Source organism: Callorhinus ursinus, unplaced genomic scaffold (genome assembly GCF_003265705.2).
Source record: "Callorhinus ursinus isolate GAN/ISIS: 27379988/994484 unplaced genomic scaffold, GSC_fseal_2.0 scaffold81, whole genome shotgun sequence".
Taxonomy (NCBI): Eukaryota; Metazoa; Chordata; class Mammalia; order Carnivora; family Otariidae; genus Callorhinus; species Callorhinus ursinus.
In genome coordinates, this window is record NW_027397143.1 from 3972205 (window position 1) to 4101821 (window position 129617).

General features: G+C 46.1%; 6 protein-coding genes, 1 long non-coding RNA gene and 9 other non-coding genes across 19 annotated transcripts; 11 read left to right on the forward strand and 5 right to left on the reverse strand.

Moving 5' to 3' along the window:
* Positions 1–32146: 32146 nt before the first annotated feature.
* LOC141371609 (uncharacterized) lies at positions 32147–32940 on the reverse strand. The gene is made up of 2 exons (XM_073887569.1): positions 32868–32940; positions 32147–32711 (listed from the first exon to the last, which is right to left on the reverse strand). The coding sequence occupies exons 1-2, from the start codon at positions 32933–32935 to the stop codon at positions 32147–32149; spliced, it is 633 nt and encodes a 210-aa protein (XP_073743670.1). The 5' UTR covers positions 32936–32940.
* A 31-nt stretch (positions 32941–32971) lies between these two features.
* LOC112816212 (H-2 class I histocompatibility antigen, Q10 alpha chain-like) lies at positions 32972–46429 on the forward strand. Its single transcript, XM_025862617.2, is given in 6 exon segments — positions 32972–35496; positions 41002–41262; positions 41538–41665; positions 41667–41811; positions 43948–44223; positions 44337–46429. Coding segments are annotated over 6 exon segments (1137 nt in total). The 5' UTR covers positions 32972–35447; the 3' UTR covers positions 44615–46429.
* Positions 46430–59001: 12572 nt separating this feature from the next.
* Positions 59002–69574, forward strand: TRIM52 (tripartite motif containing 52). Its single transcript, XM_073887568.1, is given in 4 exon segments — positions 59002–59446; positions 59448–59805; positions 67208–67296; positions 69440–69574. Coding segments are annotated over 4 exon segments (942 nt in total). The 5' UTR covers positions 59002–59015; the 3' UTR covers positions 69504–69574.
* On the reverse strand, positions 66331–72153 carry LOC141371610 (uncharacterized). Its single transcript, XR_012376699.1, has 2 exons — positions 71532–72153; positions 66331–70858 (listed from the first exon to the last, which is right to left on the reverse strand). It is a non-coding gene; the product is annotated as an uncharacterized lncRNA (long non-coding RNA).
* Positions 72154–72416: 263 nt separating this feature from the next.
* RACK1 (receptor for activated C kinase 1) lies at positions 72417–76924 on the forward strand. The gene is made up of 8 exons (XM_025862615.2): positions 72417–72641; positions 73680–73851; positions 74391–74538; positions 74763–74858; positions 75279–75389; positions 75784–75924; positions 76301–76411; positions 76808–76924. Exons 1-8 carry the CDS (start codon positions 72533–72535, stop codon positions 76871–76873), a joined length of 954 nt encoding a protein of 317 aa, XP_025718400.1. The 5' UTR covers positions 72417–72532; the 3' UTR covers positions 76874–76924.
* LOC112816290 (small nucleolar RNA SNORD95) lies at positions 72937–73004 on the forward strand. The gene has a single exon (XR_003206161.1). It is a non-coding gene; the product is annotated as a small nucleolar RNA SNORD95 (small nucleolar RNA).
* On the forward strand, positions 74158–74236 carry LOC112816289 (small nucleolar RNA SNORD96 family). The gene has a single exon (XR_003206160.1). It is a non-coding gene; the product is annotated as a small nucleolar RNA SNORD96 family (small nucleolar RNA).
* Positions 76925–77845: 921 nt separating the features above from the next.
* Positions 77846–87920, reverse strand: TRIM41 (tripartite motif containing 41). Of its 4 annotated transcripts, XM_025862612.2 has the most exons (7): positions 86404–87920; positions 82737–82832; positions 80799–81062; positions 80213–80235; positions 79886–80013; positions 79015–79440; positions 77846–78688 (listed from the first exon to the last, which is right to left on the reverse strand). In XM_025862612.2, exons 1-7 carry the CDS (start codon positions 87211–87213, stop codon positions 78681–78683), a joined length of 1755 nt encoding a protein of 584 aa, XP_025718397.1. In that variant the 5' UTR covers positions 87214–87920; the 3' UTR covers positions 77846–78680. The 4 variants fall into 4 exon arrangements, 3 of the variants coding, with proteins under 3 accessions (XP_025718397.1, XP_025718396.1, XP_025718395.1); XM_025862611.2 differs by having other exon boundaries at positions 77846–79440; positions 80799–81029; XM_025862610.2 differs by having other exon boundaries at positions 77846–79440.
* Positions 87921–89062: 1142 nt separating this feature from the next.
* TRNAV-CAC (transfer RNA valine (anticodon CAC)) lies at positions 89063–89135 on the forward strand. Its single transcript has one exon. It is a non-coding gene; the product is annotated as a tRNA-Val (tRNA).
* Positions 89136–89551: 416 nt separating this feature from the next.
* TRNAK-CUU (transfer RNA lysine (anticodon CUU)) lies at positions 89552–89624 on the forward strand. Its single transcript has one exon. It is a non-coding gene; the product is annotated as a tRNA-Lys (tRNA).
* A 9368-nt stretch (positions 89625–98992) lies between these two features.
* TRNAK-CUU (transfer RNA lysine (anticodon CUU)) lies at positions 98993–99065 on the reverse strand. The gene has a single exon. It is a non-coding gene; the product is annotated as a tRNA-Lys (tRNA).
* A 444-nt stretch (positions 99066–99509) lies between these two features.
* On the reverse strand, positions 99510–99581 carry TRNAA-UGC (transfer RNA alanine (anticodon UGC)). The gene has a single exon. It is a non-coding gene; the product is annotated as a tRNA-Ala (tRNA).
* A 2517-nt stretch (positions 99582–102098) lies between these two features.
* TRIM7 (tripartite motif containing 7) lies at positions 102099–110425 on the forward strand. The gene is made up of 8 exons (XM_025862614.2): positions 102099–102614; positions 103550–103645; positions 104718–104948; positions 105698–105720; positions 106016–106131; positions 106657–106692; positions 108038–108575; positions 109059–110425. Exons 1-7 carry the CDS (start codon positions 102108–102110, stop codon positions 108547–108549), a joined length of 1521 nt encoding a protein of 506 aa, XP_025718399.1. The 5' UTR covers positions 102099–102107; the 3' UTR covers positions 108550–108575; positions 109059–110425.
* Positions 110426–112568: 2143 nt separating this feature from the next.
* Positions 112569–112641, forward strand: TRNAT-UGU (transfer RNA threonine (anticodon UGU)). Its single transcript has one exon. It is a non-coding gene; the product is annotated as a tRNA-Thr (tRNA).
* Positions 112642–115086: 2445 nt separating this feature from the next.
* TRNAP-UGG (transfer RNA proline (anticodon UGG)) lies at positions 115087–115158 on the forward strand. The gene has a single exon. It is a non-coding gene; the product is annotated as a tRNA-Pro (tRNA).
* A 303-nt stretch (positions 115159–115461) lies between these two features.
* On the forward strand, positions 115462–115534 carry TRNAV-AAC (transfer RNA valine (anticodon AAC)). The gene has a single exon. It is a non-coding gene; the product is annotated as a tRNA-Val (tRNA).
* Positions 115535–129617: the final 14083 nt, after the last annotated feature.

A 129617-nucleotide genomic window follows, 5' to 3' on the forward strand; every position in this document is an offset into this window, starting at 1 on the left:
CTGGCAAGTGCTAGAGCCGCGGAGCACAAAATCGGAACTTTTAGAAGTCGGCTCCGCTGAGGGACGTCGCTGCAGTGGCTAAGCGGGGGGTGGAATCCTCCCGGGACAGTGTGGTCTCAGGACCCTTGGGGTCACAGAAAGACCGGGGGTGCCTGAGTGCGCCAGAGCTCCCAGGTATCAGAGCGGGGAAGCCGGCTGCAGAGACGGAGCAGAGTCGCGGGCTCTCAGCTCAGGATTGCCATAAACTGTGATCTGCGGCCCAGTCGGGGCACGGCTCCCCCAGCAGGGACCCAACAAGCAGCAGATCCAGGGAGACTCCCCTTCCTTCCCGGGGAGGAGTGGTGCGGGAACGCACTGCAGGGATCTGCTGGGTTTGGAGACTCCGTGCGGGGTCGGGTGCCAGAGATAGCAACGCTCGATCACAGGCCGGGTGAGCACGGAGTGCAGCCGGAGACCGGGGACACGGGAGTGACTGCTTTTCTCTGGGGACACACTGAGGAGCGGGGCCCCGAGTTCTCAGCTCCTCCGGGTGGAGATTGGGAGGCCACAATTTCTGCCCTGGTCCTCCAAAGCTGTACCGAGAGCTTGCAGGGAACAAAAGCTCCTGAGAACAAACCGGAGCAGCTTCCTTAGCCCGGACCGACAAGGGCGGGGCAATTCCGCCTCCGGCAAAGACATTTGGAAACCACAGCAACAGGCTCCTCCCCCAGAAGATCAGCACAAACAGCCAGCAAGCCAAGACCAAGTTGATCGATAAAGGACAATGGGAGAACTCCAGCACTAGGGGACTACTGCACATAGATTCATGGCTTTTTTTTTTTTTTTAACATGATCCATTATTTCATCAGAGTTAATTTTTGTTGACTGTTTTTTTTATTTTTCTTTTTCCCTTTTTCAACCAACATCTTATCAATCCCTTTTTAAAAAAAAAAAAAAACATTTTTTATTTTTCATTTTTTAAAGTCATATTTTATGCCTTCATAGTAGTTACCCTTATTTTTGGCATATATATATAAGTTGTTCTCTCTTTAAAATTTTGGGGTACAGTTTCTTCTAACAGATCAAAATATACACTAAATCACTAGTGTATGGCTTTGTTCTAGTCTCCTGCCTGATCACACTCTCTCCCTTTTTCCTTTTTTTTTTCTCTTAAATCTTCTTTCTTTTTTCAAACAACTTATCTTACCAAGTCCTTTTATAAAATCTTTTATAATTTTCATCTTTACAGTCATCTTCCATCCCTCCATTGTATCAACCCTTATTTTGTACATATACGTCTTTCTTCCTTTAAAATTTTAGGAGGCACTTTTTTCTAACAGACCAAAATACGCCCCAAATCTAGTGTGTGGCACTGATCTATGCACTAGCCTGATCATATTTGATCACATTCTGCTTTTTTTGTATTGTTCTGTTTTTGTTTTTATCCTTTTTTTTTCCTTTTTTTTCCTCTTTCTTTTTTCTTTCTTTCCCTTTCTTTTCCCCTGGTTTCAGGTCTTTTCTGATTTGTATACAGTATATTTGCTGGGGACGTTGTAAACCTGTTAGCATTTTGTTCTCTCATTCATCTATTCTCCTCTGGACAAAATGACAAGACGAAAGAAATCACCTCAGCAAAAAGAACAAGAGGTAGTACCGTCAGCCAGGGACCTACTCAATACGGACATTAGTACGATGTCGGACCTAGAGTTCAGAATCATGACTTTAAAGATACTAGCTGGGCTTGAAAAAAGCGTGGAAGTTATTAGAGAAACCCTTTCTGGAGAAATAAAAGAACTAAAATCTAACCAAATCGAAATCAAAAAGGCTATTGATGAGGTGCAATCCAAAATGGGGGCACTAACTACTAGGATAAATGAGGCAGAAGAGAGAATCAGCGATATAGAAGACCAAATGATGGAAAATAAAGAGGCTGAGAAAAAGAGAGAGAAACAATTACAGGATCACGAGGGCAGAATTCGAGAGATAAGTGATACGATAAGACGAAACAACATTAGAATAATTGGGATCCCAGAAGAAGAAGAGAGAGAGAGAGGGGCAGAAGGTATATTGGAGCAAATTATAGCAGAGAACTTCCCTAATGTGAGGAAGGAAACAGGCATTAAAATCCAGGAGGCACAGAGAACCCCTCTCAAAATCAATAATAATAGGTCAACACCCCGACATCTAATAGTAAAACTGACGAGTCTCAGAGAAAGAGAAAATCCTGAAAGCAGCTCGGGAGAAGAGATATGTAACCTACAATGGTAGAAACATTAGATTGGCAACAGACCTATCCACAGAGACCTGGCAGGCCAGAAAGGACTGGCAAGATATCTTCAGAGCACTAAACGAGAAAAATATGCAGCCAAGAATACTATATCCAGCTAGGCTATCACTGAAAATAGAAGGAGAGATAAAAAGCTTCCAGAACAAACAAAAACTAAAGGAATTTGCAAACACGAAACCAGCCCTCCAAGAAATATTGAGAGGGGTCCTCTAAGCAAAGAGAGAACCTAAAAGCAGCAAAGAGCAGAAACGAACACAGACAACAGAGAGTTAACAGTCACCTTACAGGTAATACAATGGCACTAAATTCATACCTTTCAATAGTTACCCTGAATGTAAATGGGCTCAATGCCCCAATCAAAAGACACAGGCTATCAGATTGGATTGAAAAACAAGACCCATCCATATGCTCTCTGCAAGAGACTCATTTTAGACCCAAAGACACCCCCAGATTGAAAGTGAGGGGGTGGAAAACCATTTACCATGCTAATGGACACCAAAAGAAAGCTGGGGTGGCAATCCTTATATCAGACAAACTAGATTTTAAAACAAAGACTGTAATAAGAGATGAGGAAGGACACTATATCCTACTTAAAGGGTCTATCCAACAAGAAGATCTAACAATTGTAAATATCTATGCCCCGAACATGGGAGCAGCCAATTATATAAGGCAATTAATAACAAAAGCAAAGAAACACATCGACAACAATACAATAATAGTGGGGGACTTTAACACCCCCCTGACTGAAATGGACAGATCATCTAAGCAAAAGATCAACAAGGAAATAAAGACTTTAAATGACACACTGGACCAAATGGACTTCACAGACATATTCAGAACATTCCATCCCAAAGCAACGGAATACACATTCTTCTCTAGTGCCCATGGAACATTCTCCAGAATTGATCACATCCTAGGTCACAAATCAGGTCTCAACCGGTACCAAAAGATTGGGATCATTCCCTGCATATTTTCAGACCACAATGCTTTGAAACTAGAACTCAACCACAAGAGGAAAGTCGGAAAGAACTCAAATACATGGAGGCTAAAGAGCATCCTACTAAAGAATGAATGGGTCAACCAAGAAATTAAAGAAGAATTAAAAAAATTCATGGAAACCAATGAAAATGAAAACACAACTGTTCAAAATCTTTGGGATACAGCAAAGGCAATCCTGAGAGGAAAGTATATAGCAATACAAGCCTTTCTCAAGAAACAAGAAAGGTCTCAAATACACAACCTAACCCTACACCTAAAGGAGCTGGAGAAAGAACAGCAAATAAAGCCTAAACCCAGCAGGAGAAGAGAAATCATAAAGATCAGAGCAGAAATCCATGAACTAGAAACCAAAAGAACAGTAGAACAGATCAACGAAACTAGGAGCTGGTTCTTTGAAAGAATTAACAAGATTGAGAAACCCCTGGCCAGACTGATCAAAAAGAAAAGAGAAATGACCCAAATCAACAAAATCATGAATGAAAGAGGAGAGATCACAACCAACACCAAAGAAATACAAACAATTATAAGAACATATTATGAGCAACTCTATGCCAGCAAATTAGATAACCTGGAAGAAATGGGTGCATTCCTAGAGATGTATCCACTACCAAAATTGAACCAGGAAGAAATAGAAAACCTGAACAGACCTATAACCACTAAGGAAATTGAAGCAGTCATCAAAAATCTCCCAAGAAACAAAAGCCCAGGGCCAGACGGCTTCCCAGGGGAATTCTATCAGACATTTCAAGAAGAATTAATACCTATTCTCCTGAAACTGTTCCAAAAAATAGAAATGGAAGGGAAACTTCCAAACTCATTTTATGAGGCCAGCATTACCTTGATCCCAAAACCAGACAAAGACCCCATCAAAAAAGAGAATTACAGACCAATATCCTTGATGAACATGGATGCAAAAATTCTCACCAAAATACTAGCCAATAGGATCCAACAGTACATTAAAAGATTATTCACCATGACCAAGTGGGATTTATTCCTGGGCTGCAAGGCTGGTTCAACATCCGCAAATCAATCAACGTGATACAATACATTAACAAAAGAAAGAGCAAGAATCATATGATCCTCTCAATAGATGCAGAAAAAGCATTTGACAAAGTACAACATCCTTTCTTGATCAAAACTCTTCAGAGTATAGGGATAGAGGGTACATACCTCAATATCATAAAAGCCATCTATGAAAAACCTACAGCGAATATCATTCTCAATGGGGAAAGACTGAGAGCTTTTCCCCTAAGGTCAGGAACGCAGCAGGGATGTCCACTCTCACCACTGCTATTCAACATAGTATTAGAAGTCCTAGCCACAGCAATCAGACAACAAAAAGAAATCAAAGGCATCCAAATTGGCAAAGAGGAAGTCAAACTCTCACTCTTTGCAGATGATATGATACTGTATGTGGAAAACCCAAAAGACTCCACCCCAAAACTGCTAGAACTCCTACAGGAATTCAGTCAAGTAGCAGGATATAAAATCAATGCACAGAAATCAGTGGCATTCCTATACACCAACAACAAGACAGAAGAGAGACAAATCAAGGAGTCTATCCCATTTACAATTGCACCCAAAACCATTAGATACCTAGGAATAAATCTAACCAAAGAGGCAAAGGATCTGTACTCAGAAAACTATAAAATACTCATGAAAGAAATTGAAGAAGACACAAAGAAATGGAAAAACGTTCCATGCTCATGGATTGGGAGAATCAACATTGTGAAGATGTCAATGCTACCTAGAGCAATCTACACATTCAATGCAATCCCCATCAAAATACCATCCACTTTTTTCAAAGAAATGGAACAAATAATCCTAAAATTTGTATGGAACCAGAAGAGACCCCGAATAGCCAGAGGAATACTGAAAAAGAAAAGCAAAGCTGGCGGCATCACAATTCCGGACTTCCAGCTCTATTACAAAGCTGTCATCATCAAGACAGTATGGTACTGGCACAAAAACAGACGCATAGATCAATGGAACAGAATCGAGAGCCCAGAAATGGACCCTCAACTCTATGGTCAACTTATTTTTGACAAAGCAGGAAAGAATGTCCAATGGCAAAAAGACAGTCTCTTCAACAAATGGTGTTGGGAAAATTGGACAGCCACATGCAGAAGAATGAAACTGGACCATTTCCTTACACCACACACAAGAATAGACTCCAAATGGTTGAAAGACCTAAACGTGAGACAGGAGTCCATCCAAATCCTAAAGGAGAACACAGGTAGCAACCTTTTCGACCTTAGCCGCAGCAACTTCTTCCTAGAAACATCGCCAAAGGCACGGGAAGCCAGGGCAAAAATGAACTATTGGGATTTCATCAAGATAAAAAGCTTTTGCACAGCAAAAGAAACAGTCCACAAAACCAAAAGACAACCGACAGAATGGGAGAAAATATTTGCAAATGACATATCAGATAAAGGGCTAGTATCCAAAATCTATAAAGAACTTATCAAACTCAACACCCAAAGAACAAATAATCCAATCAAGAAATGGGCAGAAGACATGAACAGACATTTCTCCAAAGAAGACATCCAAATGGCCAACAGGCACATGAAAAAGTGCTCAACATCGCTCGGCATCAGGGAAATCCAAATCAAAACCTCAATGAGATACCACCTCACACCCGTCAGAATGGCTAAAATTAACAAGTCAGGGAACAACAGATGTTGGCGGGGATGTGGAGAAAGGGGAACCCTTCTACACTGTTGGTGGGAATGCAAGCTGGTGCAACCACTCTGGAAAACAGTATGGAGGTTCCTCAAACAGTTGAAATTAGAGCTACCGTTCAATCCAGCAATTGCACTACTGGGTATTTACCCCAAAGATACAAATGTAGGGACCCGAAGGGGTACGTGTACCCCAATGTTTATAGCAGCAATGTCCACAATAGCCAAACTGTGGAAAGAGCCAAGATGTCCATCGACAGATGAATGGATAAAGAAGAAGTGGTATATATACACAATGGAATATTATGCAGCCATCAAAAGGAATGAGATCTTGCCATTTGCAACGACGTGGATGGAACTGGAGGGTGTTATGCTGAGTGAAATAAGTCAATCAGAGAAAGAGATGTATCACATGACCTCACTGATATGAAGAATTCTTAATCTCAGGAAACAAACTGAGTGTTACTGGAGTGGTTGGGGGTGGGAGGGATGGGGTGGCTGGGTGATAGACATTGGGGAGGGTATGTGCTACGGTGAGCGCTGTGAATTGTGCAAGACTGTTGAATCACAGATCTGTACTTCTGAAACAAATAACGCAACATATTTTAAGAAAAAAGAAAAAGAAGAAGATAACAGGAGAGGAAGAAAAGGGGAGTATGTCAGAGGGGGAGACGAACCATGAGAGATGATGGACTCTGAAGAACAAACTGAGGGTTCTAGAGGGGAGGGGGGGAGGGGGATGGGTTATCCTGGTGATGGGTATTGAGGAGGGCACGTTCTGCATGGAGCACTGGGTGTTATGAACAAACAATGAATCATGGAACACTGCACCAAAAACTAATGATGTAATATATGGTGATTAACATAACAATAAAAAAATTTTAAAAAAATAAAAATAAAATAAAAATAAAAACTTAAAATTGGGGAAAAAAAGATTAATTCCTCTCTATATACCTATAGAGACAGGTTCATTCCTGTCAATGTTGTGTATCTGAACTTATTTATCTGTTCTCCGTTAATGCCTATCCTCTCCTTTTTCACAGTTATGAAGACTGCTGCTAAGAGCACACATCTGCATGTCTTCTGTATGTTTTTACAGAGTGACTCTTAGGTATAGTGTTAGGAGTGGAAATGCTGAGTCCTGAGGCGCATGAATGGGCAATTTTATAAGACTCAGCCATACTGTTTCTTCAAAGTGATTGTATTGATTTACATTCCCAGCAGCCATGGTTCAGAGATTCTATCAATGCACATTCTCACCAATACCTGACTTTTTCCGACTTTTAAAATTTTGCAATTTAACTAATGTGTGATGTCATCTCATAGTGCACAGATTGCCTTTACCTCATTATTAGTTAAATCTGTGGTACTTTATTGGTTTTTGGTCCACATGTGTTTCTTTTTCTGAGAAAGTTCTGTTCATGTCTTTTGTCCACTTCCATGCTGGATTGTTTTACTTTTTCTTAGTGAATTCTGGAATTTTTTAATGCCTTCTTTCCATCAATCCTTAGTTACTACATTTGTGCAAATAGATTCTCCAGATTTGTGGAGATTTTTAACTTTTGGCATTTGTTTTCATGAAGAGAAGCTCTTTAATGTAGTCAAAGGTATCACACTGGTCAGTCTGTTTTATACAGCTGTCATCTTGGTATCTTTATATGGGTATCATCTCATATAAGGAATCTTTCTCTAAGAGTAGCTATATTTCTTTCTATAGTTTCCACTTGAAATTTAGGTCTTAAATCTATCTGGAGTTGATTATCATAAGTAATGTAAGTAGAGATTCAGTGACCTCTGTCCATATGGAGAACCGGTTTGTCGGCTCCATTTACTAGATGGTGCCTTCTATACCCACTGACATCCCATGCACTTCTCCCATGCCACAGAACTCCACACTTCTGAATCCTACACAGGGCCTTGTGTCCCTTTCTGTGGGCCAGTTGGTCTATCCCTGTGCCCACATCAACTGTCTTAAATACTATAGCATTAAAATAACTGTTATCTGATACAGCAGACTTATTTTCTTCTTCTAAAGAAATTTTAGTATTTTGGTCCATATAAATTTTAGAATCTAGACTCTTCCTCTTTACCTGTGTCTCCCCACTTTACTGTTTTGTCAAATTTCCCCAAAGCCCCTCCTGGTAGTTTAAGTTGTTCATGAGATGTGACCCCATGACCTGCCAGGGTCATCCATGCCCAAGTGTGACAACATGGCAGCCAGCAACAGGGCTCCTAAAAGTGAAAGAAACAGAAAGACACAAAAAAGTTATAGTCCCTCTGCTTTCTGATGGAAAATGCTTCTCTCATTCACTGGCAGCCTTGGAAACTTGCTCGCAGCCTTCCTCCCTGTCCACAAGGCTCACATGGGAGTTTGGCTAGATGACCGCACAGGCATTATCAGAGCCCTCCCCTCACCTTCTGAGCCTCCTGAAGTCAAAACACTTTTTTGTTTCTTTTCCTGGAGCTCCTTGTTCTGCGGAGAAATGACAGTTTCACTTTCATGTCATGTAAATCTGGGTCTGCAACTATCAGCCAAGTCTTCCTGAGCAGGGGGCTCAAGTCAGAGGCTGTTGTCCTTCCTACTGTCTTTCACACGTTACCCAGGCAAGATAGAGGCTCTGCAGCCCCTTGCTCCATGCAGTGACCTCAGGAGCATCTAGTGCCTGCATTTCCCAGGGAGGACAGGTCTGTGGAGTGTTCCTGGGTCAGGGGCTCCAGGGAACACTACATTAGACTCAGCATTTTCTGTTGTTTTAGTGGAAACATCTGTGATTTCTGACATCAGAAACCTCTTTTCTCTCTGGAGTTCGTGAGTGAGCAAACTGCACCTGCAGTGATGGGAGGCTGGCTTGTGCTTGGAGGGCTGAGAGGCAGTGCTGGCTGGTGGAAAAGCCGTGGTTTTTGTGCATTGAACCATACCACCTCCTGGGTGGCTCAGAGAGTGTGAGAGGGCAGAGAACCTGCTCAAGGCCAAGGGAACAGGCCCTTAGTGATGCCTAGGAGGTCCCCTAGAAAGACTTCCAAGTACATATTTCTCGATGCCCCAGATTCAGATCCTTCATCTGAAGACAGAAATGGTTGTATAATGCCTTTGAACAGCTATTAAGAAGAGGAAATGAGAAATGTATGTCCACATACACATATGAAGTTTTATTAATATAAATTTCCCACATTTCCTCCTACTTCTTCCTCTGTTCGCATCAGTGAACACACTTTCCCAGGCTGGATGACAAGTCCTGAGGATCCTACCAAGAGCCCTGCCCTTGGTAGGTAGCCCTGTTACCTAGCCTGATTCTTACTGAAGAGAATAATGTTTAACAGAAGCACACACACAACCTCAAGTTCAGTATAGGTCTGAATAGTAAGGCAGGAATTCATGTGGTAGAAACTCATTCAGGGCATGGGGTTTAGATGTCCACATCTCTCATCATCCAGGCTCTGCCCTTCTGAGGTTTTTCCTTTGCTCACTTGTTTCTTGGACTTCCGTGATGCTCCCCTCCTCCTGGTTAGTGACTCACTAGCTCAACATGCAATTGGTCATCCTTCAGGGAATTTTGCAGAGAGAGCAGCCCTTTGAAGCACCTGAACAGCTTGGGGAACATGACAAAAGGGATCCCAGGGGATGTGGAGAGAGAACATCAAAAGTGTCTGCAAAGAGTCAGTCTCTGGAGGATAAGGGAGTTCCCTTTAAGTACATAGGTAGAAGTAAGTGAATTTCTCTGCTGTGACAACTATAAAAGAAGCCCCCCCCAAAAAAAGGAGAAGGCTCATCTAATGCTCATCAGAACCTTGGTTCATCCTTTCTGTATATGGGGAGTCTTAAAAGGTGGAAATTTGTATGCATTCCCTGTTCACTTCCATTCAAACACCTCCTCTTTGTGTATCCATTTCACAAGTTTTTATTGAGCATATCATTATACACTTTTCTAGTCACAAGAGAAAAAGTAGGAAACAAAACAAAAATGACTGCCCTCATGGGTTGGGGAGACAGTGGGACCAGAAGGATACAGACAAATGAGTAGATTAGGATGGAAAATATACAATCTTTCAGGTATATTTCAGGAAAATATACAATTAAGTGTGCTGGTGGTGTGGAGGACCAGCAGGAGAGGGTTGCAGATTAATTAGAGTGGTCAGAGAAGCACCCCTGAGAAGGTAAAACCTGAAAGAGGGCAGACAGTGAGCTTTGGGGCTATCTGGAGCCATAAATGCAAGGAAACAGGTGGGAACAGGTCTGGTCTATTGGAGAACAACAGGGAGATGATGGAGACAAAACAAAGTGAGAGCAGGAGGCAGAGCCTAAAGAGAGTGCAGACAGGACACAGGGAGGGCCTTCAAGGAGTATGTTTTTCCTCCAGTGAGGCCAAAGCTAGTGGCAAGCTGTGGACAGAAAGGAGTCCTGTAAAAAAGTCACTGGTTGCTACTTCTGGTGAGACTGTCTGAGGAAAGGCCTGAGCAGAGGTGGGTTAGGGGAGGAAAACTTTCCCTCTACCCTCCTAGGTTCCATAGCTGGGTCAATGAAGTAAACCCAAGTTAACAGGATAAAAGGTATACAAATCTATTGATTTTTACTATATTATACCATAGGGGCATCACAGGAAAAAAAAAAAATTGAGTATCCAAACAGCTGAGAGATTTGAGAGCTTATCTATTATCTTAATAGGGAAAGGGAGGGGAAATGTAGTCCTTTTAGTAGGGAACAAATGGTTTTTAGGAAAGATGAATGGGGCCTTTGAAGAATACATGGGAGATATGATAGCTTATGACAAAGTTTGTCTGCATGTGGTATAGACTTCTATTCTCCTCTCCTGTAATAAGTCATTCTTCCATGGCTGATGAAATCCCAGGCAGGGTATTTATGACAACTGAGTTCCTTCTGAAAGATCTGTCTTTACACACATAAAGGGAGTTCAGAGAAAGCTTCTTCCCACCTTTGCTGCTTTTCAAGTACCTTCAACTCAAAATAATCAATATACCAAAGCAGTCTATTTAGGGGCAGTGTGTCCTGATCTCTTTCATTGATAACCCCTGGGAGGCTACCTACAATTATTCCAAGTAGAGATGATGGTGTTTGGACCAGGGTGATAGTGGTGAGAATAAAAGAAATCAATGGATTCTAAGTAGACTTGGAAGGTCAAGCTGCAGGATTGCAGATGTGGAGCCTGAAAGAACAAAGATTGTGTGGATGGCCTCAAGTGCAACGGGAGGCGGGGGGCAGTGATACTGAGATTAACTGGAAAGGAGAAAGGGGTAGGGATTCAGGTTAGGTTTGGGTATGTTCAGTTATTCCAGATATCCTAGACATATAAGGGGAAGATGTTGCATAAACACTGGAATATTTCGGTCAGGACTCAGGGGAGAAGGCTGGGAGAAAAATTTGAGAGTTGGCAGTTTGTAATTGGTACTGGACAACATAAAACAAGATAAGATAATGAAGGAAGTAGATATGTTTTAAAAATAATTCAGCCAAGTAAATTTGAAGATCTAATTGGCTTTATTAAATGATTCATGAATTGAGTAACATCCCATCTAGCACATACAAAGGATCTCTGCTGAGTTGCAGAAAAGAAAATATTTTTAAAGGCAGAGAGAGGGCTTAAAAAAGAAAGGAACCTATTAGCAAGGAATGCATTTTTAGTCAAGATTGCCCTCCTAAGGGAGAAAGGTCTCTAAGGGGACTACTGGCCAGGAAATTCCAGTTAGGCTAAAGTTTACATTCCTGAGGGGGTTGAAACTGCAGTTAGGTTAGGTATTAAATTTTGGTTTCCTGACATGGAACCTTACCTTAAGTGACTCCATTATGGGCCTGTGGCTTTTCTTTTTAACAGATGTTTGTGAAGCAAGACTGAGCCTATGAACACCTCAAATTTTAGATCTCACTGTGGGGAGAAAGTATACACAAAGCAAGGCATGTTCAGCCTTATCTACTTCCTGCTTTAGTTTAACAAACTGGTTATTTTTTTTATTTTTCTTCCCTTTGAAATTAAATGGCTTCTCATTGTTCAAGTATCTTTCCTTTTATGGTTTAAAGCTAAGTGCAATACTATGGGTGGGAATACAAACTGGTGCAGCCACTCTGGAAAAGAGTGTGGATGTTCCTCAAAAAGTTAAAAAAAAAAAAAAAAAAAACACCCTACAACCTAGCAATTGCGCTACTAGGTATTTACCCAAAGGATACAAAAATACAGATTTGAAGGGCTACATGCACCCCAATGTTTATAGCAGCATTATCAACAATGGCCAGAATATGGAAAAAACCTAAATATCCATGGGCTGATGAATGATAAAGAAGATGTGTATATGTGTATATGTATGTGTGTATATATATATATACACACAATGACATATTAGTCATCAAAAAGAATGAAATCTTGCCATTTGCAATAACATGGATGGAGCTAGAATGTACTGTTAAGCAAAATAAGTCAGTCACAGAAAGAAAAATACCATATGATTTCACTCCTATGCAGAATTTAATAAATAAAACAGATGAACATATGGGAAGGGGGGAAATAGAGGGGTGGGAGAGGGAAGCAAATCATAAGAGACTCAACAATAGAGAAAAAACTGAGGTTGATGAAGGGAGGTGGGTGGGGAATGGCCTAGATGGGCAATGGGTGTTATATGTAAGTGATGATCCATTAAATTCTGCTCCTGAAACGAATATTACACTATATGTTAGCCAACTAGAATTTAAATAAAGATATGAAAAGAAAAAAATAAAGCTAAGTGTAATAGACATCAGAATGTTACTCATCCTTTCTCACTTTTGGCTGAGGCATGGCAACAATTGCTGCTCAATTTCAAGGCAAACTGCCACATAGAGATTTCAAATGAGATGGTCATGAACTGGTTAGATTACTGTCACAGCTCTCACTTATATAGAAGGTACAAGATGGTAGGTGTGAGGGGATTCCTAGAAGGAACTCTTAAACCCCTTGGAATTTCCTGAGCAATAGGACTGGTTTTTGTATGCTAATGAGATGACTGGGGTAAAGAGCCTTCAGGATTGGGGGCTCGTGGCCAGAAATACCAAGCCAAGTTTAGAGGGTTAGAACTTTCAGCCTCCTCCTTCCTTCCTTCCCCCAACCTCCAGGGAGGTGAGGGGAACTAGAGACTGAGCTCAATCACCAATGGCCAATGATTTCATCAATCGTTGTCTATGTAATAAAACTGCCATAAAAACCCCTAACAGGGTCAGTTCCTGACTTACTAACTCAGTGTTGTTTGGGGGCATCTCTCTATGTTGATGTGCCTAGATCTACTTTATTCCTTCTGACACAGTGGTCAGTCAAACATATATCCTACTATTTATTAACTATAAAATTATAATTTTACTAAAATTATAATACAAATATATTAATTATAAAAGACATGGTATCACCCAGGGTACAAGCAAAACTACTGTAAAAGAAGGACCCAAACACAAAGAATGAGCACCAGGGCAACCTCTCTTTCCCTCTTAGGACAGTGCAGAGGTGCGCACACCATATAGCTGGGTGCTGAGCACCTCTCCAGTCAGACAGAACTCAGGCCCCACCTATCTTCACACTCCAACATCTCCATGTCCTTCCCCCATCTGAGTATTTCTCTCAGTGGAGCAACCAAGAGGCTGGCCCTGCTCCGCTTATCAAATCAAGTTTGGCTAATATTTCACTCAGTTATCTCACACCTCCTCTATATCTCCAATGGAAAGCCAGCCCTATGAAATCAGGGATTTCCATTTCTGGAGCTCCAGTGTTACAACATTATCTAGCACACAGTAGAAACTCAGTAAGAATTTGCTTAGAGAATAAAGGAAGAATTTGTTTAGAGAATAAAGAAATAAAAGAAGGAATTGTCAACCTGAAAATAAAGAGCCACAACGAGAGGCAAATGAGCATTTATTTGGTATTAAAGAATTGCAATTGAGGGAGCACAGATCCAGGTAAATACCCAAACAGTGTTCCCACTCATAAAGTGAAAGCAAAAGTTTTTTTTTAATTTTTTATTTAAATACAATTTAGTTAACATATACTGTATTATTAGTCTCAGGAGTAGAATTCAGTGATTGATCTTTTGCATATAACATCCAGTGCTCATTACATCAAATGTCCTCCTTAATGCCCATCACACAAACCCCCACCCTTCTAACAACCTTCCAAAAACCCTGTTTGTTTCCTAGAGTTAAAAGTCTCTTATGATTTCCTCCTACTCTGTGTTCATCTTATTTTATTTGTCCTTCCCTTCCCCTGCATTCATCTGTTTTGTTTCTTAACTTCCACATATGAATGAAGTCATATAGTATTTGTCTTTCTCTGACTGACTTATTTCGCTTAGCATAACATACTTTAGGTCCTTCCATGTCATTAAATGGCAAGATTTGATTCTTTTTTATGGCTGAATAATATTCCATTATAAATACATGTGCCACCTCTTCTTTATCAATTCATCTGTCAATGGACCTCTGGATTCTTTCCCAGATGTCTTATTTGGGTTATTGGGGACATTGCTGCTATAAACATTGGGGTGCATGTGCTCCATTGAATAACTACATTTGTATTCTTTGGATAAATACCTAGTAGTGCAATTGCTGGATCATAGGGTAGCTCTACTTTTAACATTTTGGGGGACCCCCATACTGTCTTCCAGAGTGGCATCACCAGTTTGCATTCCCATCAACAGTGTATGAGGCTTCCAAAAGAAAAGAGAAAGGACTCAAATTAATAAAATTATGAATGAAAGGGGAGAGATCACGGGTAATACCAAGGAAATAGAAACAATCATTAGAAATTATTACCAGCAACTATATGCCAGCAAATTAAGCAATCTGGAAGAAATGGATGCCTTCCTGGAAACTTATAAACTACCAACACTGAAACAGGCAGAAATACACAATCTAAATAGACCAATAACCAGTAACAAAATTGAAGCAGTGATTAAAAACCTCCCAAAAAACAAGAGTTCAGGGCCAGATGGCTTCCCAGGGGAATTCTACCAAACATTTGAAGAAGAAATCATACCTATTCTACTGAAGCCGTTTCAAAAAATAGAAATGGAAGGAAAACTTCCAAACTCATTCTATGAGGCCAGCATTACCCTGATCCCAAAACTAGCCAAAGATCCAATCAAAAAGGAGCATTACAGACCAATATCCCTGATAAACATGGATGCTAAAATACTCACCAATATCCTAGCCAATAGGATCCAAAAGTACATTAAAAGAATTAGTTACCATGACCAGGTGGGGTTTATTCCTGGGATGCAAAGGTGGTTCAACATTTGCAAATCAATCAATGTGACAGATCACATTAACAAAAGAAGAGACAAGAACTATATGATCCTCTCAATTAATGCAGAAAAAGCATTTGACAAAATACAGCATCCTCTTCTGATTAAAACTCTTCAAAAGAGAGGGCTAGAGGGAACATTCCTCAATTTCATAAACCATCTATGAAAAGCCCACAGTGAATATCATTCTCAATGGGGAAAAACTAAGAGCATTTCCCTTAAGGTCAGGAACATGACAGGGATCCCCACTCTCACCACTTTTGTTCAACATAGTACTGGAAGTGCTAGCCTCAGCAATCAGACAACAAAAAGAAATAAAAGGCATTCAAATGGGCAAACAAGAAGTCAAACTTTCTTCATAGATGACATGATACTTTATGTGGAAAACCAAAAAGATTCTACCCCCAAATTGCTAGGACTTATACAGCAATTGAGCAACGTGGCAGGATACAAAATCAATGCACAGAAATCAAGTGCATCTCTATACACTAATAGTATGTGTATTATTAATTAATAATACATTAATATTATTATTGTATTATTCCCATTTATAATAGCACCAAAAACCATAAGATACCTAGGAATAAACCTAACCAAAGAGGTAAAGTTTCTATACTCTAGAAACTACAGAACACTTATGAAAGAAATTGAGGAAAACACAAAGAGATGGAAAAACATTCCATGCTCATGGATTGGAAGAATAAACATTGTGAAAATGTCTATGCTGCCTAGAGCAAACTACATTTTCAATGCCATCCCTACCAAAATACCACTGACATTTTTCACAGAGCTGGAACAAACAATCCTAAAATTTGTATGGAACCAGAAAAGACCCTGAATCACCAGGGGTATGTTGAAAAAGGAAACCCAAAGCTGGGGTCATCACGATGCCTGACTTCAAGCTATATTACAAAGCTGTGATCATCAAGACAGCATGGTATTGGCACAAAAACAGACATATAGATCAATGAAACAGAATAGAGAGCCCAGGAATGAACCCTCAACTCTATGGCCAGCTAATCTTCAACAAATCAGGAAAACCTATGCAATGGAAAAAAGACAGTCTCTTCAATAAATGGTGCTGGGATAATTGGACAGCTACATGCAGAAGAAAGAAGCTGGACCATTCTCTTACATCATACACAAAGAAAACTCAAAATGGATGAAATATCTCAATGTGAGACAGGAATCCATCATAATCCTAGAGGAGAACATAGGCAGTAACCTCTTCAACATTGGCCATAGTGAATTCTTTCAAGACATGTCTCTAAAAGCAAGGGAAACAAAAGCAAAAATGAACTTTTGGGACTTCATCAAGATAAAAAGCTTCTGCACAGCAAAGGAAACAGTCAGCAAAACTAAGATGCAACCCATGGAATGGGAGAAGATATTTACAAATGACATTACAGATAAAGGACTAGTATGCAAGATCTATAAAGAACTTCTCAAACTCAACACCCAAATAATAATAATAATAATCCAGTCAATAAACGGGCAGAAGACATGAACAGACACTTCTCCAAAGAAGACATAAAAATGGCTAACAGACATATGAAAAAATGTTCAACATCACTAGCCCTCAGGGAAATACAAATCAAAACCACAGTGAGATACCACTTTATACCAGTTAAAGAGGCTAAAATTAACAAGACATGAAACACGTGTTGGTGAGGACATGGAGAAAGGGGAACCTCTTACACTGTTGGTGGGAATGCAAGCTGGTACAGCCACTCTGGAAAACAGGTTGGAGGTTCCTCAAGACATTAAAAATAGAGCTACGCTATGACCCAGCAATTACACTACTAGGTATTTACCCCAACAATATAGGGTAGTGAATAGAAGGGGCACACACACCCCAATGTTCACAGTAGCAATGTCCACAATAGCCAAACTGTGGAAGGAACCAAGATACGCTTCAACAGATGAATGGATAAAGAAGATGTGGTTCATATATACAATGGAATACTACTCAGCCATCAGAAAGGATGAATACCTACCGTTTGCATCAACATAGATGGAACTGGAGGAGATTATGGTAAGTGAAATAAGTCAAGCAGAGAAAGACAATTATCATAAGGTTTCACTCATATGTGGAATATAAGAAATAGTGCAGAGGACCACAAGGGAAGGGAGGGAAAATCAGAGAGGGAGACAAACCATGAGAGACTCTGGACTCCAGGAAACAAACTGAGGGTTACAGAAGGGAGGGGGTGGGAGGAAGGGGTAACAGGGTGATGGGTATTAAGGAGGGTACATGTGGTGATGGACATTGGGTATTATAAGCAACTAATGAATTGTTGAACACTACATCAAAAATTAAATATGTATTATATGTGGGCTAATTGAACTAACTAAATGAATAAATAAATAAGACCCTTCAAAGCAGCAAGAGAAAAGGAAACGGTTACATACAAAGGAAACTCTATAAAGCTATGAGTTGATTTCTCAGCAAAACTATCTGGCTAGAAAGAAGTAGTATGATATATTCAAAGTGCTGAAAGGTAAAAATTGGAAGATTATCATGTAAAATTGAAAGAGAGATAAAGAATATTCCAGACAAACAAAAGTTAATGTCCATCACTGCTAAAACAGCCTTATAAGAAATGTTAAAGGAAATTCTTTAAGTGGAAAAAAAAGGCCTTAACTAGAAGTAAAAAAAAAAAAAGAAAAAAGAAAGAAAGAAAAAATTGCACAGGTAAAAGCAAACATTAGTAAAGGTAGTAAATTAATCACTTATAAAGCCAGTATGGAGGTTAAAACACAAAAGTAGTAAAATCATTTATATCTACAAAAATTACTCAAGGGATACACAAAATAAAAAGATGTAAAATATGACATCATATACACAAGATGTGGAGTGGTGAATAAAAATTTAGTGGTTTTAGAATGTGTTTGAACTTAAGAAATCATCAACTTAATATAGACTGGCATACATACAGGATGTTATATATGAACCCAATGGTAACTACAACTCAAAAACCTGTGATAGATATGCAATAAAAAACAAACAAAGAGAAAGGGATACAAGCATAACACTACAGAAAGCCATCAAACCACAAGGGAAGAGAGCAAAAGAAGAAAGGAACAGAAAAGAACTACAAAACAACCAGAAAACAATGAACAAAATGACAATAAGTACATACCTATTAATAATTACTTTTTTTTTTTTATTAAGTAGGCTCCATGCCCAGCATGGAGCCCAATGCAGGGCTTGAACCCACAACCCTGAGATTAAGACTGAAGCTGAAATCAACTGTCAGATGCTCAAACAACTGAGCCACCCAGGTGCCCCTATTAATAATTACTTTATTTTTTGATTATTTTTTATTTAAATTCAATTAATACAAAAATGTATTAGAACTGATAAATGGTTTCAGTAAAGTTTCAGGATACAAAATTAATATACAGAAATCTGTTATGTTTCTGTACACTATTAACAAAGCAGCAGATAAAATCAGAAAGGGAGACAAACCATAAGAGAGACTCTTAACTCTAAGAAACAAACTGAGGGTTGCTGGAGGGGAGGTAGGCGGGAGGATGGGATAACTGGTTGATGGGCATTAAGGAGGGCACATGAGGTAATGAGTACTGGTTGTTATACGCAACTGCTGAATCACAAAACTTTACTTCTGTGGGACACCTGGGTGGCTCAGTCAGTTAAGTGTCTGTCTTCAGCTCAGGTCATGATGCCAGGGTCCTGGGCTCAAGTCCCGCACCAGGCTCCTTGCTCAGCAGGGAGCCTGCTTGTCCCTCTGCCTGCTGCTCCCCCTGCTTGTGCTCTCTCTCTCTCTGACAAATAAATAAATAAAATCTAAAAAAAACCCTACCTCTGAAATTAATAATTATGTTAATTAATTGAATTTAAATTAAAAAAAAACAGAAAGAAAATTAAGAAAATAATCCCATGTATAATTGCACCAAAAAAAATAAAATACCTAAGAATAGATTTAACCAAGGAGGTGAAAGACCTATATTCTGAAAAGTATAAAACAGAAAAGAAATTGAAGATGATACAAACAAATGTAAAGTTATATCATGCTCAAGGATTAAAAGAATTAAGATCATTAAAATGTCCATACTACCCAAAGCAATCTACAGATTAAATACAATCCCTATCAAAATACAAATAATATTTTTCACAGAACTAGAATAAATAATAATAAATTTTGTATGGAACCACAAAAGATTTTGAATAGCCAAGGAATCTTGAGAAAGAATAACAAAGCTGGAAGTGCCCTGACAATTTCAAGATATAACACAAAGTTACAGTAATCAAAAGAGTATGATACTGGCACAAAAATGGACACACAGATCAATAGAACAGGATAGAGAGCTCAAAAATAAACCCACACTTACATGGTCAATTAATCTACAACAAAGGAAGCAAGAATATACAAATGGAAAAGGCAGTCTTTTCAATAAATAGTGTTGAGAAAACTAGACAGCTACATGCAAAAGAATAAACTTGGATCACTTTCTAGCATCATACACAAAAATAAACTCAAAATGTATTACAGACATAAATGTGAGATCTAAAACCATAAAATTCCTAAAAGAAAATATAGTCATCTCTTGGATACCAGCCTTAGCAATGTATTTACAGATACGTCTCCAGGTGAGAGAAACAAAAGAAAAAATAAACTGTTGAGACTACAACAAAATAAAGATCTTTTTTTATTTTTTAAGATTTTATTTATTTATGTATTTATTCATTTATTCATTTATAGAGAAAATGAAAGTGGGGGGAAGGGCAGAGGGAGAAGGACAGAGAGAATCTCAAGCAGACTCCATGCTAAGTGCAGAGCCCAACACAGGGCTCGATCCCACGATACAGAGATCATGACATGAGCTGAAATCAAGAGTCAGACACTTAACTGTCTGAGCCACCCAGGTGCCCCCAAAATAAAAATCTTTTGCACAGCAAAGGAAACCATCAACAAAATGACTAGACAACCTACTGAACAGAAGAAGATACTTACCAATGATATACCCAATAAGGGGTTAATATCCAAAATATATAATTTATGCAACTCAACACCAAAAAAACAAACAAATGATTCAATTTAAAAATGTGCAGAGGACCTGAATAAACATTTTTCCAAAGAAGACAATTAAATGGTCAACAGACACATGAAAAGATGCTCAACACCACTAATTATCATGGAAATTCACATCAAAACCACAATGAGATATCACCTCACACCTCTCAAAAGGACTAGTATCAAAAAGACAAGAAATAACAAGTATTAGCCAGGATGTGGAGAAAAGGGAACCCTCATGCACTGTTGGTGGGAATGTAAACTGGTGCAACCACTCTGGAAAACAGTAGGTCAAAAAATCAAAAAGAGAAATACCATATAATCCAGTATTCCACTACTGGGTAGTCACCTAAAGAAAATGAAAACACTAATTTGAAAAGATATGCACCACTATGTTTATTGAAGCATTATTTCCAATAGCTTTACAATAGCCGAGATACAAAAGCGACCCAAGTGTCCATCAATAGATGGATAAAGAAGATGTGGTCTATATACAGTGGAATATTATTCAGCCATAAAAAAGAATTAGATTTTTGCCATTTGCAGCAATGTGGATGGACCTAGAGGGTATTATTCTAAGTAGAATAAGTCAGAGAAAGACAAATACCATATGACTTCACTCAGAGAGGAATCTAAAAACAAAACAAACATAAAGATTCTCAAATACAGAGAACAAACTGGTGATTGCCAGAGGGGAAGTGGTGATAGGTGAAATAGGTGAAATGGATTAAGAGGCACAAACTTCTACTTATAAAATAAATAAGTTATGGAGATGAAAATTACTGCATAGGGACTACTAGGTATTTACCCAAAGTTTACTAAAATACAGATTTGAAGGGATACGTGTAGCTGATGTTTATAGCAGCATTATCAATAAGAGTCAAACAATGGAAAGAGCCCAAATGTCCACCAACTGATAAATGGATAAAGAGGTGGTATAAACACACACACACACACACACACACACACACACAACGGAGTATTACTCAGCCATCAGAAAGAATGGAATCTTGCTATTTGCAATGATGTGGATGGAGCTGGAAAGTATTATGCTAAGCAAAATAAGTCAGTCAGAGAAAGACAAATACCATATGATTTCACTCATATGCAGAACTTAAGAAACAAAAGAACATAGAATAAAAGAGACAAATGAGAAAACAGACTCTTAAAGATAAGAGAAAACATTGGTGGTTGCCAGAGTGGAACTGGATGGGGGAATGGGCGAAATAGATAAAGGGATTAAAAGTACTTATCTTAATGATCATCAAGAAATGTATAGAATTGCTGAATCATTATATTGTACACTTGAAACTAATATAACACAGCATGCTAATTATACTTGAATTAAATATTTTTTTAAGATTTTATGTATTTATTTGAGAGAGAGAGAATGAGAGATGGAGAGCACAAGAGGGAAGAGGGTCAGAGGGAGAAGCAGACTCCCCGCTGAGCAGAGAGCCCGATGTGGGACTCGATCCCACGATTCCAGGATCATGACCTGAGCCGAAGGCAGTCGCTTAACCAACTGAGCCACCCAGGTGCCCTTGAATTAAATATTTTTTAAAACTATATGTGAATCTACAATTATCTACAAAAGTGAAGTTTTATGAAAAAATAAAACAGATGTTTTTTTAATCCCTAAAGCAAAAACCTAAGAAGAAAATGGTTGGCTTTGATAACATCAAAGCTGAAGGTTTCTCTTCAATGACAGTCATCACATACACAACGGAAGAGGCCAGGTAAGAAAAAGATTTTTTTTCTTAAGTGTCTAAGATTTACTTTCATTTGGGCCCCTTTACCGCCCCCCCCACTTTAGACTAAATTGTCTTAAATATTTTCTCTACATACACTGAGAATCATATCAGACAAAAATTTTGCTTTAAGCATCTAACACAATTTAGAAAGCTCAAGAGGAGGATAGTTTTTATATCTCCTCATAGTTCACTTTTTCTGCTGTCTTTCTTCATTCTTCATGTTCCAAATTTTCTTCTTTTATCACTTCCAAGAAAAAGATATTTAAAACTGTCAATGCACAGAATATATTCTACAAATTGAGAAGAAATGAACAGGAAGCACTATGGAAAAATAAAGACTATGAAGAGACAGTCCACACAAGGAGAAACCTAAAAGGCCAATAGATATATGAAAGGTTGCTCAAAATCAAGTGTCATGAGGAAAAATGGAAATTAAAACAAACGTGGGGCACTCCTCCATGAGTATAAAAGATGAGGAAGGTGAGGTCATGTGTGAGGAGAGATGATGCAGAAAGAGCCACCGTGAAATACCATGTAGGTATTGCTAACAAATTTCAGACTAAGGCTGTAAAAACCAGCAAAGCATTTATTTGGGGTCTTAGGAGTTGCAATTCAGGAGATACAAATTCACAAGGAATTGAACGAGTGTTCCAACTTGAGGGAGAAATTAGGGGTTACAAAGGCCAAAACAGCAAGATTATATAAACTGTTGTTGAAAGAATTGTGATTGATGCTGAGAAAGTTTGAGCTGACTATCTCATATATAGAAATGTTGCTGGATGTGGTTATGTGGTTAAGGCTCAGGTGTGAGAATTCAATTTCCATCTGGGTGTGGAAGTGCATAAGCTCTGTTTTTCTAATGACCTCCTGGCTGCATTTTGGGACCCCTTGGCAATTGTAACTCTATTTTGTAACTCTCTGTTCCTACTGCACTCACGGCAAAATGGACATAGATCATAATGCTGTGGAAAAGGTAAAAAAAGAACCTGTTCCAGAGAATTGTACTAGTTGTGTAAATTTAACATAACACATAACACAAACTACAACACAGACTTACCAAAGATGCAAATGAATTTAATGGTACATGTCAAAGCAGACAAATGGCATTGTTTGACAGAGGAGTAGAATGAAGAGATGGAACAGGAATAGGACTTGACTTACTAAAGAGCTGTTAACGTTAAAAATAAAACCATCAGTTATTTTATCAGCAAAAAAAAAAATGGGTTATTGGGGAATAACAAAGAATTACAATTCAGGACAAGCAAGCTATGGCAAAACCATAGGTAAGTCTGGAAAACAAAGGAGAGGAATACTGTTTTATAGAGAAAAGGGGGAAGGTGGGAGGACCTGTTATAAAAGAAAAGTCCATGGGGCACCTGAGTGGCTCAGATGGTTGGGCATCTGCCTTCGGCGCAGGTCATGATCTCCAGGTACTGGGATCAAGCTCCACATTGGGCTCCCTGCTCAGCGGGGAGCCTGTTTCTCCCTCTGCCTCTGCCTCTCCCCCTGCTTGTGCTCTGTCTCTCTCTGTCTCTCTGTTTCTGTCAAATGAATAAATAAAATCTTAAAAAAAAAACAAAAAAAGAAAAGAAAAGTCCATTGGAGCAAATTAGGAGTTCAAAGTACAGTGGCTTTTCATTCTAGAATGAGTGGTAACTTTATAATTAGTATTTATGATGCAAAATCTCATACCCAGAATAGGTAAATCCGGAGACAGAATGCATATTGGTGGCAGAATGGGTTGAACAGTGTCCCCAAAAAACATGCTGAAGCCTTAACAAACCCTCAGTGCCAGTGAATGTAACCTTATTTGGAGATTGGGTCTTTGCTGATGTACTGAATTTCATAACTGGTGTCCTTATAGAAAGAGAAGAGACAGAGGAAGGCAGCCTACTTGAAGACGGAAGTAGGCAGGGATTGGGGTGAGGCTGCCACAAACCAAGGAGCAACTGCTTAATGGCTACAGGGTTTCCTTTTCAGGTGATGAAAATAATCCTGGAATATTTTCCAAATGTTCATTTCCAGTGAAAATGTTTGGAACTAGATAGAGGTTGCATAACGTTGTGAATGTACTAAATGCCACCAAATTGGTCATTTTAAAAAGGTAAATTTTATGCTATGTGAATTTCACCTCAATTTTAAAATAATAAATACCATATGATTTCACTCATGTGTGGAATTTAAGAAAAAAAACTGATGAACATGAGGAGAAAAAAAGAGAGAGAGGCAAACCATAAAATGGATTCTTAGAGAACAAACCAAGGGTTGCTGGAGGGGAGGTGGGCAGGGGGATGGGCTAAATGGGGGAATGGGCATTAAGGGGGGCACTTATTATGATGAGCACCAAGTATTGTATGTAAGTGATGAATCACTAAATTCTACTGATACTGAAACTGATATTACACTATATGTTAACTGATATTACACTGTATGTTAACTAACTGGAATTTAAATAAAAACTTGAAATTAAAAACAAATAAATATAAATAAGTAAATAATAATTAATAAGTAATAAATGAATCCTGCTGGGGTTTCCATTGGTATTGAATTGAATCCATAGAATAACTGAGGAGAATTAACTATTTGAGACAACATGGATGGACCTAGACGGTATTATGCTAAGTGAAGTAAGTCAGACTGAGAAAGACACATATCATAGGATTTCACTCATAATTGGAATCTTAAAAAAATGAATAAACAAATGAAAAGAATTGAAGCTATAAATACACAGAACGAACTGATGGTTACTAGAGGGGAAGGGAGTAGGAGGCTGAACAAAATGCGTGAAGGGGAGTGAAAGATACTGGTTTCTAGTTATGAAATGAGTAAGTCACAGGAATAAAAGACACAGCATAAGAAATATACTCAGTGATATCATAATAGCAATGTGTGGGAACAGATGGTAGCTTGTGAGAAACCTAGCATAATTTATAAACTTGTCAAATCACTAAGTTGTACACCTGAAATCAAAAAGCGTTATCTGTCAACTATACTCAAATTAAAAAGAGTGGAAAAAATAAAATTTAAGGATTTTTTTTTAAAGAATAATTGGAGAGAACTGACAACCTCCAACAGTGAAGCTTCTGATCTGTGAATATGGTGTAAGTCTTCTATATATGATGGCTTTAATTTGTTGTCCACGTGTTTTCTATAGTGTCCTTATGCAAATACAAGAAAATAAATATGCATTCTTACTTTTCCCCAGAAGTAGAATAGACACCCATTCTCACAATAGATGGAGATTTTTCCATGTTCATACATACAGAGAATTCTCATTTTTTCATGACAAATAATATTTTACCTATAATCATAATGTATCATCACAGATGCAGCCAGCCCCCGCAGATGTACTTTGCGTTTGTTTCCATCCACACCGAAACTATAATGAATGATGTTTGGTTATTCGAGCGGCCAGCTCTGACTCCCCACTCCTCCTTTAATCTGGAGTGTGGGCCACAGCTTTAATAGGGGCCAAGGACTAGAAAACAGTCTGGCTCTGGAAGAGGTTTCTCCTCATCAAGCCCCCTATTTTCCAGCTTATGAGAGTTGGAGGTGGATAAAGCTCCATGGTACAGCCCTTCCAGTCTGTGCTCACCTTAACCCCATCAGCACAGATGACCACACACACGTGCACACACTCACCAAGACGCAGAAGAAACCATTTTAAAGCCTGAGCTCTTGGCTCCTTCCCTCAAAATGTCATGCTTGGATGACTACTAGACAGGAAAGAGCTGACCCAAGATCCACAGTACATGGAGACATGGCCTAGGAGGAGCCTCCAGACACCAGATGCGCCTACTAGAAGTGAGCGACAGTGGAGGCTGTACCCAAGGAGGAGCTGAGATAGATCTGCCTAGTGACACACCCAGGCCTTGTAGGAACCTCTCCGTAGCCCAGGGTGGAGAGTGGGAAGTGCAAGAAAAGAAAGAAGAAGGAGGAGGGATCTGGGATTGCAGCACAAGGTAGGCAAGAACCTGGGGGAGCTGCTAGGCTCCCCGTCCCTCCCCTCTCCTGAACCGCCAGTGCACCCTCGCGTCCAGGTGGTTCCTGGTGCTGAACCGCTGTCCTTCAGCTGGAAGCCCAGCTTCCACACGTGCATGGAGACACATCCCCCTGATGCTGGGGTGCTGTACCCCCAGTTCCACCCAGACCTTTAAACACCCTTGGAACCACATGATCCTCATCGACCTGAGCCTGATTTTCCCCATCACAATACATTTAGCCCCCACGTGGGACCACTCCTCCACCTGAAGGCAGTTGATCCATCTTCAGATATCCTACATGTGCGCGCACACACACACACACACACACACACACACACACACACACCCTCTGCCACTCTGAAAGCCCCCCCTTGGGACAATCTAGCCCTTTCTTGGCCTCCTCCCAGAAACCAATGGTCCCCATTAATGCTTCGATGGTGCCCCTAAAACCCCATTTCTGCATTCCTATCCCCTTTCCAGCATCCACAGATATCGTTTTCTCACAGAAGGGATGAAAACAAATACTCCAGCACCAAGCTAATGTTGGGGGAGAGAGGTGGAGTTCTAGGACGCTGGAGTTGTCAGATGGCTGTATATGAGAAAAAGCAAAAGTTCATTTATTGTTCACATACTTGGTAGACTAACTGCGGCTAACCAAATAAATAGTCCCACAAATGAGTAAATTAACAAACTTAACAGACTCTCTTTTTTTCTAAATTGTTAGGACCCATCCAACCCGAGAACTGAGGATGTGTTCACATTTCAGGAATGTAGTTATTAGGACTAATCTGCCTGGTAACTGATGATGCATGATCAGTTTGGCTTTTGCCTTTCATTGGACAACCAATCCTTGGTCCCAGGGCTGATTTTTACTCACTGCTGTCCCCACGGGGAGGTGGGGTTTGGACCTAAGACACCAGTTGGTCCCAGAAGCCTGAGATTAACAGCAGGGTTTTACCTCTGCCTGTCCTGAGGGATGCTGAGTCACAGTGCCTACCTTCCCCCTAACTCTCTCTCTCCTCCCAGTCTTTGTCTGTTTCTACCCGCCGCCTCTCACTTCCATCCTCTCTTTTCTCACCTTTATCCATGGGATCCCAGAATTGTTTCATTTGAGAGGATTTGGGGCAGCATCTTTCTGAGCCAGTCGTCACCTTTTCTTGGTCAAATACATTTTGAGAATATTGTTAAATTTGTAACCAATGACATCCCCCCGCCCCCTTCCAAAAAAGCATAGGCGCAACATTTGACAATTTCAGAGGATTCCTAAATCCCCTGGAGACACAGATTCCAGGAGACCTGGTTAGAATCAATTTTCTTTCTCTTGGGAAACATCCCAGTTTCTGGCCTCAGCTCTTCCAGGGACAAGAATGTTATAAATAGCATCTGAGTAAATAACAACAACAAAAGCAGTCTCCTTCAATGACAATAATTATTAGAAAACAGAAAGCAAAAGTGAACTCCAGAGCTAATTTTCACATGTAGGAAATACCAGAGGTGGAAAAAGCAAGTTTAATGATTCCTCAGAAAAGCAAACAGCCAGATCTTGAAAATAGCATATCTGCAGGACCACTGGTCTTGTCTGCTCTCGCACATGTAGGGGCTCCTTGGGGGGTCCCAGGGGTGGTCAGAAGGCACCCTTCCTGCACTGGTTGGACAGATCTCCATAAGGCCGGGTCTCCTTCCCTTCAGAAGGACTCTACGTTGTCCCAGAGCCTGACCACATGGTCAGCCATCCACCTGATAATACCTTCTGTGGTAAGGACTAGGTTCTGAGGGAGAAATCACTACCCTGTCCTCCTGCCCGTATAGGAGTCTCTGTGGGACTGTTACGGAACCTGGGCTGGACCGCCCGGCGGAAGAACCAAGCGGCACTCGGAGATCTGGGAGGGTAAGGGGTGTATTTAGCGCCGGCGGGCTCAGAGGAGAGTGGTGTCCAAAGGTCTGAGCCCCGAGCACAAACAAAGGGGGCAATTTATACACTTCTACTTCCACATACTTGGCACTTTTGGCGAGTGCGCGAAGTGGGGCAGGGAGAAGAACCCAGAAGAGCCCCGGGGCAAGGACTGGGACTCTCTCACTGGCTCCATCGGCCATCTTAGGACACAGATTTTCCTTGTGAGGACCCCTTCCTTTTAGCTGCTGGCCAGCAGTGGGTCACTCATTCTTCCTTCGTCCTCACCCTCCTCGTCTGCCTGTCCTCCTGTCCTCCTGCACCATGGAGCAGCCAGGAAGAGTCACTGCTGGGGGTCACAGGAGCACAGGATGCTTTCCTGGGCTGCAGACCCTCAGGCAAGGCTGCCCACAGTTTTGGAGTCCTCCTGCCCCTCCCTTCCCCTAGCCCCCATCCTCTCCGGAGGGTCAGAGAGACGTGCCATCCTCCAAACATAGGTGTTGAGGGACAGCCCCGTAGTAGAGGTGGCCAGGCCATCGTGGGGGCAGGAGTGCTAACTCAGGCTTGCCCTCCGATGTGGAGTTGGCCCTTCCAAGAGGTCTGTGAGCTTTACAAGGCTGTATGTCCCATCAGGGTTGGAGGATCCCAACCATGTTCCCTTGCTATCCTGGGATGGCTTGTTAGCCATCAAGCATGAGGTCACTTTAGCTTTACATCCTCACCAGCCAGCAGCCCTCATCCACTTCCACTCCTTTCTCTCCGTCCACCCCACCCATCCTCCAGCATCCCTCCTGACTTGTGGACCTGGACAACCTTTAGTATTTCTTCTCTTGCCTCATCCTTCTCTAAAGGTGGGCTAAGTAGACCCTGAGGTGAGAGAGGCATGAGAGTGGGCAAGGGCTCTAGCCCCAAGCATTTTGTGGTTTCCTCCTGCTCTTGGGCAAATGTAGACAGCACCACACTCCCTGGAGCCAGCAGACACTACCTAAGAGAAATGTGTCCTGCTTGCCGTCTTCCATGCTTCTTCCAGCTGTCAAGCCAGAGGAGCGAAGACATTAGCCAAGGAGTCTATTATTGGTAGATGACACCTTAGCCAAAAAGGTTGTGAAGGATGAGAATTTGTAACTCCCACATGGAACCCCCAGAACCTGTTTTCAAGCTGTGTGATCATCCATCAGCGACAATTTGCCCCAGTGACCACACTTCTGAAAGTCGGCCATTCAGCAACAGACACACATCAGCCACCACTGAATATAAACACTCTCGACTCTGAAAATCCCCCAATCCCTGACACCATGCTTCCCAAAAACCTATATCAGGTCACTTCTGCTTTGCTCAAAGGGACTGTGTCTTACAAGCTCTCAAGTGCTTAAGCACCAAATAGACTCAGCTTTCCATCTCAGCTTCTGAATGGTGCTTTCTTCCTTCAACAAGGGGTTTGGACAGTCAAAAGAGGACTCAGAATCCGTGTCTCTCAGAGACTGGCAGGTGCTGCAGAAGCCTATGAAAGGCCTCACCCACAGAAATCCCGACCCAGTACACTCTGTAAAACTAATTATTGTTGTCCCTGCCTTTATTGCTAACTTTAGAATTGTTGGTTATCTTATTAATGGACTTGTTTTTAGCTTACTGTTTGAGCTATAAGGTAATTGATTTTAACAACTTGACTTTGATGATGAGCCTCCCCACCCTGCTAGGAGTAAGCCTAGGATTCTGCTCCAGTGCCTGGGCCCTCAGTCCTGAAAGGTGAGCTACACCACAGGGAGGGATCTGGGATCTAAAAGTCTCAGGTGCACCTACAGGAAGATTCAGCCCTCAGTTCCTTGAAGGAAAAACTTGAAGGAGAATCACCCTGAATGCCTGAGCAAGAGGTCAGTGGAGAGAGTGGAGCCAGGGATAGGGGAGAGTTTGGACAATGTCCCTGGAAAAGAGACCCCAAGGGAGTGGGTCACTGTGTCTCTGGGCTAAGACTATAATAACGGGCAAGCAGGAGGGGCCCAGGAGCAGCTCCAGAGACACTGCCTACCCTAGAGGAAGCAGTGAGTGCACAGCAGGATGCCTGGCTGGGTTCCCAGACCTCTCAGAAAGACCTATCCATGAAGATGCTTCGTGAGGCTGGCCTCCTGGGGTAGGGCTTTGACAACCTGCTCAGATGCATGGCTTTCTCTTTCCCCAGCAGCTTAGTTCACCACACACCTCTCTGCTGGCCTTGAGGTATAGCTGTATTTACCTCCCCCAAACTGCTTGTCTTTTCTAAGATTTATTTATTCCAGAGAGAGAGTACATGAGTGGGTGGGTGGGGGGTAGGAGGGAGGGGCAGAGGGAGAGGGAAAGAAAAATCCTCAAGCAGACTCAGCGCTGAGTGCAGAGCCCAATGCAGGGCTCAGTCCCAGGACCCTAATATCATGAACTGAGCTGAAATCAAGAGTCGGCCGCTTAACTAACTGAGCCACCCAGGCGCCCCCCCAAAACTCCTTTTCATCCTACCTTCATCTTCCTTACCCTTTCTGTCAGGACCGGGGTCAACTGTCACCACCTCTGAGAGACTTTCCACTACCTGGTCCTTCTTCCTGCTCAGGGTCCAAGTTTCACCTGTGGTGGGTGTGGGTGTGTGTCTGAGCCCCACCAGAAAAGCTCTCCTTATCACAAAGGTTTTGTAACATCTTTTCCTGTCCTTAAGGGAACTCCAAAGATAATTTAACCTACACACCCACAGAATTAAAAATTAAAATGAATATAATGCCCTAATTGTAACAAAAAGTATTCACAATTAAATCATAATACAGTCATAACATATGTCTCAATATGTAGATGTTTGGCTTGACTATATAGAAAACATAATGATTAGTCAGGCCCTTGAATGGATATGCAAAACGTCTATAAATACAACAGCTACCAATGCCACTGATCAAGTGTGCTGTGTGGGCAATCCAGAACTCAGCTGTGGTAAGGACACAGTGCTGCAAGAAGTAAGCCACTCTCAGCAAAGTAGCTGACAATACAAACTACCACCTCCCTTCCATCTGTAGCATAGCCGCCTTCCTGGAAGATTCAGCGTCTACTGTGGAAGCAAAAATGCTATTTGCCTGAGTCGTTATGATGAGGCCCATCGTTCCCCACAGCCAACTGTCCTGGTTTGTCCAGGACTGAGGGGGCCCCAGGATGCAGAACTTTCAGTGCTAAAGCCAGGACAAGTTGGTCATCCTGCTTTATACCTTGAAACACACCAAGACTAACCAAGTTGCTCTATTTGGTTTGGCCCCCAAAATAAACCTGGATTGCCTAGAAAAATAACTTTCTCCTTGATTTTTGCAATGCTAATCTGCAGATATGTCACAACCATTGTGACTATAACAATCATATCACAATGCAAACATTAATTTTACAGGTTTTTTTCTTTAAACATTTTTATTTGGTTACCGGACTTTTTGATGCCCACCTTCCTTGCAACTCTGCTCTATCCTCTGCGAGTGTTCCTTTGACAATATTAAAACGGGACAAATGAGCTCTCGACGCAGATCATTACAATCGGACTTCTTCTTTGGTGAAGGCCTGGCAAGACACCATGGGCATCTTGGCTTCAAGAGCCGGTAGGGCTAGACTTCTGGCATTCTCGGCCCCGCCCCTGACAGGTGAGGAGCTCCCCCAACGCACCCCAATAAGGGCTGCCAAAGTCCTCCCCATGAATTTTCAAATATCAGAAACCACCCAAGTGAAAACTATTATCCAAAACATGAGGGTCCCTGGTGAGAATTCAGGGGATCTGTGAACCTGGACGGGAAAAATAACCTTTATTAAATTTAGCCATTCTTCCCCTAATGAATGGAGGTAGCAAAGCTCAGCAGTACTAGCAAGACTTGTGCTTTCGTCCTTAGTGGAAACCACAGGTGTTTTCGAATCACATGATACTTGTTGCAGACACCTGCCTAAGTTTCCAAACGACACTTATGTTAGCTCCACCTCTGGGTCTCATTTCATGAGGGAGTGAAGTATCCTGTAAGCTATATTTGACAATTACCAACAAGATTGCTTCTCATACACATATATGTAATTTGCGGGGGGGCGGTTCTACTTCAGAGGCCCAGCAAAGGGGACATCTGGGAGCTGTGGGGTGGGGGCTGACGATGGTGTTTGGGAGCCGGAGCGGGAGCCCGAGCCCAGCCGCATGGGGAGGGGCGGGGCAGGGCGGAGCCAGAGCCGAGCGGAGCCGCCTGAGGTCGCAGGTGTTCCGCCTTCCCGAACCTGAGCGCTAGCTCTCCGGGATTAGCTCCAAGCCACCCGCCCCACAGCTGAGGACCGACTCCTGCGAAATAATCGACGCCCGGGGGCTGCGCGCCAGGCTGGCTGGCCCGGGCTCGCGGGTCCTCGGGAGCGCGCGCGCCTGGACGCCGCTGCGGACAATGCTGCTGTACCTGCAGCTTTTTCGTCTAGTGCCGGAACGCGCGGCAGGTGACTGGGCGGAGAGGCGGGGGCCCTGGGGCAGAACCCCAGGGGCCGCCAGCCAGCGCGCGGTTGGGGCGAAGGGAGGCAGGGAGTGATCGGAGGCCACTTCCGGGTTTGGGGACCGGGGATGGTGAGCTGGGGAGCAGACCCAGGATCGCAGGTGGCGTTGAGCCCTGGGTTAGAGCCCCCGTTTGCGGCCTCCACTGTGGCACCCGGATCTGGCTTAGAGTCCTGCCGGAAGCCGGCGGGAAGCGGAGGGCTGGCCGTGACCCCGGCCTGGACGCAGCCGATGCCGTAGCTCCTCGGGGGTCCCCGTGGCACCCCCTCCGTAGGACGCCGCTCGGTTCCTGGGGCTGGGTCCTCCAGGAAGGTCCTTAGGAAAGCTCTGTGGGGGGCAGAAATCTGAGAGGGCTGGCGCGTCCCCAGCCAGCTAGCTCGGGCAGTGCCCGCCCTTCATGGTGGGCGTCCCTGGAGGCGTGGCGAGGCACTTCCGAGTTACCGTGGGTGTTGGGGGAGTAGGTGCCATGAGGATTTCTCTGACCTGACCCGGAATTTCCATTCTTTCCTAGTTTTAATTCTTCTGGCATTGGTACCTGAGGCTGACCTCATCCTGGATTCCCCCTTCCTCCCCTCCCCGCCGGCTGCCATGGGGCACCGCTCCTCCTGGCCACACAGATACCGGAACACTTAGCACACATGCGGAAGTGTACACCGTCACAGCAGTAACAGTAGCTGGTCACCCTCGCTCCAAGCTGTTCTAAGTGCTTCACATACAAGAAGCCATTTCAACTCACAGAACAATCCTCGATTTACTACTATTTACAGATTTAAACTAGGGCGCAGAGAGGACGCTTCCTGGCAGGATCTGAAGTCGGAGTTCTTGACCTTTTTTATGCTTTGGACCCGGTCTCAGAATGTTTTTAATGCATCAAATGAAATACATTTGACCGGGGGGGCGTCTGGGTTGTTCAGTGGGTTAAGCTTCGGACTCTTGATTTCGGTTCAGGTCAGGAGATGGAGCCCCCTGTAAGGCTCCCCGCTGAGTGTGAGGTGGAGCCTGTTTAAGATTCTCACTCTCGCTCTCTGCCCCTCCCGCGCTAGCGTGCTCTCTAAATAAACAAACATAAATAAATAGAAATACATAGGACTACGAAGGAATCTAGTTACGTTTCTATAAAGCTACTAAAACTTTTTAACTAGAAATATAAATGTGTGAGATGTAGTATGTGTGCTTCTAAGTTAACACGTTAAATAATGCACCAAATAGCAACCATTCCCAGAATTAGGAATGAGAGTAAAGCATATGTCCAGGTGTGTGCACCAACTGTCATGTGATTCAAAAGCACCTGTGGCTTCTGTCCAAATCCAAAGCAGGGGTTCTGCTAATCCTGCTGAGCTTTGCTGCCTTCACCATAGGAGAAAGGCTAAATTTCAGCCTTAGTGAAAGTAAAGAGGTTCTTTTTTCCCTCCAAATTGAGGCTCCTGAAGTCAACAGGATGGACCTAGGGGAGGATTCAGCCCTCAGCGCCCATGGAAAACATTTGAAGGAGAATCACCTTGGATGTCTGGAAAGATTGGGGGAGAGTTTGGTCCTTGGGACAGGACCCCATAGGGCATGGGCCACTGTGTCTCTGGGCCAAGACTCTATTGGTTTTCAGGATCATACAGTCCCCCCCAACCCTCCCTGGGCATAATATAGGGGCATACAGGTGATTCCAATTCTGTGTGGCAGGGATGGTCATGGGTGTTTGCACATAGGCCCCGTCTCCTTATGGAGGGAATGGCTGGGGCTGACCTAGGGAGTGGGGACCCCAAGCCAAGGAGGAGGGAAGGAGTGGAGAGATAACCCTGGGATGTACCCAACTGCAGGAGAGAGATGGCACATGGAGGGGAGGTAGCCAGGGGTTTGGGGCAGGCCCCTCACAACACTCCTGGATGCCAGACTTTCCCTTCAGAAGCTAGGGAGTTAGGAAGTGGCTTTCATGGGGCAGATATCATGAGTGCTGCAGCAGGGAATTTTGAAGTGGCTCAAACTTTAGAATCACCCAGAGGGCTTGGTGAACTACAGAAAGCTGGACCCCACCCTCAGAGCTTCGGATTCAGTAGGGCTAGGTTGGGTCCTGCGAATTCGCATTTCTAGCAAGTTCCCAGGTGATGCTGATGCAACTGGTCCTGGAACCACACTAGATTCACTAGCCTAGAATGTTCTTCCCTCCTTACCCACCCCACTGCCTCGTAACTCACAGCTGGTGAGGTCCCGTTCAGGTTTCAGCCTATAAGGCCCCTGACTCCAACACCTTCCCACCCCGGTGTGTTCCTGATGCCTGGGACTTCCTGCACCACAGCACTCATCAGCCCCACTCACCTTATTGGACCTACTTATTTATTTGTTCAATTACATCCTCCCTGTCAGACCTGAGGTTTTTCAGGCCCATGACTGTCTTGGTTTATTTCTGTCCCCATATACACCCCCACCTAGCTCAGTGCCTGGCTTGTAGTAGGTGCTCAACAGCTGTTTGCCAAGTGGGTAATATTGCAAGGGCACAGCTGAGCAAGTGGACAGAGCTGGGCAGGACCAGGCAGAACCAAGAGGGCATGGGTTCTCCACCTGGTAGCATATGAGCATCACCTGGGAGGTTTCAATGCCTGCTAGTATCCTCTCCTCTTCCCTCCAAACCAACTAAATTTATCAATAGCAGAAGTGTCAAAGCTGCCAGGAGGGGCTGGAGCTGGAGAACCTCTGGCAGAGGAAGAGGCAACCCAGTCCCGGCTTCCCTCTTAAGTGGGAAGAGTCAGGGCCTACCTCACAGGAATGCAGTAAAAATGCCATGAATCAATATTTCTAAAGCTCTGGCACCAAGACCCAGAACTCAGCCCTGTTGGTTTTATACCCCGTGCTAGAGAAGTTTCCAGGCAATCCTGAGACAGGGCTCCCACGTCCCTCCTCCCTTCCAATATGCCTCTCTTTGTCATTTCATACCATCCCTCTAAGCAGAGACAAGGATGTGTAGGGTATTTATGCCTTGAGATTCATATTTTCCTTTTCCATTTCCCCTTTGCAGAGTCTCCTTGGGGGCTGCCTGTGGTGGCCGATAGCCCGGCTTCCTTAGCGAAGGTGGTGATGGCAGAACTAGCCAACCTGAAGTTAGAAAACAAGCCATGGCCTGGAGGTAAGGCACTGCCTACCTGCTGAAAAGGGGGGCAAGATGGCAGAGGCCAGGAGCCCCCAGCACGCAGGAGGGCATCTCCACAGTCTGGGAATCTGGTAGACTGCCTCTGCTCAGGTGGGGTGCACAGAGACCAGACCCTCTGGAGGGTGCCCCAGGGGGCTTCTTCACTCAGGTATCTTTCACCACCCTCACCCCCCCAACACACACACTCCAGCTCTCTTTTCCCCATGCCCACCTCTCCCTTCCAGACAGGCTAAGTAAATGATGTCTGCAGAACCCTTCCTTCGTGCCTACACTTCTTTATGTTTATTACCTCACTGAATGCTCCAGCACTGTGGACAAGGTCAAACAATTGCCCTCACCTACAGATGAAGAAATCAAAGCCTGGAGCTGTGGAACAAGGCCACACAGCTAGACAATGACAATGCCACATGGATTGTAGGAAAGGGGTGGGGCACCTCCCTCTCCCACCAGTCAGAGAAAGAGGGAGGCTGGGTAGGACTGCCCCTTTTTGTGGGGCTGGCGATGTGGCCCAGTGACCAGGACGCAGCAGTGAGGGAAAAAAGGGTGGCTGATGACACGGGGCCTGAGGCAGCAAAGGGCATGTGGCCACTTAGGCCATGTCACAGCATGAGCAGATTCCTCTGGGACATCTGCCATGTGGCCCCCACTTCCTCCTGCTGTGGTCGCACCATGCCTGGCACTGACCCCAGGCTGGCAGGGGTGTTTCCTCCAAAACTACAGAGGTAGCCTGATGATTCCTCACTCTGGGCTGGAGCCCCAGGCATGAGGATCCCTCCTGGATCCAGTTAGCAAGGAGGAATCTAGTCCCAGCTCAAACTGTTCTGCTGGAGCAAAAAGACAGGTGTGGGCAGCCTGTGAGCCCCCACAGAGAGCAAGCTGGTTTCCCAGGACCATCTAGTGGGCAGAGTAGACAGCAGTGGGATTTTCAGGGATGGTGGCCCCCTCACTGGGTATGTGGGAAGCAGTACCTGGAAGCCAGCTGAATGAGGGGGCCACAATCATGAACTTGTCTTTGAATAGTTCCAATTCCCAGGATGGGCACCAGATGCCAAGGTGTAGACCATGGGTGAAAAAGTCCAAGGCAGAGCTGATGCCAGAAACCAGAGCCCCCATGGCAGGAAGGGGTAGGCCAGAGGCTGTATCCAGGCCATTCCAGGCACCATCTGGACAAGCCTAGGAAGGATTTGGGATTCAACCCCTTCTTTCACCCCTACTGCTATCACCTACAGCTACTGAGTCACACCACCATTTTATTTTTCTCCCATGTTACTGCAAAAGCCTCAGAACACCAGAAGAATACTACTGCCCCAGGACCTTTCCAATGGCTTTCCCTTCTGCAGACCCGGAATGCTCTCTCCTAGACCTTTACACGGCTGGCTCCTTTAGGTCTTTATTCAGGAGTTTCCTTGGGGAGGGGGGCTTCCCCGTCCATTCTATCTAAAATTTTAAACCCCACCCCTAATGCTTTGTATGTCTCTCCTTTATTTTTTCCCCCCTCAGAATTTATTGCTGGCCAGCCTGTCATACATTTTATTCATTTATCTTGCTTATCCTACATTCATGGAAGCTGCCTAAAAGCAGGCAGTTGTAGTTCTTCTGCTTTCCCAGCATCCTCAGGGTCTCCGAGAGGGCCAGATAAACAGCAGGTGCTCAGAAAGTACTTGCTGAATGGGGCCACAGGGAGGGCCCCGCCTGGCCATATGGGCAAGGCTGGGCAGAGCTGAGCCCATTGAAACCATGTCCAAGGTGGTGTCTGTGGAGGGCAGAGAGTGGGGAGATGCCATGGGGAGAGGGCTGCTTGTGTGTCCCCAGCCAGTGGGTTCACTAAAGGGCAGGTGCAGGCCAGGGGACATCTTGAGAATCCGGGTGTGCGGTCTGGCCCTGCTTTCCGCTACTTGGCAGGTGATTTTGCCTTTTTGGGCCTCAGTTTCCCCATTGGTCATAGATTGGCACAATAGTACCTGCCCAGTAAAATTGTTATGAGGGTTAACAGAACCAAAATTTCATAAAGTGCTTGGGACAGGGCCCAGCACCTAAGTGCTTTAGAACTATTTTGTAACTTTACAAAATAAGACATGGATAGACTTCCCTTCATTTTTAACCAGAAGTAACTGGCCATTGAAGCACAGCTTTCAGAGGACATCCTTCTTCCCAGACTGTGCATCCTTCTCTCTGTTTCAGGATAGCAGGACATCCAGGGCTCCTGGGTTTGAATTGTCCACTGAACTCACAAGACACAACAGACTTTGGTCTCATAGTATGTGCATTGGTTTTCTATAGCTGCTATAACAAGGGGACCACAACTTAGTAGCTTAAGGACAACATATTCTCCTAGAGTTCTGGAGGTCAGAAGTCCAAAATGGGCTTCTCTGGGCTGAAACTAAGGTGCCGCGGGACAGTTCCCTACAGAGGCTCTCAGGGAGAACCCGTTTCTTTGCCTTTTGCAGCTTCTAGAGCTGCATTCCTTGGCTCGTGGCACCTTCCTGCCTCTTTCTCTGTTCCATTTTCCCATCCCCTTCTCTGGTAGTCATGGAGTGTCCCTCTGTCCCCTTTCATAATGACACATGCAGGGCCTACCTAGACAATCCAGGATAATCTCCCCATCTCAAGATTCCTAATTTAATCACATCTACAAAATCCCTGTCACCATATAAGGTAACATTCATAGGTTTGGGATATGTTAGGGGCCCAGAATTCAGCCTACCACACCATGCGCCCTTAGCTGAGGAGGAGACAGGACAGAACATACAACATACATGCATGGCTTCCCCACCACCCAGGAGGCAACTACCCAAGGACACAGGCTCTTTGCCCTCCCTCACATCCAGGACAGACAGCTGCTGCAGATCAGAGCCAAGGAGCAGGTGGTCGGTCACCTTAGCATAGAGAAGCCATAGCCTCTGTTCCTTTCAAGGCCTATATGCCTATCACAACTCCCAGCCCAGGAGCACCCCCACTAATCTTAACTCAGTGGTTTGCAAGGAAACAGAATCCTGAGAGTCCGTCATTTCCCCGGAGGCCCACACCAGTCCAGGCCTGATGTTAGCCTTTCACTCACTTCCTACATTGATCCCTCCCACCTCACATAAGATTTCACCAGTGCAAGAAGAGAGCTCCTCATCCTTCTCCTAAGCTTAGAAAAAGCAGGCTCTGGGGAGAGAATCCAGGCTCGTCTCTTTCTAGTGCATGGCTTTGGGTACTGTACTCACCTTCCCCTGGGCCTCTCAGTTCCTTCATCTGTGGAATGGGGCCAGTCACACCAACGTCTTAGGTTTATACTAAGGATCAACTGGGATAATGAATGAAAAGCAGTTAGACTGGTGCAGAGCACAGAGCAGTCATTCTCCAAAAATGACAGCTGTGATCATCATCCTTGCCTTTCATGCTCTTGTTTTTTGTCCAACTCGATAAATGCCGGCAGTATCCACTGTGTGCCAAGCATGATGTTCTTTCTCCCCAAGACCTGTGGAAACAGTGGTGACACAGTCCAATGTATTGCCCACCCCATGGAGCCCACAGTTTCACAGGGAGCAGAGACTGCTCTGAGGGATGTCAGGGTGGAAGCAGGAGGGTTTCTTGGAGGAAGGGACACCTGAGCTGCAACCTGAGGGATGAGGGGCATTGGCTGAGAGAAGAGAGGGAGCAGCCTGGGGCAGAAGGAACTGCAGGTACAAAGGGCCGGGGCAGTTTGCTGTGGCTGCAGTGGAGTTTAAACGGAGCTGTGAGGGTGGAGATGGGCTTGACTCCTTTCACATTTGAATATTCAAATGTTGAGTATCCACTGTGTGCCAGAAGCTGTTCTAGGCTGGGAAAGAAGGAATCTCTGCCCTTGGGGAACTGACATTACAGGGGAGAGACAGACTATTAACAAGAGAAACAGGTAGGGACACCTGGATGGCTCAGTGGGTTAAGCGTCTGCCTTTGGCTCAGGTCACGATCCCAGCGTCAGCGTCCAGGGATCGAGTCCCGCATCGGGCTCCTTACTCAGCCGGGAGCCTGCAGCTCCCCCTGCTTGTGCTCTCTCTCTCTCTAACAAGAAAATTAAAAAAAAAAAAGAGAGAGAACCAGGTAAAAGTGCATATTCTCTATGTGGTGGTAATGCTCTAGAGAAAACACGAGGGGGAGTGCTGGGAAGGTAAATATTTAATAGAGTAGGCAAGGAAGGATTCACTGAGAAAGTAGCATTTGAGTAAAACCTATTTTGTTTATTTATTTGAGAGAGAATGAGAGCACAAGCGGGGTGAGGGGCAGAGGGAGAATCAGATTCCCTCTGTGGAATGGGGCCAATCACACCAACTCTGTGTCCTTAGGAAAAGGACGAGGAGACTCTTGCACTGGTGAAATCTTATGTGAGGTGAGAGGGATCAATGTAGGAAGTGATTGAAGGGCTGACATCAGGCCTGGACTGGTGTGGGCCTCCGGGGAAATGACAGACTCTCAGGATTCTGTTTCCTTGCAAACCACTGAGTTAAGATTAGTGGGGGTGCTCCTGGGCTGGGAGTTGTGATAGGCATGTAGGCCTTGAAAGGCAGCAGGGAGCTGAGCAGGCCACCCAGGGGCCCGGAGCAAAACCTTTTTTTAAAAAAAATGAAGTAAGGGAGGGGCCCCTGGGTGCTCAGTCGGTTAAGCATCAGACCCCTGAACTCAGCTCAGGTCTTGATCTCAGAGTCATGAGTTCAAGTCCAGCATTGGGCTCCAGTTTGGAGCCTACTTGGAAAAAAGTTAGAAAGAAAGAGAAAAAGAAAGAAAGTGAAGGAGTGAGCTGTGGGTGAACCTCTGAGAAAGGTGGGGTAGGTTTTTTAAAGGTACAGCACTTGTTTTCATAGCTGGAGTCAGGGCGAGCTGCTAAATAGATTTCATCTCCAGCACCAAGTTGAATGGATAAGCTGGTGCTTCTAGAGATGGTGGAGAACAAACCTTGAGGCAGCATTTGGACTTAAAGAGAAGAGATGACTAGCAATGTCTGGTGTAGGAACAGGAGGGAGCAGGGAATGGAGTCAAGATGCAACCAACTTGGCAGCAATGGTTCAAGCTAGGAATAATGGCTCTGCTTTATCAGGTATCTCTGGAGAATGAATAATTCCACAGAAATTAAGCTGCCAAACAACCAATTTTTTTTATCATACCTTTTTAATTGTGAGATGGGAAACCAGATAATCACACTTACAGAGAAGAGTGTAAAGTATAAGTAAGTAAACCCTGAGTGGGGTTGGGGGGGGGAAGTGGGGTGGAAAACTTCCTAGAAATAGAAATAAAGTCCACAGGCCTTAGCATATGAACTTTGGCCTCGATGTTTGATTGATTGACTGTTTATTTAAACTATTTGGATACCCTTATATTTTTAACTGAAATCCCCAGTTCTTGCTCTTACTGATGGCAAATACTCTGGATAGGTTTCCACTGCTGTCCCCATCAGTCACACCAGCCCATGGTGCCAATCCTGGCAGTGCATGTGAGCCTGACTATTTCGTGTCTTCTCAGGGACACACTCTCTCCACTACCACTACCTGGCTCTGTCAGAGCCAGGCCCGGGCCTTCCCCAGTTTCTGGCTATAGGCTACGTGGACGACCAGCCCTTCATCCATTACAACAGTCGTGTGGACAGGGCCAAGCCCCAGGCCCCGTGGATGGCAACCATGGACGCCCAGTACTGGGAGACAGAGACCCAGAAGCAGAGAGCCTGGGGAAAGGTGCAGCAGGTGGAGATGTGGACTGTGATGGGCTACCACAACCAGAGCAGTGGTACGTGAGAGGCTCCTACTGCCCCACGTCCTCCTTCCTTCACACTCTGCATGCAGACTCTAGTTATGAACTCAAGTGTCCTCCTGTGAGAGGCCCAACAGGCTTCTCAGCCCTGGCTGCTCATGACAATTACCCGGGGAGCATTTGTTTTTTAAATGCCGCCACCCTGCTCCCCACCCTTCGGAAACACCCGTGGGTGCTGGGCTTCTCTCTGGCTCTCAGGGATCCACCCCATAGCCCATGCAAACTGCAGCCTTTCTCGCCCACGTGCACAGGCATGCACAGCACTCAGCGGATGTTCGGCTGTGAGATCAGGGAAGACGGCCATACCAGCAGCTTCTGGCAGTTTGGCTTTGATGGTCAGGACCACCTGTCCCTGGACCTGGAGACTCTGAGCTGGGTGTCAGCCAAACCTGCAGCTGTGTGGACCGAGCTGGTGGGAGACAGAGCACTGCTATGCTGAGTATGACAAGGCCTACCTGGAAGGCCTCTGCTTCTTTTCCCTGTGCAGGTACCTGGAGCTGGGAGGCCAGAGCCTCACCCGGAAAGGTAAGGTGCAGCCTGTGGCCACACAGAGGGGCCCACACTCCCGTGCTCGAGAGTCTGGGGGGGAGGGGCGGTGAGGAGGCAGACTGTGTTCCCCTGGCTCAGATAAGCCCACTGAGCCCCAGAAAGAAGGCCGACTAGCCAAGGGCTTCCTCATGTAGAGCAGGACAGAAGCCTCGACCTCGGGCCCTCATTCCAGGTGAGGTGGACCACACTGTGGTCTTGGTAAATGAGGCCCTGATTCTTGGCCTCATTTTATTCATCCAGAGTAGGTTAAACTAGGTGGCTCATAAGGCCCTCTGGGGGTTTAACGTCCTGTGGTTCTCCTTCAGAAATGGACCTCAGGCCCTAGGGGATAGCATCCCTCACTAGGCCAGTCCCTGGACTACTGGGGACTGCCAGGGAAGCTGAGGCCCTTTGCCCCTCTGCCCCCACACACCCCTCATGCTAAACATGCTCCTCAGATTCTAGGTGCATCCTATACTTGTCCTGACTCCAGCCAGCGGGCTGGAAATACAAGGTCTGGGGTGGCCACCAGGGAAGGTGGGTGCTTGGGGGTGCTGCAGCAGAGGCCTCACTGGCTGCTAGCGGGTCGGGCTGGTCAGAGTACCCAACACACCATGGACGTCTGGTGACTGAGTGGCAGGATGTGAATCAGCTGAGGCAATGGGGAGGACGTTCCTTGAAGGGAAAGCAGGGCAAATAACATCAAGAGATGTGTTTATGAGAGCGGAGTGTGGTGGGTCAGAGCTCAGGCACTGGAGCCTAGCCTCCAGATCCACGTCCTGGCTCCAAGACTTGCTGGCTGTGGACCTTGGGCAAGTCACTTGCCCTTTCTGTGCCTCAGTGTCCTTGTCAGTATTACAGGGATGGTCACAATAGCCCCTGCCTCCCAGAAGCACCATACTGGTGTCTTAAATGAGTGTTGAGCTCTCATCCAGCACCAGGGGATATTATATACCTATCACCTGGTGGATTAGTCAGGAATCTCCACAGAAACAGAACCAACAGGATGTGGAGAGAGAGAGGAGACATATTTAAGGAATTAGCTCACGTGACTGTGGAGGATCGGGAGTTCCGAGATCTGCAGTTGGCAAGATGGAGACCCAGGAGAGCCAAAATTTCGGTTTGAGTCCATAGACAGGAAAAGACTGATGCCCCAGCTGCAAGAGATCAGGCAGAGGAGTTCCCTCTTAAGACTGGGACTTTTTGTCCTGTTCTGATCCTCAAGTGATTGCATGGGGCCCACTCACATTGGGGAGAGCAATCTGCTTTACTGCATCTACTGATTCAAATGAGAATCTCACCCAGAAGAGTGACTGACCAAAGGGCTAGGCACCATGTGGCCCAGTAAAGTTGACACATAAAATGAACTGTCACACCTGGATGATGTCATTTGGGACAACACTGAGAGAAAAGAACAAAGAATCCCCATCAGGCCCTGAGGGACTGGGAGATTGTGGACAGGGGTCAGGCTAGGCTGTAATTTCAGGGTGTCTGACTCCAGAGCTACCCTCGTGACCACCACCTTCCAAAGTGAGGGAAGGACCATCATTCTTGCCTTCACTCAACCTTTTGTTAGGCACCTACTATGTGCAAGAAGTCATGGACGTATGTAAAGAAGTCTCTGAGAAAACCATAGGGTTTCAGGGCACCTGGGTGGCTCAGTCATTAAGCATCCACCTTCGGCTCAGGTCATGATCTCAGGGTCCTGGGATCAAGCCCCGCACTGGGCTCCCTGCTCAGCGGGAAGCCTGCTTCTCCCTCTCCTACTCCCCCTGCTTGTGTTCCGCCTCTCTCTATGTCTCTCTCTGTCAAATAAAATCTTAAAAAAAAAAAAAGCCCATAGGGTTTCTGTGGGAAGGAGGGGGTTGTCAACATAGGACCCAACAGTCCCACCCAGAACCTCCCTGGAGCTTGGGGGCAGGAAGTCACAGGATTGTGCCCCTTTGGGATGGTTGGCAATGGGTCATCCCTTCCTTAAACATTGGTTGAATGCGTTACCTGGAGAGAGACCTTGTCTCCATCTCCTCCCTATCCTCCACCCTGGAAGATGCTAGGGGAGCCCAGGATCAAGCACAAGGAAATGGGCAGAGAGCAGCCTCTCACCAGCCTTCCTCCCTCGACCTCTCTCTGCAGAGCCGCCCACAGTGCAGGTGACAAGACACACAGCCCAGGATGGGGGCATCACACTGAAATGCTGGGCCCGGGGCTTCTACCCACGGGACATCTCACTGAGCTGGTGGCTGGGCGAGGAGGAGCTGGTTCTAGAGACTGAGTATGTGGAGACACGCCCCAGTGGAGATGGCACCTACCAGACGTGGGTGGTGGTGTGGGCGGCAGCCAGGATGGAGGACCGGTACACTTGCCATGTGCAGCACTCTAGCCTGAACCGTATGCTCACTGTGGCCTGGGGTGAGGAGCTGGGTTTGGCAGAGAGCATGAGGAGGAGCAGGGGAGGGTGCCAGGGTACCCAGAGATAGTCCCATGGCCTGAGGCTGGTGCCCCCTTTTCTCTGCCTTCCGCAGAAGCACCCTCTCATCCGTGGATAACCACTGCTGTGCTTATCTCCACCATCTTCACCATCACTTTCTTGCCAATGGCTGGAGTGTTGCTCTTCATCAAGCAGTACTCTCAAGATAGGCGGGGAAGAAAAACAGGGGTGGAAGGCCCTCACAGCTGGACAAGCCCTGTAGGGAGAAATGCTCTGCTCCCATCCTGGGGAGGAGCAACTACTCTCGAGCCCCTGTCCCCCATCTATGGAAAAGCCCAAGTATCCCCACCCCATAGCCATATATTGTCCTGAGGACACCGCGGATCCCACAGCCAGGGAAGACCACTAGGCCTGACCTTGGAAAGGCCCTGGAGGGGGAGAGGGAATGGAAGGTGGGGACCCAGGACCCCCACCTCTGCCTAACAGTCAAGGAGTTATGGGGGCAGCATCCTGACCCCATCTGCTGGCATCTGGAAGAAGTGGCCAAATGCCTGCCTCTTTGTATAAGTGTGCTCTTGTGTGTATGTATATTTTCTTTTGTAAAGGTGATTAAAGTGTTGGGGGTGGTGAGGGTGTGTGGTTCTGGGAGCATGAGGGGGAGGGGGTCCATGATGTACATGCAGGTGTGTAGGGGGTGAGGGTGTATGAGGAGGTGTGTGGGGTGAGGGGGTGAGGGTCTGTGTGTGGGTGGTATCTTTCTGTGGATGAGGACAAATTCAGAGGGACAGCTGCCCAGGGGCCCGTTAGGATGGGAAATGATATGGTCAGAATTTTCCATCCTGTCCTTTTGGATGGTTTGAAGTTTTACAATAAGGGAAAGAGGAGTTTCACCTTGTCCTGTGGAAATGCTTGTTAAGATTCTTGTTAAGGGGGGCGCCTGGGTGGCTCAGTCGTTAAGCGTCTGCCTTCGGCTCAGGTCATGATCCCAGGGTCCTGGGATCGAGCCCCGCATTGGGCTCCCTGCTCCGCGGGAAGCCTGCTTCTCCCTCTCCCACTCCCCCTGCTTGTGTTCCCTCTCTCGCTGTGTCTCTCTGTCAAATAAATAAGAATCTAAAAAAAAAAAAAAAGATTCTTGTTAAGGGTATGTCTGGGGAAGGTCCAGCCTCACCTCTGAATTCTCAGTGGAGTAGAAACCCCACATCTCCCTTGTGAACAAGAATCTCCTGGGGAGCACACATTTTTGTTTATTCAGAAAGCAGTTCCAGTCTCGTGGCCATCTGATGTGCAAGGGGAGGGGACTCCAGAGCCACAGCAACGGGACCACTCCACCATCATAAAGGACACAAGGCTGGGCCCCTCGTAGGGCAAGGCCCCCTCCACCTCTCTGGAGGACCCTAAGGTATGACAGAGCCTCTTCTGGGACTTCTGAAACCTTCATGTCTGCAGCCCTGGGAGGCCCCAAGACCAAGGATGTGAAAGATTTGTGATACTAAGAAAAGATTCATCTGCCCTGGTGGCCTGAAGGGCCTCAGCAGGGAGCTCCAAACTATCTGACTGTACTGAAAATGTGTCTTAGATGTCTGTCTGCCTCTCCTCGTAATGCCATCATGATCCATGGGTATAAAACAGGGTTCTGAGCACTTTACAGGTACTAAACTGTTCAATCCTCATGGCATACCTGGGCAGGAGAATTAATAATCCTGTGCTACAGGAAAGGAAGTGGAAGCCCAAGGTCCTACAGCTGGTCCATGCTGCAGCCAGGAGGGAGGCCAGGAAGTCTGGCTACAGTCAGGGCACCTCACCATTGCACCGCCACTGTGCCATTCTGGAAATGGGCATGTAAGTCCAGGTCTGCAATCCCTTATCTGCGGTTCTGAAATCCAAAACCCCAAACCAGAAGTTCCTTCCTGATTTTGGCATCAAAACCCAACCTGAAGTGAAATGAGGCTATCTGTGGGCCATTGCGCCTTTTCACAATTTTCCACAGAAGTACTGATGTGTTTGGTTACATTGTGTCACCCCAGACAACCTCTGGAGATGTTATGTAATGTTCAGCATCTGCACCTTGGCACTTTCTAAAACCCAAAGAATTCTAAATTCTTAAATATATCTGGCCCGAAGTGTTTCACATAAGGGCTTGTGGACCTGTATTAATAAGGTTTTGTGACAATAAAGGTTTTATTTTTACAGTTGTCTAATGGTATGGTAAAAAAAGTTGGGGCACAAAGTGGGTCCGGCCCCCACCAATGGAAGGGCACATGTGGTCAAAACTTCCCTGAGGCAGGGTGAGGGCCCAGGGTATTGGTGGAGAAGCAGATGGTGGGGAGGCTGTTCTCCCCTTTCCTGAGTGCTACTAACTCTTTCTCTGCTAGAACAGTTCACACCCCTGACAGAATCTGGTCTTCCTGTTGCCAAAGGCACCGCCATCCTGACCTTCAGGGAGTATCTGCTCTGTAACTGCATTATGAGATCTTGGAAACTGAGCATTGCTTCAGCTTTACTTCCTATTTCCCTTACAAGCTAGTTCGGTGTTTTGCCCATGGAACCATAAAATACTTTTTAGACCTAAAGGGACTCTAACACATCTCTACAAGCTCCTGATATTTTGACAGTCTCACTCCCACACACACACACCCCCCACCCCCACCATCATGCTGCCTCCCTTGGCCTCTCACATTAGAGTCCCTCCTGTTCAGGATGTCTGCTCTCTCCGGTGCACATCTCTCTCCCCCCCTCTCTCTTACCTTCCACCCATACCCCAAGCACATATTGGTTTAAGTCTGGTGCACCTGCAAAAATTGAGTCAAGGGAACACGATTCAACCAGCACCCCACGGCCAGGTGGGAGGTGAACCTGGGTGTCCTGAGTCTAATTTCACAGAGGGATGAACAGGCCCAGAAATTATGGCAGTCGGCCCTAACCCAGGCTTTGCTCCCACACCCATTTTTGCTTCTGTGCTTAGCAATCAATGGCTGGTCAGTGATCTCAACCAAAGACAGGGGCCCTGGACCCAGCTGGACCAGCCCAGACGCCTGCCTGCCTGCCTCCCTGGTTCTTTCCTCAGCACTCTTTCCAGGAGAGAAGCTTGTGAGAAGACAGAAGGCAAATGCAGAGGGACTTCATCTTAGCCTTGAGTGTTGCCCTGGGTGCCCCCCAATAACAACCACAGTCTCAGCAGTGGATAGGGGCAGGAGGGCAAATGAAGAGGGCTCTGAGCACCCCCGGAAGCAGTAAAGGGGCCTACAAATCTGGCAGGGGCAGGACAGCAGCTTTGAAAAAAAAAAAAAAAAATGCAGACCTGCAGGAAAAGCAGCCTTTTCACCCAGCAGGACATTACTTCCACTAGCTGCTCCTGGGAACTGCTTCCCTTTCTCAGCCCACACTGGGCTGGCCTTGGCTCTTGATCATGGGATCTCCACGTGCAGACCATCCTCTCACTCACAGAGGCCAGGACATCTCCCCTGCGGGAGGAATGCTGCTAGCCTTCTAGTCCTCAGGTCGTCCTGACATACCCCTACACTGACACAAACCTTACCTGCTAACCTTCTGGAGTCTGGTCCCAGACCACAACTTTTTTTAGGCCAACCATATTTAGGGCAGAATTCAGTGTGGCCTGGCTGGAACCCAACTGTGATGATGTTTGAAATGAATAAATGCATTGATTAATTAATATTCAGTGAAGGATATTAGATTCTATGCCCACCAAATACAAAGGCTTTTTTTTTTTTAAGATTATTTTAGAGAGAGAGAATGAGCAGGAGGGGCAGAGGGAGAGAGTATTCGAGGCAGACTCCACACTGAGCACAGAGTCCAACACAGGGCTCCATCCCACAACCCCGAGATCACAACCTCAGCTGAAACCAAGAGTCAGATGCTTAACCAACTGCGCCACCCAGATGTCCCCAAATACAAGGCTTTCTTACAAGCCGTCTCCAATGCAGCCTCAGTCCCCCCACGTAACTGCATTGCTCCAGTGCTAGAATGCCATGCCTGTGTTCTCCACGGTCTCCAGGAACTCTCTGAGACTTGTGCTCAAGCCACCTCCTGGAAGCCCTCCTAGCCATCCCTGCTCTGAGGTCCCATGATGCCCACAGCACATGGCTCTGGGCTATCTCTAGGACATGTCCAGGCGGTCAGGGTCCGGCCAGCAACAAAGCCCAGCAGGAAGGCCCAGACCTGGGGTTGGCCGTTTTTTTTTTCCCCTCCTCTAACTTCCTGAAGAAGCTCACAGACCAATGTACACAGGAGAGGACTGAAGACCCAGGCTGTTTCATCGGTGTCTTTTTAGCCTCATCCCTATGCTGCCACATAACTGAATAGTAAGTTTCAGAATGGAGTCACACAGCATCACCTCAAGGCAAACAGCAGGAGAGAAGGGAGTCAGCCTGCCAGCTCCCTATGCCAAACGGCTGACCCTCAGCCAGGCTTCTCCAGGCCTGCTTGCGGGCCACGTTGACGGAGCCATCTGCTAGAGCAAGTCCAGGACAGGGAGAGACCCAAAGAGTCAATGCATCACAGCAGGGATGGAGAGAAGCTGGGCCTGAGTTAAGGGAAAGGAAGGCTGTTACCGAAATCCACTTCCCACTCACAGCACCAACTCAGAGAGAAGGCAGAGTAGGTCTTTGCAACCGCCTCCTGAGGCATTTGCCTGGGAAGAAACAGAGAAGCCAGCCAGTGGGAGAGAGCTGGGGGGTGCCTGGGAAGGCTGGGAGGGGAAGAATCCTGCAGGCTCCAAGGGAGGTGGGGGGTGTCTCTCATCCAGGTTAGGCCCCTGCCTGACCACAAATCAGATGGGGCTGGGTGGGGGGGAGGGGAGGTTCTTCTCAGGAGCTCTCAGGTGGATTTTTTTTTTAATTTTTTTTATTTTTATTGTTATGTTAATCACCATATATTACATCATTAGTTTTTGGTGCAGTGTTCCATGATTCATTGTTTGTTCATAACACCCAGTGCTCCATGCAAAACGTGCCCTCCTCAATGCTCATCACCAGGCTAACCCATCCCCCTACCCCCCTCCCCTCTAGAACCCTCAGTTTGTTTTTCAGAGTCCATCATCTCTCATGGTTCATCTCCCCCTCTGACATACTCCCCTTTTCTTCCTCTCCTGTTATCTTCTTCTTTTTCTTTTTTCTTAAAATATGTTGCGTTATTTGTTTCAGAAGTACAGATCTGTGATTCAACAGTCTTGCACAATTCACAGCGCTCACCATAGCACATACCCTCCCCAATGTCTATCACCCAGCCACCCCATCCCTCCCACCCCCAACCACTCCAGTAACACTCAGTTTGTTTCCTGAGATTAAGAATTCCTCATATCAGTGAGGTCATGTGATACATGTCTTTCTCTGATTGACTTATCTCAGGTGGATTCTTAATCACATAGCCTCCCTGCTCTTCTCTGCCTGAGCACCAGGGGAGAAGACACAGGGGGAACTTGTCCTGGATCACCTGTCCTCCATCCAGCCTCTATCCCCATCAGGAGATGAGGGGCCTGGCACTCATCATCTTCAATTCTCAAGGCTAGCTGGGTAGAAGGTAAGAAGAGAAGGCCCCTTGAGAAAAATGATTTGGGGGACAGGCTGAGCTTGAGGTCTCCCCTAAAATCTCTGAGGATAAGAACACACTGCTCCTGAGATCCCTAAGTTTGTGTGCTGCCTGAAGACTGGTATCTCATGCCGGCTGGCCTGGCCTACTCTGGGGAGATGCCCAGCAAGGAGAGGCCTGGGGTAGCACTCCAGTGGTCTGGTTACAGCCTCTCACTCACTCTCAGGGTCCCACTCTGGTCCAGCCCAACACACCCTGGTGAGGTGGCCAAAGTGCAGGGGGCTCTTAATTCCAAGGTTTAAGTAATAGTTAAGTAAGATGTACAAAAAACCAGGACACCTGGGTGGCTCTGTTGGTTAAGCATCTGCCTTCAGCTCAGGTCATGATCCCAGGGTCCTCGGATCAAGTCCCACATCGGGCTCCCCGCTCAGGAAGGAGTCTGCTCTCCATCCCTCTCCATCCACCTCTCCCCCTTGCTCTTGCTTTCTCTCTCTCTCTAGCTCTCACTCAAAAAAATAAATAAAATCTTAAAAAAAAAAAAAGATGTACAAAAAAACTAAACATATGTATCCCTCTGGCTCAGTAACTCCACTCCTAAATCTTATGCCTGGGAGAAGAAAATCGCATACTTATGTTCACCAAATGACAGATTCTGGTATTCAGAGCACTGTTCATAATAGCCACACACTGGAAACAACCCAAATGCCCATCAACAGAAGAACAGAGAAACAAATCTGCTCTACTTACACAATGGAATATTTGTACCAAATTGGAGTGAAGGATTTATGACTCTATACAATGGCATGAATGAATCTCTCCTGGACATTAAGTAAAATAAAAGCAGCCAAGCAGAAAAGCACACACTGTATGTTCCATTTCTGTGAAGTTCACAAAAAGACAAACGAATTCATGGCTGAAGAAGTGAGGACAGTGCTTGCCTGCTGTGGAAAATGAGCGGGAGTGGACATGGGATTTCCGGGGGTGCTCCATTCCTTGTTCTGGATGTACACTTCGAAATTTTTTTCAGAGCTATAAATTTATGATTTGTGCATTTCTGTGTGGATGCTACATTTCAAGTGGAGCAGAGAGAAAGAACCACCAGTATTTCTGGAATCTGTAACACTGAAACCACCCACAAACCCACAACCAGACTCAAAGCAGAGCCACCGGTTACACTCACCCTGTCCAGCCAGGACTTCTGGACTGGGACTGAGGAAGGGAGTGCTAGGGGTAGGGGAAGAGCCTAACTCTTGAACCCAGAGGAGAGACACAAGCCAGAATCCCAACATCAAAAGGCACTCTGGAGGTCCTCTATTCCATGCATCCTAGCCCAGGCATCAGCTTTTTCTGTAAAGTATTAGATTGTAAATATTTTAGATTTTTCTGGCCACATACGGTCTCCAACCACATATTCATCTTTAATTTTTTTTTATAACTCCTTTAAAATTTAAAAACCATTCTTACTTCTTGGGACCTGCAAAAAGAAACCGAGGGCCAGATGTGGCAACCCCTGTGCAACCTAGCCAATGCCAGACTCCCTCTCTAGTACCTCTGACAGATGCTCCCAGTGTCTGTGTAACAAGAGCTTGCCTCATCACCATAAAGTGGCACTTAAGGATCTGCAGCTGGGAGGAGGGAAGCAAGATGGCGGAGGAGTAAGGTGACCTCGTTTCGACTGGCCCCCTGAATTGAGCTGGATATCTACCAAACCATCCTGAACACCCCCGAAACCAGTCTGAGATGTAAAAAGATACATCTGGATCTCTACAAGCAGAAAAACGCCACCAGGCACGAGGTAGGAAGGGCTGAATCGTGAATCTGCGGGCAGATTTGGGAAGATAAACAGAAGCGGGAGGGAGCCGCCATAAGCTGGTGCCGGGAAAGTGATACAACAACCGAGCGCAGAAAGCATCCTGCTCCAAAAGGGGCAAACACTCCAACCCGGAAAGGGCTTTAGAGCAGGGCTCAAACAGGATCTAGGAGCTGGGGTGGGGGGGAAGGAGGGGAGGCCCTGGCGGCAAGCGCGCCAACCGGGACCACTCGCTCTTTTAGAGGCACCAAGAGCAGAGACAAGCCGGGGCCCCTGGGTCGACCTCTGTGAAGGTTGCTGTGAGCGTGCACCGTGGGGAGGCTGCGGTTGTCACCAGGGCTTACAGAAACGGAGACTGTGTGTTCTGGAGGGTTCAGAGAAGAGCAGACTGATTTCTCTGCTCCGGGACAGAGGTTTGGGTGCAGCCATTTTTGCTCTGACCCCCAGAAGAGATGGAAGAGGCACTGAAAGCCACCAGAGAACAAAAGCTCAAAAACTCAGAAAACCGGTTTCCAAGGAGCCCATTCCCCCCACCCCACCCCCCAGGGCAACTCAGCCCAAGCCGGGTTGCCTGAGAAACAGCACAGCAGGCCCCTCCCCCAGAAGATAGGCTGGAAGAGCAAGAGGGTAACAACCCGAGGGGCCCCATAAAACTGTAAAACCCCAACACCAGGGGAAAATAGTATATTGAGCTCCAGGCATTGCCTCATGGCTTGTGTGTTTTTCAGATACAACTCTTTTTCTTTTTATTCTTTCTCTTCTGTTTTTTTTTTTACCTTTTCCTCATTTCAACTAGATGTTCAATATATCAACTTATATTTCATGGTAGCTTTTTAACTTGTACTCTTTCACACCTACATTTTTTTTACAGATATATGCTTTAGTGTAGTCCTTTCCCCATTCAATATTACCTTTATATATATACCAGTTTTACTTTCCCTGTATTTCTGGGAAGCAGTGTCCTCTAACAAACAGAACAAAATACACCCAAGAAGAACTGAAACACCGTACTTTGCCCACACTGAGAAATTATAGCCCCCCTTCCCTTCACCCCCCTTTTTTAAATTTATAATTTTAAAAATGTTTTTAATTTTATAAATTTTATTCTTGGCTTTCATTTTGGCTTTGTTTTTTCAGTGGTGGCTTCCGACCACTCCGGATTTTCCTAGGGTGCATCTTGCCTGGGTCGTGGTTGATATTTTGGACTCTACATTCCCTCAACCATCCCTCAACAGAATGACTAGGAGGAGGAAATCCCAACGAAGAAAAGAACCAGAGACAATGGCCTCTGCCACTGAACTAACAGATATGGATATAAGAAAGATGTCATAGCATTCAGGGTAGCACTTAGGAAGTCATTAGCTAGGCTTGAAAAAAGTATTTGTGACAATATAGAATCTCTAAGGCCAGAAATGAGATCTAACTGCACTGAACTTAAAAATGCTATGAAAGGGAAGCAGTCTAAACTGGATACTCTTAACAGCTAGGGCAAATGAGAAAGAAGAACAAATTAATTATCTAGAAGATAAGCTGATAGGAAGGAAGTCAAGGAGGATAGGGATAAACATTAGAAGCCCATGAGATCAGTGACACCATGAAACATTCCAAAGTCAGAATTATTGGGATCCCTGAGGGGGTGGAGAGAGAGAGAGAGGACTAGAAGGTATACTTGAGCAAATCATAGTTGAGAACTTCCCTAATCTGGGGAAGGAAACAAGTGTTCAAGTCTGAGAGGCAGAGAGGACCCTTCCCAAGACCAGTAAAAATAGACCAATACCCCGGTATATAATAGTGAAACTTGCTAATCTTAGAGCCAAGGCAGCTATCCTGAGAGCAGCTAGGGGCAAGAGATTTCTTACCTATGGTGGGAGGAATATCAGAATAATGTCAAACCTGTCCACAGAGACCTGGCAAGCCAGAAAGGGCTGGCAAGACATAATCAGGGTACTAAATGAGAAGAACATGCAACCAAGATACTTTATCCCATAAGGCTGTTATTCAGAATGGATGGGGAGACAAAGAGCTTCCAGGACAGGCAGAAACAAAGAATATGTAACCACCAAGCCTGCCCTGCAAGAAATAATAAAGGGGGATTCTATAAAAGTAGAAAGACCCCAAGAGTAACATAGACCAGAAATTTACAGAGACAATCTATAGAAACGGGCTTTACAGGCAATATGATGGCACTAAATTCATATCTTTCAGTAGTTACTCTCAATGTGAACGGCCTAAATGTTCCCATGAAACAGCATAGGGTTGCAGACTGGATACAAAGACAGGAGCCATCCACATGTGGTCTACAAGAGACTTATTTGGAACCTAAAGATACCTCCAGACAAAGTGAGGGGACGGAGAACCATTTATCATGCCAACAGACCTCAAAAGAAAGCTGGGGTAGCAGTTCTTATATCAGACAAATTAGATTTTAAACCAAAGATTGTAGTAAGAGATGTAGAGGGACACCATATCATACTTAAAGGGTCTATTCAACAAGAAAATCTACAAATTGTAAATATCTGTACCCTCAACATGGAGAAGCCAACTACATAAGCCAGATGTTGACCAAAATAAAGAAACATATTGATAATAATACATTTAATAGTAGGAGATCCTAACATTCCACTCTCAGCAATGGACAGATCATCTAAGCAGAAGATCAACAAAGAAACAAGAGCTTTGAAGGACACGTTGGACCAGATGGACTTCGTAGATATGTGCTGCAGAACATTCCACCCTAAAACAACAGAATGCTTATTCTTCTCGAGCACACATGGAACTTTCTCTGGAATAGACCACATATTGGGTCACAAATCAGGCCTCAACTGATAACAAAAGATTGAGATTATTCCCTGTGTGTTATCAGACCACAATGTCTTGAAACTGGAACTCAATCACAAAAAAATTTGGAAGGAATTCAAACATGTGGAAATTAAAAAGCATCCTACCAAAGAATGATTGGGTCAACCAGGAAATTAAGGAAGAACTTAAACAATTCATGGAAACTAATGAGAATGAAAACACATTGGTCCAAAACCTATGGGATACTGCAAAGGCAGTCCTTTCAGCAATGTGGCAGAATACAAAATCAAAACCACTATGAGATACCACCTTACACCAGTTAGAATGGCAAAAATTAACAAGACGGGAAACAACAAATGTTGGAGAGGATGTGGAGAAAGGGGAACCCTCTTACACTTGGTGGGAATGCAAGCTGGTACAACCACTCAGGAAAACAGGATGGAAGTTCCTCAAGAAGTTAAAAATAGAGCTACCCTAGACCCAGCAATTGTACTACTAGGTATTTACCCCAAAGACACAGATGTAGTGAAAAGAAGGGGCACATCCACTCCAATGTTCATAGCAGCAATGTCCACAAGAGCCAAACTGGAAAGAGCCAAGATGCCCTTCAACAGACGAATGGATAAGGAAGATGTGGTTCAGATATTCAGTAGAATATTACTCAGCCATCAGAAGAATGAATACCTACCGTTTGCATCAACATGGATGGAACTGGAGGGGGTTATTGCTCAGTGAAATAAGTCAGTCAGACAAAGACAGTTATCATATGGTTTCACTCATGTGTGGAACATAAGGAATAGCACGGAGGACCGTAGGGGAAAGGATTGAAAATTACAGGGGGAGAAATCAGAGAGGGAGATGAAACATAAGAGACTATGGACTCTGGGAAACAAACAGGGTTTCAGAGGGGAGGCAGGTAGGGGGATTGGGTCGCCGGATGATGGGTATTGAGGGCACGTGTTGTGATGAACATTAGTTGTGTATAACACAACTAATGAATCATTGAACACTACATCAAAAACTAATGATGTAATATACGGTGGCTAACTGAACATAATAAAAAAAAATGAAGAAAAAAAATTATCTGCACCTGAACTCTTGTGCGGGCTTCTCCAGCCTAAAAAAGCTGATAGTGAGTGGTGCCTGGCTGGCTTGGTGGGAAGAGCATGCAACTCTTGATCTTGGGGTTGTGAGTTCAAGCCCCACCTTGGGTGTAGAGATTACTTAAAATCTTAGGGAAAAAAACAAAAAGCTGATGTGAGTTTTCATGGATACATTTTCTGAAAGTCCTGTGAAAAATACACCAGCAGCTACCAACATTGCTAAGCTCCAGCCCGTGAGTATCCCCCACTGCTGCCATTTTCCCAATGCCCTGAGAAAGTGGCCTGATGCCCTGGGTGTGCCAGGTCACCTGTTCTGACAACCCACAGCTCCAAGTTGGGTTCAAGAGACAGCTAGCAGTCCTCCTGCAAATAGGAGCATGCCTTGTTGCAGGGATGCCAGGGTTGCAAGGGGGCTTAAAACCAAGTCTCTCTTCTAATCTGTAAAGAGAGGCTTTACAACAACCTGAGGGAATATGAAGGAAGCCCCTTCCAGCTGGCACTTGGATATGAAGAATGGTAATTTAGAGAAGATAAAAGAAATATGTATTAAAGATTCTTATACACCTAGGTATTCTTCAGAATGGGTATCCATTATATGCTCCTTTTAAAAAGTCTTACCAGTTCCTCCAAGATGCTCCTTCTAGCCTTCTCTCATCATCTCCCTGTACATGTTCCCTCTTGCTCTTTTCCTTCAGCTCTCCTCCTTCCTGCCTGGGTTCAGTGCACCCCCCTCCCCCAGGGCAGGCAAGAATTTGCTTTTGAGCAGCCTCCTCTTCCCTTGTTCTGCTCCCCAGCTGCTTCTGTGTAAGGTAAAACCTGCATTCAGAGATGGATAAGTATTCTGGCCCTGAAACACAGTTCCACTTCTTGTTGCTCAGATTTTCCCTCATGGCTCCTCAGGCTCAGTCAGGACCTCTGGGAAGTCTCCCAGATTGCATACTGGGAATTTGTTAGTTTCCTAACAAACACTCCCAATAGGTGCCCCACTGTAGGCAGGTCAAGGCTGGGTTTCAGCTCACTCCCGCTCCAAACATAAAGCTCTCAGAACCACTAAACGACAGATGGTGGGCTACTTTTCACCAGAGTCCCAATCTCTTGATCCTATTCAAAGAGGAAGAGAACAGGAGATGGGGTGAGTTTCTTCTATGGCTCATCTACTACAGGAAAGGAATATAATGGTAGGTAATGGGATAACCCCAGTGGGCACCGTTCTAATTATGGATGTCAATAATTGGAATTGGAATACCAACTTCACAAGCCTAATGTGTGTGCTACTATCATCTTTATTTTGCAGATGGGGATATGGCAGCACAGTTAAACTAATCCAAGGTCACACAGAAAGTGACAGATTTGGGGTGCTAAAACAGCCTGGGACCAGCCTCATGGAAGAATGTCCTTCAGATTATGCCTGGGCAGAGACCTGGATAATTAGGGAGTTATATCTGGGTGAAGCAGTGAGACAAAAGCCTTTTAGGTGGGAGAATATGCCCAAACACATAGAGGCAACAGCCTGGCGTGTGTGTGTCAGACTTCCATTTCAGGCAGATGGTTCTGCTGGCTGCAGGATGGACTGAAATGAGTGCAAATGACCCTTTAGGAAACTTTTTGTCCAGCCAGAAGCTGATGAGGTCAGATCTAGGATGGCAAGAACAGAGATTGAGAAAGCGGCCTAATTTTGAGGAAATAAAAATCAGCAGGACTTGGTGGTTGCAATTTGTTGGGTTTGTTCATTATTTACTCAGCAGATATGTAAGAAGTCCTTGCTGTATGTTCATCAGCACTATGATAGAGGAGCTGCATGTACAATGTTAACAGCATTTACCATCCTTGCTCTGTAGAACCTACGATTCAAGTTTGGGCCCAGAGAAGGAGAGGAGGGATTCCAGGGTGCCTTGAAGATTCCATTAGGGCAGGTGGTGTTCCTCAAACCAGTGACCAGTTAATGAGGGCTACAATCATACCAGTGGATCTTGAACAGCATTTTACTTAAGCAAAATAGAACAGAACATATCAGGGTGCCCTGAATGCCATAAGGGAAATTTTGTTTGTTATATATGTGCAAGTCTATATTGGATTAACATGTGCAGTGCATTTCTTAGTGAGGGTGGAGTAAACCTTGTAAAACCTTGGGTTATGGAAAACCACACACTTAGAACTCTGAACTCCTTGAAGGGATTGATCATGCCTTACATTTTTGTTCCTATAAAGTGGAAGGATAAATGGATGAGTTATGCATGTATATGATGGATGGAATTAAAATGAACGGGTAGCTGGGTGGATGAATGGATGCACGCATGCGTGCATGGATAGGTGAGTGGACGGTGACTGGAAGCATTATCAATGAAGGCAAAAAGATCTACAGAAGTCAGTGTAGGGCATGCTGAGTCTGAGGTATCTAAGTGTTCGCAGGACAGTGCTGATGGACACAGAAGTAAAAGTCGCGGGAGAGATCAGGGCTAGGAGGCAGAGGCTCTGCAGGTAGCACTAAAGAAGTTAATTGGGGGCGCCTGGGTGGCTCAGTCGGTTAAGTGGCTGCCTTCAGCTCGGGTTGTGATCCCAGGGTCCCGCTGAGCAGGGAGCCTGCTTCTGCCTCTCCCTCTGCTTATACTCTGTGGCTTGCACTCTCTCTCAAATAAATAAAATATAAAAATAAAAGGGTTAACTGGTTTGAGGAGAAAAATTTGGGAGGCACACGAGCCCCCACGCGAGATCCTCTGCCCTCGCAGCAACTACACACCACCGCAAGCCCCGCCCCGCTACGTTTTTGCAGCCCACGCCCCCTCCCCCGAGCGCGGCCTCTGAGAAGACGTTCTTACTTACCACAAAGGTCTCCGGCTAGAAGGACCGGAAGTGCACCAGAGCTCGAGCTTGGCCGCCGCACTACCCCTCTTTTGGGTCGGTTCCTGGGTACTGGCTCAGCTGACTGCCGGATCTTATGTATCTGGCTAACTGGAGCGGCGGTAAGCCACTCAATGGCTTAAATTGATTCTCTTTCCACCTCTACCTATTCTTAGTCTTTTCTTCGGGCTGGCTGCATGGCCGGCCGGGCTCCCAGCTGTGGCGTCCCCTGGGGCATCATAGAGAATGTGGTCGTCCGTCGGCTCAGTCTACCCCTTCCCGAGTGTGGGTTAGAGCGCCTACGTCATTTTCTGTCGCCTCGGGCTGGGTGAGTAGTGTCGACACCTGAGGACACCTGGGTCGGGCAAACCCGGAGGGAAGCAAGAAACGTCAGGATCTGGGTTTGCAAGCTGAGCCTCAAAGGAAAGTGGAGGCTGCAGCCTGGTTCAGCCCCCGCTGCCCTTAGAGGACGACTGAGTCTGGACCGAGGGCTTTCGCGCCTTTGAGCTGGAAAAAGCCTGAGGGAAGGAAGCAAGGCATCTCTGCGGGCCTGAGGAGGAAGAGCAGGGTTGAAAATAGCCTTGGGTCACAAGCGTAGGTTGGAGGGAGGCCCGCAAAGCAGTCCCCCAGCTCCTCAGCTCCGAGCTGAGGCATCCACACCCACAGGCTGCGCATTAAAATGGCTGGCTATGCCACTACTCCTAACCCCATGCAGACCCTTCAGGAGGAAGCTGTTTGTGCCATCTGCCTGGATTACTTCAAGGATCCTGTGTCCATAGGCTGCGGGCACTTCTGCCGAGGGTGTGTGACCCAGCTGTGGGGCAAAGATGAGGAAGACAGGGAAGAGGAGGAAGATGAATGGGAGGAGGACGAGAACGACGATGTGGAGGGGACCATCGGTGGATGGAACAACTCTATTCGAGAGGTTTTGTACCCGGGCAATGCTGATGAGGTGTTCCAGGACCAAGAAGATGATGAACTCTGGGTTGGTGATGGTGGCGTCAGGAATTGGGACAACATGGACTATGTGTGGGACCAGGAGGAAGAGGAGGAGGAAGACCAGGACTATTACCTGGGAGACTTGAGACATGACCTGAGAATTGACGTCTACCCAGGAGATACTGGAAGAATACGATGAGAACGACCAAGAGCTGTATCCTGACACCCACCTGCCTCCTCCAGCCCCTCCACCTCAGTTCACCTGTCCCCAGTGCTGAAAAAGCTTTACACGTCGCAGCTTTCGTCCCATCTTGCAGCTGGCCAACATGGTCCAGATAATTCGCCAAATGTGCCCCACTCCTTATCAAGGAAGCTGGGGGAATGACCAGGGCATCTGCTCGAAACACCAGGAAGCCCTGAAGCTCTTCTGTGAGGTGGACAAAGACGCCATCTGTGTGGTATGCCGAGAATCCAGGAGCCACAAACAGCACAGCGTAGTGCCATTGGAGGAAGTGGTGCAGGAGTACAAGGTGAGAGGCACAAGGGGTAAAGAGGGTGGGGGGTTGAAGGGAGTGGAGAGAAAACAAGGGGAGCTGGGAGAGATGGGTACTTGCTAGTTGAACCTCTTTTTGTGAGAGATGAGGGCACAATAATGGAGATGGGCATATGTAGAGAAAGGAGACAAACTGGTTGAGGCTGACTGGCTTCCCCAGGGGAAGCTAAGCAAAGACACAACAGTCACCAGAAGCTTACTACTGTTATTCCCTTTCAATCTGAGTATAGGTGACATATCCCTAGTATTTGATTTCCCTCTGTTGTGTCCTGAGTCTGTACCTGACCAAGATCCCAGGACCCTTAACACATTAGAAATGGAAAGCCATAATACTTGTAGATAATAGACATTTGGGAACTCAGAGCAGTGTCAAAACAGATGACTGGAGAAAAAACACATACAAAAAAACATGACTGGTATTGATAGGCTGAAATGCCAGGTTTGAGTCCTGGACAAATTAAGTGCAACTGGACACACGCCCTTCCCAAAGTCTGAGGTTGCTTCCTCACCGTCAGTAGGGTCCGTTTTCCCTACAGAGGGAGGCAGAGGACATAAACATCTTTTTGATGGATCAGAAGCCTCATGCCCTAATTACTCTCCTTTCCTGGTATTTTATCACAGTGAAAGGAGTGAGGGATTTAGGAACAGATGACCTGGCTCTGCCACTTACTGTCTAATCTTGGGCAGGTCTCTACCTCTTAGCTTATTTTCCCCTAAATTAAGATTAAGAGATCATGTATGTGAAAGTATTTTATAAACCATAAAGCACTAAGCAAATGTCTGTTTTTTTTTTATATTCCTCTAAGTTGTCTTCTTTTCTTTGGGTTCTGATTTTGTTAATACACTGCCGAGTTATTACAGAGTTGTCTCAATGACAGCTTCCTTACCAAAAGCCTAGGTGAATGTGACTCCTAGCAGTACCCAAGGAAGGAGAGAATGTCTCAGGCCCATAAAAGTCTTATCCTGGATATTCATTAGCAGCTGCTCACATTTCAGTGTACTTTACAGTTTATAAAATATTTCCTCATGTTCTCCTATAGTAGTGGTTTTCAAATTGTGGGGGTTGACCAATTAGTGGGTCTTAAAATAAATGGGTCATGCTCAGCATTATTTTAATATTAGACAATACATCAGAGTGCATGGAACATACTAAGGTAAACACTGTCTTACGTACACGTGTGTATACTTGGTCTGAGAGTAAAACATTGCTTACTCTGGATTGCAGTCAAAACATAAACAGAACACTGTCCTAAGACATCATACATTAGCTATTATCATACCCTTCCAACTTATAGTTACTGGTAAGTGGACACATAGGACACAAATCTTCACTACAAATCACTGCTAATTTTATCAAACGAACTTGACTTTAAGCACAAACCCTAGCACCATGCTTTCCCCAGGGTAACAAAGGTTGCTGCCCCGAGAAACTATGTCCTGTACTTCTGGGTTTTAGTATACTGAAGGTGATGTAAGAAGGTAACCTTTCAATCCTCTGTTAGAATTTTCTGAAAGGATTTCAAAACTGAAATTTTAATTGAAAGCCAATTTAGACAGGAGAAAAGAGATGGTCTATTCAACCAGAGAAGCCATAGAACACTCTTACTTATAAAGCATACCAGTAAATATAAATAGCAAAACCAAGTAAAACAAATTGGGGATAAACCCTTTCAAAATATAGAATATTTAAAAGAAAATACAACTTTTATGTTCAAACATATACCAGAATTTAGGTAGATGGTATTGCCAAACATAGGAATTACATTAAGGAGGTAAAAATTTTTTATGTATGTATAAACTTTTAGTAATTGATGACATAGTTTTGTTACTGCCTTTCATTGCTCAACATATAACATTACAGTAGCATAATTTAGAATTTTACTGAATAAACTCTCATAGTAATAGTTATCATTATAATAAACTTTTTGTATAATGGTTTATTTAATATTATGCATTATCCATCACACAGTTCTGGTTACAGTGAATTTTTGTCAGCTACCAATTCAACACATTTTTTATCTACTTTGGAGGTAAGCAAGCTTTTTAGTTTTAGGGACTGAGTAGAGTGTTGTCACTCACAGACTCAAGGAATAGTCAGTGATTTTTAGGAATAGGAGGGAAAGGCATTCTCTCCCTTTATATTATAAATACATTATATTAGCATTGCAGATATGGAGAAGAGTTATAGTTTACAAAATTATATTTAGTGTTGTAATGTTAAAAAGAAAAAACATTTCCTAAGAAATAAAGTTGGAAAGAACTCCTTGGCTGGTGGGAGTACAAAGATAGAACAAGCAGCATTCAGAGTAAGGCCTATAATTAATGAGGTATGACAGGTTGGGTAACTGCAGATGTTCACTGTGGGTATGGTGCTATTTATACTGCTATTTTTATAGCATATCCAAGACAGTTACGTTGTTTGGAGGTCAATGTTCTTTAAAGTTTAATTTTGTATAAAAAGAGGCTTTTTAGCTCTGAAAAGCTTACTTATTTGCATCTTCCATTTTGTCCATCCCATGAGTTAGAGTTCATCTTGACTCTTCAAGCTAGAATCAGAGGATTCTGAAAGTAAGGTCATTTATAGATTTGACCAAGGGCACCATTAAATGGTGTCAGGTTTTAGGCGGCAGATGGGTGTATAAAAAGGAAATGAACAAAGATTTCACTTCTTGGGGCTCAGGCATAACTGGATGCCTATATTTGCTCTGCCACCCAGCTGCCGCCAATAAAATCACTCATCGTTCTCCAAGAGGGACCAGATGCTTCCACCATCAGTACTCCTTTTTCTCTTTTCTCCTTTAAGGTAGCTAAAGATGGCAGCCGAAAAATTTTTTGAGGCTTTTATCAAGTATATATTCACGTTATGACGCAGAAGATAGGGTGAACTTCTTCAGTTGAGTTACCTGAAAATGTTGGGCAGTGACACCATGCCAAACACTGTTAAATTTATGCTATAAAAACAGTGGAGTATTCTGCAAAGCACAATTCTATGCAGCTTTAAGATTGGACAGTATTGGAATATTAACAGCAATCTTCAAAGGCTGTGAAAGCATAATATTAAATAGCCCTTTTAATTGCAAAGGAGAAAAAAACGGACAAACTTGTGAAGCCTTGCATTCCAAGTGCCGCCACAACTTTGAGAGGAAATTGAGGAATTCCAGACTTTCTTCATCTACTTCTGCAGTCTTAACTCTGGATTGATGACTGAGTATATCAAACTTCAGGTTTTAAAAAATATCAGCTCATCCTTCTTTGCTTAGTTGAGAAGAATCTACTGATAAAAATGTGCTTTGCTTATGTTTAAAAGAGGCTTTAAAAACTGTGAGTGTACTGGTTTCATAAGCCTAATACTTGACCACTAAAGACAATATTTTTGAAGCTGTAGCAAATGAACTGAGTTGGAGGAAAATTATAATATTATAAGGGTATCCATTACAGTAGTGTTTTAGATCTGGGTTTTTGGCAAAAACTGAAGAAAACTGTGTTTAAGATGTACTGTAGCAATCACCACCAGGCATCAGCTTCCATCATCTGGCCCATAATCTACTGGAAATCTTCACCTGTCAGTTAACCTTTGTGAAAAACGGTAGATTCGATCCCAGTTTGCCTTGATTTTTGAAGATCTGTTCAGAATGCTGTTGGAGAGTATTTTCTGTTACATACTGAGGTTCCTTGGTTGTCAACTGTATTCAGCTGAATTTATGGACAGAACTGATTTTGGAACACCAATGACAAAACAACCCTCTGATTTTGGAAACCACCTAAAGAGAATCTGTACTTTAAAATTTCATAAATTAAAACTTTCAGCAGAATTTAATGCATTGAAGCTTAAAACACATAGACCGTGAAATGTCAGAAGGCAAGCACCAACATCCCTGCTTGTTTTGAAATACTTTAAGCAAAAAAAAAAAAAAGCAAAACTTACCAAAAATCCAGCTACACAGAGCAAGCTCATACTAAAAATGTCCAATTTGCTTGGCCATCTTTGAAGGACTAGATTCATAAAAGTTATTTCAAGAAAAAAATATGAAATATCCAGAACTATTTTGGGTGATTCTTCTTGACGTTGTTCTTAAAACCTACCCGTGGTAGCTTTTGGAAAGAATGTTTTCACTGATATTTGGTCCTCACTGAAAGAACTTCAAGAGGAGTATGTAAAACTCAAAAGTCTGATTGTTTTGACTAGAAACTTCCAGATAAAGACTCTAGAGAAATTGGGATATAAAATGTCTAAAAAGATGAGAAGAATTTATTCTGTTTTCTCTTTACATCTTAAAAGCTTTTTTGGGGGGAGGGGGTATATCCAGCTTTGGGGAGAAAGCAGTACCAGAGTATTATTAAAGCAGCTTGTGTTTTGTTACATCTTCTACACCACCCAGGAAAGAAAAGTTAAGGCTTAACGGTGACTGGGTTATCACATCATCTGAATAAATTTTGCCTTCCAAAATTACCGTTGCTTTGATTTTTAGTCATGATACTTAATTGTGAAATTTTAAATACCACTGAAGGTGGGAAAATGTGAGATTTTTAGGTAATATGAGAAGTAGAGCTATGGGTTACAAAAACATTGAGAAAAACTGGTATATCCATATTCACCAGATACTCATCTGTTTAATGAATGTTTTCCCTACTAGGTTCAGCTGTTGACTGCTGTATCACAAGTCAGACTGTTTAAACTTGCTCCTCGCTACTCCTGTGGCTGTACGTGGGACCTCATCTTTAAACAGACTTGCTACACATCTGAAATCCTCATCTCCAGTTGCATTAGCTCTTAGCCTTCTAGTGCAGTCAAATACACTCGTTATACCTGCCCTTCAGTTTTATGGAGGCCACAGTTCCAGACTCCTAATTTTTTTCCTTCCCAATTTAATAGACACTTGCTAGCCTTAATTATTATCCCACTGAGCCTGGACCTCATGAGTAGTCGGGACTTTAAGAACTGATCTACACTGTAGTCTAGACCTGTTTCTCAACCTCAGCACATTGACATTTTGAGTAAGATAATTATTTTCGGGGGAAGGGGGCTGTCCTGTGCACTGTAGGATGCCTAGCAGCATCCCAGGACTCTACCCACCAGATGTTAAGTAGCAACCCCCCTACCAGCTGTGAAAACCACAAGTGTCTCCCAACATTTCCAAATGTCTTGTGGAGAGGGGTGAGAGGAACAAAATCATCCGTGGTTGAGAACCATTGGTCTCTACTCAAGGAAAGTGGTCAAATCCACAGATGTGCCATTACCAGCTTTACTTATGCCCTATAGCCAGTGACTGACCTACGTGTTTTAAAAAGTGTTCAATGGAAGAATAGCTCCACCTAGCTAGAACCTTATTAAACGCAGTCTTAGTGGATTCATAGATATGACTCCTACTTCTCCCAGCTCTTGGCAGGCAGGTGGCAGAGTCAGCAGACCTTTTTTTAAACCAGAGCTGCCTTTGTCACTGCCATTTGGGAGAACAAGGACTATGACAGATAAAGCAGTGTATGAAATGAAGATCTAGAAATGATGAGTAAGGCAGTCACTTCAGCAAACATCAGTTTCAGCACAGCCAATCACTTTGACGGTCATTTTTTTTGCTTTGGTTTTTAAGTATTATGCAGAACTTATAAAACCAGAACCTGTCTGCTCCTGTTGGTGTGCGTGGCCCTGGAATCACACATATAATATCAGCTCCTAAAGCACTTCCTTAAAACCTAGGTCTCTTCTGCCACTGGCCATCAACCTCTGGCCCCTATGCCATGCCTCCAGAAATCTTTATAGGACCTGTAGTTCTATGCTATTCTCTACCCCCAATCCCTGACCCCCCCCCCTTGAAAGTTACCCTGTAATAGTGAAGTTATTACAAACATTTACTGACTGATAAAATAGGATAACAAATAGGGGGACATAAGACAGCCTGCTATACCAGGTCTAAAAGAACTTTACAACAGTGGAAGTGTTCTCAATCTGTGCTGTTTGATATAGTAAGTACCACTCAAGCTACCTTGAGCTTGAGCTCTTGAAATGTGTCTAGTCCAACTCAGGAACTGAATTTTTAATTGTATTTAATTTTAATTAATTTGAAATAGCCATACATGGCTAGTGGCTGTCAAATCACAATGAATTGTACAGTTCCATAGAAATAAGGCAGGTTGAATTCTGGTCCTTTCTAGGACTCTCAGGAGTAGAAGCAAGTCCAAAGGGAAGATGAAAAAGAAGTGGGAACTCTCTTTTCTCAATCAAGAGAGGTAGGCTTAAAGGTGGTATTTTGGAGCATAGAAGAAAATATTTAAAAGAAGGCCTTCTTGTATTTTTTAAAAATGTGACTAAAAGGGCGCCTGGGTGGCTCAGTTGGTTAAGCGACTGCCTTCGGCTCAGGTCATGATCCTGGAGTCCCGGGATCGAGTCCTACATCGGGCTCCCTGCTCGGCAGGGAGTCTGCTTCTCCCTCTGACCCTCTTCCCTCTCGTGCTCTCTATCTCTCATTCTCTCTCTCTCAAATAAATAAATAAAATCTTAAAAAAAAAAAATGTGACTAAAACAGTCTTGAACCAGTTCCACTTGTGATTCATGTGGATCACATGTGAGAAATCTGATAGAGGAAAACTCTAATAGGAAGTAGCTAAAAAACAGTTTTACCCTCTTCCCAAAAAAGAGCCAGGGCTGGGGCCTCAAAATAGGAGGATTGTGAGAATAAATAAGGTTTTATTTGGTGCCTGACTTTTTGACAATGGGATGTGGGGCAAAACCTAGCATTAAAGTAGGTAAGTGGGTTCTTCCCTTTCTCCTCTCACACCTAAATCCTGACAGAGGGTGATAAAGAAATCATGGAGTCCTAGAAGGGAAAGCAGTCTGTACTGGCAGTGATAATGAGAAAAGAGGAAGTGAGAGGTTTTAGGAATAACAGGGCTGAAAAGGAGGAGACTGAGAGCTAAAAGTGGTGACAAATTTAACTTTTAATGATACAGTCTTTGCCCACAAACCACAGTCCTCAGAGGTACAGTGTGAGAACCCTGGGCAGGGGGAAATAGCTCATCTTGGCATGTGAGAAGTTGAAGATGTGACAGTAGACCAGCAAAGAAGGAAATGGCCCTCTAAGTTACTACTCTTCTTCCCACCTCTATCCCTCCCAAAGGAGGAAAATGAGCTAGAAATTGCCTTAAAAAACAGGGAGGGGCTTATTCTTATTCTTCCATAGCTTAGGCCTTCCTAATCTTTTACCCCATCCTAAAGGACTCAGATGCGGTTGGTCAGAGACTTCTGATTGACAATTCTACTTGGTACCAAGCAGGGCACCACAAAAATGAAGGACAAAGGTCACCTGGAAGAGGATCCTGGGAGGTCACACCCCCTTTTTGTCTGCATTTCCTAAGCACATAGAATCCTCTCTCTCCCCCTCCAGCAGAGGATGGAATTTCTCAGCAAACTCTGGTTATTTAACCCAAGTATGAGCCGGAAGGACTGTTTCCTCTTCAGCTTTCTTATCTCGTGGTAAGTAGCCAGCCTCAAAGTTCCATTTCAACATATTCTCCCAACCCTAGTTCTTATCAAATTCTCTTCCAGGTAAAAAGCTGGAAAAAAAAAGGCACCTTGAGTTACCTTTTGTTTCTCCGTACCACCTAATGGTGTTTTAAATCCTTTAACAAGCTAGAGGCTTGCCTTCTCCTAGCATGTTTATAATTCTGCCTGGACTACAGCCCAGACCTGCCTGGGTCATGCCCACTTCCACAACCTCTGACTGCATATCTGCTGAAGCACCTAGGGTCTGGGGAATCCCACAGTCCATCTCCCAGGGAAAACACAACAGAATCCCTTAGCAGCTTTCTAAGGGACTGTTAGACCTCAGATTTCTGCCTAAGATGGACACTAAATATTTATCAAGAGACATAAAGAAATTATATGTGATTTTTTGCTAACATCTGTTCCTGGCACTGATTTAATATCACATCCCTACCTCTCACCAGGAATAATGGAACAGAACCTACAATAAGAATAGAACTTCCCATGTTTCCTTCCAACCTTTCTGAGCTTAATTCTTTAGGCCTCATCTTGAAAGTTTCTATAATCAGAACCCAATTCTAGACACTGGAGTGAAGGAGGTGGGGTAAGGAGGAGAGATATGGATTAGATGAAATGTTGACTCACTCATAAGGCCAGTAGGAAGTCCTCAGTGCCTCCTTTTGTAGGACTCTCATGACCCTCCTACAGATCCTCCTGTCCAGCTTCTAAACTCTTCTTTCTAGTCTTACTCTTCCAAGCTCCCCTCAACTCTGACGACAAATGACTGTCAGCAAAATCAAGTGTAGGCAGGAGAGGGATTAGATAATCCTAAAGAGACAGTCCTAGGCTTTAGAACAAAATTCCTTACTAGTCAACTCCTCGATAGGGGCTCCCTGATCACCTTGGGTTTCACTCTATCCTAACTTCCCATTTGAAACCATCTCCCAAACCTCTGCATGCAAACCACTCAATACCTCTTCCCCATGGTGATCCCTCTGCCTGAAACACCCTTTAACTACTTGCCCTTAAGTACTTAGCCTATGAGGCTAGTCACCAAGATTAGAATCTTCCATAACCAAACCCTCTACCAGCAAATGCAGCCCAAACAGACCAGTCCCTGACTTCAGGGCACTGAGGAAAAGCCCTGAGGGATTCAAATAAGGGCAAATTGAACTAAGTGCTGTGAAGGCCCCGAACACCATCACCATGAGGGCATGAAACAAGGAACCTAACCTAAACTTGAGGGTCACAAGAGGGTTTCCCTGATGTGGCAACCTGAGTTGAGACCTGAAGGAAGCTTAGATTTACTAAGAAAAGTGAGGGTGGTATATGGTGGGCCTTCCAGGCAGAATAATGTGTGTGTTCTGTGTAGGAGAGAACTGACAGTTGGAAGAGCATGGGAGAGCCAGTGTAGCCACAAAAGGAGTATGGGGCATGCCAATGCCAACCAAACTGAATCTGCAGAGGAACAGCAAAATGAAGGGAAGCCACTTGCTTTAGCTGACAGAGGCCCTCTGGTCTTGGCCACACCCCTTTCCCTCAGCCCCTCACCTATCACCCACAATAATCCTCACCACCTCATGGAAGGGAAGACCTGTCTCATCTCCTGAATGCTGGCAGGAGGGAATAGAGGCCTCTGTTCCTAGAAGAGGTCACAGGCCTCTAGCAGGGAAACCAGAGGGGCTTCTTCCAGCTGTGTCGATCTTCGGGATTCCCAGCAGAAAAGGAATGGTGAGAAAGACTTCCCTTTTTTTTATTTTATAAATTTATTTGACAGAGTTGGCAAGAGAGGGAACACAAGCAGGGGGAGCTAGAGCAGAAGCAGCTCCCTGATGAGCAGAGAAGCCCATGTGGGGCTCGATCCCAGGATGCTGGGATCATGACCTGAGCTGAAGGCAGATGCTTAACGACTGAGCCACCCAGGCACCCCAGAGACAGACTTCCTTAGAAGAGCATTTCCAATTTCTCTCCTTTGTTTACCTTGTCTGGGCCTGAAGGTGGTACCAGTGGGGACATGGGAGAGGACGGGCAGCCCAAGGGATGGGACCAGAAGTGGATGGGGAACTTACCAGAGGGGTGGCCTTAGGAGCAGAAAGAAGACTCTGCAGAGTAACTTTCCCCAATTTCTCCCAAGGTCAGGTGCAGCCCTCCAGCAGGTTTCCACCTCCCAGAGGCCAGATCAAAGACACCTGGAATGAAAAGGCCCAGAGGCCCTACCATGCCTACAATGGCAGCAGACTGTTATGGGAAGCACGTGGTGTACTTAAGATGAATCCCGCAGCGGAGAGAAGTCATCCCACTGGAAGGGGCCAGGCTTGAGGAGTGAGTAGTCCAGGTGGGCCCATATGCCTAGCAGGGAGCTGCGGGGTCCCAGAGGGAAGCAGGCATGTATGGGGCTCAACTCCAGCTTGGGCTGAAGAGGGTAAGGCTGCCGCTGCACCCCGTCCCTGCACCCAACTACACCCAAAGTGTCCGGAGGGTCAGGACCAGGCCTCCCTCGATTCAGGAAGGCCCCTCAGTGGTTTTGTGGCTTGCCAGCATCCTCTCCAAGAGAAGGGAGGCTAGGCACTGACTGGAGGCAAACTCCCGAGGTGGAAAGCCCAATCCTGTGGTCCGGTCGTCCGGAAGTCCGTTACATCACATTTCTCCCTCTCCACTGGCATTGCCAGATCGGTGCTGGTGGGCTCCAATGCAAAACGCGAGTTCCTGCCTTGGCCCAACAGGAGGGGGCGCTGCCAGAACCGTCTCAAAGAGTAAGGGGCCCGCGTAGGGCGAGGCCCTCGGGTTGCGGGAGGCCAAAGACAGCTACAGAAATCTCGGTCTGGTCTCGGTAGCCCGAGCGGAGGACTCGAAGAAGGGGTCCGCACAGAGGGGGCCTGGGGAGGGCGGGGCTAGTTTGGGAACCGCCCCTTTCTGGAAAAAGGCCGGGCGGTGCCGAAAAGTCGCGTTCTAGAGCAGGCCTGAGACACCTGGGAGGCTCGTTTTAAACCTGTACTCCTGGGAATGCGTGGGTGGCTCAGTCGGTTAAGCGACGGCCTTTGGCTCAGGTCATGATCCCGCATGGGGCTCCTTGCTAAGTACGGAGCCTGTTTCTCCCGCTGCCTGCCACTCCCCCTGCTTGTACCCTCTCTCTGATAAATAAACAAACAAAATAAACCTGTACTCCTGGCCCTACCTCAGGGATGTTGATTTCACAGGGGCTCCCTGGCAACATTCAAGAAAACAGGGCCAAATGAGGTTTCTCGAGGGGGTAAATATGACTAAGGAATGATCTCTTTAGAGAGTATAGGTAGGAGATAAAGGAAGTGTGTTCTTGAATTGAGAGCAAATCCTCTGCATGTACAGGCCAACAGTCAGGGGAGTGCGCTGGCATCTCCACTTGAAGATGTGTGGAATCTCTCACCTCTCCGTTTGTCCCAACCGCCCAGAGTACTTGAAATGACCCGAACTATGAACAGCGAGCTGGATATTGGTGCGGGTGAAGGTAGGAGTCTCTCATGACCACAGGACAAACAAAACATGTGAGTCGGGGTCCAGTTCGAGTTTAGTGTTGCTAAAGAGAAAAGACAGGTGAGGTACACAACTGGGACCCTTGAAACATAGGACCAACAACCCCTGAGAAGCCATGGTCCTTCCCCACGCCTGCTGGCCCTGTCAACTGCCCCTCACCTCCATCCCACTGTTTGGTTTTCAGCAGCTCCAAAACTCCAGCTCAGGACTTTTGGCACTGACTCCTTCCCCGCCCCCCACCTCGCCCCGCCCCCGTCATATTCGGTCCCTCTTACTGGAACCTTATCCTCCCATATATCCGCAGGGCTGTCTCCTACTTTTCCTTCCTCTCGTTGCTCCAGTTTCTCTCTCAATCTCCTTTCTACTCACCCCATCAAATGTAAATTCCAAGAAAACCAAGACCTCACCGTCTTAAGTTTGCCCGCATTTACTCTGCCAGGAATTGCTCTGGGCGCTTTAACCTATCTTAACTACCATTTTTCGTAGGTACTATTATTTCCAACCTCGTTTCCCAATGTGAAACTTAATACGTGTTACAAACAAAATAAATACGTATGTATAATCCCCCCCTATTTTGCATAGATGACAGCGACTGCTATCACGCTGGTCTGTGCCTCTCCCCCTTTAAAAAAATATGTGACAAGGGCGCTATCTGCCAGCATCATCTCTTAATATCAAAGATGTGCGGTAGTGGGAAGAACCACATATTCACGTACCATAAGGTTAAATGGGAGGCCGGTAGGCAGCCCGGGAACCATGTTCCACTGCTTCCCAGTCTGAGGGCACCTCCTTGGGGGCACGCCTGGACCCGCGGACCCGCAGACCCGCCGACCTTTCTGTGAGGTGGTGAGGCTCAGAGCCGGCTTTCGACCCGAGTCCGCAGAAGTCAGAACCCGGAGGCCTTTCCTCTCCTTCTAGTTTCTGCGACGCCTCTCCGCACTCCTGCCACGGCGAGAGCTGGGGGGCCGACAAGCAGCCCACAGGCCGATTTTTCGTTCCTCCCGGGTTTTTCTTTCCGTAACCCATTCCTGTCGGAACTTCTGCCTGGGCTAAGTCCTTCCGGACAGGGAGTGCCTCAGTCAATTCCCTCAGAGCAAAAACCTCTTGAGGGAGCAGCTGCCCACTGCGATGGAAATCTCTCAGGGGTTAATAGTTCACCTGAGCAGTGTACTTTAAAAGCTGAATACCATATTTTTCATATTGCTTATCGTTACTCACAGTTCTCACCTCGAAATTAAGCTCCCTCAGTGTCGCCCTCCGAGGCACCGAGCGGAAAGGGCGGGGCTCGCGCTGTGCCACGTGGGGGCAGTGGTGAAGGCGCAGGGCGATCCTTCTGGGAATATGCCGTGTACCTTCCGTCTTCCGCTTCTTACACATCATGCCCCAGTGGACGTTTGAGGGGCCTTTTTAAACGCTTGGTGGAGTTGGTTTCAGCATGTTTTTGTGTAGCACTGCCAAACTATGTTGCGTAACGAGGGAACCATGAAGTTTTGTTTTTTCACCTCGCCCTTTGCCCTACGTGGCGCCGCCATCTTAAACAGAGTGAATTATGGGGGCCGCCATTTTTGCTCGAACAGGCGGGTATTTCCGGTTCCGGCGGGTTCCTTTTCTCCCTTTTCCTCTGCAGGGCTGCGGCGGTAGCAGTTGCGTAGCTGGTCTCTCTGAACTATCCAATTCCATCCTTGTCGCCGCGGCGACACCCGCACTCGCCGCTGCCATGACTGAGCAGATGACACTTCGTGGCACCCTCAAGGGCCACAATGGCTGGGTGACTCAGATCGCAACCACTCCCCAGTTCCCGGACATGATACTGTCCGCCTCTCGAGGTACGGGCTAAGGTGCGGGGCAAAGGATTGAAGGATGAGTGGGTTGCGCGCGTCGCTGGCGTTGCCAGTGGCGCGCGAGTTGGCGGCTTGGAAAACTCCGTCCCGGTGTGAGTTGGGGCGTGCGGACCCGGGCCTAGGCCTCAGGCCGGATAAGCCCCTGAGGCATCCCCACCGCAGAGAAGGAGACCTAGATTAGCTCGTGGCTGGCAGGAGGATTGCAGGGTTGGAGTTTTTATTTCTTACCCACCTTCTCGCAGGTGTGGCTGAGTGTGCACAGAAGCCTGCGGGGTCGGGCGGGGCGGTGATGATCCCAACATGCCATCTGAGTGCCTGTGCTGAGATCCAGAGGCTGTTTCTGAGCTTCTGCCCGGCCCTGTGCTTAGTGGGTAGTGGATGGACTCCAAGGGAAAGTCGTGACTCCAATCACCTTGCTGGCCTGTGCCTTTTTTTTCCCTGCCCTCGGTTTTTTCATTCTCTGAACTTGGCAGCGTTTGGAGGCTTCTTGTTCCTTTTGTTGGCCCCCACACTATTAAAAGTAGTCTGAGGCTGGGGTAATATTTGGCGCTTAATTGGAAAGCTTGTTGAGTCTAACATGTTTCATTGAAAGCATCCAGTCCGGTAGTTTGTAAAGCAACTTTTCCAAATTAAGCACTTGTGGCAGCCCTCAGCAGCAATTGTAAGAATCTCACAGCTAGTCTTCCCACACCCAAGCAGTAGTGTTTATGCTTTAGATGTCAGATCAGACTCAAAAAAGATGTTGAATTGATCTAAATGTTAGAAAAGAGCATCCAAAATCTGCTAAAGTTCTGTACCCCTGAATTTAATTTTCATGGCATTACTTAGTTCTACTTGACTCGTTTTTGAATAGCCAATCACTTGGCCTTGACTAATAACAGCTCCCAGCCTGTGGTTCTCCGCCTTTGAGTGTCTTTAATTTGATTTATGTCCACCAATGAACTTGAGGGATCCTGGATTATCCAGTAGATCAGCAAGTGGCTATGGGGTTCCTCACTGGGTTTTTTCCCTTACCTCCCCTAGATAAGACCATCATCATGTGGAAGCTGACGAGGGATGAGACTAACTATGGCATCCCGCAGCGTGCTCTTCGGGGTCATTCCCACTTTGTTAGTGACGTGGTCATCTCCTCAGATGGCCAATTTGCCCTCTCGGGCTCCTGGGATGGAACTCTTCGTCTTTGGGATCTCACAACGTAAGTAGCTGGTCAGTTAACTCTGGGGCACTGGGAAAAAGCTGGGCAGAAATGATGTACATGTGTTGGGAGGTGGTTTCCAAGGGACAGTGAGGTTCATTGTGGGAACTGTAGGGCAAGAGAGTACCTAGAAAAGATAGTTGGGTTTCTTTGGTTTCCATCCTTGCTGCTTTTAATTAGTTAGGCAGAATTGTTAGGAGTGGGCTGGTTGAGCAGTTTTGCCATATACTGTGGAGGGGGAGTAGGCAAGTGTTTGAAGCTGGTAAGCTTGGGAGCTCAGTCTTTGGATGGTCAGGCATAATGGAGGATCCCAGTGATGACAGATGACATTGTCAGCCAATCCCCATGCGGGAGTGAGGACATGTCCTGCAATTCTGAAGGGATTCTCTGGCACATGCTCAGCCGTGGGCCTTTTGTGATCAGACCCATGTCCAGACTCATGATTAATGGCAGCTCCAGTGAGACGAAAAGGACAGGGAAATAGTCTGATGTGAAAGATGTTTGCGGCATTTAGAGACTGACCAAGTCCTCCTCCTCAGGGGTACCACCACACGCAGATTTGTAGGACATACCAAGGATGTGCTGAGTGTGGCCTTCTCCTCCGACAACCGGCAAATTGTTTCTGGCTCCCGAGATAAAACTATCAAGTTGTGGAATACTCTGGGTGTATGCAAATATACTGTCCAGGTAACTGTGAAGGCACATGTAGAAAGCACATGTTGAAGATTCTCTCCTACTCTTCTTATCCTTGGCAGTACGTGGTGATTTCAAGCCTGGCCTGGACTCTAAAGGGTTTTGTTAATACTAAGATTTGGGTTCTGGGGGTATGAATACTTCCCATGTAACTGAGGGAAGGGGTGGTGGGTTTCATGGGAACCAGGATCGTTTCTCCTGATTTCTGTCTTCTGCAGGATGAGAGCCATTCGGAGTGGGTATCTTGTGTCCGATTTTCACCCAATAGCAGCAATCCCATTATTGTGTCCTGTGGCTGGGACAAGCTGGTCAAGGTGAGCTTGGAACCAGGGTGTAGGGCCTTTACCAGCCAGAATATTCTCCCACTGCCTCCCAGGTGGTCGTAGGCTCTAACTTTGAAGGCTCTGTTCCTCAGTTGGCTTTTACTATGGCTGTCTTCTAAGTACAGGCCATTAGTTCTTAATACTTGCTCTGAAGTAGCTAATTAAGCCCAGTGTCCCCCATAAAGCAACACACAGAACATTTGTTATCTTTTTCAATCTGAATTGTCCTTGGGTGACCAAGACAGATTCTTTTTAACTTTTTTGTTACTGATAGAATGAAAAATGGCCACCCTGTCCTGGAATGCTTTTAAATAAGGTGCCATGCCTTTTTCATTTGTCCTGAGCCCTCCTGACCCCAGTGGATTCAGAGCCAGGTTCTCCATCTGTTACCCCCCAACCTCCCAAACCTAGGTATGGAATTTGGCAAACTGCAAGCTGAAGACCAATCACATCGGCCACACGGGCTACCTGAACACTGTAACTGTCTCTCCAGATGGATCCCTCTGCGCTTCTGGAGGGAAGGTATTCAGGAACTGGGAGTTTCCCTTACTATTGAGGGACAGTGTTTTAAAAAGAATACTTATGATAACGAGAGAGCAATCTAAGATTGCTTTCTAGAAATAACATAGATAAGGCATACTGTTTGAAACAAAAATTGTTTTCAGTAAAGCTGGTTTCTTGAAGCTATTGATTAGTAGGTTTCAGTCCTTAGAACTGATTGTAGTTACTTAGAAGTTGTCAGAGATGTAGGGTTGGTGAGGTTTCCTGCATGAAAGGAAAGGCTTTCAGAGATAAATATTGGTATTTGAACCCTTAGCTTTTGGGACATTTGTGGGGGGAGGGACAGAATTTTGAGACTGTTGAGATTAACATCTGGAATAGGTTTCATATTGCCCTAACTCCTTTATCTTCCCAGGATGGCCAAGCCATGCTGTGGGATCTCAACGAAGGCAAGCACCTTTATACACTTGATGGTGGGGACATCATCAATGCCCTTTGCTTCAGTCCTAACCGATACTGGCTCTGTGCTGCCACGGGCCCCAGCATCAAGATCTGGGTGAGTGTGGGCTATAGCACCTGGCTGTACTCTGAGCCCTGGCAATGTTGTGATTTCCTCATATGTCACTGATGGGATTCAAGCTTCCTGAACAGCTAACCATGGGGCTGTCAGTGGAGATCAAGGAAGAGCAAGTTAACAGCTTCCCAAGATTGGGATTTACAGTGGTGGCAGATACTTATCTACTAAAAGGGATGGCCAATTACAGTTTACTCAAATTCAGCACAGTTGACGTTGGTCTAGATTGTTCTGATGGGGGAGGAAAGGAGGCAATTCTGTGCATTTTATAGGCTGTTCAGCAATATCCTCAACCTCTACCTGCCCCCCCATGCCTGTAGTAGAGTCCCTCCTTATCCTGATTTTGCTCCTTCCCCAGGACTTGGAAGGCAAGATCATTGTAGATGAACTAAAGCAAGAAGTTATCAGTACCAGCAGCAAGGCAGAGCCACCCCAGTGTACCTCTCTGGCCTGGTCTGCTGATGGCCAGGTAAGTAGGTCTCTCCTTAAGTGATTTGGCTTCTACCTTTTCTCTCTCCCTTTATGCTCTTGGTGTGTCTTTGACATAAAGTAAAATGACAAAATTAGCCAGGGTGATTTGGGAGGACCAGATTAGCTGTGCCAGTGAATAAAGTACATGTTCCCGAATTGGAAGGAAAATTGATCTAGCAGGCAGTGATTACCTGCCTTCAGTTAACACCTTAGATAACCATTTTACAGAAGTATGAATCCTTAATACCAGCTATTGCCTTCTCTAGGAATATATACCACCTACAACCTGGTGGTTAGGAGATTGGGGATCTTAAAAGAAAGGCCATCTTTATTACTAGAAATGCAGAGTTCTGTGGCTCTGACATGACCTATCATTGTCCTTTCTCCCTTGCAGACTCTGTTTGCCGGCTACACAGACAACCTGGTGCGTGTGTGGCAGGTGACCATTGGCACCCGCTAGAAATATGGCAGAGCTCTAGGAATAAAACATTGGTTTTCTGACTTTTAGAAAGTGTCTTTTTCTGATAAACAAAGCTACTTTGTAATGTTACGCTACATCACAATATTCTGTGTCTCAGGTATAGATCCTCTAGGCCTCCCTTAAGCCTGAAGAAAATGTTCTTCAGGAGTAGTAAAACCTCAGTCCTAGCTTATAAAGAAATAACTGAACAAATAGGCATTTTGTTATTCCTCAAAGCCCTATTACAAAACAAGTATTTTGAAACTCCTCAGGTTAGAGTAGTCTGTCAAATTGGGTCTTTTTGTTGATTTTTGAATCCCAACTATGATGAAGCACCTCTTCACTAGAAGAATTGCTGCTTAGTAATTACTTTTTATTCCTTCCATTGTTGGACATTTAAAAATTGTACAGAGTGGTCTGCAGGTATTCGTAAATACAATCACAGCTGGCTTTTTTCTTCAAGTGGTGGGTAAGTAACATGTAGCGTGTTGATGTAGCCTGTACAGATCTTCCATTTCCTTTTCTATCAACTCATAATGGTAATGAGATCTCTGGCTTCAGCTTCAACTTTTATGGTATTTCAGCTAGATAAAATCACACAGAAAGACTTTGGAAATGTGAAGATTCTTGGGGAAACCATAGTCCTAAAGCCTCAAAGCAGTGATCTACACAAAGCAGCAAACGTACATCTTCAAGTGCATCCTGAAGAGAGTGCCAGTTAAAAAAAAAAAAAAAAAAAAAAAAACTGGAGGTCATTCAGATGGGGCTAGGGAATGACTCACAGTATATAGGAATAAGGTCACACTTGGGAAAGAGGGCTCACCAAATGTGACCAGTGCAAAAGGCAGGTTATTACAGGAAGGTACAATTAGTCCTCCGTTCTTTGGTATCACATTAGAAGAACTGGCTTACTATGGAAAAAAATTTTGTCTCATCCTGTTTTTGTTCATCTAGAGGAAAGGACTCCACAAAAGAAGCAAATAAACTTTTTATTTCCACAACACAACCCATCTTCCCTTTTCCCCAGGAACATAAATTGACCTCTGCCATCAAAGTAGAGGACAAAAGCTGACAAGTGACAAGGCAAGGGGATTACTAGAAAAATAGATTATACCCAAGACTCTTCTGGGGATCCAAACCCCCTGTCCCCAGGCTCCTGGTCAGGGCTCACCAAATGGAGAACTAAAGACATGAGGAGGCTGGAAACTGACACAAGGAACTCCATTGAACAAAGGGGAAAGGAGCCTGGCAGTGAAAAGACCTGGAGGGGTTGGGTGGGGTGAGCTTTACTCCTAGTTTGAGTGCTGGAAAAAAGGAAGGGGGAGAAAATAATTTATTGGGTGATATATAATGGTATGTAGTTTAAATCATGGCAACCATTCCAGAGCTCTCAAGCTAAATTCTGGCCAGTCTATGGAGGTAGAAATTGGGGATGGAAGGAGTTTAGAATCCCTCCTACTTCCCCTGGAGAGTAGACACTTATTACCCAGCTTTTGCCCAACCTGCCTCCCCAAAAAAAGCTTCCAAATCCCTTAGCTAAAATTTGCATCAGAAAATGGAATTGGAATGGGGGCAGACATGAGTCTTGCCCAAGTACCCCAGCCTGAGAACTGACAGGGTTGAAGAGCAGGGGCAGGGAAAGGGAAGTAATGGAGTTAAATCTCCCCTCATCCCCTACTCAAACTCAGACCCCTGGGTGGACAGAGGGAAGGAAAACCAGGCAGCTGTTCTCATCAGGGACCCATGCAGACCTATTGGACAGACATTGCAGGTGAGCGAAGGCCGAGCTGCAGGCCAGGAGGGTTCTTTAGGCTCCTAGAGGGAGAAGGGGGGCCTGGGTCAAAGGGGAGCAGGAAGCAACAAACAGTGGGAGGAGCCTTTGAGCCCCCAAACTTACGGGCCACCCTCCACCACCACCCGCCCCCCAAGTGCTAAACAGAGGGGCCCCTGCGGGTGGCAGGCTAATCAAGGGCAGAGCTTGATACGGGTGCCCTTGGAGAGCACCCGGAAGAAAGGGAAGACACGCTCGCCCAGGAAAGCAGCTGAGAAGGTATGCACATGGGCTAGAGTCTCCGCATTGTAGAAGCCCAGGCGCCCAGCCTCATAGTCCAGGTACACGCCAAAGCGCCGTGGTTTCTCACTTGGGCTCAGCAGTGTCTGCTCCGTTGAGCTCTGTGCCTGGTAACGTTTGCCGTTGGTGCCCACACACCACACTTCCCGCTGGAGCAGGGGCTGTTGGGGTAGGTGGAGCCGGCGGCGGCGATGATGATGGCGCGAGGAGCTGGCATCCCCACTGCCCACAGAGGACCCCCCAGAGCCCACCTTCTCCTTATGATGGGTCGACTCACGGGCAGCGCCCACTGCCCAACCCCGCCGCCCGCCCACCTCTACCTCCCAGTAGTGCCGGCCAGAGCGGAAGCCCTGGGCCCCCAAGACGCAGCAGTCGGCTGAGAAGCGTTTGGAATGGTCAGCAACCTCCTGCCGCCGCTCTGCCAGGCGGACCCCACGGCGGTCAGGGGACAGCATCAGAGCCGGGTGAGCCGTGTCAGGGTCCAGCGTCAGGTCCACTTGGGAGGGGGGAGGACAAATATGCCAGGGCTGGAACAACTTGTTCCCCATCAGTAGCCAACTCTAAGATTTGGCCTTTCCTGCTGCCCTCCCCTTTGTCTCCCTCCCTCCCAGCCTTCCAGGTGTCCTCACCCCACCCCATCCTAGAGGCCAGACTTGAGTTCCTATGGGCTCCACTTCTTTCCCCATTCTTGTTTCCAGGACACTGGACAGGTCTAACACCGGCCCTGGCTCTTCTTGCTACCCACCTCCCTCCCCGACCACCAACACCTACCTGGACTAGGACAAAGGCTACTCTTGGCTTGAAGCCCCAAGCAGCCTACCCTGTATCCTGCTCCACCTCAGCCCCAATCGTCCCCCCTGGGACCCACCTTCCCCCTCAGAACCCAATCTCAGGTCTGTAAAGGGAAAGGCAAAGGAAGGTCGTACAGGTGACCTCCCTACCTCGGGCAGCCTGACAGAACATCCGGCTCATTTTCCTCACGATGGCATCTGTCAAGAAGTCATGGCTATGGGGTTGACACGGGTCAGGGGACCAGACCTCTGGGGGCTGCAGCTGTACCTCTTCACACCTGGAGGAAGGGGACCGGGCAGGGGGTGGGACCATGATATTCCCAGAGGGAAGAGCAAAAGCTGAGGGGAAGGAGAGGAGGGTCCAGGAGGCAGAAACTCGGGTCCTGGGGAAGGAAGGAAAGGAGCGGGATATCCAAGAGAGGTAGGGATGGGGAACCAGATGCCACTGGGTCACAGAGGAAAAGGGTGGCAACACACCTATTGAAAGTCTCCTTGATGTCCTGGGAATAACAGAAACAAAAAGAGGGAGAGGGAAAAAGAGACAAAGAGAGAGTCAGCTGCACAGAGACAGCTCCTTTCTCCCAATCTGATTCCAGCCAGAGAAAGGACTGAACTTGAACAGGGAGTAAGAAAGAGCACTCTCAAGGCCCTCAATAAGCGTGTATCTATCTCAATCATCCCTATGCCTCAGCACACCTAATTAATCTCATCCTGCTGCAAGACCAGTAACAGAATTTTCAACCCCAGTAAAAGAATTTTCACACGACTTGGTCATCTTTTTCAGGATATCTCTGTCAAAAATTCTTTCCTCAACTCTCCTTTGAAACCCTCATTCTACAACTGAATCTTCTTTCTTTTCATGGGTATAATCACACGTTACACCACGTTTGGCATTAACTCTGTCCCCAGCCTCAAAAACCCTTTTGGTCTTAGGTTCAATCTTTGTGGGTTCCTCTCAATGAGAAGAGAGGCAGCTCTGAACAGATGTTTGGTAAGCATTGCCTGACAGAGCAAGTACAGGGTTTTGGGGAGACAGGGAGATAAGGAAGGGGGCACTGCTCACCTGGAGCAGCCGCAGGCCCCCCTGCTGGCTCCGCTCCTGGGCCTCGGCCAGCAGGCGGCTCAGCTGGGCAGCCTGCTCCGCCAGGCGGCTAGCCGCTGCTGCTGCACGCCCTAGCTGGGCTTCGTGCATCTCTCGGAGGCGCCGCTCCAACCCTGCCTGCTCTTCAGCCAGAAACCGTGTCAGCCGCCCGAACTCCGAGGCCACAGCTGCCAGCTCTGACTTCATCTGGCTCTGGGATGATGCAAAGGGGATGGTGGATACCACCTCAACACACAGAAACATAAACTTCCAATTTTGCAACTGCTGCCCCTCAATCCAAGGTAATGGAGCCCTACATCCCAAATGGAAAGAGGCCCCTGTCCCCTTCCCCACCTCCCAGCCTTACCAGGCCCCACTCCCACACCCCCAGCACAGTGGTCTCAAACTCAACACCTTCTGCCTGTACCTTTATCTCCACCCTGGCTAACTAACTTGATTCATTCTTCAGGTCTAAGCTTAAAAATAATTCCCTCCAGATCTAAATCAGGACCACAAATATCACTGTATATCATGGCATTAATCTTAGGTTATGTTTACACTGAAGTATCTTTTAACATCCCTTTCCACCACTGCATAATCTCTGTTTGCCACAGGGTCCTCAGACCCTGGAAGAGCACCAACCACAGAGTAGGTACTTAGAATTTTTTGAAATGAATAAATTAAAAATTCAGGAACCAGGATATGAAGTTAGGGTCTTGACTATACCACTAAAGACCTTAGAAAGTCACCCAATCCTTCTAGATCAGGAATCTAGCAAACTTCCTGTAAACAGCCAAATAATATTTTACACTTTAAGAGCCAAGAGGCAAAATCATGGGCATCATTGTGTAGGTACTTCTACATATAATGACAGAAAACTTCTGCCCACTCTCACCCCATTTGCCTGGGCTAGGGAATCCCAGAGAGTGGGCATGCTTTCCACCCATCAACTAGAGACATTCTTGGGACAAAGAATAACAGAGCAGAGAGGGAAAGGAAGTTCTGACTGACCAAGTGAGTGAAGGAAGTCAGTTTCATTCTCTGTCCCACAGACACTCAGATCTGACATCCTCTCTCTGTAACCGAGGACCCCAGAGCATCTGGCTAGAGGCAAGAGGACTCCATGGCTCCCAGACTCAGATTCCACCACTTAGTGCCTGGCAGTAGCCAGCAGCAGAGTTCCTAATGTGTAGGTGGCGAAGAATAAGCACAAGCCCTGGGAAGTGGCAAGACCCCTCAAATGGCCAGTGGGAGAGATGAGGGAAGAGGTCAGACAAGAAGGATGTCCTGGCTTGGTCTCCAAAGCTCAGTGCCAGGCCATTCTCAGTGCCTGCTGACCTTACAAAAACAGGTACAGAGTTGGGGGTGGGGGGTTGATATTATGGGAAAAAATATCTAAAAATACTCCTTGGGGAGGGGTGATCAATCATGAAAAACAGCTGAGAAACACTGGACTAGAAAAGATTAAGTCTCTGCCATGCTAACATTCACAAATTCCTAGCCTCCGTTAAACACTCTGGCCCCCCTCTCCTGCTCAGGGCTGCCCTGCCATCTGTCCTGGGAACTGGGGCTCCTCTGATGGCTGTTATGTGGATTTTCCTTGCCCACTTCTGCCCTCTGTGCTATCTGGTATGGTGGGCACTGGGCCTGGAGTGAGGTGTCTGGGTGGTAAGCCTGCTTTGCAGCCCTGGGCCAGGGACTCTCTGCCCCAGGCCTGCTTCCACTCCATTTTGGAACCTAGGAATGAACACGCCCTCTACCGTCTAAAGCCACTTTCTTCAGGATCCTGAGAATGTGTCTACTCTCCCAGGTCTCAGCTGCCCCTCTTCAGGGAATCTAGCCACCACTTTTGAGAGTGGGCAGCCCATCTTCCCTGCCTGATCACAGAGCCAGTCAACCCCATTAAAGACATTCACCCACCTTCAGCTCCGTCACCCGCCTTTCCTCCTTGGCCTTCATCTTCTGCACAGCCTCTAGGTGCTTCCTCAGTGGTTCCACATGCCCCTGCAGCTTGGCCTGAGGGAATGGGAAAGGAAGGTTAGAGGCCTGGGATGGGAGAGGCACCTGCTTTCAGTGCCCACCTCCCTCAACTTCCCTGCAGTGCACTGGGGCCCAAAGCCTGATCCCCACCACAGGTACCAAATAAGCATCATACTCCCTTCCTCCCCTTTCTTCTCTTCAGATGATGACAAAGGCCTCCAACATTCTGCCTGCACTCATGTACAGAAGCCCTGGGTGTGTTCTCTAAAAGTAGAATCCTGAGGACTACAGAGCCCCATACTCGGAGTTGGAGTGGACCTGGCCCGAAGCCCTCACCACACAAAGTCCTTCCATATGAATGTTCCTGCCTATGGTCCCTTGCAATCTTCCTTGTAACTTTCATCTCTAAACACTTCTCTGACAACTTTGTGCCTAAGCTAAAGATCCTTCAGTGGTTCTCCACCACCTGCAAAATATGAGGCTCTCATTGCTTCTACATTTCTAGCCTCCTCTCCTACACTTACCCTTCTAATATAGACTTAGTTTTAGCGACATAAAACTACCTGTCTTTTCCTGAATGTAATTCCACATCTTTATCCATGCTGTTCCCTCTGCCTGGGATTGCCTTTCTCCATTTGGCCCAAGGCATGCTTCCTTTAAAACCCAGCTATCTGACCATGGTCCAGATCCTCCCTGCCTCCAACTTCCTCTGTCACCCCAAGGAACACGAATACAACCTTTACAATACTTCTGAGGCACTGATTTTTAAGTATGCCTCCCCCATGACACAGGGGCTCCTGGGGGCAGGGGCCCCCCCTTAATTTCTATGCCTCTCTGTCCATTTCTCTCCCACTCACTTACTAAATGGAAAACAAAAACCCTCTCCTCCTAAGGTTTTAACCTTCACAGCCAATATGCATTTGAGCTCTATGTTCCAATCACTTGTAACAGAATCTTTTTCTTTAAAAGGCTGTTAGAGACCAAAGATGGTCCCAACTTGTTTTTTTTCCTTTTTAATGTCTCCTACTACTTCTGCCTTTCTCCTTCCTTTTCCTTGAGAGATAGTACAGGGCAGAAGAGCTCAAGCCTAGACTCCAATCTAAACCTGAATGGAACCAGATGACCTGATGCGAGCCACATTTCCAGTTTCCTCACCTTACACAGGAATTGGGAATAACAGAATCTACCTTATGGACAGTATGCTTCACACAGTGTCTGGCATGATCTGGGAGAGATGAGGGAATAATAAATGTTATCTAGTATTCTCTGCCTATGTCTAAGCTGCCAATGACAACCTGATAATGACCCTTGAACTAAAGAGGTTACTGACCCAGAGTACAAAAGGCAGTTGTTGCACAGGATAAGTGGTTGTTGAAAAAATTACATTAAAAATATTACAGGCAATCCCTTACATGAAAGTAGCATAAACTACAAAAAAATTTTGTCTTTTGATATTACCTTCTTCTTTTCTCCAACTCTACTCAGAATTTATGATGCTTAAATTTCCCATTTAATATTTTTCCTAAATAACCAACATAAAATTCATGAGCACAAATCCAAACAGAGTACTATTTAAGAGAAATTATCAAGGACTTCCAACTTTTTAGGAGTTTTATTTATACATCATTTGTATTATTACCTATTCAATAAAGAAATATTTCTAAAAAACACTGTTCCAAGCTAGTGCTACTTAGTGTACACATTTGAAAGGGATAAACTACCTGCCCATAAAATAGCCTGTAAGTTAGAAAAGGAATCACTCAAATTAGTTTTATATAATAAAACTTATGTATTTACATTTGCTGATCAATTAATGCCAGATTATTTGCATCTATGTGACCTCCTCAAACTTCAGAGCCCTACTGGGCTGCATTACAACAGATGTGGCTAACACAAATTAAAATCCAGTTTCAGAAGCTCTTCAGAAGAGTCCTGTAGGAGGAGGGTGGAGAAGGGATGGAATGCCCATGAACAGTCCACCCCAAGATTCAATTAACAAACTGACTGCCCATTGGTGGGTACAGTTAACTAGGAGCCAAAAGGAGGTAAAAAAAAGGATAAAATGAGATCACAGCCTCCCCTAACAACGCAGGGCCTAAAAAACAGGTGATGTTACCAATGCAGTGATCCCCACGCTACGCTGGGCTTTCCTAAAGATACTTTTATATTCTCCCTGTTTCTGACTCAGAAATCTCAAGTGGTAGGGCCCACTGTACTTTTGAAAACTCCCCTAGTAATTGGGACAATCACTGTGTGGAAGAAACAGTTACTTGTCATGAGAGGGTGTAAGTTTGTCCTAGCTGTACTGCTCATAGCTGAGAAGCTCTAGACTCGTTACTCTAAAATTAGGGTAATGATAAGATTACCTAAATGAGGTTACTGTGTGACAATGTATGAAAACACAGGTCATAACACAAAGAAGTTCCGCACAGACCACGTAGGAGCTACCCTCTCTTCCTCCTGGTCCCACTATTTCAAACCCATCCCAGGAATGCTATTTGTGCTGGCTGTCTCACAGACAAATGTTACTTATATCCCAAAAGAGTGAGGCCAGAAGTAGGGTGCAAAAGTATTATCCAAACTAGTATCAGACTCCAAGAAGTCACATGTCAGGAAAGTCAAATTAACAAGACATCTAAATGGTGGTGACACTGTTAACAGTGTGCAGGGGTGGCAGGGGAGGGGGGTCATAACCAAGTCCATCACTTACTAGTAGCTGTGTGGTCCTGTTTATATTACTTAAATCTGTTTCCTAATCTGTAAAACAGGGATAGAAACCATATCAAACTTACAAGATTGTTTTGAGTTTTAAATGAGTCCATGAAAAGTGCTTAGTACAGTGCCTGGTGTACATAGTAAGTAAAGTGTTCAGTAAATATTAACTTTTAATCCTGGAGAAATTAAAGTTCCAAGACTTTTAGAGATGCCTGAGTGAATATTCACAAGTGCAGAGCCCGGTCTTCTGATTTAGAAGCCTCTCCCTTTTTTCTGCATTCTCAGGAAAGGTAAGTTCTAGTCAGTACATTAGACTGATGCAGATCTAACAAAAGTCCGTGAGGAGAAACAAGCCATATCATGGGGTAGGTGAGAAACCCATTAAAAGGCAAGTGCAGAGTATCTGGGTCTGACACTAGTAGTCATTTCTATATTCCTGCTCCTTAAGGCACTTTCTTGTTCTTTGAGGCCCCAAGTCCTTCCCAACTCTAGGGGTCTAAGTCAAGGATAGACTGAAGACTCACCCAGAGGAAAATGAGACTGGTGGTAAAGCCTGAGGGGACTGTCACCTGCACTCCTACACTCAGAGACAGTGGAAGTGTGAAACAGCAGTACTTTCCCTAAGAGATGCAACCCAATGATATAGTATCATATGGGCTTTGCCCAATTTCTTTTGAGGAAGCCAATCTTCCTGGTCTTCTTCACTGGTCTGCTTTGTCTGTACAGGACCCTTCTCAGTCTAACCCACCTTGATGCCAGTAAGTGCTAAGTAAAGGAAAATCAGCTCACCAGTGCATGAAGTTCTGGGGTTGGGAGGGGACATGTTTCCTTTTCCCAGCTCCTCTTACTTCCTCTCCACCCCCACTAAACTCCCCTCTTCTGCTTCTCTCACCTTATACTCCTGCACCACCTCCTCCAATGGCACCACGCTGTGCTGTTTGTGGCTCCTGGATTCTCGGCACACCACACAGATGGCCTCTTCATCCACCTCGCAGAAGAGCTTCAGGGCTTCCTGGTGTTTGGGACAAATGCCCTGCTCGCTCCCACGGCTCCCTCGACCAGGAGTTGGGTGCATCTGCCGAATCACCTGGACCATGTTGGCCAGCTGCAGGTTGGGGCGAAAGCTCCGCCTGGGAAAGCTCTTTCGGCACTGAGGGCAGGTGAAGCACCTCCGAGGGGCTGGAGGCGGGGGCAGTGGGGTGACGGGGTCTAGCTCCTCTTCCTCGTCCTCCTCCAGCACTTCCTCCTCGTCCTCCTCATCCTCCCCTCTCAGGTCCTCCTCCATGTCCCCCAAGTAGTAGTTCAAATCTTCCTCCTCGTCCTCCTCCTCCCACACGTAGTCCATGTTGTCCCAGTTGGACCCTCCCATGCCACTGGTCCAGAACACACCCTCCTCTTCCTCCTCGACCTCCTCCTCCATGTCGCCCTCATAGTCTTCATCCCGCATGGGGGTGTCCCACCCCCCACCGGCTCCCACAGCCTCCACTTCCTCCTCCTCTCCGTCCTCCTCTTCCTCCTCCCGGTCCAACTCGTCTCTGTCCTCCTCATCCTCCCCTCCCCACAACTGGGTTACACACACTCGGCAGAAGTTGTGTCCGCAGCCGATGGACACGGGATCCGTGAAGTAATCGAGGCAGATGGCGCACACCGCCTCCTCCTGAAGGGTCTGCACAGGGTTGGGTGCCATGGCAACGGCAGCCATCTTAGTGTCCAGTCAGCCAGTGTAGATGGGCGGTGGGGGGGCGGGGGGCGGGGGTCTTCCCTCTCAGTCGCCCTGACGACCCGGCCCCACCCCCACCCCGCCTCTCCACACCTTGCCTCAAGCGCACAGAGGAAGGTCCTCCCGACAACCCACCCCTCCAAAGAGTTCCCTACTCCTAGACGACAACCGTATCTCTTCGAGGGGAGGGGACAAAGCTGGGCGCTACAGCCAAGTCCCTCAGGTGGCCCTGAGTGCAAATCTGTCCCAACGCTCCCTTGGCCTCCTCATAAACCCCCGCCCCTCCTCACTTCCTGGCTCCGCCCCCTCACTTCCGGCCTTCCTCCCAACACTTCCGGTATCTGCGACTCAGCTAAGCTCGCGAGGTCCCTCCGCCGTAGCGCTACGCCCCCTTCTTTCCTCCCGGGCCCCTGGGCGACAGGAAACGGCGAGGAGACGCTCTAGCAGGCACATAGGAACAGGGCGGGAGGGCTAGAACGAAGGAGGCCCACGTCTCTGTAATACGAAAGAGGGAACGCGGACGACCCGGAAGAACCGGCCTCCCCCATCCCCCGCCACTGGGGATAAACTTCGGGGGACGATGGAAGCGCTTAGCGGCCGTCCGCTCTCGGTGCTGTGACCGCGTCGGCCCGGCGCCATCCTACTAACCGAGCACTGAGGACTGCACCAGGACTCCCCAAGGCCGATGCCGGAAGCGGAGGCGGGTCCCGGTGAGCGTCCTCAAGTACTTCCGGCCCTTCTAGGCCGAGGACTTTGTTGTTTGGGAACTCAAGAGTTTGTCGGAGACCTTGCCAGTCCTCCCCACTATAGTTGGCAGTTCCACACGCATTTGAGAAACTGCCGTCTGGTCACTGTCGTATCGTTTAGATGAACTTTTCTAACGGCCCATCAGTAAAGGAATAGTGAAATCATTACATGAACATTCACACAGTGGAATGCTCTTTAGCTGTAAAAAGGGAATCCTTTACAAGATGTATTGTGAGGTGAGAAAAGCAAGGTGCTGAAAAATGTAGACTGTACTACCATCTGTAAAAAGGGGTGTTAGATGTATTTGATAACTTTATCGTCCTGTATTTACTCATATAAAATAAGGGTAGTAGTCCCTATCAGAGGGTTTTGTGAAATTAGAGTTAATATAATTTCAAAGCGATTAGTATGTTGCTTAGCACATAGTAACTGAGTTCAGTGCCGTCGGTTCATTGAACACTTTCTGAGCTGGGCACCACAAACGCGCCGTGCCCAAAATACTACCTCGAGGTCTGTATGCACGAGTCCCAGTCTAAGGGCAGGGGCTCAAACTGGGTTTGTGGTATTCATTTTATTTGAGAGAATCCCATCCAGGCTGTAGAACTAAAGATGCCGCTTTGGTACGCAGAGCATCTCTGTCAAATAGATTATTTTGGCGCTAGAAATAATACCTGAGGCTTTTGAAAAATTTCTCCTTTAATTAAAAAAGAAGGGAAAACCTGCAGGGGCAGTTACAGGAACGTAATTCATGTGCAGAATTGCCCGTGAGTGCCGGCCGCTGCGGGATGCCAGGGCTACGTACGCAGAACTCACCCTGTTCAGGAGGCGCTTTCCCGCCAGTGGGGAAACTCCCAGTGGACGCCTGCGTCCTCAGAAGGGTGGCCGAACACGCCAAAACCAGTAATCCTCGTGGGTGAACAACCATACGAGGCCATGCCAAGAGAAGTGTGGCCACCAGACCCGAACACAGCTCAGGCGCCAGCGCAGGGAACGTTAGCCGCTTGGAACTCTGGCTTCGCTCAACCCCGTCATTCCCTGCCCTGCGTAGCTTCAAGGTGGTGTTGGTCAAGAGTTGTGGGCGTCGGTTTCCGTAGTGTAGTGGTTATCACGTTCGCCTCACACGCGAAAGGTCCCCGGTTCGAAACCGGGCGGAAACAACTTTTTTGGTCTGCATTTCGTTTCTACGGTCACTTCATCCACGCCTCTCTTGCGCCCCAGGGAGACTAGGGGGCCTGTGGTCACAAAGAGGGAAGGACATGTGTGTGTCTATATCTTTTTCTTGGAGACAGGCAGTATAAACGGGACAGCAAGAGCTCAGAGCACGCCCTCCGTAAATGCTCCGGTGTAAATTCAGTTTTCCTCAGCTAATCTCTTGCTCTTCCCTGCAAGAGCCCGCAGAGCCACCTCTCCCGGGTTGAGGGAGCGTAGGCTTCGGATCCTCCAACCCTAGTCACTAGGACAGTCAGACACACAGTAGGTGCTCCGTATTTGCACAGTTGCTTTTTCAAAGTGTGCTCTCATCCGTGCATGTGCATTTCAGTCTTCTGGGATAGAATAGAAGATATGAGTATGTGCCCGGCTAGCTCAGTCGGTAGAGCATGAGACTCTTAATCTCAGGGTCGTGGGTTCGAGCCCCACGTTGGGCGCAAGTCCTTTTGGAAAAGTAAAAAAAGAACTTTTGATGCAAAGTCAGGCAACAAGGTTCTCTCCAAACCCACAGCTAGTGGAACTCGGCATTCCTGGCGGGGTTCGCGGAAACTGGGCTGGTGGCTGCCAGTAGCCCAGCTAAAGACTGTAAGGCCCTCGCTTGGCTGAAAGGCAGTGAGGGAGGGGTGGGTGCCAGCGGACAAGTTCCCCGGAGGGCCTGCTCCTTGGGCCACCGTTCCGCTCGCTGAAATCCGACTGCCCACGGTCAACACGTATTGGGCGCCTTCTGTCGACCAGACTGCCAGTCCGGTGTCCGCGGCGCCCTGCGCGGGAGGGGAGAGTGCGGCGTGGCTTCCGGAAGCTGCGTGGGGGGACCCAACGGCCGCCGGATTCGCGACCACTTTACTGGGTGACTTAGAGGCTAAGCCTTCTCGCGCTCTGGCCGCCGCGGCCGGGTTTTTTTTTCCGGTGAGAAAAGAGTGCTCTTCGTAATCTGAGACCCTCATCTTCAGTATATTCCTCTTTTTAAGAGTCCATCTTTTGTGAAATGTTGCCCCACACAAAGAGGAATGTAAAAATATCCTTTATTTTGGAACACCCTAACATGAGCATCCTCAGTTTACTGGTCTTGTCAGGAAATGCTTCCTTAACTTCAATTGAACTGATTTTTTTAGTCCTGCAAATTCAGCCCTTTTTCTGTTTTCCGTATGTAGAAGTCTCCCTTAATACACGACGGACCGCAAGAGAAGTCTATTGGTCATGTAAAGCTCGTTTATTGAACTTGCTAAGCAAAGGATTGAATCGCCTTCAGTCTGAGAAGTGTGTCGAAGACAGGAATTAGGGGAAGTTTAGCATGACACCGTATAAGGGCAGTCTAGACAGGAATTGGTCAAAGTTGGTAAAATAGAAGGATTTGCTGGTATAGTCCTACCTCGATCATGTGAAACTTGTGGTTACTATGGGCTTAATATGGTCTTATCTTGGAATTAATGGGTCTAAATAGGCTTGTGTCCCAGGAGTTTCAACTTTGACATTTTCTCTTGCACAAATACTTGTGGATTCGTTTGCAAATTGTAGTTTCAGGGCTTTTTTTTAAACCTCCTTCACTGGAAATGGAGAACATCCTAAAAGATCCTAGTTTTCATTAAGGGGAAGCCAAAGTGGACAGGCTTCTCGTTACCATCTCCCAGCAAGCTAGGAGCATCCCACCAGAGCTTTTTGCTACAATTCCTGCTTCTCTTTCCTCTCCACCACTTCCACAGTTGCCTCTCTAGCCAGGCCCAATTTGGAATCCCCTTTGGTAAGTGATCTGCTGCTCTTAACACAAAAGAGTCAAGCATTGATCAGTTCAGACATTCAGCAAACACAAGGAAAGTAGGATTTTTGGCCTTTCTCCTCCTTGGCGATGGAGGCAGAAGGACTCTTTCTGATTTACATTTCAGGATTCCTTCAGGAACGATGAGCAGAATGTGTGATGGGAGTGAGACTGAGTCAGAGAGAGGAACTGGAGGTACACAGCCATGGTCTAGACTGGAAGCAACTAGCACAGCATTGGGGAGGCAGCAGCCAGATGGGAGAAGGGGGTGAAGGAGCTAGGTGCACGGTTTATACCTGGGCAGGAGAGGGAGCTCCCCAATTTCTGCTTTAGATAGTTTAGTAACAGAAATCAAAGACTGAGTGTAGGAGTAGGGGCAAGATTGACCCCACCTTTGGCCCTCCATCCTCTTCAAACCGGAGCAGTGACCTCCCTCTCACTACATGTTCCAGGCCCTTGGAGGTTAATGTGTGCCGTGACATGGAATGGGGGAAGGCTTGTTCTGATCTTCCCTAAAGTGGCACATAGAAGGCCCCACTTTAGGTAACTACCCTATGACCTCACCACCATACTCCTCATGCCATAAAATCTAGGGATTAAAGCTGGACTGGGCAGAGAATAGCTGTGGAGAATGACTCGGCACCGCCTGGATGGTTTGTCCCCACCCATACCCCCTGTCAGTAAGTTACCCTGAATAAAACTCTGTGTATGATATGGAATGGCTTGCTTCATTTTTTCCCTCTTAACGTGCCTTCTCAGTCCAGAAGATACTTCACTGACTCTCCTCCACCTTCCAACACTGAGGAGTGGGGTGGGGGGCTGAGAGAGAAGTAATGAGTTCACTCTTGAACAGGTTGGGAGATGTCTAAAAGGACATGTCCAAGATATGTGGATCTGAAGCTTGGGGAGCACTGTCATTGCTGGAGCCACAGACGGGCAGGGTAGAGGTTGGGTCAAGCTGTCAATCGCAGTGTGACTCTCCAGGGAGATAGCCTTGGGTAGACAGATGGAGAAGGAGTTGGAATAGGAGTAGAGCTAGCAGTGAAGCTTCCACTGAGGTCAAGAGAGTTAAGATGTGCAAAAAAAACAAGGAACAGATCGGTAGAGTCAAATTCCATACATGGTCTAGTAAAGGAAGGCGGCAAGGTCTCTATGGATTGGGCCACTTACAGGTACCTGGTGACCTTGATCAGAGAACTAGACTCGTACAAGAGGACCTCCCACCGAGTGGTCTGGTGGAGAGGGGCTTACAAGTTGAAGACTCTCAAAGATCCCACCTCAGCAGGACTCAGCCTCCATTCCAATTCCTGGCTCTGCAGGTCTTCCAGAAGCAGTGTAGACATTTGGCAATATTAAATCATCAATACTAATCTTACATTTGCATATATAGAGATCTACATATACCATGTGTTAAGCCTCATCCCAATTCTGGACATTCAATGCTAGTGTTGATTGGTTTTATTTTTAGAAAATATTTTAAAGATTTAATTACATTTTAAAATTTAAATTTTCAGCTTTATTTAAATAACATTGACTTAGAATTTGATATTTCAATTTCCCTTTTATTTTTAATAGATAATTCCACATAATTTACAAGAAACAATCATTTTGAAAGCATATGTAAAACTCATTTTATTTTTGGCTTATTTATATGTACATTTTGATGAAATATATTCAAATCTCGTATTCTTTGAATGTATTTATCATTTCCTTAATCCTTTAGATCTTTAATGTCAATCCAGCACAAAATGGGTGAAAATTCTTGGTGAAAACTTGGTGAAAACCCTCCAGCTGTCTCGCTAAAAAAGACAAAATGGAGAAAATTACCTAGTCTCAAACCTCCAAGGCCACATTTACCTTCCTTGCTGCAAGGCCTGATGCTTTCATTCACTGTTTTGTTTTTAATTGCTGAATGTGACTGGTTTCCCGACCTACTAATGGGTTGCGCCTGGCAGTTAGACAACAATATTTCCGAGGGCCCACGTAGAATATTTCCAAGGGCTCTGCCTCCCAGGTAGGGTGAAGAGACCCAGGCAGTGCCCATGACTACAAGTCTTACAAGGATCCTGGAAAGCTATTTCCACTCCCCATTTCTGTAGTGTAGTGGTTATCACATTAATCTAATACGCGAGAGGTAAGTTCGAAACCGAGGGGAAACGATTAAAGTACTGTTGGTGTTTGTTTCTTTTTCTTCTACCTCAAACAGTTTAATTGAATTTGTTTACTTCAGTCATCTGTCTTTGGAATGTATGTGCATATATATATATATATATATATATATATATATATGAATACTCTTTATAGTTTTACACGTACTCTTGTCTTTTCTAATTCATGACCTGTTCACTTCAACCAATACAGTCCAGGTCTCTAGGTCTGTGGTATAAGATGGTGGTCTATCTCTTTAGAGCATTCCTTCAAAGAACTTAGAATCCTGGCCGGTTAAAAGGCAACAAAAGGCAGGAATGCCACGCAACCACCCATGAAATATTAAAAAGTGCAAGCAGGAATGAGCTGGAAATATATGGTGGAAGTCAGGCCAGGGAAAAGTATTCACAAGGAAGATCGTAGCGGTGGTGATGACCGCGCCATGTACAACGCACTGTGTTGAGGGTGTCCGGTCCTGGTTTAGGTGTCTGCCTCAAAGGAACCTAACAGTCCTGGGAGGTACGCAATATTGTTTACAGGTGACGCCGCTGACGCACAGACACGTCACAGAAGGTGAGGAAACTTGCGGTACAGAAGTGGGAGCTCAAGGATGGAGAAGAGGGAAAGAAGCGGGGCACCGAGAGAAATTCAAGCAAGCACAGCGAGGAAACAGCTTTGGTTCTGCCCGGGACTGTCAGTGATTGGCTGGGTGGAGCCAACGGCGATGGCGGCAACTCCACACCGCGGACACTACTACGAGCGAGTTTAAATTCTTCTCCCCTGACTGGTTTCACTTCCAGCTCGGGGCCTCCCATCCACCTGTCCTCAGGCGGGCCACCTCTGCTTCTCCAAGTGGCGCCCTACTGTTCGCTCCCCGCGTGCCCCCTAAGACACCCACCTGGTGTCTACCCCGCCTTCCTCCCACTGTCCAGTCTGTCCTCAGTGGCAGAGAGCAGTCAAAAGGACCATCAGTCTCTCCAGAGGTTTCTCGGCCAGCCTCTCCACCGATCCTCACATGCGGCTCGTTGGCCTCGAGCCTGTGGGATGCTGCACGTGTGTTGGGAAGCAGGCTCCAGAGTTCAAGGGGAAAAGGCAGTGAAGCCTTCAGAGAAGCAGCCCAGCGGCGCTCGGGGGGCCCCCAGCCCAGTGCTCCTGGCTTGAGAGATGTCGGTAGAGACGCATACCTGTGGACTTCTGTAGTGCAGCTTGCTTTCATGCCTGGAAAATAGGGCTCATGCTTTCACACCTGACGGGACACACTTACACATTTGACAAGCAACTTCTTTCCCAGCACTTCTATCAAACTGGGAAGCCAAATAAAACATGAAGGCTGTAAATCACATTGCCTTTATAGTTTCACACATCTTAAATGCAGACAAAGCATAACCAAAAACAGCATAAGGTACTAAAAAAAAAAAAATCAGCTTCATGCCCATTTCTTTATCATTGCTCTTTCATACTTATTTGTATACTTTCCCAGAATTTACAGATGTAACACCCAACCAGGAAGGCTAGGGACTAATCATGGAACTTAGAGACCCAGAGGACTGAAGAGTGGGATTCTGGACCTCACCTGGAGAATTCTGCTGCTGCTGCTGCTGCCCCAGTTTCTTTTGTGTTTTTTGTTTGTTTGTTTTGTTTTGTTATTTTGGTTTGATTTGTTTTTCATGTTTTACTGAGTTGAGGTGAGTCAGTCAGTACATGCCCCTCACCCCAGGCTCTGTACTGCCAGAGTGTCTCCCGTACACCCTCCAAACTGACTTCCTTGGTGGCCCCAGAACTCTGGGAGGTCAACACCATCACTCAGTCACTCTTGCCAGAAGGATTTTGGTTTGTGTCTCAGCTAACTGAAGAGTTTTCATCCCTGCTCCTGTGGACACAGTAAACAAATCCAAAGCAGCACAATGAACACCAAAAAACCAGCTGGGTTGGGCAAAAAGCTCCACATGAAGCTGTCTGGTTTGAGTCATATTTCTTTTGGGTTACACTTAATGCTAACTTGTCATTCTGGGTTTAAAGCTTTCCTAGATTCATCTTGTTTCAATTAATGCTAACTATTATTCTCTTACTGATGCTTAAATTGTAGCTGCTTGTGAGTGGGAGCCCCTTCACATTGGCTCCTTTATCTTCAGCATCGCCCCAACAGTTTGAAAGCATCCTTGTTTCCTGGCAGCAATTCATGCTTTGGACCCATCTGTAATTTTTCCTGCCTAAGGATGCAGGAGAATGTACGGGGAGCTTCATTTTTTTTTTTTTTTCAGTGAAGAGTAAAAGAAAAAGCCAAATCTAAGTGCCAGGACAGTACATGGAGCCCAAGGTCTCTGGCTCCCCCTCTTCCGAAAACCCTAGGAAAATAGTTTTAAGGACATGAGTTAAGACTGAGGGTTCTATTTAATTGTAGCTCTTGCTAGATCTTTACATTTTTTTCAAGAAGTCCTCAACATTGTTACTGCACAAAATTATCTACCTAATTTTTTAATCTCTCACTCATTCCCTTTTGCTTTATTAAAAAAAAACTTTTTATGAGGAAATTTGAAGTAGAGATTTGCCAAGTACCCATCATCCAGCTTCAATTTTCTCTCTTCCACAATCCCAATTTTATCTCTAACCCCATCACCTCCCACCCCACTGCCTCTATCTCAGAGGGTGTTAAGAACTGTGAGAAAATTAATGAGGGAGATCTGATAGAGTGGCAAGCAAACAGAGAAGGGCTTAGAAAGATGTATCAGAAGAGGTGACAATGAGCGTAGGAAAATAAAAAGAAGCCAGCCTTTCAAAGATCTAGGGAAGAGGACTTTGGGAGAGGGAGCAGAGGGTTTGAAGGCTTTGAAGTAAGAGTGTGCTTGATGGGTTCAAGGAGGAAAGGAAGACTGGGAACTTGGAGGATAAGGAGCCACAGCCATATCTCCTTGGCTTTGCATTCTGATGACTCCATCTACACCAGTTGCTGTTCTTGTTTAAAAGTGGATAGAAAAATGTAGGGAGGACACCAGATCTGTAGTCTTAGAGGACTCCCGGGCTAATGAGAACTACAGTAGGACCTCAAGGTGGAGTTTTTAAGGACAGCTGAATGAACACATAGGCTCATTCAGAAGATTGCAAACAGACAATACACCTGGTGTTTCTAACTGCTATGAGTTGGTGGTTAAAGCAGGGAGACCACAGCAGCAACCGAGTTTCAGGTACCGGCTCTGTACTCCAGCTGTGACCTAATCAGTACCCCCCTCTCCTCCACACTCAGTGAGGGTTCAGAGAGATAAGTCCATAATTGTCATCTGGAATGTCTAAGAGAAAATATCACCAGTGGCTCAGATGTTCAGAATGATGCCTTTTGATAACCATAATTCATGGAGGAACTAGTGAAGGAACTAGTTAAAGGAACTAGTGATTGTTCCTGTTCCAGAAATTGCTAGTTTGATAAGAAAAACAACAATATCTGTAAGTTGAATTTCAAACCTTGAGAAAAACTAGGCTTTAACATTTACAACTAGATAAATTGAATATTAATCACACAAGTTTGTATTCTTTTCCATGTTAAAAAACCTTCCCTAGTCCTTAGACATTAAACATCTCAAATGACAACAGAGAGAGTTTCCCAAAATATCCAGTGATTTTAATCCAGTTGGTCCTGACACAGAATGGAAAAGCAGGTCATTCTGGGTCATCTATTTGGCCACTCTTCCTTTAGCATGCAGTCCTCCCAAATTAGGTTGCTCTGGTCAACATTTTGTCTTCCTATTTGCCCCAAATTTATATTCCCCAGGACATCAGCATGTGACTGAGACTGGCCTTTTATTTAGGGGACTTTGTGCCCTTAAACAAATGTGATATAATATGAACAGCAATGAAATAACAGGGTAACATATGATGATGGTTGAACCATTTCTCCTGATGCTACACAGACCCTAGGAGAATGACTTTGCCAACTCTAATAAAGGGAAACCACTGATCATTAAAGAAAGCTGATATAGGAGTATTTTTAGACTAGTTAGAAAATAGCCAAAAATATCTTAAACCTGGAGATAATTTTCTGTTTCAAATGAGGTTTTAAATGAAAATATTCAAGTGGATGGTTGATAATTTATATGTAAACTATATATAATTATCATAAACCACAAGCCACATGCATGATCCAATAATTTAAATATGTCCCATATGACATCGAGACCAAGTAGAAAATCACATACAAATTTAATTTCTTGTATTTGGTTGGATTCTTTCTGTCAAAGGGAAAAAATTCACAGAATAAGAAATAACTGAGTAGGCCTTTCCAATGATGTCATGGCTTTGCAAATGAAGAAAACATGATAGCCTTCACAGAAATAAGCCTGAAAAAGAAAAAATAATGTTGTCCTATAGAATTGGATTAGAAGCCATAAATAAGAGTGACACTGTGATCTTCAGAATCTTTTGCTCATGTTCCTGTGAAGGGTAGAAGGAAGGTCCCTCTTCCTGTCAGGCAGTGCATTGTAGGCCCTGCAATGGATATCATCTTATCTTGTAGGACAGGCAGTTAGGGAATTTTAAGGGGGGGGTGGAATCATGTCAGGTTTGTTAAAGCAGCCCATTGCCACCAAAGCAGTGGAGAAAAAGGCAATCTGATCCATGGCGGTAGGAAGGAATATCAATCAGCCTGTAAGATCTACAGTCCAGTGAGTGATTTGTCTATTTCCATAAAGTTTCAATCACATATAAACTTTGGCGCAGCAATCTCACTTCTAGAAATTTGCCCCACAGATATGAGTGCAAAATAACAACACTACATACTTATTAACTGCAGAATTGATTATAATAACAAGAGATTGGAAACAATAGAAAGGTCCATCAGTAGGTGATCTGTTAAATAAACTATGATTCATCTACAGGTGAATATTATGCAGCTGCAAAAAAGGAAAAAGATTTAGAAAATTTCCTGCATCTTGAGATGGAAAGATCTTCAAATATAAGAATTGTAATTATCTTTTTGTATAAAATAGAGGAAAATAGAAATATATTTGCATCAAAAGATATATAACTGCAAGAATATATACACAGGTACAAAAGTTGTTACCTAAGGAGGGAAGATGACAGTTGGTTTTCACTGGATATTTTTATGTATGATTCAATTTTTGAACAGTACGGTGTATAACCTACTCAAAAGATGTTTTAAAAACTCATTTTGTGGAACTCTGGAAAATGCTATGGTGATTCTTCAAAAAATTAAACATAGAAATACCATATGTTACACTGGAATTAAAATTAGAAAGAAACATAAGAAAAAAAAGAAATACCATATGTTCTGCAATTCCACTTCTAGGTATAGCCTCAACAGAGGTGAAAACAGGAACTCGAACAGATATTTGCACACCCATGCTAATAGCCGCATTATTCACAAAAGCCAAAAAGGTGGAAGGAACCCAACCAAGTGTTTATAGACAGATGAAGGGTTAAAAAAAATGTAGCGTGTCTATATATATATAATGGAGAGTAATCATAGAGATAGTAGAATGGTGGTTTGCCAGGGGCTGGAGGAAGGACAGAATGGGGAGTTAGTATTTCCTGGGTGGATTTGCATTTGGGGAAGATGAAAAAGTTGTGGAAATGGATGGTGGTGATGGTTGCACAACTGTGTGAATGTGTGAAAAGCTACAGAACTGTACATGTAAAAATTATTGAAACAGTAAATTTTATTATGCATATTTTAACAAAAATTTTTTAAAACTAATAATTTACATATATTTATATGATTCATTTCGTTAGCAGTAAATCATAAATTAATCAACGAACAAAGGCATAGCCACAAAAAAGCCCACCTGAATACCGCACACAAGAAATTTCCAAAGTAGAATTTATTTGTCCCAGAGGGAGTCATAGAATGAACCAATTGTCCTTAATTGAGGACGAAGAACAAAAAAGCGAACCCTACGCCCAACGTGGGGCTCGAACCCACGACCCTGAGATTAAGAGTCTCATGCTCTACCGACTGAGCTAGCCGGGCGCCTGCTACAACGGTTTCAACATTTCTTACTTCAAGGTAGCATTCAGACTATATGCCGCTCCAAATTCAGAAATGGGTTTCTTTGCAACATCCAGCCGCCTGGCAGATCCAGAAACTCAAACTCCGCAGATCATGCCTGACCGCCCCTCCCACCTAGGTCTGTTTTCTGCTTGCTCTGCTTTGCCAGCTACCTAACCTTTTTCCATTCCCGAAAAGTGCAGGGCTCAAAGGAGGGAAAACATGAGCATCCTAATGCCACTGGCACGTTCACCTTGTGATATTTTAATCAGGAGTTTAGAGGTACGGTCTGGGCATTGGAGTGGGTGAGTCCTGCCACTGCCCTTTCCGATCTGGGCAACTCCAAGATACGGGATTTTCCCCCAGGGCTCTGCGCGTTTGGAAAACTTAGTAATGAAAAAAAGAAAGAAAGAAGCAAGCGCGCCTTGGAGATGCCGGGGATCGAACCCGGGGCCTCATACATGCAAAGCATGCGCTCTACCACTGAGCTACATCCCCGCTCCACCAAAACCTCTCTCTGAACATTCCCTTGGCTACTTATTAGTAAGGGGGGTGGTGGAGTGAGGTGCAAATAGCCAGATGCTGGTAAAGCCGGTCCGGCAGTGCCAGAGCCACTAGTGGTTGAGTCCTCTACTGACTCCCAGGCGAGCGGATCTCCACTGAGGGACACTGGCGGGGAGAACAGGGCCGGAATAAACCCCTGAAGGCAGCAGTGGAAAACGTAGGAGAAATCATCAGGCACGATGCCCCCAAATGAACTGTGAGCCGAAAAAGGAAAGTAAGGAAGACTGTGCGCAGGCTGCTACGTTTGTTAAACAAGAAAAAGGGGAGTGTAGCTAACTGTATAATATTTGTATAAAATAATTCTGAATTGCTAAATTGATCGCTTGGGATGGGGAGGAGATTAGAGCGTAGACGAGAGGCACATTTTTCGGTGCGAACCACTCTGCATATCTGAATTTTGAACCACGTTTAAATCAGTTCAATCCAAGAAAAGTTTCCCATCGCTTCCTGTGCAACAAGAACTGCTCTAGAAATCTGGGGGTCCCGCCACGAACAAAACTGACACAGTCATCTCCTCTAACAGCTCAAATTCCAGAGGAGGTAAAGTGTTAGAGAGAAAATAGAGACAGCTTGAAGGACAGAGTGTGGTAAGAGGTGATTTTAAACTGTGCTGTCCTGGCAAGTTTCACTGAGATGGTGACATTTGGAACAAGATTTGAAGGAGGTGGGAAGTAAGCCATGCAAGTATGGGAAAAGAGAGGTCCAAGTAAAGGTAAAAGCCGGTTCAAAGGCCCTGAAAAAGGCTCTTGCTGGCATGTTGCAGGAATATGGAGGTCCCTGTGGCAAGACAGGAGTCAACAGGGAAGAGGGATAGGAGATGCGGGTAGAGAGGCTGGGCGCAGGGGATGAGGTCAAAGGATAGGTAGGTAGGGCCTTCGGAGGATTATAAAGACTTCAACTTTTACTTTGAGCAGCGGGAGCCAATGGAGGGTTTGAGCAGAGAACTTAAAATTGATCTGACTCAACATGTCAACAGGACTGTTCTCACACCTGGGTGGAGAAGCCAGGGTAGGGCAGTGTGACAGAAGGGGAGAGAACTGTTGTGATCCTGAGATCACTGGAGGTGGTGCAGTGGAGGGCGTGAGAGAGTGAAGACACACAGGGGACTGATGGTGGAGTGTGTGAAATGCTTTCCTCTTGGGAGTCACAGAGGACTCCCCAGTTTGGCCTGAGCACCTGGAGGGATGGGGTTGCTGTTAAATGGGGTGGGGTGGGGAAGGCTCTGGAAGGAACAGGTGGAGGGGCAGATTAGAAATACAGTTGTGGATATGGTGAGTGTGTGAGATCCCGTAGAACATGCTACTGGGAGTTGGATGTGGGAGCCAGGCATATCTGGAGATACTGGGTGGGGATGTGTACTGTGGCACCAGCAACAAGAGGGTCTTTCAAGCCAAGAAAGTGGAAAAGATCAGGAGTGAGTATAGACAGAGGTCCAAGACCTGAGCAAGTGCAGGAAGAGGAGGAGGAAAGCACAAGGGAGGCCAAGAAAAAAGTAGGAGAGCCAGGGACTACAGCATCCTGGAACGCGCCGGGCAAGAGTACCAGCAAGGAGGAAGCATCAGAGGAAAGGGCAGGTGAGGTGAAGCCTGAGAAGGAGCCTTTGCCTTTGGGTTAGAATCGCTGAGGTCACTGGTGACCTTGATAAGAGTGGTTTCTGAGGAGGATGGTGTCCTGAGTGCCCTTTGGGAATGAGGGAATGGCGGTGGAAGCAAATATTCCTGGAAGTTCTGGGGGGACATTAGAGGGTTGGGTTATTTTGGTGGAGATTAAAGTGGGAAAATGTATTGTAAATGTATTATTTGTTCAAAGCCAAAAATTAAAGAAAGAATAAACAAGGGGCAGAACAAACGTGGGAAAAGTAGCCGCCGAAGTGGATACAAGCCACGCTTGGGGGTGGGGGCAAGAGCCATGTTACAGACACTAAATTTAGCTCAGCACCGGGCCAGGACCAACCTGCACTCCGGGAACCTGACACTGTGGCCTCGGCGCTAGGCCCTTGGCCCGGCCAAGGACTGGAGTGGCACCCAGCTGGGTGTGTGCGCCCACTTATCCAGGCCCGTTTCCCACGGCTGACTGGGTCAGGCTGGGGGTGGCCTAGAGAAGCTTGCGGAGGGGCTGGGCGAGGTGGGGGGGGCGTGACGGAGAGGGGGTGCCAGGGGACCAAGGAGGCCGCAGACCAAACCAGTGTTTGAGCGGCCCAGAGCCGGGGGCGCATGGCGCTGGCCCGCACTTGGATCCGATCGAGTAGTGAGGTCTGGCCCGCCCACAACGCGCTCACTCCCTTCTCGTTTCCCGGCCCGGCAAGCTCTCAGCTCCAGTCTCCGCCAGCCCGGCTTCAGCCCCGCCCTTCCTCTCCCCGTGGGTCCTCGGAGGCCGAATCCGGCCTCACCGCTCCGAGCCGCACTGTCGAGCCCCTCGACTTCCCCAGCACCGCCCGACTTAGGTGCGCTGAGGGAGCGCATGGCGGCGGTGGGGCCGCGGGCAGACCCCCGCGCCGGGGCCGAGGCGCTGGCACTGGCCGCAGAGCTGCAGGGCGAGACCACATGCTCTATATGCCTGGAGCTCTTCCGCGAGCCAGTGTCCGTCGAGTGCGGTCACAGTTTCTGCCGCTCCTGTATCGCGCGCTGCTGGGAGCGCCCCGGCGTGGGAGGCCCAGCGCCGTGCCGCGCGCTGCCCGGCCCGCTGCCCTGCCCACAGTGCCGAGAGCCCGTGCGTCCCGGCCAGTTGCGGCCCAACCGGCAGCTGGCCTCGGTGGCCACGCTGCTGCGGCGCTTCGGTCTACCTGCGGCCGCGCCAGGGGAGCGCCAGCCCATGGAGGTGGCGCTGGCTGGGTGCGTCCAGCATGGCGAACCGCTCAAGCTCTACTGCCAAGACGACGGACGCGCCATTTGCGTGGTGTGCGACCGCGCCCGCGAACATCGCGCGCACGCAGTGTTGCCGCTTGACGAGGCTGTGCAGGAAGCTAAGGTGAGCTCCCCCCGCCACCCCAGTGCAGACCCCCAGGACCCAGCTCGGGTTCTGTCTTCCCGCGCACGCAGTGCAGGCGGCTGGCAGGCAGGCAGGAGGCCCAGGTGAGACCCTGCCTCTTTTTTCCTTTGCCATGCTACCCAGCACTGGCTCTGGGACTGAGTGCGGCTCTCCCTGTGTCACTGCCACACCACTAATAACACCCTCCCACCCACCTCGAGTTGCCCTCTGGGCTCCCTACTGGACCGACTTCACGATACCTCCACGGACTTGGCGATTTTCTGTCTGTCCCTGGCTTCTAGCAGTGTCTCCGTCACATCCACACTTCCTCTGCCCGCACTCTCAGCACTTTCCCCGGGCGTGGCGCTCTGCTACGTCCTTGCGTCCTGGGGCCCAGTGGGACGACCTTCCCAAGAGGTTGGGGTAAGGCAGTGGGTGACTCCTGGGTTGAGCAGAGCACCAAAAGCTGTCTTGGGCTGTGTCAAAGATATGGATCTGGGGCAGTCTCTTCCCTGCCTCCTTTCTGGGGTGTCCTCAGAGGCTTCAGGCACACAGTCCCCAGTCTTTCTTTACTCCTTATACCACTCCAGCCCTCCCACCCAGGCGGCTTTCGGATGGTGAGGAGAAAAGCAGAGGGGAAGACAAGGTAGGTTAGGTTGGGCTCCTACATGGCCTGCATTTCAGCTTGGATTGTGTACAGATGGTCTTGGGGAAATGAGACCTTGGGGCCTTAGGAGTCACGGGTCAGTTCCCCTACTCTGCTATGTGCGTCTATGCAGGTTGTAGCCATCCCCATGTCCAGATATGGCTTCAACCCTGCCTCCTCCTCATCAATGAAGAGGGTCTTCTCTTTGTCCTGGATGGCTCCAGGAAGGCACAAGTTGGGGTTTCCAGAGTCCTCTTCCCATAATGTCTTCCTTCTCACCCTCCTGCAGGAGCTCCTGGAGTCCAGGCTGAAGGTCCTGAAGAAGGATCTGGAGGACTATGAGGTGTTTCGTTCCACTGAAGAGAAGGAGAGCAAGGAGCTCCTGGTGAGCGGGGCACCCTCCAGGTGGGCCCTCTTTGAGTGACAACAGAGGACCACCCACCATCCTGGCCCTGTGTGTGCATTCTTTAAAAAGAAGTAAAGTGAAGAGTGAAAACTGGAGGGATGACAAATGTTGAAGGAGAACATTTAGCTGAGTAAAATTTGCAGATATTACTGTCTTTATTCAGGGATTCATGAATTGGGCAGCATCCCATCTAGCAGGTAGAAAACAACTCTGAAGGGATGCCTGGGTGGCTCAGTCAGCTAAGTGCCTGCCTTCATGAAGCTCAGGTCATGATCCCAGGGTCCTGGGATTGAGCCCATGTTGGGCAGCCTGCTTCTTTGCCTGCCGCTCCCCCTGCTTGTGCATGCCCTCTCTCTCTCTGACAAAAAAAAAAAAAAACAACTCTGAAAAGCTATACAAGGCAAAAGATTTCATAAGCAGAAGGGAGCAGGAACCAGGAATTTATACTAGGCCAAAAAGCAGATTAGTTATTACAAAGTTACTTTCCCTCTTGGGGAGTGTAGGGGTTTATCAGGCAGTTACTTAACTAGTACTGCTCAGGTGATTCCTGATTGGTTTAAAATTCTATTTCTGGGAAAACTGAAACTGTAATTAAGTCTCTGTTTCCTGAGGTGAGACTTAGCATGGGTGACTCCATTTTGGGTCTGTTGTCTTGTTTTTAACTCGAAATAAATGTGTTTGGGGGTGGGGAGGATGTGACCTCAGTTTAATCCTTACAGTGGCTCTGGGAGGCACTAATTTATTCTTCCTACTTTGCAAATGAGGCAGCTATAGCCCAGGGTGGTTCTGGGGCAAGTTTGAAGTTGCCCTAGGTTGGTGGGAGAGCACATTTGTGACAGGGGACTTGACAGCATGTGTTGAAGCTGCTGTGTGCTCAGAGTTGGGATATTTAAACTAAAGGATGTATGTGGTGGGTATGTGTAGGTGAGCCTCTGACCCCTAAACAGTGAGGTAGATGGAATTCTGTCCCATGGGATGGCTCAGAGGCTACTACCCAAATGCTACATCTTGATGTCCCATTGCCTCTCCAAATTCTCCTCTCCTGAGACAGAAGCAGATGGCAGCTGAGCGAGAGAAGGTGGGTGCAGAGTTCCAGGCACTGCGGGCCTTCCTGGTGGAGCAGGAGGGCCGGCTCTTGGGCCGTCTGGAGGAGCTGTCCCGGGAGGTGACACAGAAGCAGAATGAGAACATAGCTCAGCTTGGGGGTGAGATCACCCAGCTCTCCAAGCTTAGCAGGCAGATCCAGGAGACAACTCGAAAGCCTGACCTTGACTTTCTCCAGGTGAGTCTGGATTGGCCAGAGGTATGAATCATTTATCCTAAGGCATTACAAATGGCAAGTGAGAACAGAGTCAGATTCTGTGAGTTTAGTTAGAATTGCATACTTGAGCAGGAGGCGAATGGAGAAAACTGCACGGATTCTCCTGGGGTTAAAGGCATAAAAAGATGTAAAACTTTCTTGACCTCGAGCCACAATAAAGATCTTATTGGCTTTACTCAAGGATTCATGAATTGGGCAGTATCCAATCTAGCAGACAGAAAGGAGTTCCAAAGAGCTATATACAAGGTGTATCTAAGCCTTGTGACAAAAGTCTTGGAAAATAATACTTATCTTTAGTACATGTGATGCATTTTGACATTTTCTACTCTGTTTCCTTTGGAAATAGTCACAATCCACAAATAAACTTCACAAGTCACAAATGGGTCAAGCATAGTCATTTAAAAGAGGCTGGTCTGAGTGACCAGTCATTGCCTCAGGGCTGTGACTTATCTGGGATGGTGTTGAGAGCAGAGACAGCTCTGGATCCCGGCACATGGCTCCAGTGGTGATTCTGTAATAAAGGGAACATTTGCAAAGCTGTGGGAAGGGAGGTGATGAGACACCCAGTAATCAGGCACAGCAGAAAGCCATTGCCATCTGGGCCCACGCAGGTGGTAGGGCGTGGTACACCTTATTGCCAGTTTTATTTTGTCAAAGATGACTGGAGGTTACCTGATGCTGAGTTGGTTTTCTTTCATCTTGCTTTCCAGGAATTCAAAAACACCCTAAGCAGGTGAGTGGACCTAAGAGTTCCTTAGGCCTCTCCAAGCTGGCTCTTCTCCTTTTCCACTGAGCTCTCTCTCTTCATCCCCTTACCCCTGACCTCTCATCTCCCAATTCGCACACTGCCTTACCTCTGTACCTTCTAAGGCAAATGTCCACCTGCCTGGCTGTAGATATTCTGGTGCAAGATCAGCCTCTCCTTTCTTCACCTCTCCCCACCAAGAGGACCTTGCCATCCTAAATGCCTCAGCCCACTGGGAATAGGACAGTGTTTGTGGGCCTTCCTCAGGGTCTTTGTCTTGCAGATGCAGCAATGTGCCTGGCCCCAAGCCAACCACAGTCTCTTCTGAGATGAAGAATAAAGTCTGGAATGTTTCCCTCAAGACCTTTGTCTTAAAGGGGCTGCTCAAGAAGTTCAAAGGTAGGGGGCCTGTGCTTGGGGTTGGGCCATGCAGTGCTGGTGGGCATGGTGTGTTTCTGGTAGTTTGGGGTCCCAAGGATGTGCCTTTCTAAAAGCTATGTGAGAAAGTAGGAGCTAGGGTGTGTCAAGGCCAGATTGGTGCAGGGAGATGGTAGTAGCAAATCCATTCAGCAACAGTTCCCCCCTCCACCACCACGTCCCCAGCACAAAGATTCCCCCAGGGACAGTCAGGGTAGAGGGGTATTAGCAAAAAGAGGGATGAGGAAAAAGAGCTCAGCTCAGACCAGCTCAGGCAAAAGAGGGGGAAGCTGGAGAAGTAGAACTAGGGTACTGCCCCTTCCCCACCCCCCACACTTGACCCAGAGTCTGTACATCAACTCTCAGCCTCTGGGGTATCTGGGGAGTGAGTGAGCCAGTGGGGCTATAAATGTCAGAGGAGGTGGTATCTTTTGGTATCACTGTAATTGTCAGATAGACAATCTTCTGAGTTATTTACACATACACTGCTTTGTTTCTCCTCCTCAGAGGATCTTCGGGGAGAGCTCGAGAAAGAGGAGAAAGGTATGATGGTTGTTGTGATAGTGAGTTCCCATTATTTGGCCATGTAAAGAATCCTGCCTACCTCTGCCTTCTGCTGTCTGCTTCCTCATCCTTGCCTCCCAGTTCTGGCTCCCTCAGGCTTCAGTGGGACCTGTAGGCCTATAAATTGTGGGTCACTCACCTGGACGAGTCTCTCTCCCCTCTCCCCACTCCCAGACAGACACCTCTGCTGGGGACAGGGGTTATGTGCAGGGGTCAGGGAAAGCAGGAGGAGATTAAAGAGAGAAAGGGAGGTAGTTCTTATTACTGCAGAGCTCTGGGGTGAATGGGATCCAACCCCACAGGAGGGCAGGGGAGGGGAGGGCACATATTGCTGATGCTGGTGACTGAAAAAGCTAAGTCAGAATTTACCTTGGAACAATCTACACCAGCTGAGTCAGATCATGCTCTTCCTCTGCTCAGAACCCTGGGACAGCCTCTCTCACTCCACATAGTCCTCACTGTGGTCCTCCAGGCTTAGGGATCTGGCCTCACTGCACACTCTCCCCCTGGCTTACTCTGTGCAGACACAACAAGCCCTCCTTGCCGCTCTTGGGATGCACCAAGCACACATGTACCTCAGGACATCTGCACTTCATTAGCTGGGCCTCAGCCTGGTATATGCATCCTCCAGACAGCTGCATATCTGGCTTCCTCACTTCCTCTATGTCTTTGCTGAATTGCACAGTGAGGCCTTTTCACCTTCCCTGGCCAGTCTGGTTGAGATTATAGCCTTCTCTCCTGATTCCTCTTACCATCCGTGTTTATCTTTTCTCGTTTCTCCCTCCCTTCCCCCGAGAAAGGAAGCTGCAGGAGGACAGGGATACTGAACTGTGGGATTCCCGGGGCCCACAACAGTCCTGGAAGATAGTACTTAGGACAAGTGTGCATATTTTAAGTTTTTATTATGAAAATTGTGAACATACACAAAAGTAAAAAGACGATCATAATGCATATTATGTTCTCATCACATACCTTCAGCTAATACTTTTCTTGAACACCCTTACCCCCTTTTTCCCACTGGAAGCAAATCACAAGTCCTTTCCATAAATATTAATATGTTATCTCTAAAGATAGACTTAAAAAAAATCCCACATAACCACAAAACCATAGTCACAATTAGAAAAAGTAACGGTTCCTTCTCATATCTAGTGTTCAGAATTCCCCCATGTCTTTTAAATTGGATTTGTGGATCTGATCCAAATTAGGTTCTTACATTCCATCTGACTTTCCCACGTACTTTGTGGGGGGATGGTGATGGAGAAGTAACCGGTGAAAGGTGAGCAAGGGGCTTGCATGGGACGTCTGTCCCTGTGTCTGCCTTCAGTGGAGCTGACCCTGGACCCGGACACCGCCAACCCCCGCCTCATCCTCTCCCTGGATCTGAAGAGCGTGCGCCTTGGACAGCGGGCCCAGGACTTGCCCTGCAACCCACGCCGCTTTGATACCAACACGCGGGTCCTGGCGTCCAGCGGCTTCTCCTCGGGGCGGCACCACTGGGAGGTGGAAGTGGGCTCCAAGGACGGCTGGGCCTTTGGCGTGGCGCGCGAGAGCGTGCGCCGCAAGGGCCTCACGCCCTTCACCCCTGAGGAGGGCGTCTGGGCGCTGCAGCTCAACAGCGGCAAGTACTGGGCGGTGACTAGCCCCGAACGGACGCCCCTCAGCTGTGGCCACCTGTCCCGCGTGCGGGTGGCCCTGGATCTGGAGGTGGGCGCCGTGTCCTTCTACGCCGTGGAGGACATGCGCCACCTCTACACCTTCCGCGTCAATTTCCACGAGCGCGTGTTCCCGCTTTTCTCCGTCTGCTCCACCGGCACCTACTTACGAATCTGGCCTTGAAAGGCCTCCGTGGCCTCTCAGAGAGGGTGAGTCAGTCAAGGGGGCATTCCTCCTTGTCCGGGGGCTGCCCGCGGGAAGCAGTGGTGCCCTCTGTCGGAGCCTCCTGATTACTTTGGGCCCTCCCCCCCCCCCCCCCCCCGCGACTCGGCCTGGGTTGCCTTAGAGGGGCTCCTGCAGGCCACAACATTAGAGCCAGCGGAACGGGCGATTGTGGAAAAGGGTTCTGCGGTCAACTGAGCAGGGGGAGATGCCTTGGACCCCTGGGGCCAGTCCTCTGCCTGTTGTGGGCAGGTGGATCTGGCCTGAGCTGTAAGGAAGTGCAGGTAGGTGAGGACGCCAGCCAAGCTACCCACAGAGGTACTTCCCATCCCTGGGGTTTCCTGCCTGGGCTTAGCAGGGCCTCTGGTTCTGTGGAGCAACACCAAACCCAGTGCTGTCCTCAGTGCATGGAGCAGGTTCAGGCCCAAACATCCAGGTTCATGATCACTTCTGCTTTCCCTTCTTGTCAGCTGTCAGCTCTGCCTTCAGACACCTGGATCCAGCTGACCTGAGGTCTCTACTCAGGAAGGAGCGCTGTACTCCCAGCTCAGAGAACAGCCTGGACCAGAACTGGAAGGAGATTCTTGACCTGTACATGAGCAGAAAGCCCAAGGGCATGGCTACTTTCCAGTACCCCTCAACCTGATGATACAGAGTGATATGTACTTTCTCGGCCACAGTGACAGCCATGTGTGCTCACAGATGCCTAAACCCCTTCCAAATGCCAAAGCATAGTCTCCCTTGAGTAAGGAGACCAAAGGTTATGGAATTTTCAAACACAAAACAGCACTTATAATTTTATGGATGTAACTAATATCAGCATGGGACAGCACATGGGATGCCTCTGACATACCCTTTCTGGAACTTGCCAAGTGTACGCCAACAGCAGCCTGGTGCCAAGGTCTGTTCAGCCTTTGCCCTGGTGGGGTGTTATCCCTTGGCTAATTGTTCCCCAGCTTCTGTTTGGGTGGGTTTCTGGGAGGGGGTGTTGGGCTGTTCCGTGCTTAATGCTCCCCAGGGAAAGGGGATGAGGAGAAGGAAATAGACTGACCTCATTTCTAGGGTGGCTTAGCTCATTCTTGACTCCCCCAGACTGAGTGCAAGAGCACAGTAGGAGCAAAGGTTTCTGCTAGACTGGATGAGCAATTGTGTTTAAGTGTGTGAGGAATGTGTGCATATGTGTTTATATCTCAGATTGAGGGGGGTAGGGGTGTGTGTGGGTTTTGGAGCGGGCATTTATCAGCATGTGCATAGGGCTTAGGTATTGCAAATCGACCTAGGTCAATTTGGTAATACCTTATTTTTTATTTGTTGCTAAATATTAGCTACCCCATATTTAGGTCAGGGCCATAGGTTTCCTCCCCCACTACCTGGCTACCTGGCTAGATGAAAGCCAGTCTCAGACGTCTTCTGTCCTGCATAGGTTTAGACAGGTATGTTGGCATGTAGGGGCAGTGACAATTGAATAGTCTGGTCTGCAAGTGTCATGGAGTTTCTGTGCTCTATCCCTGAGATGCTTCAAGCACACTTTGCATACAAGGGTCTTACAGGGCAGGCATGATACTGTTCTAGAGGCAGACCCAGTGGACATAGCACCAGGTAATCAGAATCCAGTGGCTTATGGGCTGGGGCTAGGATCATATAAGAGTCCAGCCTACAGGGGTGGCTTAGTCAGTTAAGCCTCTGGCTCTTGATTTCAGCTCAGGTCATGATCTCCAGTGGTGAGATCGAGCCCCTTGTGGGGCTCTGTGGTGGGCATGGAGCCTGTTTAAGATTCTTTCTCTCCCTCTCCATCTGCACAACTCCCCCCGCCCCCCGCCACCAGCTCATGTTCTCTCTCTCCCCCCAATAAATAAATAAATCTTAAAAAAAAAAGGAGTCCAGCATACAGTATCATTGTATCATTCCAGAGGGTGAATCCTATGTGGTGTTCACACACGGAGAGTAGCTTTAGAACATTGTAGCCAATGCATGTATTTGAATACCACTAATTTCCACAAGGAAAACCCATTTTTAACATTCACTTGCTAATTAAATTGGCTAATGTTATCATCAAGCCCTAATGGTATCTGGGCTTGTATGGGTTTTGGACTGAGTATCACAGTTAAAGTCACGTAACAACTGTGCTGAAGGACTGCAACACATATTACAGGTCACAGAAGGGGGGTGTCTGGTGGAGGTGCCCATAGGACCAGGTCTGGGGACTGCAGGGGTGGCTGTCTGTGTGTATATTTTCAGCTTTTATGTTGTGAATGTGATTGTGTGTCTACCAGAGTATGTGTGTTTGCAGATTAACTACATAGACATCTATGTATCTGAAGAAATATCACAACAGTTATAGTAACAATCACACACTGAGGGTAAGAAATGTTCTCTTTTGGTCACTAGGACAGTATAGTGACTTTGGATGTCACAATGCTGGTGTGAGAGTATGTGTGACTGTGTGCATTTTTCTCTCCCATACTTTGGGCATCCTAAGATCTGTGAGATGTTTGGGTCTCTGAAAGCAATGACTGGCTTAACTTGGTTCCTTCTGATCCCACCCATGAGTCCCAGATCCTTGAGTTGCATGAGCCATTTCCCTGACAACAGACCCTCACATGGCCCCTCAGCATGCAGACTGGAGGGTACCCACCGGCCCAAGTCACCTGGTCTTGCAGGGACCATGGGGCAGGTTGGGTCACCAGGTCAAGGTCCACCACTTTCTTTTTTTAAGTTTTATCTAAGGCTTTATTTTAATTCCAGTTAGTTAGCATACAGTGTTTTATTAGTTTCAGGTGTACAATATAGTAATTCAACATTTCTGTACATCACCCTGTGCTCATCATGACAGGTATACTCCTTAATCCCCATCCCCTATTTAACTCCTCTTCCCACCCCCTCGCCTCTGATAACCATCAGTTTGTTCTCTATAGTTCAGAGTCTGTTTCTTGATTTGTCTCTCTCTTTCATTTTTTCCCCTTTGCTCATTTGTTTTGTTTCTTAAATTCCGCATGAGTGAAATCATATGGTATTTATCTTTCTCACTTATGTCCTTTAGCATTATACTCTCTAGCTCCATCTGGTCCTTGCAAATGGCAAGAGTTCATTCTTTTTTATGGCTGAATAGCATTCCATTGTGTATATATACCACTTCTTTATCCATTTGTCAATGATGGGCACTGGGCAACTTCCATATCTTGGACAGCCCTCCAGTTTCTCATCGTTGCAGGGTAGGGCTCCTGTCCCTCATCTGGGCTCCCACCCTCTCCATGCCCCATATCCCCTGGGCTTTTAGGGGCTCTTAGGGAACCAGTTCCACAAGAGTTAAGGTGAGCCCCAAGGTTTGCCTTTTCCTAACCTGCCTAAAGGTGCAGCAGGGGCTAGGGACCCCCAGCCCTGACCCAGTCCTTCTCTGCCCAGCACCTCCTCACGCCTCGACCTTCTGATTTCTCCAACACCTTCTCTCCGCCCCTCCCCCCAGATCTCTTACTGCCCACTGACAGCCCACCTTACCAGCCTGTACCTGGATTCCTTCAGGACAGGTCTATTGACACCCTTCCCCTAACTCCTCCCTCGCAGCCCTGACCTCGGATCCTCATTCTCAGACACAAAAAGCCTTCGACCTCTCTAGCCAACGAACGGGTCTTTGCCCCTGACCCCTAAGCCCCCGGAAGACCCGGGCCCTCCTAAGCTCCGCCCACCGAAGGCCCCGCCCCTGCCTGCGTAGCGTCACGCCCTCGCCCTATCCCTCACAGCCCGGCGGAGCGCACCGTCTGCCGTCTCTCTGCGGGGCTTTCTCTCAGGATTTGCGGCCTGGCCTGCCGGCACTGACACTTACTAACGTCGCTGGTGAGACAGCGGCGGCGAGATTATGTCCTCTTCGGCCGAAAGGCTGCGGCCCGCTTCTCATTGCTTAGCTCCTCCCTGTGATTCTTTGCGGCTGCGCGGCCGACGGTGGCGGTGTCAACTGTTCTTGCGCACAAGGGGTAGGTGTAGTTGGCTCCATAGCTCAGGGGTTAGAGCACTGGTCTTGTAAACCAGGGGTCGCGAGTTCAAATCTCGCTGGGGCCTTCCTCAGTTTTTTTCACCCCTTCGTGAAAGGTGGAAAAGCGGAAGATGCGTGAGCCAACCCGAATTTCCGCCCTTCTGGAAGGCCAGGTCCTAAGTGCAACTGACTGTTCTTGGTTCCTTAGATGCCCGCCAACTGCAAAACCCTCTGCGTCTGTGGCCTTGCGATCACAGGCTCCGCTGGCTCCGCGCAACTTCTCTAGAGCGGTCCCTCGCATTCTTAGCGTGCTCTTAGCAAGTCTGTGGCAGATCTTAACGTTCCCCTCCTCTCACCCCACTCAGGCCAGGGCCGAGTCCTCATCTCCTCTGTCTTCTTCGTTTAGTGGGGACCACCTGTCTACGCCCACCTCCCCACAACGCATCCTGGGAATCTGTTTTAGTCGGGAGGGGGACTAGGTTTAAGCCCCCGCTAAGCTCGTCGTTGGTTCCCCCCACAATCTAGGTTCTGTAGTGAGGTGGTCTTCCAGTAGGGCAGGCACATAGGGGTCCGATGAATCCTGGGAGTCCGGGACGCGCAGGTGCCGGAAGGTGCAGGTGCGCTCCTGGCCTATCCGGGGCGTGTCCGTTCGGGTCTTAATGCGGTCTTGGCTGTTTGGATGGGAGCGGGCGGGTGCGAAGGCCTGTGGCCCCCATTCAACACTCTCCCCAACTACTCCATTCATCTCTTCTCCGGCGTCTCCCCAGGGTTTCGCGAGTGGTTTTCTCCAGTTTGGTGCACCGAGCCCGGGTTGTTTTCGAAATCCAAACGGCGCTAGAGCGCTGCCAGGAGTCAGCGCGGGGACCTTTCTGAAGGTCCCCTTTGACTGGAGAGAGGGCTCCAGGGGGCTGGGATGGTGCGGCGGGGCAGGGTCGCGCCTCTGCCTGAGCCAAGGCCTCCTGGTCGGGTCGGGCCGTGCCGGAAAAGGCGGTGGCTGGAGGGTGCCCCCACCCCCACCCCCCCCCCCGCGCGCCTGCCTCTGCCTATCAGGCAGGGCCCCCATTGTTCTCTGGGGATTTAATTTCATTTTGTATACTTGACTTCCTTGAACAGCATAAATAATAAATCAAAGTCAGAAGGTTAGCATATATTAATTGTGTGCTTTTATTGTTTAACAGAAAAACGAAATGGTTAAAAAAAACGGAAGCAAATGTGGCAGTTATAAGCTTTAGGGGCAGGTGTTACTAACTGTGGACGTCTGTTCTCAGTTTTCTTATATAATTCCATAAAGAAGAGAAGCAAATGCTTACAACACAGAGGCGGTAGTAATCAGGAGCGCGAGGACACACGGTGGCCTAGGTCAGAGTCCATCCAACACTTCGTGCGTGCGAAAGGAGGCGAGGACAATGCCGGCTGAGGAAGAGACCGGTTAGCATCTTGTTTTCCAAAGGTCGAGAGGAGCAGCGAGTGGAGCGGTCAACGCAGAGGGCTGAGCAAGATTGTGGAGTGGCAGTGGAAAAAATAGCACTTTTTTTCCTTGAAGTGGGTTAGCCACCATTCGTCTCCCCCTCTGTTTTGTAACAGACATCTGTGTAGGGAATTTTTCTGGGAGTTTTTGGGCCAGCTCTGAGTGGATTTTCGTGAATTTTACAGCAGGGAATCAGAATCACTGTTTTTTGTTTGGTTTTTGGTTTTTACTACAGAATATCCCAGTGCAATTAAAGCCCTTTGGGGGAAAGCAGGCCCAAGACGAGGGAGGAGAGCGCCCGCACAGCCCCGCCTGGTTCGGCGGGAGTCGTGGTTGCTCCCGGGCAATCCCAGGAGAACGCTTCGAGGGCGGAGAGCGGGGGCACCCAGCCTGCGCGGCGAGTGTGCGCGCGCTCTGGTGCGAGCCTCCCGAGCTGTGCCCCCAGCCACCGCAGCCAGTCATCTCGTTTCTGCCTTACAGTTCCCCACATTTTCTGAAGCTTTTGCAAATAGCGTTGCAAACAGTTATGTGTTGCTTTTCATATTTTCATTAAAATAAAGAAAAACCCTCGTCCTTTTACCAGGCGCCCCACCCGAAGGCACCACTCCGGTTTCATTTCGCCTGTCTCGGCTCAAGACACAGTCGGTCCCGCGACCCCTCCAAACCCCGCTCTCTTTTCTTTCCAGGAGCCCTCCGGCTCCTCCTGGACTCTGCGCCCAGACCCCGGGCCTCCAGACTTGGGCCTTAATTGAGCTCCCTTGGGCAGGGACTCCCAGTCCCCAAAGCGGAAGGGTGGCCCTGCTTGCTGTCCGAGGTGCGCTAGCAGTGAGGCTCTCCCAGATCACAGAGGGACCAAGGGATACGGAGCGTTTTCGCTGGGCGAGCTGCCTACGGATGAGGTTAACGGCGGATGCGGAGACTGCGGAGCAGGGATAAGGTTGGGCGCGGGACACTGAAATCTAGGGAATAATTCCAATATGTCAAAAATAAAAGTTCGTGTGGTGGTAAAACTACTCCAAATCGCCTTAAATTACGGACCGAACGAAAGACTGGATTGTGAGGCGGCTCGTTGGTCTAGGGGTATGATTCTCGCTTTGGGTGCGAGAGGTCCCGGGTTCAAATCCCGGACGAGCCCACTTTTTCATTTTTACATACTTTTTAGCTACGTTTTTTCTTGGACAGTTTGGATCCTGAACGGGCAGATGGCATACCCAAGAGTTCCGAGTGGCCTGGGGCTGGGGAAGAAGAGTAGGTAGAGGAGTAAGTCGCCCCGGAACCGAGGGTCACCGATGAAAGACTGGGTGCAGAGCCGCTTGCGGTTTTCTGCCAATCTAGGACATGGTGTCATCTTTTCTCAGCCCTAGAACTTCGGATCCGCTGTACCAACGGAAGGCTTTCTTAACAATTAAGAGTATTACAGGGAAGCTATTGCTAGCGGGTTTCCGTAGTGTAGTGGTTATCACGTTCGCCTAACACGCGAAAGGTCCCCGGTTCGAAACCGGGCGGAAACAAACTACAGTTTTACGTTTTTTCCTTCCTATGGTTTAACATTTGGAGACTATGAGCCATCCACCATCAAGTACTATTTGAAATTAATTAACACTGGTGTACATTTGGAGACACTGTGGGACAAACCGGGCCTCAGTTCAGGACATCCGCCATCTGCCTGGTTACAAACGTGGGCGCTCTTCCAGGGATTTAGGAAAGGGTACGTACACCGCCGGTTTTCCACCTCTGCCACGGACGCCTCTAAATCCCAACCCACTTGCTCTCTAGACACGAGCGCACAGAAGGTACAGAGCCCAACCATTCAGCAGCCGCCCTCTGGTAAAACGGAGTTCCAGACGCTGGAAACAGAGTGTCCAATCCCGCTTCGTTCCGCTATTTGTGATCCATAGCAAAATAACGCACAAAAGCGCTAAGAGGCTAGCAGCGGTGGGATTTGAACCCATGTCCCCGGAGAAACTAGAGCCTTAATCCAGCGCCTTAGACCATTCAGGCACACTACCCAACTGCAAGTAGGCTTGGGGTGTCTTCTTTCACTGCTGATAACTTTCCAAGGGTCTTCAGGAAAAGAAAGCGTTGGGAAGAATCTATAGGTTATAGCAGAACTATATCCCGACCAGCAAGATTAGTTTGACCAGAGCCACTGGGCTCCACCAGCGCGCTGACAGAGAAGGATTCGCGAAGCGCACACCCTATGCCTTGGTTTTGGGAAACTCTCAACAAGCAATTCCCACCTTTCACTTTGGGGAATGGGCGTGAACGTAGAGGAGGTCTTTTATAATCTCACGCGTTTTTTGTTTTTTTGTTTTTTAAATTAAACCGTGTGTATTATTTCTAGAAATTAAATAAAGGAGAGGGAAACCTTGCATGCACCCCCTCTCAATTTTTCAAAAAAATCTATAACGTTCATTTTGAAAATTAATTAATTAATTAATTAATTATTCTGGCAATCGTGATCTCAGAGGCCTCCACCCGTGCAATTCTGCTGCCTGAGGTTTCCATCCTTTTAAACAAGTGTTCCAGCTGGAGATATCGGATCTCGACAAAAAACACTCTTGATTGAATACCATACAGGGAATCTTCCCTTCCCTCCCTATTATAAAAACCCATTAAAGAGAGAGAGAAAAAAAAACAGCATATCCAGGGAAAAAAATAGAAAAATATTCAACGGAAAACCCACAACTCAGAGATAACTATCAATATTTGGTGAATTAACCTCCAGTTTTTTTCCCGTTAATTTCCTCCTGCACCAGTATGTCTACCTGCTGTAGATACAGATTTGAAACATGCTTTTTAAACTTAGATTGTATGTCATTAAATCGTCCCAAACCTCATTTAAATGGCTGGGTCTAAATTCATGAAAGTAGCTTGGATTCTGTCCCTGGGGCCTTGACTTTTAATGGGAGATCTGAAGACGGGTGGGTAGCCAGTGCTAGAGTAGAGGACACTGGGATTACTGCACCATCCTAGTAGATTTATTTTCTCCTGCTTAGTTTCTTTCTTTTTTTCTTTTTTAATATTTTATTTATTTATTTGAGAGAGAGAGAGAGTGAGTGAGAGAGAGCACAAGATAGGGGAAGGTCAGAGGGAGAAGCAGACTCTCTGCTCCCCGGGGAGCCTGATGGGGGTCTCAATTCTAGGACTCCTCTGCCACGATCCTAGGACTCCAGGACCCGAGCTGAAGGCTCGCTTAACCAACTGAGCCACCCAGGCGCCCCTCTCCCTCTTAATTTCTTAATGTAAAGATTGTCCCGTGATTCTTATAACTGTATACAGCTGTGTGTTTTTAAGCCAAAGTGTGTATCACCACAAATTTAGTGGCTAAAACAACACAAATTTATTTTAGTGGGTTTTTTAACTTTAAATTCAAATAGCCGACATATAGTAGTACATCGTTAATTTCAGATGTAGTGTTCACTGATTCATTAGTTGCCTGTAACACCTAGTGCTCATCACATCAAGTTCCATCCTTAATGCCCATCACCCAGTTACCCCATCCTCCCACCTGCCTCCCTTTCTGCAACCCTCAGTTTGTTTCCCCAAGCCCAGAGTCTCTCATGGTTCGTCTCCCTCTCCAATTTCTTCCTATTCAATTTTCCCTCCCTTCCCCTGTGGTCTTCTGCACTATTTCTTATGTTCTATATATGAGTGAAACCATATGATAATTGTCTTTCTCTGACTGCTTATTTCACTTAGCATAATCCCCTCCAGTTCCATCCCTGTTGACGTAATGGTAGGTAGTCATCCTTTCTGATGGCTGAGTAATATTCCATTGAATATATGAACCACCTCTTCTTTATCCATTCATCTTTTGAAGGACATCTCAGCTCCTTCCACAGTTTTGCTGTTGTGGACATTGCTGCTATGAACATTGGGGTGCACGTGCCCCTTCTTTTCACTACATCTGTGTCTTTGGGGTAAATACCCATTGGTTCATAGTTTAGCTCTATATTTAACTTCTTTAAGAAACTCCATCCTGTTCTCCGGAGTGGCTGTACCAGCTTGCATTCCCACCAACAGTGTAAGAGGGTTCCCCTTTCTCTGCATCCTCACCAACATTTGTTGTTTCCTGTCTTGTTAACTTTATCCATTCTAACTGCTGTAAGGTGGCTATCTCATTGTGGTTTTGATTTGTATTTCCCTGATGGCAAGTAATGTGGCACATTTTTTCATGTGTCTATTGGCCGTTTGGGTGTCTTCTTTGGAGAAGTGTCTGTTCATGTCTTCTGCCCATTTTTTGACTTGATTACTTATTTTGGGGGTGTTGAGTTTGAGAAGTTCTTTATAGATCTTGGATACCAGCCCTTTATCTGTAATGTCATTTGTGAATATTGTCTCCCATTCCGTGGGTTGCTGTTTAGTTTTGTTGACTGTTTCCTTTGGTGTGCAGAAGCTTTTATCTTGATGAAATACCGATAGTTCATTTTTGCTTTTGTTTCCATTGCCTTTAGAGACGTGTCTTGCAAGAAGTTGCTGCGGCCAAGGTCATAGAGATTGCTACCCGTGTTCTCCTCTAGGATTTTGATGGATTCCTGTCTCACATTGAGGTCTTTCCCCCTACTTTTATGAGATTTTAAACAAAGAGCAATAGGCCAAGGGGTTGGGGAAGATTAGCCCTTAAGAACTAAACCATGGGCATCTGCGTGGTGCAGTCGGTTAAGCATCTGCCTTCAGCTCAGGTCATGATCCCAGGGTCTTGGGATCAATCCCCGCATCGGGCTCTCTGCTCAGCATGGGGAGTCTGCTTCTCCCTCTCCCTCTGTCTACCACTCTGCCTACTTGTGCTCTCTCTCTCTCTCTGTGTCAAATAAATAAATAAAATCTTGGGGAAAAAAAGAACTAAACCAGGGGCATCTGGGTGGTGCAGTTGGTTAAGCATTGGACTCTTGGTTTCAGCTCAGGTCCTGATCTCGGGGTGATGGTATTGAGCACCCCCCCACCATTGGGCTCCACATTCAGCACTGAGTCTGCTTGAGACTCTCTTTCCCTCTCCCTCTGCCCCTTCCCTACTGTATGCACTTTCCCTCTCTCTCTCAAATAAATAAATAAAATCTTTAAAAAAAGAAGTAAACAAAAGAAGTTCATTTCATTTAAACATGTTTTTTGGTAAATCAGTCAGAGAGACAAATACCATATGATTTCACTCATATGTGGAATTTAAGAAACAAAACATAAGCAAAGGGGGAAAAAAGAGAGAGAGAGGCAAACCAAAAAACAGACACTTAACTATAGAGAACACACTGATGGTTACCGGAGGAGGATGAGGGGATGGGGGGTTGGGGGAAATAGGTGATGGGAAGGAGGGAGTGTACTTACTGTGATGAGCACTGAGTGACGTACGGAAGTGTTGCATCACTATATTGTACACCTGAAACTAATGTTACACTGTATGTCAACTGACTGGAATTTAAATAAAAACTTAAAAAAAAAAAACATGTTTTTGGTACTTGTCCACAGCACCTTCAAAGAACCTTTCCCCTTTTACCCAGAGGCTAGTTTAAGGAATTGCTACAACCTGTCAGAAAAAGGGGCTGTGTGAAGAGTCAGAGAATAGCTCCAACGCTGACTTGTTGGGATTGTTGAGATTCCCTTGCAACTTGAGCATGGCAGAGACCAATTCAACTGGCTGATTTTCTCAAATAAAGGCTCATGTAGCATTTATAAGAGGAAGAGAAGAGAAAGCAGAGAAATATCACAACTAGTCTTGAGTTTTTTTCTCACAGGTAACGTGCTTAGCTGGAGGCTATCCCAAGTAGGGTTCTAGGTGGAGGGCCTGGCCTGAATGGGCTGGCTTAGCTCCTGGGGAAATGATTCACTGATTTCCAGTTTCTCCAAAAAACAAAACAAAACCAAATAAAACCTTGAGCACTCAGCCGGGAGGCATAATGTAACTCTGAAATGCCTGCAAAATGCAGATTTTATCTGCACCATTTTCCTCATTTTAATTCTTCAAAAACTATGGCATAACTTTTTGTTTTTCAGTCATGTCTAAAATCAAAGCAACACAACAGAATTCAGTTTCTTTTATTTTTTAAAAACAAAACAATTTCCAATTGTTCTTGGCTAGTATATAGAAATACAATTTATTTTAGCATGTTGATCTTGTGTCTCGTAACCTCACTAAACACATTTGGTTCTAGTATTTTGGGGGGTGGGTGAAGAGAGTCTGTTAGATTTTCCCCGCAGATATTATGTCATTATGACGAATGAAAATTTTACTTCTTCCTTTCCAATCTAGAGACCTTTAATTATTTTTCTCACCTTGTTGCACTGGCTAGAATGTCTAGTACAATACTGAATAGAAGTAGTGAGATGCAGAAATCCTTGTTCTTCATCTTGGGGGAAAGCTCTCAGTCTTTCAACATTGAATATGATCTTAGCCCTTTCTAGGGTTGAGAGTCAACTCTACTCCTAATTTGCTGAGAGTTTTATACAAAATGGATATTAGAAGAAAAAAAGCAAAAAAAATTTGTTACCATGTATGGTGACAGATATTAACTAAACTTGTGGTAATCGTTTTGCAGTACAGGTTTCCCTGCTTTCCAGAAGTAGAACGTTCCTATGAAAACTTCGGTGAACCAAAATGGCATAAAGTGAAGGGTATCACCCATTTTCCGAAAGTTTGAGTCACATGACTTTGCTTTTACAAAAGACCTGCAATAGCATGGTCACGGCTTCTCCCTTAAAAGCAAAATCTTTGAATTTCTTTCGGTTAGTGAAAACTTGTACTAATGTAGTATATACTACAATATCAAATACACAAATACCAAATCATTAAGTTTTGCACCCAAAACTAATATAACATGTCAATTATACCTCAATAAAAAAGTTATGAATCCAAAAAAATGTTTTGCATAATCTTTATATCTTGCTGTATCACCATAAACATTTTGTAAGTTTCTACTGGAGAGTAAGTAAAGCCTGTTATTAAATGTCCCTAAAAAAAAGGAGATTGGATTTTATCAAATGCTTCTTCTGTATTTACTGGAATAATTGGATGGGTTTTTTCTTAGTTAATATGGTGAATTACATTCATTGATTTTTCAAATGTTGACCCAGGCCTTGATCAATAGCTAAAATCATCTAGGTCACTTGTTGGTTTTCTTTTTTATTGTCTGGCTCTCCTCCGTGTGTGAACTCCTGAATCCCTAGACCCTGCAATGAATGCTATTCCATAATCTAGCTTTTTCCCCAGCTTTGTCAAGCAAGGTAGGATTGACAACTAAAAATTGTACATATTTAAGGTGTACAATGTGATGTTTGATATATATATACATTGTGAAATAATCATCAAAATCATAACACCTCACATAATTAATTTTGTGTGTGTATGGTAAGAACACATAAGATCTACTCTCAGTAAATTTTAGGTATACAATATTATTATTAATTACAGTCATTAGGCTGTATATTAGGTCTCAAGAACTTATTCATCTTGTAACTGAAAGTTTGCACCCTTTGACAACATTTCCCATTTCCCCACCTCTCAGTCCCTGGTAATTACAATTGTGCCTGTTTCTTTCAGTTTGACATTTTTAGATTCCACATATATGTGAGCTTATGCAATACTTGTTTTTTGGTGTCTGTCTTATTTCCCTTAACACAATGTCCTTCAGGTTCATCCATGTTGTCACAAACGGCAGGATTTCCTTATATTTTAAGGCTGAATAATATTCCATTATAAATATATAACATTTTCTTTCTTTTTAAAGATTTTATTTATTTTGGGAGAGAGAGAATGCGCGGATGAGCGGGGGACGGGGGGGCGGGTTCTGCAGAGGAAGAGGCAGACTCCCTGCTGAGGGACCCAATCCCAGGACCCTGGGATCATGACCTGAGCTGAAGGCAGATGCTTAACCAACTGAGCCACCCAGGAGCCCCAATATATCACATTTTCTTTAATCATTCATCCATCAACGGACATTTAGGTTGTTTACACATTAGCTATTGTGAATAATGCTACAATGAACTTGGGCGTGCAGCTATCTCTCGAAATACTGATTATATTTCCTTTGGATATATATCTATAAGTGGGATTTCTGGATCATCTTTTAACCCCAAGTTCAGGCAGGGTGGAGGCAGCAGCATCCCTGTTGGATGATGAGCAAATCACCCAACGCAGCTTTCACAATGGTGGCCAGTGACCTCCAAGCATGTAAAAGTCATGAGCACTATACAGTCACCATCATTTTCAGTTATCTGAAACATCAACACGCTGAACTTGTAATAGGATACCACATCCGGTCTCATCCCACCTCCTGAGTTTGAGGGTCTGACTCTCCTCCTCCATCTGCCCTAAATGTTGGGATTCTGCTGGACATGGGCCTGGGCCTCTGCTCTTCTCATGCCCAATGCCACAGTGGCCAGTAGGATCAACGCCTCTTAATTTATAACTCCAGCCCAGATCTGTCCCCTGGCTTCCTCTTTCATTTCCACTCCAAGTCTCTCCAGACCCACAAGCTCCATATCCACACCAGAACAAATGCATGCCCTCTCTATTGTCCAATCAGCTCCTCCTGCACACCCCCCTCTCTGGAAATGGTGCCAGCTATTCAACTCACATGCCCTCCAGGCAGCTCTAGACAACTCCATTGCCGCCAACATCTCTCTCCAGGATCATTGGCACACTGGCTAGTCAGGACTCTCATGCCCCAGGAGCTGTGCCTCTGGGATTGATCCTTACCACTGGAACATCAGAAAGGGGTCATTTCTTATGTGCTCACTGCATTAACCAAGCTCAGAGGGATGTGTGAACAAAGTCCAGAATTTGCAGCGAGAAATAAAACAGAAGAGACACTCGCGGTGAGTGCTAGGAAACGAGGGGAAACCAGAGGTAATAAATAAGCAAAGACCAGGCCCGGCTCACCCTCTTGCCTGGACAGAGCAGGGGGCAGGTGTGCGGACAGAACTAATTCCTCCCAACCTTGTGAATAATTTCCTATCTCAATGCACATATTTCGTAAAATACGACCACTCTTCTAGAGAAAACATTCTTTGTTATACTCATAATGCAAGCTCTTCAATCACAGCTTGCAGGCTCTAATTTTGCAGTTCTTCCGGATTCTCTTTCCAACATGGGGCGGGAGTGCCTTGCTGTTGGCGCCCTCTACCGTGGGCATGCTGTAGTTGCAACTTTGGAAGTGAGAAACTCAACCAAGTATAAGGAAGAGAGGTTCGCTTACTCTGGGGGTGGTCAAATAACAGGCAGGTGTCTGTGAACTTGGATGGGAAAAATTAGCAGCAGTTGATGAAGCTGAGGGCCAAGAAAGAATTCTTGAGAAGGCTTCAGTGCAGACAGGTGGTTTTAAAAATGGCCAGGACCCGTGGGCAGAAAGAGCTTCACTGGGGTCATGAGGGATGGCCCATTATATACATTCAAGTTGGGGCGGGGGGTTAGGGATAGCATAAGTCTCTAAGGAAATTTGGAAGCAAGATTTCCAGGACCCTGAGGGGGTTAGCTATTGTTGGGAAAAGGTCATTTATTACCATCTAATTAAACCTTAGACATGAGACCCTTCAGATGTATATCTGTGGGTCGAATGCAGGGGGGATGATTGCCAACACGTATATTGGGGGGAACGTTTAGAGATAAAGGAAGTTTCCAAAGGAATTTTTATATGTTAAAGTAGACTTAGAGGATCCTGGTGCAGCTCAGGCTAGGATTGAATTTTGCTCTTAGCAAAGTAGTAGCATCTAGGCAATCGAGTCCCTAGAGGAATGTAACTCTGCCTGTTTCTAGGACTTGTCAGTGGACTCTAGGTAGTATGGAAATTTAATAATTTTTCCTCTGACTTTTTTTCTCACATCAGCACTCATATTTTTCTTCATCACTAACTGAAATGGAGTCTTTCCTTTTATTATGAATGCAGGCTACAGACCCCAGTAAGATTGACAGGACTGGTAACTCCATTGCCAGTAGAAACCTCAGAAGTTTTCATATTACACCGTAGTTGATGCAGATACCTTGATTTACCATTTATTTTCCTTAGTATTTAGAAAATTACAGTAATTATTAGATAAGCTTCTATATCTTATTATTTTGTCAATAAAGCAGCACATTTCTTTTTTTAAAAAAAGATTTTGTTTATTTATTTGAGAGAGAGAGAGCGCACACGCGGGAATGCACCAGAGGAGGAGCAGAGCAGAAGGGAGAGGGAGAAGCAGACTCTGTCCTGAGCATGGGGCCTGACATGGGGCTCTATCCCAGGACCCTGGGATCAGGACCTAAGCCAAACCAAGAGTTGGATGCTCAAATGACTGGGCCACCTAGGCACACACTGCAGCACATTTATTTATTTTTATTTTTTTTAAAGATTTTATTTATTTATTAGAGAGCGAGCGAGAGAGAAACAGCATGTGAAGGGAGAAGGTCAGAGGGAGAAGCAGGCTCCCTGCTGAGCCAGGAGCCCAATGTGGGACTCAATCCCAGGATCCCAGGATCATGACCTGAGCCAAAGGCAGTGGCTCAACCAACTGAGCCACCCAGCCACCACATTTATTTTTATTGCAAATTTTTTAAAAAGATTTTATTTATTTATTTGAGAGTGAGAAAGTGAGAGACAGAGCATGAGCAGAGGGGGAGGGGCAGAGGGAAAGCGGGGAGCCCAGAGATCCCTTACCCTAACCGAGGACCCCGGGATCATGACCCGAGCTGAAGGCAGACATTGAGCCACCCAGGCTCCCCTCTATATTGCAAACTGATTCTTAAAAAGTATAGGCTACATCAGTATGAAGTTTTAGAAGTTTTAGAATATAAGTGAGGTCCGGAGCCCACGACGAAGAAAGAATTCTTAAGAGGCGGGGCGCCTGGGTGGCTCAGTTGGTTAAGCGACTGCCTCCATAATCCTGGAGTCCTAGGATCGAGTCCCACATCGGGCTCCCTGCTCAGCAGGGAGTCTGCTTCTCCCCCTGACCCTCTTCCCTCTTGTGCTCCTATCTCTCATTCTCTTTCTCTCAAATATATAAATAAATAAAAATCTTAAAAAAAAAAAGAATTCTTAAGAGGTCTCTGGTGCAAAAAGGTGATTTTATTAAAGCACAGGGATGGACCCGTGGGCAGAAAAAGCTGCTGTCTCGGAGTTGTGAAGGGTGGCTGATTATACACTCAGGAGTTGGGGAGGTGAGGACAAAGGGGGTGTTCAGAAGGATTGTCATATGCTAAAAACTCTCAGGATACTTAGAGGCCTGGTTATTGTCAAGCCAAGGCTGTTTTCCCCTCTAATGAGGCACTAACATGAAGACAGTTGGGAGTTTCCTGGAGGGATGTTACATTTCTCCTATCACACGAACTTGTCAATGGGCCTTAGGTTTAGAAGATATTCAATTTTATTTACATTTCCTTCCGGAAGCTATTGCTAAAGCTTTTTAAAGTAAACCGAGGGAAACTCCTGTCCTGCAAGACTGTGATCTATATCAGTTAACCATTTATTTTTCCTTTAGGGCAACCAGGACTGCCTGAGGACTGTCACACATACCACATGGGGGGCGGGGAACGGGGTTTAGGGTTCCTGCTTCTTCTCTGTCCTTAGCAAGCTTTCTGCTCCTTCATCAATACTACATGAGTCTGTTCACCTAGAGCTCAGACAGGCAAAACTCAGGCTGGGGTTACATTTGGGTATAGCCCCAGGGGGTTGGGCAGGCATGAAGGATCTTCTGTGATGTTGGGAATATGTAACTTCTCCATAGGGGTTTGGGTTACATGATATGTTCCCTTTGTGAAAATTCATTGAGGGGTACACTTCGGATTTGTGTGCTTTTCTTTGTGTTAGGCTTCAATAAAGAAGTTTGCAAACAACAAACAAAAAAGACAAAGGACCTAATCCATTGTATCTGCTGAGCACACAGATAGTCAGGCCTTGACCTTGCCTCTCAGAACTGCTGGGGGAGAGAAGAGCTGTTCTGTGTTACTGTCCTCTGGGAGCAGGCAGGAAGAAGCGGCATTCCGCCAGGACTAGGGGAAGTGCATTTCATCTGAGAGAAGCAAGTGCAGGAGGTGGGAAGGTGAAGAGGCTCCTTCCTGCAGAGCAGGCTGGATTTGCACCTCATCACTGCACGGTTCTGAATCCCTTGGTATTTATCCTTTGTCCTAAGGAAGGAAGAGATAAAAGCTTGTGATCTCAGTTCCCAGAGGAACTGAGCCATCAACTAAGGTCGGACAAAAGAGGGTTGGATAGTAGGAAGCATTTCTTTTTTTAAGATTTTATTTATTTGACAGAGAGACACAGCGAGAGAGGGACCACGAGCAGGGGGAGTGGGAGAGGGGGAGGCAGGCTTCCTGCCAAGGAGGGAGCCTGATGTGGGGCTCGATCGCAGAACGCTGGGACCATGACCTGAGCCAAAGGCAGACACTTAACGACTGAGCCACCCAGGCGCACAGTAGTAAGCATTTCTGAAGAGAAATTAGGGGAAAGCAGGACAGGTGGCCCAGGGAGATGGAAAGACCATCCTCGAATCATGTTTTGGGTTGCGGAGAGGCTTCCTTAGTGCTGCAGGCCTGCAGCCTAAAAAGAGAGGATCTCCAGGATCTCTGACCCTGAACTTTACCTGATGGAGTGTTCTTGGAAAACAGCAGTTTCCCACCCTCCTGTGTTCTAGGAAGTGGCTTGCTGCAAGTGTTACAGGATTTTTTTCTCCGACGGCGCCTGTTGTTCTTGGTCACACAGCTTCAAAGAATGACGAAATAGAGTGGTGGGCAGCAAAGCAAGTTTTATTGAACAATAGCAAATTTCCCGAGGAGGGAGGGGACCCGAGAAGTTTGCCATGGGAATTTCTAAGTCTAGGGGTTTTTATGGGCTTGCTGGCAGGCTGTTTTAATCTGATTAACCCTCCCTGTGCCTGTCATCCAATCAAGTTTTTGTCAGCTGGGAAAGGGTGGAGGGCTCCTTCCAGGATGGTGTAAAATCCTTTTAAGGGTGGTTTCGTCTTGGTGCGGGGGGCTTTTCCCTGCTTGCCTGCCTTCCAACTATCCTTCATCACAAGGAGCCAGCCTTCCCCATGTGACTTGAGATGACCTTCTTACGTATCTGTGAACAAGGCCCACTCAGACTCAGAAAGACTAGCTGAACTGACAAATCTGGACAAAATGCCTGTTAACGTGAGCTGACTAAACTTTAGTCAACTTTCCCCCTCCCCACACACCCCCAGACCTTGACAAACCTTGAGCAAACTTTGAAATGGCTCTTCCCCAGAACCAACATCCCCTGACCAACTGTCCTACTGTGTCAACTCACCACCCTCCATACCCAGCACTTCCTTAGTGCTCACCCTCCATCCTCCACCTCATTCCTGTTCTATCTAGTCCTGTCTACTTCCGCCTATGAAAGAAGAGCCCTGGGGGTGCCTGGGTGGCTAAATCTGTTAAGTGTCAGGCTCTTAATCTCAGCTTCCATCTTCATCTTGGCCTCAGTCTCCATCTCTGACCCAGTCTCCATCTCAGGGTCATGAGTTCAGGTCCCACTCAAGCCCCATACGGGGTTTGCAGCTTACATTAAAGAAAAAAAAAAGCCCCCTCAACAAAGTAGAAGTAGAAGGGAAATTCCTCAGGCTGATTACGTGCATGTACAAAAGACTACAGCAAACTTCATGCTTAGGGTAAAAGGCTGAATGTTTTGGAACAAGACCAGGATATCTTCAACACTTCATTTCAACACAGTACTGGAAGTGAGAAAAAAGGTTGAAGGCATCAGACTGGAAAGGAAGAAGTAATACAGTCCTTTTTTTTTAAGTTTTTATTTATATTCAGTTAACATGCAGTGTAAAATTAGTTTCAGGTATACAATTTAGTGATTCAACACTTCCATACATCACCTGGTGCTCTTCACAGCAAGTACACTCCTTTAATCCCCATCACCTATTTAACCCACCACCCCACCAACCTCCCTTCTGATAACCATCAATTAGTTCTCTAGAGTTGAGTCTGTTTCTTGGTTTGCCTGTCTCTCTCTCTCTTTTCCCACTTTGCTCATTTATTTTGTTTCTTAAATTCCACATATGAGTGAAATCATATGGCATTTTTCTTTCTCTGACTTATTTCACTGGGCATAATACTCTCCAGCTCCATCTGTCTTTGCAAATAGCAAGATTTCATTCTTTTTTTATGGTTGAGTTATATATATATATATATATTTCTTTCTGTATATATAATTCTCCTTTGTCCATTCATCAGTCAATAGACACTGGGGCTGTTTCCATAATTTGGCTACTGTTGATAATGTTGCTATAAACTACCCTACGTTCCAGCAATTATATTATTAGGTATTTACCCAAAGAATACAAAAATACTAATTCAAAGGGATACATGCACCCTGATGTTTATAAAACAGTCTTTATTGGCAAACTACATGCTCTTGCATATATAAACTCCTAAGGAATCTTTTTAAAAACACACACACACACATAAACCTGTATTAGAACTAATAAGTGAGTTTGGCAAGATTGTGGAATATAAGATCAATATACAAAAGCAGTTGTATTTCTTTTTTTTTTTAAGATTTTATTTATTTATTTGAGAGAGAGAATGGTAGAGAGAGAGCACGAGAGGGAAGAGGGTCAGAGGGAGAAGCAGACTCCCTGCTGAGCAGAGAGCCCGATGCGGGACTCATTCCCAGGACTCCAGGATCATGACCTGAGCCGAAGGCAGTCGCTCAACAAACTGAGCCACCCAGGCGCCCTGTATTTCTTTATACTAGCAATAAACAATTCAAGAATGAAATTGGGGCATGAATCCAATTCACAATAGCATCAAATAGAAGAAAATACTTAATAAATATAAACTATAAACAAAGAGGTGCAAGCCTGTTCTCTGAAAACTACAAAACATTATTGAGATAAAGGTCTATAACGTGAAGAAACTGTCCATGTTCACAGAGTGGAAGAGTCTATTTTTTAGGAAGGCAGTTCTGCCCAAAATGTTCTAGAGATTCATCACAACTGTTATCATATCCCAGCAGGCTTTTTTGTAGAAATTGACTAGGTCATTTGAAAAATGAAATAGAAATGCAATAGACCTAGATTAGCCAGAAGAATTTTGAGAGAGAACAAAATTAGAGTACTTCTTGATTTCAACATTTCTCATTAAGCTATAGTAATCAAGATGGGTGGTATAAAGACAGACATATAATAGTGCAGAAACAGACCATACCTTAGGGTCAATTGATTTTTTTCGCTTGCTTTTCAATATAATTTTTAAAATTCATGTAATAATCACCCAGATCAACAAATAGAACATTACCAGCAGCCCAGCGGCGCCCCCTTGTGTTCCCTCCCAGTTAGTATCCACTCTCCTCAAATGTTATCACCATCCTGATTTCTAACACTTAGTTTTTGAGCTTTACACACAATCACCTATGTATTCTTTGGTGTCTGAATTACTTTTCTTAATATTCTATTTTTGAGATTTATTCATGTTGTTACACGCAATAGTATGTTTTCTTTAAATTTTTTATTGTTATGTTAATCACCGTACATTACATCATTAGTTTTTTGATGTAATGTTCCATGATTCATCGTTTGGCATAACACCCAGTGCTCCATACAGAACGTGCCCTCCTTAATACCCATCACCAGGCTAACCCATCCCCCCACCCCCCT

What these genes read in the sequence shown, in the direction of transcription:
- TRIM41 (XM_025862610.2), bottom strand. Translation starts at nt 87,213, where the DNA reads ATGGCTGCCGTTGCCATGGCACCCAACCCTGTGCAGACCCTTCAGGAG. An exon ending in GGCGGGTGACGGAGCTGAAG is followed by an intron (nt 81,063 to 82,736) that starts GTGGGTGAATGT and finishes CTGTGTGTTGAG; the next exon opens with GTGGTATCCACCATCCCCTT. An exon ending in GTTCTGTCAGGCTGCCCGAG is followed by an intron (nt 79,441 to 79,885) that starts GTAGGGAGGTCA and finishes CCCCCTCCCAAG; the next exon opens with TGGACCTGACGCTGGACCCT.
- RACK1 (XM_025862615.2), top strand. Translation starts at nt 72,533, where the DNA reads ATGACTGAGCAGATGACACTTCGTGGCACCCTCAAGGGCCACAATGGC. An exon ending in GATACTGTCCGCCTCTCGAG is followed by an intron (nt 72,642 to 73,679) that starts GTACGGGCTAAG and finishes TACCTCCCCTAG; the next exon opens with ATAAGACCATCATCATGTGG. An exon ending in CCTGGTCTGCTGATGGCCAG is followed by an intron (nt 76,412 to 76,807) that starts GTAAGTAGGTCT and finishes TCTCCCTTGCAG; the next exon opens with ACTCTGTTTGCCGGCTACAC.
- TRIM7 (XM_025862614.2), top strand. Translation starts at nt 102,108, where the DNA reads ATGGCGGCGGTGGGGCCGCGGGCAGACCCCCGCGCCGGGGCCGAGGCG. An exon ending in CTGACCTTGACTTTCTCCAG is followed by an intron (nt 104,949 to 105,697) that starts GTGAGTCTGGAT and finishes CTTGCTTTCCAG; the next exon opens with GAATTCAAAAACACCCTAAG. An exon ending in GCTGCTCAAGAAGTTCAAAG is followed by an intron (nt 106,132 to 106,656) that starts GTAGGGGGCCTG and finishes TCTCCTCCTCAG; the next exon opens with AGGATCTTCGGGGAGAGCTC.
- LOC141371609 (XM_073887569.1), bottom strand. Translation starts at nt 32,935, where the DNA reads ATGAGGTCAGCCTCAGGTACCAATGCCAGAAGAATTAAAACTAGGAAA. An exon ending in GAATGGAAATTCCGGGTCAG is followed by an intron (nt 32,712 to 32,867) that starts GTCAGAGAAATC and finishes TGCCCCCCACAG; the next exon opens with AGCTTTCCTAAGGACCTTCC.